The sequence below is a fragment of the Haliotis cracherodii genome, unplaced genomic scaffold (genome assembly GCF_022045235.1).
Source record: "Haliotis cracherodii isolate W230 unplaced genomic scaffold, xgHalCrac1.p SCAF_5, whole genome shotgun sequence".
NCBI lineage: Eukaryota > Metazoa > Mollusca > Gastropoda > Lepetellida > Haliotidae > Haliotis > Haliotis cracherodii.
In genome coordinates, this window is record NW_027266308.1 from 36,936,693 (window position 1) to 37,062,856 (window position 126,164).

At 40.0% G+C, this 126,164-nt stretch overlaps 5 protein-coding genes across 6 annotated transcripts; 2 read left to right on the forward strand and 3 right to left on the reverse strand.

Moving 5' to 3' along the window:
* Window positions 1-13,728: 13,728 nt before the first annotated feature.
* Window positions 13,729-25,444, reverse strand: LOC139442591 (V-type proton ATPase subunit D-like). The gene is made up of 7 exons (XM_071223443.1): window positions 25,374-25,444; window positions 23,936-24,053; window positions 22,828-22,975; window positions 21,822-21,866; window positions 20,659-20,829; window positions 19,628-19,706; window positions 13,729-16,594 (listed from the first exon to the last, which is right to left on the reverse strand). Exons 1-7 carry the CDS (start codon window positions 25,412-25,414, stop codon window positions 16,444-16,446), a joined length of 753 nt encoding a protein of 250 aa, XP_071079544.1. The 5' UTR covers window positions 25,415-25,444; the 3' UTR covers window positions 13,729-16,443.
* A 4,253-nt stretch (window positions 25,445-29,697) lies between these two features.
* Window positions 29,698-68,819, forward strand: LOC139443888 (uncharacterized). 2 transcript variants are annotated; one of them, XM_071224776.1, is made up of 6 exons: window positions 29,698-29,751; window positions 35,034-35,319; window positions 62,276-62,651; window positions 66,629-66,799; window positions 67,457-67,662; window positions 68,453-68,819. In XM_071224776.1, exons 2-6 carry the CDS (start codon window positions 35,062-35,064, stop codon window positions 68,651-68,653), a joined length of 1,212 nt encoding a protein of 403 aa, XP_071080877.1. In that variant the 5' UTR covers window positions 29,698-29,751; window positions 35,034-35,061; the 3' UTR covers window positions 68,654-68,819. The 2 variants fall into 2 exon arrangements, with proteins under 2 accessions (XP_071080877.1, XP_071080876.1); XM_071224775.1 differs by lacking the exon at window positions 29,698-29,751 and having other exon boundaries at window positions 34,857-35,319.
* A 7,253-nt stretch (window positions 68,820-76,072) lies between these two features.
* LOC139442012 (protein kintoun-like) lies at window positions 76,073-98,307 on the reverse strand. The gene is made up of 3 exons (XM_071222766.1): window positions 96,643-98,307; window positions 80,042-80,197; window positions 76,073-79,098 (listed from the first exon to the last, which is right to left on the reverse strand). Exons 1-3 carry the CDS (start codon window positions 98,305-98,307, stop codon window positions 77,908-77,910), a joined length of 3,012 nt encoding a protein of 1,003 aa, XP_071078867.1. The 3' UTR covers window positions 76,073-77,907.
* A 2,445-nt stretch (window positions 98,308-100,752) lies between these two features.
* LOC139442809 (M protein, serotype 2.1-like) lies at window positions 100,753-110,028 on the reverse strand. Its single transcript, XM_071223701.1, has 8 exons — window positions 109,745-110,028; window positions 108,393-108,513; window positions 107,645-107,699; window positions 107,142-107,190; window positions 106,317-106,360; window positions 103,834-103,904; window positions 103,378-103,452; window positions 100,753-102,547 (listed from the first exon to the last, which is right to left on the reverse strand). Exons 1-8 carry the CDS (start codon window positions 109,891-109,893, stop codon window positions 102,404-102,406), a joined length of 708 nt encoding a protein of 235 aa, XP_071079802.1. The 5' UTR covers window positions 109,894-110,028; the 3' UTR covers window positions 100,753-102,403.
* A 3,726-nt stretch (window positions 110,029-113,754) lies between these two features.
* Window positions 113,755-120,403, forward strand: LOC139442646 (protein FAM177A1-like). Its single transcript, XM_071223503.1, has 5 exons — window positions 113,755-113,797; window positions 115,011-115,181; window positions 116,450-116,516; window positions 117,990-118,087; window positions 118,669-120,403. Exons 1-5 carry the CDS (start codon window positions 113,771-113,773, stop codon window positions 118,789-118,791), a joined length of 486 nt encoding a protein of 161 aa, XP_071079604.1. The 5' UTR covers window positions 113,755-113,770; the 3' UTR covers window positions 118,792-120,403.
* The last annotated feature ends 5,761 nt before the right edge of the window (window positions 120,404-126,164 follow it).

The following is a 126,164-nucleotide window of genomic DNA, read 5'->3' on the forward strand; positions in this document are numbered from 1 at the left end:
ACATAACGACCCAACTAACCTCCAGCTGCTATATTAGGTGTAATTCTACCCAAGTGCCAAATATCTTTACAGAAATTGGACACTGAATCTGGGAAAGCTGTCTTCATAAAAGGTAAGTGTCTTACTCTGATCAGTGTACAAGTTTTAAGCATGGAGCTTCTGTGCCTCATAGAAGTGCTTCATTACCTCAGGGCTGAAGTGAAGGTACAATCCATGACGCCATTTGGATACGACCTGCTGGCCAGTCGTTGTAGTTTGATTATCCTTCAACTGCTTTTTGGAATGACAAATGGGTGTTTGGAACTTCTTATATACTACCCACGAAAAGAAACTGTGCGTAGGTTTACTGTACATTCACAAATGGTCAACTGTACAAAACGTGACAATGAAATAGAGGATCATGATTGTTTATTTGCACGATTTTAACAATTTCTGACAATAACCACACCAGAAATCTTTCAGCCAGTGGGAATGCTTTATTTCTTGTGATTATAATGCTGTAAACGTCGCTGTCAGTGGTCGATGAAATTGGATGGAGCTTAGTGATAAGGCTTGTAGAGAGAAAACGAACTCACCACTAATTGGCTGTGAGCGACACATGTCAATGAACGCGAGTATGTTACATTGTTCTTCTGTGTACACTCCACTGTTTTAGAAGTAACACAGTAGTTTCAAAGTTCAGAAATAGAACTTCACTACAAAACATTTGCAAGATAAACCAAAATAGGACTAGTAGTTGATAACAGCGGCTTTGGGGGGTTCTGCCAATGCCAATTCAAAGTTTTAAACATCTCTGACGTATTCGGTAAAATGACGTCATAAACAGGCGATACCTTTTCGCGGATAATCTTTCACAATCACATCAGGTCAATAAATGGGCGGGGTTTCATGGCAGATGATTGTAGTTATCAGCTGTAATTGGGTGTGGTATAACTATTGCATGGACACAACAGTTCAAAGCTATGGAAGGCATGGTTACAAAAAGCCTCATGCCTCACCTTGAAACCGGCAAGAACATCAAACCTGATCAAAGCGGCTTCAGGAAAGGAGACTTATGTCTAGATCATATACTACGACTGGAAAATGAAACAAAAAGAGCTCAATTAAACAGACAACCTAGCCGTAGTATTTCTGACCAAAACCTAACGTATTAGGGCAATTTCCCGAACATCTTGGGACACCACGAAGGACACTCAGCTCAGCGAGGGACAATACTGTCTTGGGCCGCCTCGACAGAACACAATACAAAGCCACAGGCGCCTCACTAGAAGCACTACAAGTAGAAACAGGAGAACTCCCATTGAAAAGAGAGGAGAGGGCAGGCAATAATGTCGTTCTGGTGACGAACATCAAACCCTTTGGTTAAAAAGATATGGCAAGACAAAAACACTCGAGATGAAGCCCTAGCTCGGAACTCATCCGAAGTCACAATTGTGATGACATTTAGCCGCCAGAAAGTCACAACAAAGGGTTACAGTCGCCCTGGATTTTAAACACTGTTAAAATTGTTCAATGATCTCACTTTGTCTCAACAGTAACATGTTTCTGTGGAGACAAAATGTCAATGATCTGCCTCGCACAGATCGATTAATCAGAAACCAGCCAACCAAATCCATGTTCAGTTGTCATGTTCAAATTTGGGGTGAGTCTTTAATGATATGGGGCGGGATCACTATCACTGCCAGAACGCCACTGAATATTGTCCATGGAAAGGTCACTGTACAGTATTTGCGAGACAACATTCCGGTACCAATAGATTGCACGCCATGGTGGTCCACGTTTGTAGCGACCAGAACTGGGATAAACACCATAGAGAATTATATCTGTCGCATGCAACTATGTGTTTAATTGACAAACATTTAATGAGACCAAAAGCATCTGCACTTTTTGTGTTTTGTATTTTTACTCCGTTTTGCAAAGTGTGCCAATGGCAATGCTACTGACTCGATATCCGCCATTTGTAGCTAAATATAGCAGCGTATAAAAGTGGTAATGCGGAACTAATGCAGAATGCAATTTCTTCTTTTTATACAGATCGCTAATGCCTTCTAGAGGTGACTAACAGGTTTGGGTGGTCAGGCTCGCTGACTTGGCTGATGCATGTCATCTTATCCCAATCGTGTGGATCAGTGCTCATGATATTAATCACTGGATCGTCTGGTCCAGACTAGATTATTTACAGACCGCCGTCATATAGCTGGATGATTGCTGAGTGCGGCGTTAAACAAACAAACAATGAAAATGTTTATTTTATATACGAGGGATGGTCAAAAGGTTTTCAGCCTGACTATCTTTCAACCATAAGGATAAGGGCCATAAGAAAGTGAACTAGTCAATGTAGTACATTGTTTGAGTAGTTCATTGCGAGTGTATTTGGCCTGTTGAGTCCGTTTGTAAATTAGTGACAGCCAGTTAAACGTGATGGGGGTCAATGGACACAGAAATGGAACAGAACGAGTACAGAGCAGCTTTTGACTTTAGATAAAAGTACTCCCCAAGAACTTCATGACCGTATGTCACATTTGTATGGGGATAAGTGCCCTAGCTAGTCCACTGTTAAACGTTGGGCAGCTATGTTTAAGGCTGGGACAACAAGTCTTGATGATGACCCTAGGGGGAGGTCAGTGCAACATGTGTGCATATGTGTGTATATATACGTTTTGTTGCAGCGACACAGACACCCTCTCGAGGTAATCCCAGAGTAGCCTCTATCTTGCGTAGAGCATGTAGAGCGGGCACTCTGGTTCGGGTCAAACATATCTTTACTATGGGCGATGTGGACGTCAACAGCAGAGGAGAGTACGGGAGAACACCATTGATGTTCGCAGTAATAAGACGGCATAATATAGACATGGTGGAATATCTTGTGAGCAAAGGAGCTGATATGTCACTCGTTGATCATAACGGTAACACCATCCTTCATCTGGCCTGTGAAGGAAGAGGCAAGAAGATCGTCAAGTTTGTGCTCTCACAAGGCAAGGTGGACATCTACGCCAGAAACAGGAAAGGGAAGACTGCGGTCGACATAGCGAAAGAATTGCAACGAAAACGTGTGTATGATCTTATCAAGTCACACATGACCATGTAGAAAGATTGTTAATTAATAAGTATGGTCATTGCAGGGCAATTATCTGACATAACTGTTAGTTGATAATTGAACGTGCACCAGACAAAGCAAAGTATTCGTTTACACGGAACTCTGAACCCAGCTGATGTTTGGTGTTGTTAGTAAAAATCTTTGGACGCAGACAATTTTTCCCCGGTGGCTTTTGATCACATATATATATACAAGGTGGTAAAAGTTTAACCTTCGAGGTTTCATTAGTATAAAATGTTTTGAAATCTGGTCAATTATCATCACATAAGTAAAATGATCTTCTCTGATGTCATCATTACTATTGATATTTTAATATCAATATTGTTTTTAATAATTTCAATTTACATATGCCTAAATCTCTGGCTTAATAATAAAACAGGTGCTCCAAATCAATATCTCAACCATTATTAACCGAACATTCCATTTTAGCTCACCAGCCGTTTTGTAAATGCCATTGTTGTCCATTTAATACCGAGCGTCAGGCAGGGTAACAACAAATACCATTTAACGTCTTTTGGTATGACGGGGATCGAACCCCATACTTCCCGCTCTCCAGGCGGACGACCTACCACTAGACCACGGAGGTGGTCATCAGGCTATCTTTATGGTGTTTCTAAAACAAACTCCTCACAGAATTCCAATGTCTTGGCAACCATATTATACAAAACATGAACTGCCATTATAGTATCTTTTCCAAACACATATTGGCGTTTGTCACATCTGTAGTTTGGAGTAGGGGCTAACATACAGGTTTCTTTGGCAATATTATGAAATTGGGCAATCATTCGACCAGCCATGGGCAATACATTTCATATTAGGTACAAAATCTGCAACTCATATCTTAGACCCCACCCCAAATATAGGAGAAAACAGCATAGAATAAAGCTACAAAACCCTTTCCATATCCAATACAAATCTCTGCATAAAGCAGAGTGGATTGTACAATTCCGACTTTATCATGAGCATGTGTTTATGAATCACTGTCAAATAGTAATGAGATCAGATTGGCACCCATCACAAAACACATGCAAAGGCAAGGCAATTGTTCGCCTGAAAAAACATGTCTTCCATTAAACTTTTTCAAAGCTTTACTGAGACCTTGAATGTTGTAACCTTGATCAAACAACTTCTGAGCAAGAGTCGTATGACGCTTTTTGAAATCTTTGTAGAAAGAGCATTATCGATTGTGTCTCAAAAGTTGTGAAATGTACGCACCAAGGCTGGAGCTGATGGAATACTGCTCGACATGAAGGAAAAGTTGACTATCAGAAAGTTGAAGTCATCCCTCTTGTCAAACAGTCTTATGGAGAGTCTTTAGTGACTCTGAATCTTTATGCATACACTACTGCCTAGAAGTTCATTCCCCTTACACGCATGGGCAACGCGTTACGCAACCAGTGTGCATCGGGTTGGTCACGCGTGTGATACCCGTGTGCAACGCGTTGCACACGGGTGTGCACCCCGTCCGCCACTCGTGTGCAACGCGTGACACACTCATTAAAGGGGGAACAAACTTTTGACCAAAGGAGGACCCGTCTTAAGCTGAACCTGGAGGTGGTAACAAGGAGAGAAAATTTTGTTATCCTGACGAAAAATGATAATGCACATGTATTTCCTAATGTCTCCTTTCTTTATGTGATTTTGTGGGAATAACATGAATACTGTTGTGATCAAATAGATGTGTTTTGTTTTATACGACCATTGCTTCTAAATCCGATGGTGTTAAGAGAATACATGGTCCTGGAACATGTTATTGCAATTGAAATGCTTTTATTGTGATTTGACATTAACCGTCTGTAGTACGACTTTCAGTGATAATATGTATGAGGTTTGGCGGCGCATTGTTTTTATTGGACCCTAATTACTTTATGATGACTTGGACTCTTTATCACAGCTCCATAGCCGTGAGGCTGGAAAAGAGCAGCATGTAATTAATGAGGGTGGGTTATATCATTGAGGATACACTTGAGGGAGAGAATACTAATTACCGTACTACAGGAAGAGACCTGTAGACGTAAGCGCGGGGTTGTGTTTTAGCTGGCCGTTCGATAATGGCCGCCAGGAGGTGTGAGCTTTGACTGCGTCATCTAAAATAAATAATAAGATACAGCAGTGTTATTTTCACGGTCTGTTGAATAAACGCCCAGTGCAACGGTCAATGTATCTTCTACTTGATCCTTGATACATCATTTTGGCATTCACAATATATAGTATTTCAACGTACAAAAGAGCACTGATCTAAAGCAATTCTGCGGGAGTAGTTGTTACCTGTGCATTACTGTATTTTCTCAGTGAGTACCCGGATGATATAGCAGAAATCTAGACTTGTTCGCGACCTGTGCTCGCCATTCGTAAGCGCATTTTTATTGAAAGTAGAAGGACATATGGTCACACTGATCAACAAAAATGAAATACAGTTTTTGAAATGTAGGTATATTTGTGGGGAGCATCGGTAATGGTGATGCAGTTTTGATAAGTCACTTGCTTGGTAATTGTGCGATCTTCGTGTACACTATTTTGACTTGCAACACAAAGTAAATATTTCATCTGCACATTGCTTATTTTACCGTGTGTATATGTTTACATTCAAAATGTAAACAGATTTCACTAAGGAAATGTATTAAACGCCTAAATATTCAGTTTATTTTACAAATTAACTGAAAAATATGTCCATCTTTATTAATATGATAACGAATTCCAAATATTTGCTTATGTTTAATATCATCACCAAGTACAGTTCTGTATTGTTTGGCTTCTTTTCTTAGCATAATTAATATATTGTGATGTGTTTAAGCTCTTTTGGTCGTCTTTATCATTTTTAGTCAGTCGGTTAAATAAATGAATGGATTATTCAGTCAATTTGTAAAATGACTGAAATATTTAGATATTTAATAAATTGCCTGAGTGAATCATATTTTACACATTGACTGTAACATATACACGCTTACAAAAGAAAATACTTGTGAAAACAACGTCTATCGCGCATCGAAAAACTTCCCAAACAAACGGAAAGGAACAAGAATGATTCTGTTCAAAGCTGCAGCGAATGAATGAAAACAAAATGCAAATATCATTATTACAACCTACCAAAGTTATAATGTTTCCGGGAATATCAACATAAAGGAACAATATCCATTGCGTCTGCAGCTGTACAAAAATACTTATTCGATGTCAAATGTCTATGTGAGAATCAAATACTTTAATAATAATTATTTGGAAACAATATTTGGAATATATATGAAATATATTAAAATATTTAAATATATCGTTTTTAAACGTTATTTAAATGTATCAAATATTATAACCCGTGTCTGTTTCTTAACTGATCACTTAGTTTGTTTCAATTGTTTCACATAGGTGCCAAGTTAGCTGAGAAAGCCCACGTGACAACTATTTTTATAATGTCCACGGTTCTTAAAAACATACATTGAGTTAGATAACAATGAACAACCAGTCAGTGTATTATCGGTTACCCTTTGAACAAAGTATGTTGTTTTTACATCTGTACTTCACGCCATGATATGAGTGTATTCCCTAGGTTTAGTAACCCTACCTTCACATGTAAACACTTACTTTTGACATATCCACTGTGCAAGATAACAGTAATTAATCAATCAACGTATTTCCTGTTGATCCTTTGATGTCTGGGAATGATCAGTTGATTTACAAAAAAAGTAAATCAACTGATCATACATCTCTTGCTGGGCTGCCACGTGCATAATTCATATTCCACCTCACTTCAAACCTGGATTTAGATTAAATAATTACCCCAGGTACAAGAAAGACCAAATTTGAACCTTTATCCGGTAATCTGAGTGGTGCTACAACTGAGGATACATAATATAAATTCATTAACTGAGCAGCATGTGAATTACGACAAATACAGAAGTGTAGGGTTATACCAGAAAATGTGGATGACAACAAGGGAGTAGTAATTGTATCATCCACGCAATCCGAAATCCGCAAATGCTTTCACTTAGGGATACTTTTTTTATTATCAAACTGTAACAATCAGGGGTATTTCCAAATAACGACATCCGATGAGCTTTCGCCGTTATTTGTCTGCTTGTTTAGGCTAAGAAATTAATTACCATGCGCCCTTTGTTGAAATCTTCATAGATCACGGGTAACCAATCAGTTTTCAAAAATGCGTAAGTTTATTTAGCTGTCCTTGCAGACTGGTAGCCCAGTCTCTTGTCACGCTCGGTTGCGTTAACGAGCAAATTGACTCACGGCAGCTAGTAAGCCCAAGCGGAAATCCAAAGGTCGTATTACCTGAAGAATCAACCTTCATTTGCGAAATATCTACTGCTCTTAAAATCAATATTTCTCCCAATACTAAAATTCAGAACTTTCTAACCAAGGATTACCAGTTGAAACTGGTCGATGGCTGAACATTCCCAGGGAAGACAGCCAGTGTCCACTCTGTGATTCTATCGCTGTGGGAGATGAATTGCATTATTCACTCCGATGTGAAGCTTTACACCAACGGCGATATGAACTCTTAAATAAGCAATATCTTAAGTTTCCAAACATTTAAGAAAATTATGACCACTAACAGTGTAAGAAATCTAAAAGGCCTATCTAAATTCCTTAACAATGTGTACAATACAATTGGTAAATTGTATTAGTATCCACGTATCCTATTTTTATTATTTTTGTTAAATTGTACATAATAAAAATTGTAGATAATTGTATGTCATGTTATTCTAAGAATAAATGAGTTTGAGTTTGAGTTCGACACCCGAGAAGAAGCCAGAGATTAGTGCTCCTTTTTTAATAGTTTACAATCATGTGTTTTAGGGTTAGCTGTGTTGGCTTAAACGTATTTTTATTTCAAAAGAAATCTGGATCGGTAAACAAGCAAAACTTGCTTATGTAATACCTCTCCAGGTAACAACTTAACAACAGCTGGATATATATATATAAGAGAGTGATGAACATAAGCAAGTGGTGTCTGTGAAATAAGGTAATGCAGTTTTCCTTTACTACATGCATAAAATTAAGCTACTCAAACCTTTTGCTTTTGACAATGATGTCATGAACTGATTTAAGAAGAGTCATGTTTGTAGAACTGCTTAACTACTGCCATGTAATATCATGTTTAGACCATACCCATGTGTGTAGAAATACACAGTGTTTCTGATAATATCGTATTTTTGTAACAGTTATAGAAAAAGTGAATTGCATCTTCAAGGTGATATCCACAAGTGCAGTCTGGTATGTCTGATACATGTCGTCTAAACTTATCAGCGTTTAAGTCACTGCAGCCGAGCCTAAGGCGACAGTGGACAATTTGGCATGATCTATGAAAATATTTGAAGTCAAAATTATTAATAATTGCATCAGAACGATTAATTAAGGATTTGATTTCTTTTAATGAGCGAGCATTAGTTACTTCATCGGATAGAGGGTTCCGCAGGTTGATCATATCCAGAAGAAATGATAATAAGCATAGGTCTGTGTTCTACATTTGAATGTTTGTATGTTGAATCTTTTTCTAAGGTTATATTTGCTGTTATCAGAGAATTGAATATACACTTTTCAAATATTTTGGCTAAGCAACTTGTGAGTGCTACAGGTCTATGATTTGGGCATTCGTGTTCATCGCTGACACTGACACCGCATCAGCCCGGCAGTGGACTTGACACAGTTATTTGCGCACTGATTATATAACTCCTACAGACAGGTGGGGTGGTTGTTCAATGCGAAACGGACGACCCCGTCTGTTATCTAATAAATGCTGTGCGGTGCCTTTGATCTTGCCTCCAACCATACACCTTATAGTAGTAAACGACGATCAGGATGGCCTGAAAATAAACACAATTCTGTCTGCCCATTTTATCCACAATTAACTAGAATGCTTCATATCTACAAATATATATATAGAAAATTGCATCAGTGTGGTTTATCATGTACAATGCTTTCTTACGCTTGGTGAGGCAGACTGAAATTGAACATTAGGATAACGTCAGCAGGGATAAAAGAGGTCATACCAAAGAACTTTATTTACTAGTGGAAAAATCAGACATTCCGATCAACCACTACAAGCCCCGGCCGGATCTCAAGGTTGACCAGATCAGCACCCTAAAGAAATATCTCTACGCCAAACAAGGAGTCCCTTTCGTCATGGTGCACAAGAAGGGGGGACAGGACATCGAGTAAGACATCACAAACTACACAGACTTGTACCACTTCTTCCAGAGTAGTGGCGTACGGACCTCAAACCACTTCGTCGCCAATACCGCCGACCTCCTTGCCAAGAGTCTCTACCAGAATCCCGACCCCCAGGATGAGAAGCTGACTAAGAGACTAACAAGGACTAAACTTAATTTTTTTTTTTTTTTTTTGGGGGGGGGGAGGTGTTTGCACTTCTTTATTTAATCATTACGCTTTTTTACCCTAATAGTATAAGTGCTTCCCCGTGTGCGAGATAGGCTAAAGTCGGAAAGCGCACGTTAAATCTCCGAGGTACCTATCTACCAGAACTTTATTTGCCGTTCTGGTCATACATAAATATATGTAAGTTACGTACATGGGGAGGCTAGATTATTTACAGCTTACAGCAATATAGTGCAAATATTATGTTCAATAAAAGAAAACGTTGATAGATCTATAACACACCTTTTGTACTTTTAAACAAACTGTGGACTTTTAAGACATTTTCGCTTATTGTAATAACATCTAGCTAACCAATCATGTCTATCTATGAAATCTACAAGCATAGTTGCTGTCAAACCTAAAAAACATATACAGGGAGGTAAGTTTTGACTTGCCAAGCACCTTAAGGTGAGTTTACTTTTAAACTGTCAAAAGCTATTGTCCCTTCAATACTAGTATAAGTCTGGAAGCTATCTCTCGGACTGTTATGAGTTATGATGTATTTTATGATATAACTGGGGAATGTTCAAATTAGTTACTGTCATTTAATCCAACGTTCTAACTGTCAACTGTCTCAACAGGATCATAGGTTTGGTTATATATCTCCTCCCTGTCTCTATGTCTTAAGTTGTTAATCGGCGGTCCAAATGTATCAACTTATTCATCTATTGTTGCAAACTTGACTGATTTAAACATATGTTATTGATCATGAACTACTCAGTCAGTCAAGCACCTGTATCAGAAATGTAAAACCAGCCATGTTTCATGTAGTCCCAATATCACTGAAAAATGCCGATGTAACGTGACATATAAATTTACTCACAGACAATATATTTTTCGTGAGAGTGAAGCACAATTTTATTAAAGTTTTATTAACAATTTCATAAACTATAATAATATTAATATTAAAATTCATCATCACTTGCCAAGTTTATGAAAATGTCCCCATTTGGGAGATGTCACATATAAACAAGGATTCGAACTAAATTTGATCATCTTTGACACTGTGGTTTATCCCCACTTTGCCAGCAAACTGCAGAAGATTAACAGTGAGTGAGTGAGCATCGTTTCTATGTTTATACAAGAAAAGATGTCATGCCAAAAACGCTCACAGTAGTTAGTGAGTAAACTCACGACCTGTCATGACCAGGTTGAGTGACTTCCTCCAATCAACATGAAAGGATTACCCACAGAGAAAGAAAGGATTAAAGTCACCCATAAATCTTCTTCTAACGTAGTACTCCAACTTCTAAATGCCTCTCAAAGAAGGATTAAAATCCTAAAGATATCCTATCTACGTGGTATAGGTACTCACAACCTCTAATAATAAACTGTTACTTTTGGTATCCCCAGCAATACTCACCATGGTCATTGGGCAAATGTAAAAATCACAAACCCTAACGAGATTCTGTCAACATGGTCACACCCGGTGATTGTGAAGATCTCAAATTCTATCAACTGTCAGACAGCATGGCTGTTCATATTCATTTACAACATCCTCTTATAATTAGTATAAAAGTGTCCCACACAAAACCTTCTTTTATTTATTCTTTCAAAATACAACACAGAAAGTGGGGTGTGGGGAAATGGGACATATTCCTACGTGAAATAATGAGACATTAGTAGTGGTGACGGCTATATCATAATTGTACTGTCTAAAGCATAAATTTGGCGAACGAAAAACGTTATATTTGCAATCAAATGGAATGACTCGTGTGGGCAAATGAATATGTTCGCAATCCACAAACAATCATTTTATTAATGGCGAACATTTACCAACCCGCGACAATCGTGTCAACACGGGGGTTCCCCTAGCAATAAACTCGCATCTAAATTCACTACTGTTCTACTGTCGGCTAGCCACAATGGCTAGATTGGACCCTAGTGGAATGGTTCATGCCATAAAAGTCCAGCAACCGAACACTAATTAAGATGGGCCGACCTTGTATTTACGGTCTGGTGAGCACAGCTCAATGGCCGCTCATTAACTCAAATTTCACATCTCACTGTTTTGTTTTATCTCACTATTCATTTGATAAATTTGTCAACTTCAACTGGAACCCGGTCCCGTGTTACACCCGTGGCACACGCGTGTGCAACGGGTTGCACACGCGACGCACACCCGTTGCACACCCGTGTCCAACGGGTGCTCACCCCGTGTGCAACCCGTTGAGCACCCGTGTCACATGCGTGTTACACGCGTTCTCAACGCGTGTTAGGGGAATGAACTTTTAGGCAGTAGTGTACATCTTAATATGAAACAGATGAAGTGGTCTCACTGGTTTCCTTTATTTCTAGTTCAGGTGGGTAAATCAGTGGAAGGGAATTGGCTATTTGATTGTTATTGAATGATATCAGATCATCAATATACCTGAAGCTTAAAAACTTCTTGGACAAATTACCTTGTTTTGACTTTGCCAATCCGAAAAGCGATTCCGATATGCATAAAAAAAAACAGATCCGCAAGAAGGGGAGCACAATCGGTGCCCATGGGGGTCCGTACTTCTTGCCTAAATGTCTTACCACCAAATTTTACGTAGATGTTATCAATGAGGAAGTCAAGCATTTCACATACTGTATTTTTTTCTCAGTAAACTTCAGATGGCATTTGTGAGCAGTTCAAGCAGTCAGCTACCCCTTGTAGTTCCGCCGTTTCAAGACAGATAAAGGGTCAATTATGCACTTCATAATAAAAGCATGAAACTTGGCACAGTTGTAGGTAATGACATTCCAAATATTTTTAGATATGGGGTCACTCGAAACAATCCAATATGGCCGCCAAATCCAATATGGCCGTCATGGAGGAATGAAATTCCAGTATATTTCATGTATATAACATGATCCACAACCTAAAGATCTAATGAAAAATGAACGTTTAGGAATGCATTTACTCAACACTAAACCTGTAAAGTAAATGACTTGAGCATGAAAGACTATTTATCTTGAATTAGGTAATCTAAAGTGTAAAAAATGAAAACAACATTTCTTTTTTCTTCTTGTAACCACCTACTCCTGGCCGGTCAGCGCTTACAAGCACGGACCTATGAGGATCCCGGGTAGGACTGTAGGTCCCAAGCAACCTATGTTACCTCCCCATGGGGATTTTGAGTAAGAATATAGGTCCCCTGCAACCCATGTTGGCTTTTGCCATGGTGATTCTGGGTAGAATTATAGCTCCCCTGCAACGGGGTTTAACGTCGCGTCCAAGATTAGTGCACTTATATAGAGACGTGCATGTACTTGTGTGTGTTTGTACTAGTCCGGACTGATGCCAATTCATAGTACTATCTCACTGAGATACCATGCCGCAGTTTAACATGAATACCCCACTCAGACACAGTGTACTGACTCCGAGCCGACCAGTCCTTGTTTTAGCCCCTTAATGTCGAGCGCCAGACATGGTAACAATAAGTACCATCTTTTAACGTCTTTTGGTATGACGCGGCCGGGGATCGAACCCCGGACCTTCCGCTCGCCGGGCTGACGCTCTACCACTCGACCACGGAGGCGGTGCTTTTGCCATGGGGATTCTGGGTAGGAATATAGGTCCCAAGCAACCTATGTTGGCTTTTGCCATGGGGATTCCGGGTTAGAATATAGGTCACCAGCAACCTATGTTATCTTTTGCCATGGGGATTCTGGTTAGGATTATAGCTCACCAGCAACCTACGTTGGCTTTTGCCATGGGGATTCTGGATAGGAATATAGGTCACCAGCAACCTACGTTGGCTTTTGCCATGGGGATTCCGGGTAGGAATATAGCTCCCATACAACCTATGTTATCTTTTGCCATGGGGATTCTGGTTAGGATTATAGCTCACCAGCAACCTACGTTGGCTTTTGCCATGGGGATTCTGGGTAGGAATATAGGTCGCCAGCAACCTATGTTGGCTTTTTGCCATGGGGATTCTGGATAGGAATATAGGTCACCAGCAACCTACGTTGGCTTTTGCCATGGGGATTCTGGGTAGGGATATAGGTCACCAGCAACCTACGTTGGCTTTTGCCATGGGGATTCTGGGTAGGAATATAGGTCACCAGCAACCTACGTTGGCTTTTCCCATGCATGTCATTGTATCCTATTTGAGTAGATCGATGCTCAAGGCATCATTTACTGGATTGTCTGATCCAGACTCCATTATTTACAGACTACTGTCATACAGCTGAATTATTGCTGAGTGTGGCGTTAAACAAAAAACAAACAATATAATTAAATAAATAGCATAAAATCCTTAAAAGACAACAAAACCTTTTTGTACCATAGTTGATTTATTAATGGTTGATCATCGGGCTTGAATCATGCTGACAACGTACCCTATGAAGTCCATGCCTTTATAACTAGCATCACTAGCTCCTGAGATGGCCTGTTGCCAGGACACAGAGAAGCACATCACATTCACAGGATGAAACAATATTGTAGAATAACAAATACTTAACAGATCTCTTAATGTACAACTACACCATTGACAATTCAGTCATTCGATACCATACCAATAGATTGCTAACTGGGCAAATGATAATTACATTATACTTTACACCATGTCACTGAGATTGACAAATGAAGAGATTTCATAATGAAGATATCTTGAGAACCATATACATACACTATGGACAATTGACTGCCTTTCTCTTTCATTATATTTATAAAATCTGTTTTACCAACACACACACACACATACGACACGTTTTGGTGGGGCAAATATGTAACACAGAGACGTTCATGTGTTCACTTTCCAATTCCTCATTTACAATTCCCTCTCAAAATATAGCCACAGTGAGTGAGTGAGTTGGGTTTAACGCTGCTTTTAACAGTATTCCAGCATGTCAGCTTAATGTGGGAGGAAAGCCAGATGTTTACCACTTCGGTGAAACCCACGAGCACGGGTATGGTGCTGACAAACCTAGAAACATAATCGGGGTGAACCAGGATTCGAACCCACAATCATAGGTTTCTGGCATGCCAAAGGGACGCAACTCTGCATCGCGAATAGTGGCCCCCTATACCCACAGAAAAACAGGAGTGACATGATAATTAGTCAGTGGTTCATCTAATTTGGCGAAGAGGCTTCAAGTATTCGCAAATACTCTGGCCATCCCATTAAGAATCACTGAGGACATTTTATCACCATATTTATCTACACACCTTCAACCAAAACTTACTACCTACCCCTGGTTAAACATAACATTGAACCCATAATGTTCAACACCTAATGGTGTGAAGCTGCATGTCATTCAATCTGAAAGCTGTCGACAGTGAAGCCTTGTTATCTTGAAGTACTGTGGACCATCACATACATCCAGAGCTATCTATAGTTAAAGGTAAGCGGAGTGGAGATATTAGACCACAGTGTCAATAATCATTCTGCCTCAACACAAATTTGCATTAACTTTTTTCCATTCAAGTTCTTCTCAGTTATTTTACAGGGTATGTTTGATTGATTCACTGGTAGACACTTGGAACAAAAAATATACACAGCTGATTGCTACTTTTGTTGTTTTCTCTGTGTATGAACAAGTGTGTAACAGGAATTAGTTTCTGTTGAATAATGGAAGGTGCATAGTACACCCAAGAAAACCTGGTAGTCATCAATTTGTTCTGACATGAGGTAGACACTGTGGCAACCTCAGGATATTTCATGGTCACCAAATGTAGAATTTGGTTGCCAAACAGTAGCGAGTGAGTATGGTTTTACACCACTTTTAGCAATATTCCAGCAATATCACCAGTAATAGGCTACACACATTCTACCCATGTCGGAAATAGAACCCAGGTCTTCGGCATGACGCTTTAACCACAAGGCTACTCTACCCCCTGTTGCCAACTAGAGGGCTGATAGTCTTCAAATATAGAGATGGAGCTCCAAGATAACAAGGTTGTACTGTATACCTTACAAATACACAATGCAAATTATATTCAGAGTACAACATCAACAAAATGTACACCATCACAGCCATGTTGACATGAATCATTCCACTCTGGTATATACACACAGACAAGTTAATAGTTACCATGGTTACATAAATATCATTGTGTGCTGTCTTTCACACTTTGGCTACAATGCTAACATTAACCTCATACTGCCATCATGGATATGTAACAAGCATTCATTCACTCCTTTATGTAGGTAGGACAAGAAACAGTTTCAATTCAGAGATTGTTTTAAGACCATTGAAGAGATTATCCATGAACTTACAGCAAAATGGGTTTATTTAGTACAACATGTACAAGACAAAGCTGTGGGGCTGGGATTGTGTTGCCACAAATTACTGTTGTCTGATGACTAGAGCAGTTTGGTTTACTTTGGAAACATAATCATGATAATAAAGACAAATAAACGAGTAAGCCCTAAGTAAATCTTGACAATTTAACTTGAACATTATTCAACAATGTTTTAGTCAGAAAAAAAAGATAATGTGTCAATTTTATCACAGTTTATGTTACTGATGGAATATATCGTCGCCAGGCAATGTGAAATATAAAATATGTCACAGTTCCAAGTTCTTGCATTCCTGCATCTCTTAAGCACTGTTTCATCCCAATTCCAATCATTTTTCCTGATTTTTTTTGCCTTCGTCAGAAAAAGTCACAATTTCAGAAATATGTAGTTGTTTAATTTTCACTTGTTTCCTCTGGTTGAATGTTATCCAAATGTATTTAGTATTGAATTAAAATTTCAAACTGTCCAACAACACTTCTGTCAAATGGAACATTGAAATACAGCATAAAATGCCCTTTAACTTCATAATACATTTAGCTTTAGAACTGGCAGCAATTTAGAATTTCCAATTTGCGCCAATTGTATAAAACTAAAATGACATACGGTAAAAGATCAAAACAAACTTTAGTAACAAAAGGTTGCAATAACATTCTTAAATCATTGATCTTCCATTCCATTTGCTTAAAACATGTAGCACTCATCACTACCCGGCCGTGTCTCACATTAACACAGTGACTACACCGACAGCTAGTTGGTGAACAGCAGATCTTCATCATGGTCATCGGCCAGCAGGTCGGCAGCACGCTGGTTCTCCAGCCCGATCTCTTTCTTTCTCCGGGCCTGAAGCTCAGCTGCAGCTACCTTCAACTTCTTCTTCTTCTCCTGGATCTTCTTCAGTCTAAGAAAAGGAAACATGATGTCAGAATTAAGCAAGTACACCATGATGTTAAGTGGGTGAGTGAGTCAGAGTGACAGATTTATGCTGCTTTTCGCAATATCCGAATCAAATCTTGGCTCCAAAGCAGCTTTACACACTGCACCCATGTGGGCAAACAAGCATAGATTCTTGTCGAATGAATGCTTGAATAACCTGGCTACCCGTCTATTCTGTCCATACCCTACAATGAAACACGGCGATATGGAATGTGAGATGTGTGGGAGTGTTGGGTTTAACACTGCTTTGAGTAATATTCCTGTTATATCATGGCGTGTCAGCTTAATCATGTTAATGTGGGAGGTAGCTCTCCCGATGCAATGCACATGATGCAGGTGTCAGTCATTTACCACCTTGGTGAAACCCACAAGCAGCTGTATTGTGCTGACAAACCTAGAAACATTACGAGGCAAAGCAGAATTCAAACAAACAATCAGAGGTTTCCACCATGTTCAAGGGACACAAATCTGCCCAGAAAGTTGCGTTACCTAGATTACTAGGGTAACCAGTGCTCCAATCAAATCTTGATGCCAAGGATCATCTTTACACATTGCACACAAGTTCTTGTCAAATGAATGCCTGAATAACCAGGCTACCCATCTTTCCGTACCCTACAATTAAACATGGAGATATGGCACGCGACATGTGTCTAACAGCTTCACATACATATATTCATCTCTACCATGATGCCCAGTGAGTAACTTAGTCAGGCAAGAAACTAGTTAATAACACAATGCATACTGCCTCAATATACTGTAACACATTTTATCACACAAACACACAAGGATAATCGCATTATGTCAATATTGAATGAATGAATAAATATTTTCACATCAGCAATTCTCATTCTTCTTTTGATCCTAAGTGGAAACATGCCAAAAACAAGTTTCCAGCTTCTAAATCATATTCACTCAAACACACCAAGTATCACCATGGTCACCTTCCAACAATCTGGGTCATGCACACTTTTCATGCCAGTCGACATACACGCACTGAACATGTGATTTCCCCAGCCAACTCATTCTCTTTCTACAACTTAATAGCCTAGAGGAAACAACTTAATAGCCTAGAGGAATCATGATGCAGGGATGGGCGGTTTGGCATATAACGTGTGAGATGGGATAGGTATTATATACATACAATTTATTGTAAAATTGACAAATTTGTAAACTTATCCTATCGCACACTATGCATTTATCCCACGGTTGGAAGGTGGGGAGCAGTTCCCTAGTCTATAAAAGGCAACAACCGTAGGGTATACACGATGAAGCTGTAGCTAGCAGTGACACAAAACCATAATAAGTTGGTTGGTTGGTTGGTTGGTTGGATTGTTGTTTTACGCTGCACGCTGCAATATTCCAGCTATATGACGGCGGTCTGTAAATAGTCTGGACCAGACAATCTAGTGATTAATATCTTGAGCATCGATCCACGCAATTGGGATCGATGACATGTATCAACCAAGTCAGCGAGCCTGATCACCCGATCCCGCTAGTCGCCTTTTACTACGAGCATAGTCACCTCTTACGGCAAGATTGGGTTGCTGAAGACCTATTCTACCCCGGAATCTTCACGGGTCATAATAATAACACTTTTTGTGCTAGAACCAATGGCCCAAATTGACGCAGACCTTGGACATCAGTCACAGAGTTGTCTCGGAGGAAATGGTATGCGTAAGCCTGCATGCGTGCGAATCCTCAATAGTTTTCTTTGTATTTGTAGATCTGTCAGTGGTTTATGAGAGCCTGTTCTGCTCTCGACGCTGACATTTTGGAAGATAAATACTGGAGGATTCATCAGCAAATCAACGCACTGAGCACAGCGCTTAAATGTGCTACAGCGTCCACGACAGAACAAACATCATGCAAGAAAAACACGGGACAATGCATGGGCTGTTCATCTATGATGAAAACAATGACAAAGAATAAGATGATTCCCTTGGTGTTTAAAACATGTCATAACAACATGGCGATTAGAAAGAGATTTAGTTGGCTGGGGAAATCATGTGTTCAGTGTATGTAGGTCAACCGACATGAAAAGCGTGCATGACCCAGATTGTTGGGAGGTGACTGACCATGATGATGCAAGGTGTGTTCGGGTGAATTGTTTTTGTAGAAGCCGGAAACCTTTGTTTAGGCACGTTCAAGTATCAAAGACAAATGAGAAATGCACAGTGTGAGGTAGGAAAAGATTAACAATTTAAATAATCCAAGAAAAGGTCATATTACTATTCACAACAGTAATTTTAGAAAATGTATGGCAATTCAAAGCCTGAGTGAACCGTCCAGTTTATGATACAGTGCCAACTGATCTGCAGCCTTGTTTGTCTACTTACACCCTCACACATCGAGAAAGGGAGAACATTATGCAATATTCTTTTTGCAAGTAACTATCAAATCAATATATAGAGATTACGAAAGAGGTTCCTGCTAGATAACCTCAACTGCATATTAAACGGAGCATGGTATCGGTGAATGGTAACATTTGAGTATACACTCAGTGGCTCAGCTAATTATCTGGAGCCTGGCAACAGTAGCAGTGAAGCAATACCCTGTGTACTGTTACTGAGGCAAGACAGAAACAGTGAAAATACAAGGTAGATGTTTCAGGCTTAAAAAAAGAAAAGAAATGGTTCTCAGGCAATGGCTTTTGAAAATATAGTGCGGGCGGGCGGTGTTTTTTTCATCTTAGTTGTTCAATCTAGTATGTAACCAAATAAACAGTTTTGTAACCAAATACAGTCAACCTGGGAAAGGGCCTCCCTACGTAAAAGTATTCCTTGATGAGTAAATTGCTGGAATATAGTATAAATAATTTGACTACCGTTGGAGTTGGAATATTGGAGGATTTTTGTTGGGTTTTTTTTAAAACGGAAAAAGAAACAAAACAGGCGGTGAACTTTATGATGATGCAGGCAGTGTCTGAGAACCAAGACTATTTTTTATTTATTTATTTATTTATGATCTATATACTGCCTTCATCTTAATCCAAACATACCTGTAGAACTCTTCTCTCTCACGTTCATCTAATTCAGTTGTGATGTATGCTATAGTCTTCTCAATTCGTGGAATGATAACTGAAAATTAAAGTCATCATTTTCTATATTAATGTCACAGACTAAACAAGGCTATGTAATATGCCAATATGTAAGGTGGTTACAAGGTGGGCACCAACTTATCACAATACTCTCAGTCTCAATACAAACAATACTTTCATTGTGAGTATGGTTTTAAGCCCCATCAATATTCCAGAAATATCCCAACAGGAAACACTGGAAATATGCTTCACATATTGTACCCAATTCGAGAATCGAACCTGGTGCTTCAGTGTGACAAGCAAACAATTTAACCACTGGCCTATCCCACAGCCCCATTGGTTTCATATTTGTAAAGAAAAACGTAAATAATACCATTAGTCAAGGCTCAAGAAATATCGTATCAAGATATTCACACTAAAAATCTTTTGCACATCAATAATACAAAGGGAGATAATTCCATTGGATCTCACTCCAAATACACTTTGCTTGTTGTTTAATGTCGCATTCAGCATACAGTGATCATATAGTGATTGATATTAGGGAGAAAGAACCCCGCTATATGGTTATGGTGACACGCACTCAACCAAGTCACACATCCTGATCACTCGATCCACAAAGCCTCTTATGACAAGAGGGGGCACAGGTGGACCAGTTGTCTAAGGCGCCACAATTTGCTGTGCAGAGTTGCGTCCCTTGGGCACGCCAGAAACCTTTGATTGTGGGTACGAATCCTGATTCGCCCCGATTATGTTACTAGGTTTGTCAGCACCATACCCGTGCTCTTGGGTTTCAACGAAGTGGTAAGCTTCTGAGACCTGCATCACTTCGAGCTTTCGTCTCACATTTAGCTGACACGCTGCGATATAACTGGAATACTGCTAAAAGCGGCGTTAAACCTAACTCATTCACTCACTCACTTATGACAAGAACAGTTTGCTGAGGACCTATTCTAACCAGGAATCCCTACGTCGGTCTTCTTCTAACAACCCACCATGTTCAATAGCATTGACTCTTCTATTGGTAATTTTGATGACTTCATCTAAGGTGACAAAACATGTCTGCAGCGAGGCCAGCTCCACCAACAGCTGAATAGCGCGAGCGTAGTTCTTCTTTAACTTGTCTATCTGCTGGCCACCTCGAGACAGACCAGTCAACTCATATGCTGCAAGTCAAACACAACATGACATCATTCCCTGTCTGGAACATGTTAAAGAAAAATGTACAATTTAAGAACCTTTCCAATCTCATTTCCTCTAAGACTGGTATGCACATGACAAACTTTTGATTGAATTTTTCGGCATGATGAATATCAGGAAAAAAATTTATGGATGTCAACTTCTTTATAATGAAGAACACATAATTAAGAAGTTGACATAAATAAATTCTCACTTCTAAATACCTTTCAAAGACTTGGTGATGAATATCTTTACCTATTTGATTTTACGTAACTGATGTTACATTTGGGATAACACTTTCTTAGTAAAGTACATATTCTCGTACTTTTTGGGGGTTGAGTCCCGTCCGGGATTCGAACCCACACTTGCCAGAGTGAGGCATGGGAGCCATGCCAATTTACACTTGTCAGAGGGGTACTCAAAGTACTCAATCTAGACTACCAGTTGTCAGACTTTCATTTTTGTGGAAGCCTTGGTGGCTGAGTGGGTTAGATAACTGACTTTGTGTGCTGGCGATTAGGTGCCTCACTTTGGCAAGTGTGGGTTCGAATCCCAAACAGGACTAACCCAAAAAAAGTACGAGAATCTGTACTTTACTGAGAAAGTGTTAACCCAATCATAACATCTGTTACATTTGACCACATTCTAAATGGCATTGTGTATTCTATTTGATTTAAAATAAAACGTTTAAATGTGAGCTCTTAACCTTAATGTCAATGAATATTCTTTACTTTTTCTAATTACAAGAAATCCTTAGTGGAACTGTACAAAAAAAAAATATTTTGTAAAAGTTGGGATTCAAAATTGTAAAAATAAAAAACAAATCTAGTAACATTGATTGGAGACACACAACAGCACTGTATGGAATTCTACATATGACGGATGTTCTTTTAGTTATGGTTTGGCTGACAAAAGTTCAACAGTATAACAGAGAGATCTGAGATGTGGTGCAGAGGCAGGTGATGCTGTCAGTACTTACAGTCAGCCCCGTCCTGGTAGTGCTCGAAGCTGGGTAAACTCACACCTGGAAGGGAACAAAAACCAGTGAAAACAATATCCAGAATTAGTTGTCATGTGATGGTGGTTATGATGTGTATAGCAGGGACACCTGCCAATAGTATTTTGGAGTGAGTATGATTTTACTCATGTTTAACAAAATTTCAGTCATATCACTGCAGCAGACCACCAATATGTCAGCCATATCATGGCAGAGGGACACCAACAATGGGCTTCACACACTTTATCCATGACAGGCAGCAAACAGAGGCCTTCGCTGATGAGCGGCCACTTTAACCACTAGGCTACCCCACTGTCTTCCCTATACCAATTAGCAAGTAAATGTGCAACCATATGACAGCAGGGACCATCGGGAATGTGCCTCACTCACTGCTCCATTTGGACAACTTTAATACTATAACCACCACACTACCGCATCATTGCTGAAGGAGCAGTACTATGGAATAATTATCTGAACACAACCACAGCCCATTAAATGGCACCAACATGGAACTTCATGGCTACCCCAACCGTAACTGTTTTAACCCGCATGGTTTTCAACATTCTAGAGGAAACAAATGCATGGCCGCTAGGGTAACAATGTTATTGATTTTCTCATCAAACACACCTAAACTACACTAATATTACAGGCTGCAGCTTAAGGTTGGTTGTTTGGTTGGTTTGTTGTTTAACGCCGCACTCAGCAATATTCCAGCTAAATGACAGCAGTCTGTAAATAATTGAGTCTGGACCAGACAATCCAGTGATTAATATCATGAGCATCGATCCACACAATTTGACATGTATCAACCAAGTCAGCGAGCCTGACCACCCAATCCTGTTAGTCGCCTTTTACGACATACATAGTCACCTTTCACGGCAAGCATGGGTTGCTGAAGACCTACCACGGAATCTTCACAGGGCTTAAGTGTACACCAAGCCCTATATTCTGAACCAGCCCCTATCTCAGCCAGAACAGAATCACTCACCGGCTACATTCTCCCTCTTGTTCTTCACTTTGATTTGAGCTTTGTTGACGTTCTGCAGGACAATATGGTTGAAGTCTCCTGTGGTGAACTTGGCCTCCGCCAGAGAGAAGGCTGCCTCTTTCATCACGTCTCCCATCAACATCTTGGTCTACAAGTTCGGAATTTTGTCATCATTATAGCAATTAGTGATCATGTTAGCACGGTTATTACAGGGTTTTGTTGAGATGCACAAATGTGAGTCCAGTAAGGACGAATATTGAAATTGGACGCAGAAAAAGAATATTTTGTCAATAATATAATTTTTTGTACCTACAGCACATCAAGAGCTGTTAGGTTGGTTGGTTTGTTTGTTCTTTAACGCCGCACTCAGCAATATTCCAGCTATATGACGGCGGTCTGTAAATAATCGAGTCTGGACTAGACAATCCAGTGATTGATATCATGAGTATCGATCCACGCAATTGGGATCGATGACCGTGCATCAACCAAGTCAGCGAGTCTGACCACCCAACCTGTTAGTCGCCTTTTACGACAAGCTTAGTCGCCTTTTACGGCAAGCATGGGTTGCTGAAGACCTATTCTATCCCTGATCTTCATGGGTTGTCTTTCATTTCATCCATCAATCATTACCACTGTCCACATGATCAGCGATTCATTTCAGGCTCTAAAGTAATTATGTAAACGTCCAGTAAACTACACCATTTCATTACTTTACAGAGCCATCAAATTGCCGGCAAAGACTCTTAAAATTAATTATTGGGGATCAAGTTAAAATTCAGTTAGTAACATTGATTTTTTTATTTGTTTTTAAAGCCACACTTAGCAATGATCAAGCTTTATGAAGGTGAGCTGTAAATACTGGTGTTTGGACCAGACAATCCAGTGATCAATATTATGAGCAACAATCAATGCTGTCGGGGTACGTTCACACGCTATGAACCAAGTCACCGAGTCTGACCACTCAGTCTATTTGGTGATCTTTTACAACCAGCACAGGTTGCAGGGCCCATTGAAACACAGATTCCCCACAGGGTTGTTCTTGAATATTATATATAGTACACCGTTATCATTATTATACATCATTAATATCCCATGGTTAGTAGCCCACCTCGATAATCTTCTTGAGAATGGCTCTGAACCTGAGCGTGAGGGCATCAGCTTTCTTCTTCAGCAGGCTGTGCCCCTTCTGTGCCCCCTTCAGACGAGCCTTCATGTTGGTCAGAGCCCTGCACAAGGCAGAGGTAGAATCAACAACTACTTGTTAATTGTTACACGGTACATCTCACAGAGTAGGGCAGTGAAAAATGTATACCCACCATGCTGTCTGCAACTTCAGCCACCAGTACATGTAGTACAAAGCCCCAAAAAGCACAATTGGTCCAGTAAGCTCAGCTCATGTATATATTTACACTAAAAGCTAAAGAAAGTGATGTGCAGAGAATTTATTCATGCTGCTAGATTTGGGCACAGGCTGTACTCAGTGTACACATAGTGTAACGTGTGTATGTGCGTGTGTGTGTGCGTGTGTGTGTTCGTGTGTGTACAAGTGCAAGTCTGCACAGTGAACTGCGGCACCACCTATGCCCCCTCCCAGGTCACACAATAACCTATGAGTACATAAATTACCATGACTACAGGTAGAAAGCACCTGCTGATAGAATGGCACCAAATTGACCAATAACAAGAGCCTGAGTTTGATCAATTACTTGTCAACAGATCATCCTGATAATATCACTTGATGAGTGAATGAGAGAATAATCAAGATTACAAAGAATTTAGCAATATTACAAAAATATCACACCAGAATGGGCTTCAAACATTTATACTCATTTCTGTTAGCAAAACTTGCAACTACCAGGCCAGCGCACCCGAGTTTGACATAATTACTGACATGTACTGCCGCAGACTAGTGAGTGAGTGAGTATGGTTTTATGCCGCTTTTAGCAATATTCCAGCAATATCACGGCGGGGGACACCAGAAATGGGCTTCACACATTGTACCCATGTCGGGAATCGAACCCAGGTCTTCGGCGTGACGAGTGAACGCTTTAACCACTAGGCTACCCGATCGCCCCTGCCGCAGACTAAAGATGACCTAAGTAATGACAGATTTGACTGCCCAAGGCTTGAGCCACACCTAGTGACTCTCCACTCTTCCCCCTGTCGACATGCTGATCTCCCTAAGATGTCCATGAGTGCCATAATATACACAAGGCCTAACTAACTTGACTAACATTGGTTATCCATTGACCAGAAATCATAAAAATATATTATTTCATTTTCAAATCCAATTTATTAATTTGACCCCCTTATTCCCTGAGTATCAGCACATATGAATGTTTAAATTTCACAATTTATAAATATGCCCTAGAGGACGAGTCACTGTGTCATTTGTTTTGCAAGGGCATCTTAGTGTGACAATTTTACCGGCGATTGGACGACCAAACACGGTATATTTTAGCGATTCGGTCAACATTTGGGAATATATGGCACCTTATTGTCCATACTTTATCAAAAACTTTTCTGATATTGTTTCAAATACTTACATCCGAGACGGGAAAACGTTCAATCTGTCTTTAGTTGCCATCTTGTTGATGTATGATGGTGGTCATATGGTACGTCACGTGATTATGCGGCGGATATCAGAGTTACTTCCCTTGGATCATACTTTCGAAGCGTTCATAAAATATAGTTGATCATGGTGCTCGGCGTTTTTAACTTTCAGTAACGACTTTGGATATTTATTTCATCGGATAAATGATTGAGCTGGGACGTCAGCAGTGGAGCTTTACAGCATGTACTCCGACCAACGGTAGACAAACAATTCGTCCTGGTCTGAGCCATAGTCAAAACCTAAAGGTGCAAGGCCAGTCCCATTAAAATGAGATCTCAGATCTAAGATCAGATCTGATTTGATTTTATTGAGATCCGTGGAAAGTGTCATAGTGCGTATCCACCAACTCCTATTGTCAGTAGCGTCACAAATCGAAGACGTTTAACACTCTGTTGAAAACCAACAAAACCGGGCATGGTGATTTAAAGACTTAGAATATCATTCTGGTCGAATCGTGATCACATATTAATTAAATGAAGAGACCTTAAAATATTCCCTGTACCGACAGACAATCTGTAAAGTAGACCAGTCAAGATCAAACTGACCTGTGAAGATCCGGGTTAGAATAGGTTTTCAGCAACCCATGCTTGCCGTAACAGGTGACTATGCTTGTCGTAAGAGGCGACAAACGGGATCGGGTGGTCAGGCTCGCTGACTTGGTTGATGCATGTCATCTATCCAAATTGCGTGGATCGATTCTCATGATGTCTATCACTGGATTGCCTGGCCCAGGCTCGATTATTTACTGACCGCCGTCATATAGCTGGAGTTAAATAACAAACAAACAAACAAACTAGATCAAACTAACCCAAGTCTAGTTTCCTTGATTCCACAAACAGCAGAAGAGGAAGAGGAGTCTTTTTCATGGACTCAGGGGGGCACGGGTCGCCCAGTCGTCTAAGGCGCCGCGATTCGCTGTGCAGTGTTGCGTCCCTTGGGCACGCCAGAAACCTATGATTGTGGGTTCGAGTCTCGGTTCGCCCCGATTATGTTTCTAGTTTTGTCAGCACCATACCCGTGCTCGTGGGTTTCACCGAAGTGGTAAACGTCTGAGACCTGCATCACTTGGGGCTTTCCTCCCACATTAAGCTGTCACGCCGCGATATAACTGGAATACTGTTAAAAGCGGCGTTAAACCCAACTCACTCACTCACTCACTCACTCATTCACTCACTCATAGACTCAGGGTTAGTCTACATATATACTGATGGAAATGAACAATGAAACCATAGGGAAATAAGCTTTAATTCAGTACATTTTAAATAGCGCATACAAATTCAACACATGTCAGAATCAAATGTTGAAATGTGTTTTTGTGCATTGGTTCAATGCATTATGCATTTTGGTAGACAAGGCATATCATTTTACTATGTCTAAAACTAAGTGTTCCCTTGTTCATTTCCATCAGTATATTTCATGAATCAGTGGCATGTTCAAGATTCATAATGGTACAGGAGGTTTATTTGACAAAAGGTGTGTTTGCTTTGATAAAGTCAGAGATCCTACATACAGTTAAACGGTGAAATTGGATTTTCTTAGAAAACCAGAAATACTGAAAGTTGTCACATTTTTTGTTGTTTGCAACCCTCTCTATATATTGGGTCCTGAATTGTGGTGCAAATATACATCTTTATGTTAATCAAAGATAACAGAAGGTTATGGTTTGTAACGATCTGTTGTATATTCAAATGACCTGACACTTTCGGATGTGGGGACAATCAATTCAGGCGGGTAGGACGAAAAAATAAACAACTTCCAATATCAAATGTTGTTTTTGATTTCCTCATAATTCGGTGTGTTTTGAAGTAATACTATAAACTTTCAACAGGTTTTTATTATAGTATTTAAAATAATTTAAATGATGATTATGGTTTTTTTAAATTACTTATTTTTGGTCGGCGAAAAAAATAGAACACTGCCCTTTATTGTCTTTCATATTTTAATATTTTGTAGTCACCGGATTCGTAAACCAAATATAAAAAAAACGAGGTCTGGGTTGAAATTATATACTCAACAACGAAAGTTCCTGTGACACCAATGTTTTAGTGTATTTTTCAAACAAGTGAAGTTTGGTTTACAATATTGTAGTACATGTATGGAATCAAGTCACAAAAACGCAACTGCTACAGAAAAGCATGCATTCCATGCAAAGGTTGACACTCATGCAAGACCCATGCATTTCAATACCCAAGAATGGGTATAAAAACATGAGCGTTAACGGGATTCCATGTGCATTGTTTAGCATCGTGCTGACAACAACCACTCAGAAAGACAACAAAATTACGCAATTATTCAACATTACGAAATGCCACGCCTGTCCGAAGATGAGCGTCTGCGAGCCATTGGTATGCTTGAAGCAGGATCGAGTCAACGTGATGTTGCAAGACAATTTAACGTCCACAGAAACACCATTTGGTGTTTATGGCAACGTTGGCAACAGACAAATGCAGTCAGAGACCATCCTCGGAGTGGCATGCAAGGAGTAACCAATAATCGACAAGACAATTGGATTCAAACAACACACCTACGAAATCGATTCCAGCCAGCAACAGTGACTGCAAGAAGCATCCCTGGCTTTCGACGAATATCTTCACAAACCGCACGTCGCCGCTTCAGATGTGCAGGGATTGTCGCCAGAAGACCCGCCAGGCGTCCCATTTTGACAGGAAACCACCGCCAAGCACGTCTACAATGGTGCAGACAGCACGCTGGTTCTATTCACTGATGAGTCTCGTTTTCACCTCAGCCACAGCAATGAACGGATTCGCTTAAAGTCGGAAAGAGCACGTAACATCCCCAACTTAAGTAAGTAAGTAGGTAAGGGGTGAAAATGTGGTTGTGTGGTTGTGAAAGGAATAGTGTGTGAGTGAGTTGGGTTTACGCCGCTTTTAACAGTATTCCAGTTATATCGCGGGATGTCAGCTAAATGTGAGAGGAAAGCCCGAAGTGATGCAGGTCTGAGACGTTTACCACTTCGGTGAAACCCACGAGCACGGGTATGGTGCTGACAAAACTAGAAACATAATCGGGGCGAACCGGGATTCGAACCCACAATCATAGGTTTCTGGCGTGCCCAAGGGACGCAACTCCGCACAGCGAATCGCGGCGCCTTAGACGACTGGGCTACCCGTGCCCCCTGATAGGAATACACTATATCCTCACCACAGCCCATGACGACCAATAACATCATTATTGTGATATTGCGAGAAATTAAAAAAAACAAGTCCTTGTTATTAATTGATATTGAGAGTGAGTGAGAGTTGATGCCAGATGGGCACGAGGAGGGACATCAGGTTCCAATCATCCAATGTATTCACCCATGAATGTCGTCCTTTGACCTGCAACTCTCTCCGCAATTTCGGATAAAACTGAAATGTAACGCTCCCGGAACTATGCATCTTCCCGTGTCAAGGGAGTTAACTGACCTTTACAGTTAGTTCACTCCCTTGCTTCAGGAAGATGGGTACCATGAAGAATTGAAACATGTCTCTCTGGAACAACGTGTCTGAATCGGACGAGATCATCGCACGCTTTATATAACCACTGAGGTATCAAAACAACACCCGATACACCTGCACTAAACCAAACAGAATGTGCAGAATATGTCAGTCTGATAACTTGTTATGTTAACGTTAGTCTGACTATATGTGTTTTACGTTTACTCTGTGGTTTCTATTGTTCAGGTTTGATATTTTCCATTCTGTAATATAGACCAAAAGTATCGTGTAAATTCGATTTTACCAGTTTTCGATCCATATACAAACAGCTTAAGAAGTTAACCTCAATTGACGTGTTCGTCACATGGTGTTGGTATTAGCGCTGTCAATCACGTTTCAGTCCAGCATTGCTGTTACAGTAATCTCCCTGTATTATCTAATATAATATCCATGTTCCACTGATTGTACGATATCTTCTACCTTTAATAAGCACACAGTGTCATCGAGTTCATTATCGCCATCTTCAACCACAGACTTTTCCTGAAATTATGTAACATCCATGAAATGTGACAGGTGGTCGATTATGTATATTTCATTCCTGTGAACGTTAACAATGTCAACGAAACGGAAACCATACCTCCCAAGTTGTGTATATTTCACACGTGTTAGGAAATGTCAGTCATTACTTGGTAATGGCATGGTTAATCGGCATAATTCTTCTAATTGGGCTCGCTAGTACTGTGACATTTTATAATTGTGCTTGGTTAATATGTTAATATCAAGAATACCACACGTGGGAGAGAGCCTTTTCATGTTTCAGGCTTCCAACATTAACCATCCCAGACGGACTACATCAGTAGAGTTTATACAAAGGTAGGTTAGCTGATTTGGTAACGTGGGTTTGATTAGATAAGATCTGATAAGATAATATATATTGCAGAAACATTCCATTACGGAACAGATGCAATCTTTTAATGACAAAACATTATGATACATACATACATACATACATACATACACACACACACACACACACACACACACACACACACACACACACACACACACAGAGACACACAGACATTCATGTAAACACAAAAACACGGTAGTGTAACTGTCGACTGTGATTATCATTGTTCGTTAGCAAAGGCTTAAAGGCTGTTGAGACTTCAACCTGTCTAAAACAAGCCTCCGAACAGAGAATATGCTATATGTACCTCTCTGTTCATTCAAACATTCCTTTTATCTGATTTTATAAGAATTATTTATGTATTTAATCTATATTTAGTTATTGAAAGATGACACATATCTCTTATCTATCCTAAGTATACAGGGTATTGTACATGTTCTGTGACGCTTTGCTGGGAAGGCCGAATGGTTCAATTCTTGGTGTCGCCCTGTGATAAGGCTGAAATATTGCTGAACGCGACATAACTACATAGGCATAATGTTCATAATCAGTCGAAGCAGTTGGTCCGCTTATTAATATGTAGATAGTCATTCATACATGTATATTTCATATTTTCCTAATTGGGAAAAGGACATTATTCAGAAAAAAACACCTTTTTTTTATAGAATCCGCTGTTATGGATATAATGTTCGTTTAAAAATGTGTAATTTCCAACAGGAAATTATTTGTCCTTTTTTTCTCGGTTATGTTTGTAAATGAATCCTGAAAATAATAACAAACGTTTGAACTTGATGTAACTTTACTTTGGTCCTGACATTTTGAAGCACCGAGCCACCGAACCCTTCGTCTCTGTTGACGTCAAATGCCCGTGGTTCATCCACACTGTCACGATTGTAGCTATAATAGGTCTCCGCTTGATGGCCGTTGACGACAATATTTATGGTAGCGTTCAAAATGTCAAAAGTTTGTGGCTACATGTGAGATTATCAGTAAATTGAGACGGAGTCAGAGGAAGGGGTTACTCACAGTGGGTTACGCATACCGAATACGTGTGTCATGCATCGTGAACTCTGTCAAATACAACGGATGTCCCTCTGGCATGACTGAGACCTAGGATCCTGTGTTCGAAACCAGATGTGCCCTGCTTATGCATCGAGGTTTGTCAGCACCACACCGTGGGTTTCACTATACTGGTAAACGTGTAAGACCTGCATTACTTCTACATAAAGCGCCATGAGCCGTCGGTTCGATCCCCGGTCGCGTCATACCAAAAGGCGTTAACAGATGGTACTTGTTGTCTTGTTGTTAACCTGCCTGGCGCTCGGCATTAAGGACTAGTCGGTTCGGAGTCAGTATACTGTGTCTGTGTCGGGTATTCATGTTAAACTTGTGTTTAACACTTGGGCTAGCACTTTAACATCGGCATAACGACTAACACACACGCACGCACACGCACACACACACACAAACACACACCTGCAATAAGTGCAATAATCTTGAACGTGACGTTTAACCCAATTTCACCTCACCTCACCTCACCTCATCTCACCTCACCTCACCTCGCCTCTCCTCACCTGCCATGACACGATTAGATGATACAAATGACATGAACATAGGACATCTGATAAGAAATAATAATGACGACCTCCACAATGTAATGTTCTGGTAGTCATGAGTGTGTATAAGAGCTCTAACTTTTCATTGATGTTTAATTTCAAATAATGATCGGAAACAGCTTCATGACATGAAAGGACAGACCTTGAAACACTTGTATGTTTTCCTTCCGCCCTTAATACGGCACTTCACAATGAGAGATGTTAACATCGGTCATTAATATCAGATGACTTTGAGGGATGCTGCTACATTGTAATGATGGAGGCAGGCTATGTTGATGGGATGTCCACATTCAGGCACGGATACAGATGTGTAGTGACAGTATATACGTGTGTGCATGTTATAGAATAATAAATGAAGGAAGGAAGGAAGAATTGAAGAAAGGAAGGAATGAAGGAAGGGGATGGAGGATTGATGGAAGGATTGATGGAAGGATTGAAGGGAGGAAGGAAGGGGATGAAGGATTGAAAGAGGGAAGGATTGAAGGAAGGAAGGAAAGGTTGAAGGATTGATGGAAGGAGGGATTGAAGGAAGGAAGGAAGGGAAGGTTGAAGGATTGATGGAAGGAAGGATTGAAGGAAGGATTGAAAGAAGGAAGGGGATGGAGGATTGAAGGAAGGATTGAAGGGAGGAAGGAAGGGGATGAAGGATTGAAGGAAGGATTGAAGGAAGGAAGGATTGAAAGAAGGATTGAAGGAAGGAAGGAAGGAAGGATTGAAAGAAGGAAGGGGATGGAGGATTGAAGGAAGGATTGACGGAAGGATTGAAGGAAGGAAGGAAGGGAAGGTTGAAGGATTGATAGAAGAATTTAATGAATGAAGGAAGGATGAAGGATTGATGGAAGAAATGAAGGAAGGATTAAAAGGAGGAAGGAAAGATTGAATGAATGATGGAAGCGTTGAAGGAAGGATTGAATGAATGAACGTATTAAAGTGGTTACAAATGAGAAGGAAATTTTCGACATATTAAATACGCTATATGAGAGGGCATCCTTCTCATATATAGATGGACAGAAATAAGACAACACACATTTAAATTGTAGATTGATGTTTATTGAGGTGGTCAATCAAATGCTTCCCATTTTAAAAATATACCATTAAATGTTATGCCATTTTACGTTGTGTACGCGCTTTGGGTTACTTCAGAGTACATGCGTTATTTCATACCATAAACATTCTCCACATTTTAGCTGTTCCCTTACTTCTTTTCAACAATATAGGTATTTAGTTTGAACAAACTTACATACCATAATTCATGTGCATGTTTTCGGCGGGGGGATGTTACACAGAGTAGAAAAAATTATTAACATTTTGTAATCCTTTTGTCTGTGTTAGTTGATTGACAGACCAGATTAGCCAACGGGGGACGTATCAACATCAAAAGAGAGAATATTTACGCCATTGTTGATGAAAAGAACACACACAAAAACATGTCCATATTATTGCTTATTTCATTTCAGACCCGTGAAGATCCGGGTTAGAATTGGTCTTCAGCAACCCATGCTTGCCGTAAAAGACGACTATGTTTGTCGTAAGAGGCGACTAACGGGATAGGGTGGTCAGGCTTGCTGACTTGGTTAATGAATGTCCTCGTATCTCAACTGCGTTCATCGATGCTCATGATATTTATCACTGTATTGTCTGGTCAAGACTCGATTATTAACAGACCGTCATACAACTGGAATATTGCTGAGTGCGGCTTTCAACAACAAACAAACAAACAATATTTCATTCTTATATCTATTGTGTGGTGAGGTGAGGTGAGGTGAGGTGTGGTGAGGTGTGGTGTGGTGTGGTGAGGTGAGGTGAGGTGAGGTGTATTGAGGTGAGGTGAGGTGTATTGAGGTGAGGTGAGGTGTCGTGAGGTGTGGTGTGGTGTGGTGAGGTGAGGTGTGGTGAGGTGAGGTGAGGTGTGGTGTGTTGTGGTGTGGTGAGGTGAGGAGAGGTGAGGTGTGGTGAGGTGTATTGAGGTGAGGTGAGGTGTGGTGAGGTGTGGTGAGGTGAGGTGTGGTGAGGTGAGGTGTGGTGAGGTGAGGTGTGGTGTGGTGATGTGTAGTGTGTTGTGGTGTGGTGAGGTGAGGTGAGGAGAGGTGAGGTGAGGTGTGGTGAGGTGTATTGAGGTGAGGTGTGGTGAGGTGAGGTGAGGTGTGGTGAGGTGAGGTGTGGTGTGGTGTGATATGGTAAAATGAAGTTGAATGTCGCGTTCATGATTATTGCACTAATACAGTGTGTATGCGTGTGGCTGCTTGTGCTTCTTCGGACTCTTGACGGATTTATACTGCTAACCCAATGAGATACCATGCCGCAGTTTAACATGGATGACCCGCTCAGACACCGTATACTGACTAAGAGCCGACCAATCCCTGTTTTAACCCCTAAATGCCGAGCGCCCCGCCAGGCTGAGTAACAACAAGTAGAATTTTTTTACGTCTTTTATTATGACGCGGCAGGGATGGAACCCTCGACCTCCCGCTCTCTGGGAGTCGCTCTATCCACTAGACCACGGAGGCATATGGTCCCTCTATCAATACATTTCTGATACTCTCACACGCTGCATGTCCAACAGTTACAAAGCAAAGGGATAGCACGAGGAGTGTTAGAATCAATCACCACTCTAAGATAAGCCTTCTCAGATGAAAGACATGTGCCGGAGATGAAAGCTACTTGTGTTTAGCTGCTTTACTGACCGCAAACTGGACATGCAATAGCCGCAGTAAGTGACCAACCATATCATCGCCATCTGCCATTTGTCAGAGGCGTCGTAAGACGACCACAGCCGTTGTCCGGTTAACTGCTTTCCGGACAGTCCGGCCGGGTTAACGGATTTAAACGATGGTGGGTGGGGCCGCCGAAATAATTACGCGTGTGTTGACAGAAGGAGGATGTGCCTGTCCGGTAGAGATATAGTCTGAATATTGGGTCTTGTCATGCTTGTGTTTTTAATTCGAATCAATGTATGGAGTATATAGCCTGTCGGCCAACGCCAGCTGTGAACGTGTCTTACAGTGAGAATGGATTCATGCCTTTCAACGTGTTTCGATCATGTTTTGTTGGTTGTAAAACGTGTCGCGATCGGCGAATAGAAGGAAATGCCGTCTTCAGTATAAACTGTCTTTGTAGACACGGAGTAGAGACTGTTAGCTATATTGATTTACTTTTTTTGTCGCTACGGTATGATTATTGGCACATGCGTCACTATATTACACTCAGGCATGAATGAAAGGGAAAGAAATCTGGGAACGGTTTTATATGTGTAGTATATGATTTTCTACCGTTGACATATTTTTCGCACATGTTTGACGACAAGTAGCTGGAAAGTTCTTGACCTCGAGACTTGACTGACATACGTAAAACACTTCGCGTACTTCTAGGATTCCCTTTTCCCGCCATTCCCAACCCGGCCTGGCATCATATCGTCTGCTTACACAGTAGCAGACGAGCTGGCATACAGGCAGCAGGAGATATCGGGTTCCACGTGTGGAATCTCCTCGTCCAGGCTAGGAGAGGCTCACTTGCTTACAGCAGAGACGGAGAGAGTTCTCCAGCTTTCTTCTATTCGCTCATGAGACTCGGAGAGCTAAGTTCAGTTCATCTTCGCTCGGTGTTTGTGGAGCTGTTTAATTTCTCTTCAGGTCTGTGAACTTCCAGTGATAACAATTGATGGAAGCTGCACCGTATGATAACGTGGAGTTCCCGGTCAGAAAGCCAGGCACAGGGACGTGGCCTGGACCGGGACAAAACGCCGCGGCGACCTCTTCGTCGGTAAAGACAGTGCATGTGCAACAGTCGACTGCGAAGGACGGGAGAGTGGGATCCAAGTTGGCCCCACTCATGGAAAGTATGGAGGTAGCGGAATCGGAAGATCAGAGGATGCAGGCAAAGATGTTCCACTCTTCACAGTTAGGATCCCATTCAACGGTAAGATCGATATTTCAAATGAGGACGTTAGGGGAGCTGTGGCGATTAATCAGTTACGCGAGTTTCTGACAGCTATGCTCACCAAAAAATAATTTGTTTTTGAAATCCATCTTCGTCCTACCATGTCTTTATGTTTCATTTCCTTTTACTGTGGCGTACGTTGATATCATACTTTTGAAAAACGTTCTACGGGTAAGTCAGAGGTCACGAGGTTTTATGGAACAAGCGAGTGTATTACTGAAAACGATATAAACATTTGAAATTGTCAGGCTTTCACTTGTACTGGGAGTGGCAATGTTCCTGATGTGCTGTGAGTGAATCATTCCCTTCATTTTTAGACAGGCGTGCCCTTTATATATTACATATATCAGTTGCAAGTTCCGAGCTTCTGACGTTGTAATTTACACAAGAAATGTCAAATAAAACCCTATACTCCATGTGTCCCGTACAAATAACTACATTCCACTCCACCCTACTCCACTCTATACTTCCCCACCCCACTTCATCCCTTCCTACTCCGCTCCACTCCACTCCACTCCGCTCCACTCCAACTCCCACTCCAACTCCACTCCATCCCACCCCACCCCACTTCACCCCGCTCCACTCCACCCCACCCCACTCCACTCCGCTCCACTCTACTCCACTCCCCCCCCCCCCCTCCCCCACTCCACTCCACTCCACCCCGCTCCACACGAACTCGTTATTGGTCAGTAAATAAAATATGTACCCCCTATACGTACATACGTATTTACTGACCAATAATGAATTCATGTGACTCCACTCTTCTCCACTCTATTCCGCCAGATCCTGATATATCTATTATAGAAACACACCTCGTCTAGACAATACCATGCGAAACGATAACTCGTCACATGTGCACACTATTTTATATAGGCATCCGTAGTGGTTTATGTAAAGGATACAGATAAACCACTGGTATATCATTGCAAGAACCAAGCATGACATATCTGAAATACACGACGCAACACAGACACGTACATTGCAAACCCTGCAGACCCAATAATCATGTCTTTCACAAGGTAAAAGCAATTGGCAAGTAACACCACATGTCGAGCAGCACGCCGGTAGTTGCCAGATCGTGTTGTCTCAACACTACATATACCATCCACACGTCTGTACTCGCCATCACAGGTGGCCATGTGGGTTGTGTCTGGGGTCACCGATACACGCCGCCCTGCTGGGCGGACTTGCCCGGGACCCTCAGTAATATAGAGGGGCATCAACTCTGATCATAGGGCGAATTTTTCAGTTATGGGTCACCTACCTTATAATTTCAAGATAACGATTTCGATTAGCAGAATAATCGGAGAGTTATTTTGCGTCAATGCCAACATTTGCCATTAGAAAGTTCTTTGACTGAAAGAGAAAAGTTAGTCTGTCTTACAGACCCTGATACAAATATATATCAAATACAGCCCATGCAAGTCTATAATGTTTGGCAAGTCTAGATCACTGCAGTATCTGAAAATGAAGAGAGTCACTGGGCTCCTTTTTATTATATTTTTATTAAGATAACTGAACAACTGTTTTTTTTATGTAAGATGTGTTCATTTCAGAGACTAGATGTTAGTCTAGAGAAAAGTGTTAGATCAAGGAACTGTGTTTTGGAACCGGAGTAGTTATATTTGTAAAGAAAGCTGTTTTTATGAAGGATTTAAATTAAGAAGCCACTAGGCACTATTTCAATAAAGGGTCAATAATAAAAACACACAAATATAATCATTTTGGATTGTCAGAAGAAAACAAATACATCAAAACGTGCCAAGCTGAACTATTTCAAAGATATATACATATACACGGGCCTAACATATCTAGGCAATACCAAATATCCTTCTTGGGTCATAGGGCCAAATGTTTCAACCAGGAGGCACCTGCTTGGGTCATAGGACGAACTATATCAATCAGGGGCATTTGTCTGGGACATAGGGCCATGTATATTAATCAGGGAGCACCTGCTTTGGTCATGGGGTAAACTATTTCAAACAGTGAGCCAGTTTGGGCCATAGGACCAATTAGTTCAATCAGTGAGTGAGTGAGTGAGTGAGTTTGGTTTTTACGCCGCTTTTAGCAATATTCCAGCAATATCACGGCGGGATACACCAGAAAGGGGCTTCACACATTGTACCCATGTCGGGATTCGAACCCGGGTCTTCGGCGTGTCGAGCGAACGCTTTAACCACTAGGCTACCCGACCGCTCCTTAGTTCAATCAGAGGACACCTGTTTGGGTCATAGTTCCAAACATTTCATACAGGTGCATGGGACAATAGGTCAACTATTTCATCCAGAGTGCACCTGTTTATATCACCGGGCCAACTATATCAGCCAGGGGACAACTGCTTGGGTCATAAGGCCAAATATTTTTAAACCAGGGGGCACCTGCTTGGGCCATAGGACTAACTTTATCAACCAGGGGCATTTGTTTGGGCCATAGGGCCAAATATATTAATCAGGGAGCACCTTGGTTGGTCATGGGGTCAACTATTTCAAACAGGGAGCACTAGCTTTGGCCATGGCACATGCTATGTCATACAGGGTGCACCTGTTACAGGGCCAAATGTTTCAGACAGTGGCACCTGCTTGGGTCCTTGGGTCAACTGTATCAACCAGGGGGCACCTGCCTAGGTCATAGAACCAACTACTAGTATATCAATCAGGTGGCACCTGCTTTGGTCAAAGTGACAACTGTTTCAACCAGGGGCCACCTGCCTAGGTCATAGGACCAACCACTAGTATATCAATCAGATGGCAACTGCTTGGGTTCTAGGGTCAACTGTTTTAACCAGGGGGCACCTGCCTAGGTCATAGGACCAACTTCTAGTATATCAATCAGGTGGCAACTGCTTGGGTCCTAGGGTCAACTGTTTTAACCAGGGGGCACCTGCCTAGGTCATAGGACCAACTTCTAGTATATCAATCAGGTGGCACCTGCTTTGGTCAAAGGGACAACTGTTTCAACCAGGGTGCAACTGCCTAAGTCATGAGGCCATACAGGGAAGACCTGTTGAAAGCACAAGGATCAACTACCCAATGGCAAGGTCTTTTGAAACAGGGAAACCAGGATTTTCGTTATTTTCACATTTTCCTTTCGGCCCAGGGACACTTTTTCAAAGCTTTTGTCACAGACTGTAATTATTCACCAAGTAAGCTTTCTTTTTCTTCTTGACGGCAACGAATCCCACCAAAAGGGCGTCTATTTTCTCCCGTAATGTAAGATACAAATGTCGTGGCGACATATGGTATAAGATTGATGTGTGGCGTGGCATTTGAGGCCCAGCAACACCAGCCATGTCCAAGACCTTTCGCAGAGCCAGTAGCAGACTTATTCGATGCTATGTCAATAAACCACTTATGCCCCATCTTACCACTGTCGGATACAGCAGTTGCATTCATCTCGTTATGTCTGGCATTAATTACCAAGGTTAGGATCAATCTGCATGTAGACTGACATCTAGTGCCAGAAACACAGTTATCGTATTAATGAATATATATCTACAAAGTAGAACAGAAAATCAAATGGTGCCCAGATTTCAGGCCCATAGCTGAGGAAATCGAGACTTGGCAAATCATTCTAGACTTGAGTTGGATTCATTTGTAATATATTATCTAGGGTTTGGGAGATAGACTAATCTGCAAGGTGCCCGAATGTTCGCGTTGATAATCTCAGGAGCCAAATGTTTCTTACACAGGTCCTAAGATGTTCTGATGATGACAAATAAGTCTACTCCGCTGTACTTGATTGGTATAGAGAGGTCGCGGGGTACAACCTGCGGTTAAATATGTCAGACAGTGTTTGACACACAATTAGGAGGGGGTGCGAGTGAGTTCATCTCCGCCTTGGAGAGTTAAATCATGGTATGTATTGTTCACGTGGAAGGAAATCAGAAAGAGCGGCAGGCCATGGGGGTTTACAGCTTAATAAAACACTCGAACTGACAACGAACATTACTGAAGCGATTCTGGGATTCGAATTCGCAGATCCTGGCTTGTCAAAGGGACGCATTTCAACACAACCTACAGTTGACATTAATAACAAAAATCTTTCTTAACATCCACATAGCAGTTATTATTATTGTACCGATTATGAATGGTAACTGTCATTAATGGATTTTTGTGTAATTTTCTGATCTAACAGTGAAGGAGCAGTGGGGTAGCCTAGTGGTAAAAGCTTCGCTCCTCACACCGAAGACCCGGGTTCGTTTTTAGCACTATCCCAGCAGTATCACGGCGGGGGTCACCAGAAATAGGCTCCACACATTGTACTCATGTGGATCCTCAACACGAAGAGAGAACACAGCGATATACGTGTTTTTTCACAGTCTGCAATTTAGTACACACGTTGTAAACGTACGCGCATCACATTACACCGTTAACAACTGCCCTAACCTAACAGAATACGTAGGTACCGAAATTCCGCTTGTCTCGAAGTATAGACAACTATATGCATTCGCGATGGCCATGGACAAGTTACACAGTTTACAAATGCTACCTGCTTTGGAAACTACACGTCCTTTAACCTAGAAACTGTTCTCCTTTGAACTTGGGAAGTATACTTTTTGTACCTGTGATAGTACAACCTATCATCATCATCATCATCATCATCATCATCATTATTATTATTATTATTATTATTATTATTATTATTATTATTATTATTATTTATTTATTTTTTTATTATTATTATCATACAGACTCAAATAAAGTCAAGCCATTCTGTCTCATGGTTTAGACACCCATAACTCGGGATCAGTTGGCTGAATAGAGCCGTTGTGGTAATATAATGTTGTTATGGCCTATTATATCAATCCGCGTCGTCTTCAGTGAAGGATATCCCTCTTGACAAGTATATTTCTTCATCAAAGGATTTATTCTCTGGCAAACTAGGACGTAATTATCCCCTGCTGGGAGGCGTTGGACTGCCAAGGCCGGGGAGTCCCGGATCAATAATAACTGTCCATGGGGACGTATGATTCCATCACATTGCATCACAATGAAATGTAGAGTATCTCCTGAGTACTGAAGGGACATTATACACTTGCACAGATCTCTAATGAAATAAATATTAGTTTAAATCCCAATTCCCCGATGATGTAAATGTTATGAACATGTTGTCCCTATAAAGGATTGGCGTCCTTCTTGTCCGTTTATTTAGACTTGCCGAATATAAGGATAGAATTACTATACATCCATAGACTTATCATTCAGTACAGCCTTGGAGCAAGGCTAGGGACACTGCACCCCAGCATCATTCCCTGTCACTATGTATAACGAACTGACCTTGTTATTGGGTTCTATGTAACTTTGTCTCAGGCCTCCATTGTCTCACTGCTATTCAATCTCATTACCATCTCATTTCTATCATGAGGCGAACTTCATCGGAGATGGTTGTCTTGTTTATACTGATTTAGCATAGTTGCGTGAATGCATTAATGTTGTCATAGGACACACACACGCACACACGCACACATTCACACAAAGGGATATTGCGCCAATGATTTGCTGAGCTGGAATAGTTTTATTTCGGACGATTTCACTTTGAACGGTGCCGTTCGGATATAATCATAATCCTCCAAGACATTAAGTCTTTAAAATAAACTTTTAAAATAATACAAATTTGTCTTTTAATATAATAGAAAAGAAGACAGAGAATCTCTTCATTTTCTTGAAACTGAAGAAAATTGATTTGGCAAAATAGTGTAGACTTGTTGGTATATACAAGTAGTTTTATGTCAGGGTTAGACTAACATTTAGTCTCTGAAATCTTACATTACACAATATCCTTCTTGACTCTAAAAATAAAAAAATTCCCTATGCTGATTTCATATGCTGTGGAATAGAGCTTGTTAGAGCTAGCTAGACTTGCTTTTGTATGAGTTTCTGGATTTATTTTGTTTTCATAAAATAAATATATTCCACGGTCATGGTGCAGGACTGTGTCAGGGCCTGTATGAGAGGCTACATCCTTCAGGAGAGGAGCCTTTCTTCAGAAGGAGTGAGTGAGTTGGGTTTAACGCCGCTTTTAACAGTATTCCAGTTATATCACGGCGTGTCAGCTTAATGTGGGAGGAAAGCCCAAAGTGATGCAGGTCTCAGACGATTACCACATCGGTGAAACCCACGAGCACGGGAATGGTGCTGACAAACCTAGAAACATAATCGGGGCGAACCGGGATTCGAACCCACAATCATAGGTTTCTGGCGTGCCCAAGGGACGCAAACTCTGCACAGCGAATCGCGGCGCCTTAGACAACTGGGCCACCCGTGGCCCCCCTTTCTTTGATTCACCCATATTAATTACATGATGGATGTACCCTCATTTCCAGACAACCACTGTATTCGAAGCCAGAGCATGATCAGCTGATTGAATACCCAGTACGATTGTTGCCATTTCAAGTCTTTAAGGCCACTTGTCCAGTTAGATTTATTTCCCCAATAATTGTAGGTCAAACGATTATTTCACACCAGTTGACACCAGTTCACCCAAAGTAGGAAGGTAATTTGGTTTCAGGGTAAAGAAATCAACAGAATAAAGCCGAACCAGTAGCGTCACATAAAATAACAAATACGGGTCACCGCTTGAAAGAATGTTTTCTTAAGTTATCAAATTTCATGAAACGTTGTATATGTTTTTCAAAACTCTATGATCGGATTAAGTCGTGGCAGTATTCCTTAAACGGAACATCAACTTTGTGCTCCTAAATACCGACTAGATAACATGGTTCTTCTGACGTGAGACCTTATCTCAGTGATGCACTGCAAGCATGCTTGGCAAGGTTGACTGCGGGCGGGTAGTGTTACACTACCTGAGCTTGTAGGTCTCTTCGCTGGCAATAATCATATGATATATATCTGTAAACAACCGTGATGTTTCTGTACAGAACATCAGACAATGACATAGTGTGACATAGGATGCCATGTGATGTTGGTATGTGTGTCATGTGATGTTGGTATGTAAGCTGTCTGATCGTCTTTGACTGTATATCTAGAGGTGTTGGATTATACAGGGTGGTCCTCATGCAACACCTGCCTAAGTAGCACCACGCTTTCGTTGTTAGTCTCTAAGGCAATACTTATTAGTTTAAATCATAATTTCTAGATAATATAAAAAAATATGAGCATGTTGTCCCTTTAAGGAGACTGGATTCCTTAGACTGGTCACATATCTAGACTTGCCTATTTGGAGGATAGAATTACTACACATCCATTAATTTTTCTTTCAGTACAGCCTTGGAGCAAGGCTAGGTCGTTGTCTCAGCGCATTGATTGTTTAAGAGGGCCATTAAACTCATGTTTCGGTTAGATATTTCGAGGAATCAATATTAGTTTGCCGTGCTTAATAACTGCCATGGTCTCGGTACATATACAACAGTTCTGTGTGGCAGTATATTTGGCAATATACAGTAAAATTCGTTTATAACGAACACGCTTATAACGAACTGACGGATATTACGAACTTAATTTTTGGTCCCCTCCACTTGCTGTATAGACGTTGTATGTATGCTTATAACGAACTACGGTTATAACGAACTTAAATTAGTGGTCCATTTGAGTTCGTTATAACCGTAGTTTACTGTATATGATTTAAATATAAAACGTCAACGCCAATCAGTCTCGAGTATCTGCCGAAACAGAAGATTCTATTGGGCGTTGAAGGCACGTTGATAAAAATTATATAAATGGATCTATGAAAATCAGTAATAACATCAGGTTTTCGCGAACAGGGTAAGCATTTCCTGCTTTCCTGGTAGAACCCACCACTTGCACGATTTGCATAAAAAAGTAAGTGTTTGTTTGTTGCATGACGCCGAACCCAGCCCCCTGTTCGCATACGACGGCGGTCTGTAAACAGTCATGTCTGGACCTGAGACTTTCTCCGAGCCCACAGTAGACAAGTCCATCATATATTATTTTGTCTCTGGTCCGTGCTGTTTCACCGAATTTTAAACATCTATGACCTGAATGACTTTGGGCTTTTCTTATCCATGTTTAGCTGAGACACCGTGATATAAAAGTGGCATTCGACTTCTCACGGGAAAGACTTTTTCAGCTTGTTAACCAACAGATTGGGTATTAAAGAAAAAGACATACATAATATATCCAGGTATCTACACCTATTGGTTAGACCGTTGTACCGAGAGGGGAAGTATTAACCGTGGATTATCAACTACCAGGAAAAAGATAGTATACACCCATGTTTGATGGGGGCTTTGGAACAAACACAAATGATTATTCGATGGTTTGGTTTGGCGCACACTGCAATATTCCAGCTATATGACGGCGGTATGTAAATAATCGAGTCTGGACCAGGCAATCCAGTGATTGACATCATGAGCATCAATCCACGCACGTGGGATACGATGACATGCATCATCCAAGTCAGCGAGCCTGACAACCCGATCCGGTTAGTCGCCTCTTTCGACAAGCAAAGTCGCCTTTTACGGCAAGCATGAGTTGCTGAAGACCTATTCTACCCCGGATCTTCACGGGTCTATTATTCGATGGTGATGTATTTGATACATGCCTTCAAGTTGTCATTTGGGCCTTAAGTTTACAGTGTTTCGGCGACTGTTTTCAGCCCACATTTGCCCAGTTACGTTTTGTCGTGAAATTGTAATTATTTGGTCAACTTTTAATGTATACTTTATTTTTCTCAGCTGTTTAGAACGTTTGGCTCCTATCTTATTCCTAAACCTTGTTGACTCTTAAACGTCTTAAAAACTACCTTGTTAACTAATAGATTTCAAATTATTCCGAACGTTGATAAGGAATTCAGTGTTAATTGCATAACGGTATCAGCTTGACCTCACATCCTCAATGGTTCCACTGTGTTCGGGTCTCGTTCTGTGACCTCTGTCCGAGTTTCAGCGTGAGTCATGCTAGCAAAATGAGATAGAAACTATTCCCCGCGTGAACCATGCCCCAGCGAGTCTATCTCGTCCAGGCTATCTACTGGCACCAAAACCCCCGCCATCGGTAACCCGGAGTATCAGTCTCTGCCAAACCTGATGTACAGTTGTCCTAATTACTGTGGTTATCTATTGCCCATTTTGCATTTGGGCCGTCGGTGCTGTTTGCCTTTATGGCGATATGAATATCTGCTATTAGACTGGCGTTTCGCAAGATCTATCTCTCGTGCTGCATCATGACTTTATATCATTTCATCGTATTAGACTTGCTCTAAGTCTCCAGTCGTGCGAGGGATATTCAGACGCTAAATACCCGATAAAAAACAAAGTAAGTGAGTTATAGGCCTCGTTCTCCAAAACGATCTTGGCGCTGAAGGTGATCTCCATTACTTAACATTGGATTACGTGGGTCGTAGCCCTAAGATCGCTTTGTGGAAGGGAGTTCAGGTCCCCTGTCCTGCAAAGCGATCTTGGCACTGAAGGTGATCTTAACTCCATTACTTAACATTGGATTACGATCGTCGTAGCCCTAAGATCGCTTTGTGGAAGGGAGTTCAGGTCCCCTGTCCTGCAAAGCGATCTTGGCACTGAAGGTGATCTTAACTCCATTACTTAACATTGGATTACGATCGTCGTAGCCCTAAGATCGCTTTGTGGAACGGGGTTCAGGTCTTTCGCTATTAGAATATTTCAGCAATATCTCGTTGGGGAACACCATGAGAAACGAAACGAGCGAAAGCTTTATGCGCTAGGCCACCCCTCTTCTCCTAACACAAGGTACAAAAAAATCCAATTTTATACACTCAAAGGCAGAGCAGACACTCCAAGTTTTATTCAACTAGTCCCCAGCTCAGTTTGTGCTCGTGGTTTATGTCTCTCTTTTTTAATTTTGCTACAACAGGGACAATGTTTTAATGAGATCATAGCAGTCATCGTCCATGCAAACCCCGTGATGACCCGGGTTGGAATTGGTCATCTGCAACCCATGCGTGTCTCCCCCGTGATGACCCGTGTTGGAATTGGTCTTCTGCAATCCATGCGTGTCTCCCTCGTGATGACCCGGGTTGGAATTGGTCTTCTGCAATCCATGCGTGTCTCCCCCGTGATGACCCGGGTTGGAATTGGTCTTCTGCAATCCATGCGCGTCTCCCCCGTGATGACCCGGGTTGGAATTGGTCTTCTGCAACCCATGCGTGTCTCCCCCGTGATGACCCGGGTTGGAATTGGTCTTCTGCAATCCATGCGTGTCTCCCCCGTGATGACCCGGGTTGGAATTGGTCTTCTGCAATCCATGCGTGTCATAACGGGATCTGGTAGTCAGGCTTGCAGACTTCGTTGATGCATGTAATCGAATCCCGGTTTCGTCGACCGATCCTCATGATGTCAATCACTGGATTATCGGGTCCAGATTCTATTATTTACAGACCGCTATCATACAGCTGTCATATTGTTGAGTGCGGCGTAAACAACAAATAAACAAACAAACAAGCATGATGCAAGGTGCCCGACACCTGCAGCACCTTGAATGCACGTGGGACACAGGTGCGTGGTGTAATGTATCCGAATGTCAGCTGTCAGTTGTAAACATGTCACTCTGGCAATATAACACAAACTGGTCACTTCTGGATCTGGAGTCGATTTAACCGAAATAGTGATAGGGCATAACGGGCATTCCAGGAAAAGGAAGGACGGAAGCAACTCCCTTATGTCAACATGTTGATAGTTTAAGTTGATCTATAGTTTAAATAGTATACGATATGATCGTATCTTCGCCATTTCACTGTTCGTCTTGGTCCAGAGCGACACATGTTTTGACTAATTATCTATATGTTGTGTATTGTACCATTCTATGCAATCCGAAATATGTCTTTGACGGAATACTGTATTAATCTACAACTACAACAATAAAAACGTTTAAAAAATTAATGAATAAAATTAAAAATTATCTATATGTTGTATAAATTTTAAAATTCAAGCGACAATGAACCCAAGCTATATTTTCATCAATCTATAATAATCGTTCGTCTTTTTTGTTCGAGAAGCAAGCTGATTACTCAAAGCTCTTGAATGATCACATGACATTTAATCATCATATGCCTCCATTATTTAAGGCTGTTAACATTCTATCCCGAGTAGGTCTCGGAATGGTGTTTACTTGCGTAATTTAATTTCTATCAGGGTAACGGAACCCCAGGCGTCTCAGCTTTATCTTAATGGATGTCATATGTCACGTGATTCAGTGCGTAGAATTCAGGCTCATGTCGCTGTGGGGAGCTCTCCCACAAGCCGGGCAAATCAGTGGAAAGTATATGAGTTAATATTTCATGAATGGAAGTCTGGAATATTTCTATTCATAATGAAAAAAGTAATGTACATGTTTTGAATATCCATAATTTTGGAAATATGCCCTTTTTTTTTTACACCAGGGGAATCCTAACTGTAAGTCTCATAAGCTATATAGTTAATGAAAACAACGATATTGCATTGTCATAATTATATTTTCATTACCTTGAAGGAATTATTACCCCTATGGTATATTCTTTATAGGATTATTGTCTCTGTAATCAAATTGAAATCCTCTGTCGAGGTCGATGGTTTAATTATTAATTGTATCCAGACACAGGCAATATACGTCATTCAGTGAGTGAGTGAGTTGGGTTTATCGCCGCTTTGAACAAAATTACTTGTGAAGTATATCACCTCATGCACTTGAGAGTGGACCAAGGCGTACCATTGAAACACGTGTGTTATATTCTTACAGTGATCTATTGTGTATTGGTGTTGGATCCTAGTCATTTATGTCTTTAAATAAAGATTATGTCAGATTACTCCCTGTAACTCACTTCCAACCACAACCACAATAATAGACCCCTATGATGATCCTCAGTATTTCAGCTCTATATATCCAAGTCCTTTTGTTTCAGCAAAGTAAACGTCACTCACTCACTCAACCGTTAACTCACTCACTCACTCACTCATTTACTCACCCGTCCACTCACTCACTCACCCGTCCACTCATTCACTCACTCACTCATCCGTCCACTCATTCACTCACTCACTCACCCGTCCACTCACTCACTCACCCGTCCACTCACTCACTCACCCATCCACTCACTCACTCACCCGTCCACTCATTCACTCACTCATCCGTCCACTCACTCACTCACCCGTCCACTCACTCACTCACTCACTCACCCGTCCACTCACCCGTCCACTCACTCACTCACTCACCCGTCCACTCACTCACTCACCCGTCCACTCACTCACTCACTCACCCGTCCACTCATTCACTCACTCATCCGTCCACTCACTCACTCACTCAGTCACCCGTCCACTCACTCACCCGTCCACTCACTCACTCACTCACCTACCCATCCACTCGCCCACTCTCTAACTTACCCGTCCACTCACCCACTCACTCAAAGCACCCACTCACTCACTCACCAATCGTTGCAGCTACACCTGTTGTTGAGGCAAACACTTGTCCCTAATTGCTGCAAGTGGTGCTCCTTCATCCGGCCAGCTGATGGTCAAGTGAGGGGCAGATATCCACTGGACGCTGGCAGTTTTATCACCTTGTAATTAACCCTAATTATTGGCCTCAACACGGAGGACGGATGGGCACCTCCCCAGAGTAATAAATCCTTATCTTTAATCTAATCTTTTATACTTGGTCTCGCTGTGACCCCAAGAGCCTCGTTTTGGGCTGTCCGATACTTGGCCCTGTACTCTGATATTTATGAATTCTGATGGATATTCAAACGAGGAAACTACTTATTTCATATCTTATTTTGTGATATATCCACGTTCACGCTCTTTTCGTTTGATGTTTCTCCATGAAAGGAAAATATCACCCAATTCAACTTGCAATTATGAAAATTATATGTAGTGATCGTCTTCAGTGGATATGATCAAACGTTATCTCAATACGGCATGGCGAGGGTAGTCTCTTTGATAATCCTCGTCGTTTTATTACATTGCGGATTCACAGACTGTATTAAGTTGATGAAACTGCCTCAGAAACATTTTTCGCCTTCAGGCTATTTCCTGTGAGTCATCGTGGTTTGAGTGAGAATACGATGGGAAAATCGTATCACGGTTACGTCATCAAGAATGATGGACTGAGCATATGTCTAATTACTCCAGTATCAAGAAAACCAGTTTGAAAATAATGCACAGTTGTATGTATACCGAACCGAGCACCTGTCTACGGTTATCGCGGTTACGCCGTCAACGTACATGCACGGGAAATCCAGTTTGAAAGTAATCACCGTTTTCCATGATGAAAGTGTATACGGTATTCACAAATTACAATAAGTTATGACTGACTTAACAGCCTTGTCTATTACTAGGTGTCAACAGAGTGGAGAAAATCGAACATTACGGAACTAAGTTTCACGTCGATCAATGAAGACCGGCAAAACGTCGGTCCAGGGGTCAAGGCCTGCGCTTTGCCGTGAAGGAAATTGACAATGATTCCATTGTATGACTCTTCATTAATAAACATCTTCTGAAGCCCCTTTACGTGACATCCGTGCGCTGTGCCCGGTTATATGTTAATATTATAATCCCGTCAATTGTAGGGGTACAAACAAAGAGAGATCTTGTACCAAATATGCCCATCTCTCGGGATCTGGTCTAAGCCTTTAGTCTGTGTGGTCTGGCACTGTGCCAGGTGGGAAATCATCAGAGTCTTACATTTTGATGTAATCGTTTATTCGAAGACATAGTACCAGACTGTAGTCGGGGCGGTCGGGTAGCCTAGTGGTTACAGCGTTCGCTCGTCACGCCGAAGACCCGGGTTCGATTCCCGACATGGGTATAATGTGTGAAGCCCATTTCTGGTGTCCCCCGCAGTGATATTGATGGAGTATTGCTAAAAGCGGCGTAAAACCATATTCATTCACTCACTCACTCACCAGACTGTAGTTCCGCACCATAATGTGAAATATCTGTATTTAATTTGGCCATAACTATGTATATCTACCTCTCATGTCTCTATTTATATTTATTCCCAAATGTAGATAGGTTTTACCTTGCCCTACGAGGCTGTTCTGTTCAATAAAAAAATCTTGATTCTTGATTCTTCTTGATAATTAGATTATAAAATATAGGCAAGTCAAGTTAACTGCATGTGGACGCAATAAAACCAATTAGACTAGAGAAATGTGTTGTGTAATACAATATTCCATAGACCATATGTTGATCAGACTTCAAAAAGCTTTCAAAAAGATTTATGGTAAACATGTGGAGGACATTTCCAAATTTGACGCATCAGTGACAATAATGATGACCGATGCAATTCCCTATTTTGACTTGTACCACATGTTCCCATGGTTTTTTTTTCAGGTGAACAATTGACTTGCCTTTGCGAGTGTTTGTGACGGGTGCCAACGATAGGGCACGTACGCTCATCGTTATATGATAGTGATTCATAAATACATGTTCATGATATAGTCGGAATCGTATGTGATTTGATCTGATAATGGAAAGGATTTTGTGACTTTTATATGCATACTATGTGTAAAGTAAACAAGAAATAATAATCATATCTGTCAGATCAGTATTTACAGTGTCAGATTTACGGATCAGTGCCATTGATAATACGTCGCCATTGATAATACGTCTGCAGACCACGGTCTTCTAGTTATCGGTCATATAGAATCAGGTAGTCTGAGAATGACCATATGTTCCAGTGCTCCTATAAGCCTGATTGTGTATCACTGTCACAGAAGACAGTTTAGATAGCGTTAAACTCATCTCATCTCTCATTATCCACTAGTTAAGCTTAGAATTCAAAATTATTGTTTGGCGGAACGAGAAAATGACAGGATTTCATGTGGCGTTACGTGATCTTTGATAATAAATTGAGGAGTTGGTAGGGTACATGTAGATTAGTTTGGTCAGAGACCACATACGGACCATATATATCGGTATATGGTCCCTGGTTTTGTCGGTCTAAAAGGATAATTCAATCAGAAAAGGGTACAACAGAAATACTTTCATAAAATGTAAGGCAAACATTTTCCAGCATGTAAGTTGAATACATGAATTACGTGTGTAGGAAAATGAAGACGTTATTGTCCAGTTTGTTTGCAGAGCAGCGTAGAAGACGTTACAGTCTGTGTAAATAAACTACAGACGGTCAGCTCATTCTACAGTGTCCATGTGGGAGAGTCATTACCTCGGCAGGTGAAAAGAATCAGTTTAGTCTGGGAATATTCCTGGGGCTACACATGGTACAGTTTGTTTAGTCAAGGATCGAATCAGAAACGTGACCTTTGCTACAGCAATACTGGAAACTGGATGACTAACATATGTGTTGAGGGACTGGGTGGGGACGGGTCCAGGGAGGGGAGGGAAGTGGGTGTGTCAGAGTTTGGTTTGGGCATTTCAAGAGAAAAACGTAAATTTCCTACATTTTCCTACATTGTGAAGAGGGGCACGCGTGTTCACTATGAAGCATTGTCTACGATAGTGATACTGGGATATCACGGGTTTGTCTGTACCATCCAACCACCAAAGCCACTATAAACCTAATTCACTTGAATAACACTTAGTCTGTGAAAACATTTTTTTAATATAATTGTATTTCTTTTCTTCAAAAGAACCTTTCCCCTTCTGTTGTTTTCATTGTGTGGAATCAAGGAAACTAGACTTGGTTTAGTTTGATCTAGACTTCCCTAGGCTTAATGTCAGAAAATATAATGATAATATAAAACTTCATCAGTTATGGGGCAGGGTTATATGCTACGCCCTGCTCTGTTTGTTCTTCACTCACAGTGCTAAAAGTCAATCAAATGACCCTGGGTCGATGTCATCAGAAGTGTCTGAGTGAGTGAGTGAGTGAGTGAGTGAGTTGGGTTTGACACCGTTACTAGAAGCTACAGTGGTAGTTTTTACAAGAGTGAGTGAGTATGGTTTTACATATGGTCTATGGAATATTGTATTACACAACACATTTCTCTAGTCTAATTGGTTTTATTGCGTCCACATACAGTTAGCTTGACTTGCCTATATTTTATAATCTAATCATCAAGAAGAATCAAGAATCAAGATTTTTTTATTGAACAGAACACCCTCGTAGGGCAAGGTAAAACATTTACATATATCTACATTTGGGAATAAATATAAATAGAGACATGAGAGGTAGATATACATAGTTATGGCCAAATTAAATACAGATATTTCACATTATGGTGCGGGACTACAGTCTGGTGAGTGAGTGAGTGAATGAGTATGGTTTTACGCCGCTTTTAGCAATATTCCAGCAATATCACGGCTGGAAAATATGCCCATCTCTCGGGATCTGGTCTAAGCCTTTAGTCTGTGTGGTCTGGCACTGTGCCATGTGGGAAATCATCAGAGAGTCTTACATATTGATATAATTGTTTATTCGAAGACATAGTACCAGACTGTAGTCGGGGAGGTCGGGTAGCCTAGTGGTTAAAGCGTTCGCTCGTCACGCCGAAGACCCGGGTTCGATTCCCGACATGGGTGCAATGTGTGAAGCCCATTTCTGATGTCCCCCTTCGTGATATTGCTGGAATATTGCTAAAAGCGCCGTAAAACCATACGCACTCACTAGACACTGGCAATTTGACCATGTGTTAAATCCGGAACACGACGTGAGCAATGTTCCCCCATCTCTTCAGTCAGTTTGCTGTAGTGTTTGATAACTCCGGGGTGGGGTTACTTCTTTGACTCGATTTCACAAGTACCAAATCCGTATTGTAAATGCGTCGACACGTCAGTTCAAGCCTAGTTGTTTGTAGAATAAACATTCACTTCAAAGGAGAAAGTCAGTATACCAGTACACAGAGATACCTTCTTCCAGACTAGGCCATGTTCATAGGGCAGGGTAGAACTTTGGATACCATCTATGTCCTTACAACAGAGCTATGGCCTGCAACTCGGGGAGCTGGGCGTTAATGTTTAGTTTGGGCAATCTGCAAGGTCACTTCCGTTTCACGGTGCCTCAAATGGTTCGAATTAGCACAGTTTTTAAACTCGCAGAAGAAATACCAGTTTTTATTCAATGTGTTATGGCTTGTTTGTGGTGCCAAAGGCATGTTTACGTGGTCGGGTCGAGTGGGTTTCAGTCTGGAATTCAAGCTGTGTTCACCATGTTCTCGGTCTGGCCATATTGAATAGAAACACGACAGCAATTGGGATGAACGTGTAAAGGCATAATGAAATTTTGTCATTCTTCTTACCGGGGAATGAGTTTGTGAGTTAGTTTGGTAACAAGGACGCCCAAAAAGTGACGCAAGTCGGAAACATCTACCGCTTTGTGAAACCCACAAGCATGTGTGCAATATTAAATATCATAACCGTGTCAGGGAGCGAAAAGTGCTTGTGGCGCTGCAACAACACTAGTGGTAGTACTTGCTTTGCTGACCCGTGAAGATCCGGGGTAGAATAAGTCTTCAGCAACCCATGCTTGCTGTAAAAAACGACTATGCTTGTCGTATGAGGCGACAAACGGGATCGGGTGGTCAGGCTCGTTGACTTGTTTGATTCATGTCATCGTATCCCAATTGCGTTGATCGATGCTCATGATATCAATCACTGGATTGTCTAGTTGAGACTCGATTATTTACAGACCGGCGTCATATAGCTGGAATATTGCTGAGTGCGGCGTTAAACAACAAACAAACAAGTTAATTTGATTGTTAGTTGGAATACAACAGCATTTTTGCAGCTATATTAGGTCGGCCAGGCAACTACTACTACTACTACTACTACTACTACTACTTCTACTACTACTACTACTACTACTATTTCTACTACTACTACTACTACTACTACTACTACTTCTACTACTACTACTACTACTACTACTACTACTACTACTAGTGGCGATGCTGAATCTACTACTGCTGTTGGCCTCCTCCTTTACGAAAGGGCGGTTGGGTAGCTGAATGGTTAAAGCGTTCGTTCGTCACACCGAATACCCTGGTTCGATTGCCTACATGGGTACAGTGTGTGCATCTCGTTTCTGGTGTCCCCCGCCTTGATATTGCTGGAATATTGCTAAAAGCGGCGTAAAGCCATATTAACGTTTTGACGACCTGTTCACTTCCATGAAACCGTTTAAGCTCAATTCTAAAACGAAAAAAAGTTACCACATTGCGTTAGACATTAGTTTAAATAACCAGAAACAGGAACAGATGAAACCTCCCGTAGCTGGGGTTGGCTATCGTTTAAATAAGGCAACGCCCTACACGACTGCAAATTCAAGAACTTAAAACGATTCTCAAAACTTAAATACGAAACCTCACTTTAGAAGGAAGACACCGGCGTTATTGAAAACATGTTTTCATGTTTGTGCATGGTGATTTATGAACGGTGCACACACGCTCCGCCGATTGGATGTCTAGTGTGGCGACCAGAAGGTCCTCCTGCTCGTCTCCTTGAGGCTGATGGGGGACTAGAAGCACATGGCCCTCTATCGCACTATTACTGTCTGCAGGGAACCTTGGAAATTGGTTAATCAATAATTTCTAATCTTCATGCCGTTATTCGTTTCTCATTGACTCTAATGATTATGCTTTTGAAATATGCTATAATTAAGGTTCCAGGGCCATGACTACCGCTCCAGTGTAACGGAATCTCCACGTGACTGAGTCTGATGGATAAATGGTTTACGTGTCTGTTTGGTTTACATTTCTCTGTTTGGTTTTGATATTTTATAAAATACGTTTTATTGAAGCGAGTCAATTTTCTAGTTTTTCCAGTTGAAGTGGAATCTCGTGTTTAAAATGAGAAGGCAAACTTTACTAAATCAGCTTAAGAGCAGGAAATGAAACTTTTTACAGTTTCCATCAATTTCATACTGGAATATTTATGGTAAATATTAAATAGAAAAACAATTACGGTAGAAATCGAAAACAGGGCATTGGCTGCAGATGGCCACACTGGCAACCCTTCAGGAATTGCAATGTGTTTTACGTAAACCATAGTCTGTTTCACATTTCCTGAACCTTATTAGTTCCCCTTCCGCCCAGCCCTTACTGTAATGCTATGCTCTAAGTGGAGCAAGTCTAACTTTTCCACAGGTTCAATTTCCCATCTCACTGGGGCTCCTTTTCAATTTATATATGGAGCTGGGGGTTTTTCTATCAAAATTATATATTTTCAGACAAAGCGTTAGTCTAGCAGAGACCCTATACCAGTATCGGAGCACTGGTGTAACCATTATTAACGTTCACTCAACATGTTTTTGCAAAATAAAGTATGTCTGGATGCTTCCAGTCGCGTACTGAATTATGGGTACGACAACGACTGTTTTTCTGAGACATCTTTCCTCCAAGATCTTTGCATTAGATGCTTTCTGAAGACTTTTGAGTTTATACAGCCTACAACATAACTGAAAATGTATGGAAGACATCGAATGTGAGGCTGGCGATGGGATAGGCCAGGGAAATGTTCTTGCGGCACTTCCGTGTTGATGTTCCTGTAGGGTAGAGTTCTAGCCCTAGTGACTCACTCCCGCACACGTGGCTCGCACGATGTGGCAAGGCGAGCAGTTGTCAGTCGTGGGACTTTTTGTTTTGAGTGGAGTGGAAACCTAAGATACCATCTTTCCTTTAAAATCAGTATTGAATGTCAGCATTACCATGGGTAGGTCAAGGTCACTGGGGACCCAGTTGACTAAGGTGCTGCAGAGTTGTGTCCCTTGAGCGAGCCAGTAACAACCAGTGATTGAAGTTCCGAATCTCTCTCTCTCTCTCTCTCTCTCTCTCTCTCTCTCTCTCTCTCTCTCTCTCTCTCTCTCTCAGCAGGTTTGGGATTGTCATCTTTACATTTATATTCATGTAATGGGTGCAGTTAAGCCAAATTGCTCCACGATACGTTGCTGTGTCACGGAGATCGAGGCAAACGATCAATACTGATATGCAATTTTACCATTTAGTCGCGGCAGGGGTCGCAGCGGGGTACAACCTTGTACATTGAGTCTTAGCATAGTTAAAGGTTGGAGCAATTTGCCGGGGTAGTGCCAGAGTGTGTCAGTGAGTAATCCTGGACAGCTAACGAATCACATGCATGTATTTTCAGTTATGGATACTGCATGTAAGGTTGCCTTCAGCAAGGCGCCACACCCACATCATGGTATTCAGTCCGAGAAATACAATGGTACTTTTCACTATTCCTATATAGATACAGGGGCTTAAATACCCGACGCTTACCCTTTGCGCGAACACCGGGTGTCGTCACTGTTTTTCAGTGATATTTCCACATAATTTTCACCGCTATGATGCCTTTCACGCCCAAAAGGAATCTGTTTGGGCGGATAATCGAGACTGGTTTTTCTCTGGCGTTGATGTTTTAAATCTGTAATAGACGATAGGGAACGGTTGGTCACAGTGTGTCCGGTGTAGGCCGGGGAGATTTAGCCATCCACTCACTCTCTAACTCACTCTTTCACTCACTCACTCGCTCACTTATGATGGCATCCGGCCAGTAAAATCGTACTTTTCGGTCAACAATTCTTGTCGTCAGATTCTAGTCAAGTTGGATCATAACTCGCTGAATCAAGTGAGATTCACTCACTCACTAACGGAAGTTAGGAACTACGACCAGTCTGGGTGTAAGTATGGGGGAATGTATCGTAAGGCTAAGAACGCCTTTTTTCCAAACAGGTCGTGTACAACATTTCATAATCGATATTGACCCAAAACAGACAAATCGCTTCAGATTCCTTGTCTAACACCATCTCCAGGGCCCACTTGCACAAAGCGATCTTAGCGCTACGACTATTGTAAGCCTATGTTAAAGTATGGGAGTTACGATCATCTTAGCGTTAAGATCGCTTTGTGCATGTGAACCCTGGTCGAGATGGAGCATAACCAGATATATAAACAGGCCTATATATATATCAATTTCATGGTTCAACTAAATACCATATTATGCTCGAAGTGCTCCCGGAACATACAAATTACGACTGAATCATGGACTAACTCAACACCATCTCCTTGTAGAAGTGGACCCAAAACATCGAAAACCGTAAACCCGTCCCCCTTTATCCAGTGTTAGATCCTAAACTGCCCTATCACACAGTGTCCATGTAGAAGAGAACATCACTGCCAAGTCGGATCATTAGACGCCCAATCGCGTTGTGCCTCCTCCTTCGCTTTAGTTAATCAAATGAGAGTAACATTGCACTGGACGTGTGTGTGAAATGTGGCCATTAACTACATATCACGGTAGACTTGCCCCCATCCACACTAAGCTTACAGTGGGTATACATTGCAGCACCTACCCCTCCCCCTCAACTCCCTGACAGGTAACGCTCGTTACCCGAAACCAATCAGGGGAGGAAACACAGCCCAGACGGACGTTAACACCTGGGAAAATTAGTTCATGCATCTCCCGACGTAATTAGGCTACAAACATGACTGAAGCACCGACTGGCTTACATTTCACCCCTGGATGCGCCGTGTTAAATAGGCGTTAGAATATTGTGTCAGGGCTGAATGTAAAATGTTTTGTGCAAAATACAAACGCACCTGTTACGTGTATTAAATCTCTGGTCCTTTGTCTTTCGAATTAAAAGGCCATGATTTTGGAATGTAGTTTGTAAAGGTCCGCGTAAAATGGAACATATATTACTTATTTATTTATTGTTTTTACCGGATCTCCATTGTTTATACCATCAGTCATTCGGACATTCCTGAATAAGCTTCTCGAACACCTGGTATCATTACTATTTGATAGTACTTCCTAAGCACATGCTCATGATATAGTCAGAATGCTTTATGCGGAGAATTCTATTGGATATGGAAAGAGTTTTGTCGCTATATTTACAATATCATTACTAGCAAATCCCGTCCAAATGCAATCGTCCATCTCTGTCAAGCATACGGTTTGTCAGTTTCCCAGAATGACACTAATAGATGAACCATCACTGAGACGAGTGTTTAAAACTACAGCTTTGAATTTAACAGCCATTGGCTACTTCCATTACCCGATCAGTCTGCATGTCTCAGGGGCGGTCGGGTAGCCTAGTGGTTAAAGCGTTCGCTCGTCACGTCGAAGACCCGGGTTCGATTCCCGACATGGGTACAATGTGTGAAGCCCATTTCTGGTGTCCCCCGCCGTGATATTGCTGGAATATTGCTAAAAGCGGCGTAAAACCAAACTCACTCACTCACTCTGCATGTCTCAGACATAACCAACGGTCACAAAGCACTCCCCTTTCTGTAAGTACAAGACACCATCAGGTCACCCTGGAGTGAGGAAGGTTCTAAATGGGCGACCCAACACCTCAGTGAAGGAACAGGATACTATCAAGTCCTGAACCCCCAGTACCTCACACCAGCAGCTCATCACCACACATCCTCCCCAACTGAAGGTGCTGCATGCTCCGCTGGAGGTCTAATCCGACAGAAATGATACGTTTTTTAAATAGCTAACACTCTGACAGGTGGTAAGATATTCTGAAAAATCGTTTTTATCATATGAGTTAAGTGTTATCTCCACATCACGTTTCAAACTGCTGACTAGGAGTCCATCTGGGCTATCTGTGAACTATATAAGCGAAATGACTCGCTTTGGTTCTGGTTTCAGAACTCTCATTATGTCACAAATATCAGCACTGACAGCTTCTTGTGATCAATCAACTTGACCATGAGGTGTGTCAGTAGTAACAAGTATCTTCTTCCTCTACCCATCATCTCTATATGGTATACAAGCAGCATCCACTACTCACCAGTCTCACATAAGAAGGGCTTGCAGTTATAGTTTTTATAGGACATCAACTCGGCTTAGCACCAACGCACGTGGGATGAGTCACGGAATAGTGTATTTGATGCGGACTGATTATCAGGTATTATCAGAGCATATCGCTTCATACTTGATAAGACACGTCAACCCTTCATGCTAAATTTGAAACATCCCAGTCTACATTTTCAGATAAAGTTTCAAATGTGTCATGTCACAATATGTGTACACCTCTATGATCATCAGCTCCGACTCCATCACCGGGCCCTCCTCCCTTGGCACTTGTCCACAGCGTCGACCCTCTGGCCCCTTCCCGAGGCAAAGGAGTTAACTGAATATAAAAGTCCAGTTTCCACTGGTCTTTTACAGTCAATTAACTCCCTTGCCTCGGGAAGATGATTCTCTGGTGATAGTCGACCAGGATACAGTCGGCAGAGTAATGATATTAAAGTGAGGTAGACTTGCATTGGAGGATCGGATATTTTTGTTTCAGGGTCTGTATGAGCGACGAGGAAAAGTGATGACGATTAAGTTACTGGTCTGTCAGTTATTGCCAATATTTCGATACAGTAAACTGATAAATGCACGAAGCCAACATTTCTGGATTTGGTAAATATAAGTTCTATCTATATTGGGTCTATGTTAGTCCTGCACCATGACTGTGGAATTTATATTTTTTTTATGTATTTCTTTTTTTCTAAAAGCCTAGGTAAGTCTAGATCAATCTAACCAAGTCTAGTTTGCTTGATTTTACACTGCAGAAGAGGAAAGGTTCTTTCGAAGAAAAAAAAGTTATTATTTTAAAGACATGTTTATTGACTAAGTGTTAGTCTAGGCCTATGTTCCATTACCCTATATACTCACATTAATTCCTCGTGCCAGTTTTTGGGGATCCCTGGTGCTATTATGACGTAAATTCCATGGCAGTCGATGGCTGACATCAAGTATTCATTTGATGCAAATTTGTAACGATAGGCCTCAATCATTGATGATATAACGCTCGTTATTATCCGGGGCTGTATTCACTAATTGGTTTGTTTTGGGACGGCAGATATTGATGTCACGCGGGGGAGACGGAAACAAGGCCCGTATGTTAATACAAGCACTATTACATACTGCGTGTGATAAAAGCATTATTATATGTACAGTGTATGATACAAGCAATATTATATGATATTCCTTGTACTGATTAATATTGATATTACTACATGCACTTGTGGCGCAACATGTTTGAATGCTTGAATATATATTGTAAAATGGGCCTGTGGCCTGATTTACTGAAATAAACCACTACTACTACAAGCAATATTATATACACAGTGAATGATAAAAGGATTATTATTTTAAAAAACACATACAGAGTACAAAATAAAAACATTATCTAACCTCCATGTGAGAATTTCGAGGTCTGATTGGTTCACGTGATCTTGATGAAATGCGATATATCCCGCCTGCGAGGGAAATACATTTCTGACCGGGAGAATATATCCCGCCACGAAGAAAACAGGCTGCACGTGGATTTCTCAGCGGAAGCATACCCGCTTCGAAGCAAAAAGCACAAGCTAACCACAGCTTAATCGAACAGCTGTTTTATATCAATTTTGAATTTGTTTTAATTCTTTCACAAAAGCAGATTAAAACATGTCGTTAAAATAAACAAAACCTCACGCGGGATGCATAAAACCCAATGTACATGCCGTGATCCTGCTCCAACTTATAATATTACCTACACAGTGTATTATAAAATTTACAATACATAAAGCAATATTCACATCTCTTCTGTTATTACACTAAACATCCGTTATAAAAATATTTTTCACCAAAATATCATGATTCATATTTTCGAGATATGAGATAATAACAGGTATCGCCGCCGATTTCTGCCATGACTAATAATGATTTTGCCATGTCAAACCAATAAGCCTGTAGACGGTTCATGGCCAATTACACATTATACACACAGGCAGTGATCTTCATCCAGAGCTCATACTACACATCATTAACGTGAGCCATGCGAGCATAGTCTCCACTCGTGTTTATAAGGGTGTTCATGTGTTTATCGCCCGGCTCGTGTTCCACATAGACTCTTTCATCCCGACCCCATGTACACACATGCATATCCTGGTTATTTTTATCCCAAACCTTTCACCGGAATGCGTTCAATCTGATTTCACCTTCTAAGGTTTCTAGATAAAGACCATGGTCGTCGTGCTCTACCTGACTTCAAGCTTATTCCTAGGACATGAACCGTGTGCTTTGCATGATGGTTGCTATACATTCTTGTATGCTACTTTAGTTGGATTGTTGTACTGAAGCTTTGCTCAATTCCTGTAGTCAGATGATTCTAATGATCAGATTACACACTGACAGTTTGTAGATATTAAAGTCGTCGAACTTTTAAACAAATATATAGTTTGGCCGTTTGTTTGTTGTTTTACGCCGCTCTCAGCAAATTTCCAGATGTATGACTGCGGTCTGTAAATAATCGAGTCACCAGACAATTCACTGATTGATATCATGACTATCGATTCACGCAATTGGGACACGCATCAACCAAGTCAGCGAGCCTGACCACCCGATCCCGTTAGTCGCCTTTTACGACAAGCATAGTCGCCTGTTACGGCAAGCATGGGTTGTTGAAGACCTATTCTACCCCGGATCTTCACGGGTATATAACTGAGGTAGTAGATTATGTGTCCTTGAGCCTAGAGAATCAGAATTGTCTCAGCTCCAAGGATATTCATAAATTGACCATTGTTCTCGGCTCCATTTGGATTTTGCTTTCTATATTGTAGATATATATCTATGAATAATTTTCTGGGGCTAAATGTTAGACTAGAGGCTACCCTACTTTGGATTGTTCTAGAAAGAAATTAACATGGTTTGAAAATAGAGGTATTAACCCTTTATTGAAAAAAACACTAGCAGATAGAAAATGTCCTATTCGAGAAACGAAAAAGAAACTCGCCCTAAAGGTGGAAAAGTATATATGTGGAACAAGAATGAAAAATGGTCAGAAAGAATGAAAGATGTAACGATGTTGTTCACTTGTCATCACGAAGACTGATACAGTGTAACCTTTACCCATTACGTAAACATATGAGCACTTAAACCTGTAAACAATCCTGTTAGTTGGGCCTACAGCTGTAGGGTACCCCACTCGTTGTCCTTCAGAGCGTCTGAGGCACCTACAGACAGGCACCACATGCTGGCGGGTCGGAGCACCCAGGAGCAAGGGTTCACTCCCTATACGCTTATGAAAAACATGCTGTGTGCGGGCGTCACTGCCTGCCTTCACAACGCCGAGTACAAGACACCTGCTGAAACTATTACATGTACACCTTTAATGTACGAGGGTTATAAATTGTATTTACTCACAGTACTGTATAAATTGTGTTTCAAAGTACATCCTAAACTGCATCGTAATTAGTCTTTGAATGGCATATAGAAGGGATGCACATAAGGAAGAGAATTTATGGTTGTCTTTATTATGAGGAACACAACGTTTCGGAGTATACGCTTACTCCTTCATGAGGTAAACAAGTTGACATCTATAAATTGTCTTCCTTATATCGTAATAATATGTAGATTTCCTGTCTTTGCATTGGTGATCATGATTGTTTTATGTGGTTTTGATCATGTTTCATTCAAATGGACTTGTATTGAAAACATGGGGCAGGGTTAATGATGCTTTTTTTCTTGGCCTCAAAACATTTTAAAGATGTGTTGACGATCGCCTATAGTGTTTGGTACTACTAACATTATTTCTATAGATAAAGCAAATTTGGGTGATTGTGACGGAAACATAAGTGTCCTCAGGTGTTACATGTGTAAATCTTTTTCGTTCATGTTGGATGTTCTGAAAGATAACGCGCCAGGGCCCAGAAATTGTATCTCCTCCTCTCAGATAAATCAAATGGCATACATGTATCTTGGAGCGCTGGTTAAAAAAATATTCTGCATCGTTTACAACTCCCAGGGCTACCCCAGGATATTAAATGGTCAGTCCCCAACAGATCGCCTCCGTGGTGTGGTGCCCGGAGAGCGGAAAGTCGGTGGTTCGATCCATCGCCGCGTCATACCAAAAGACTTTTAAAGGTGGTTCTTGTTGTTACCCTGTCTGACGCTCGGCACTAAGGGGCTAAAACAAGGACTGGTCGACTCGGAGTCAGTATACTGTGGCTGAGTGGGGTATTCATGTGAAAATTGGGCGAATATTCCTCCTCCCCGCCACACATGTATTCATGCATTCCAATAAACATCTATTGAAAAATAGTTCTTCATATCATGATTATTCTTCCACAGGTTTCATCTTCAAACACGACATCGAAACCGCCAACGTCACAACTTCACACATCCTCGACACCACAGTCCCACACAGTCCACGTTCAGAACCAGCCCCAGTCTATCGGCAATGTCACCACGTACGTCCCACAGAAGGTCAACCAGCCTCTCAAGTCCAAGAAAGACACGGAACCCCCGGAGCAGGAGGATGAAGACTTCAGAAGAAGTGACTTCAACCCAGCATCTCAGACTGTGCTGGACAAGGCCTACACTGACCACAGACACTTCTACAGACTCAATAGCACTGTTCTGGACGAGGGGAGCAACCTCAAGCAGGAGGTGATGGAGCTCTACAGGAAGGCTGGGGAGACGCTGTCATACGAACAGCTGATTCAGGGTAAGATTAATTGTACTGTTGATGTGTAATAAAGACACAACTCGTTCCTGACAAACACTTAGTCACTGATATAAATTTAGCTTTGTCATTGTTATATCATCTGCAATATATAACAGAAAGCAGCCCATAGAATCTCTTCATTTTCAGAACCTGAAGAAGATTTGCGAAATTATTGTAGACTTGCTTGGGGGATTTGGATAGTTTTAGAGGGGTTGATATGTTAAAATGAGTATTGGTGAAGAATACGGCATGTACAATGCAGTTCGAATTAGCATATATCAACTTTTAGAATGTCAGACAAAGGCCTGGTGAAATTGCCATGAAAATTATCCCTTCAATGGCACCTGCAGACTTTACCATACCTGTCTCCTTATCTGAAATATACATTTATGTATATGTTGTATGTGACCTATTATACAAAGACAGATTACGTTCAATGAGAGTCGTCGATCAAGTGCCTGTTATCACCAATAACGTTATAACTACCTGATAAAAATAAGGATCTTCATACAAACTCAAATAATATTTAGCTAGGGAAGTCAGGTATGTTATAAAACGTTCAGAATACACTTGCATATTTCGCTTTATTACATTATAATCTATTTCGTATAGACATACGCAGTATGTGCACAAGTGGCTCTGGGAGACTATATTTATGGAGGGTCATTCCTGCACGATAGTCAGACTACGATACGTAGTAATAAGATCGGTTCAAAACATTTCATACACATTGACAGATCTCGGCGTTCTGAGAGTTCCGCCAGTGTTTCCAAGCCTGTTCAGTTGAACCAGCAGCCACAGTGTGTGCAGAAAAAGTATGTTTACGTCAGTGTGGAGTGTTTACACGACTGTCTTCGCCTCCAGCAACCGACTCCTCAACGGGAAGCTGTTTACCAGACACAATATCACTGGTTGTGATGTTAATGATTCATTATCGCATCAAAAACAGTTTCATAACCTCGGCCTATAGCATATTTATCGGATTCGGATTGGCTCGAAAAAAATAACAGATTGCATGCAGCGCCCATGGTCGAATTAAATATATTTTGAAACGTCCTGACTGGATGATTTATAGTAAGATGATTAATGATCTTTCTGAAGGAGAGATGTGATCGGTAAGATAGACAGACATACAGATGGACAGCAGACAGATGGTCGAATGTCATGATAACCAAGGCCAAGAGTTGATCTAGAGAACTCATCCAAGCCGTGTTAGTCTTTCTCCAAGGCTGTACTGAATGGAAGTCCATGTATGTATAGTAATTCTATCCTTACATGAGGCAAGTCCACATCAGCGGACAGTGGGACGCCTATCTTTCATAGGGACTACGTGATCTTGTTGTTAATGTAACCTAGAAATTATGATTAAAACTAATAACTATTTTCTAAGAGACTTGTGCAAGTCTACTGACATGTAGGTTGTATGGGTTTTTGCACGTCAGCTGACATCACACATCTCTCGGCAGATGCAGGCGGGCCTGCACGCCTACAGCACGCTGTCGGTTCCACCTTGTATGATAAGATGGCTGCAGGAGATGATGATTTGTGGGACGGGGAATTTTATCACAACTGTACAATAAACTTCATAGTATTCTTTCACCAGAGGCAGCTTCTTGGAAGGTCATATGTCGCTGCAGTGTTTATGTAGACATTTGATCAAACTGTTTTCCATGTGGTGATAAAATGTGAGCGGTGAAAGAATTTGGTTGAAGGTCGGCTCATCTGAAAGCAGCGTATCGACTGGCTGGTTGTGAATGGGGACTTGAACAGGTAGTGGCCAAACGCAGAACCCGAGAGCATTGCCGTAGATCTGACGAAGATTAACCTTTATCGTTGTGTCTAAATTTCAGCGGAATGTATTTGGACTTAGAGGGTTTATTTGAGTGCATCTGTTTCCCAAGCTTCCCCGTGTAGGACTGATATAAAGAGTGTGCTAGTCTCCTGATAGTTCCTGCAGTCATGCTCAAGGTCACATTCCAAGGGAACAGTTTGTTGAGGGTTTTTTTCTGGAAATGTATGCGCGTAATCATGTACAGGGTCAGTGCCTCACGTGTAAAAGTAATATAGGGATGTCTTAATTATTCTAAATTCTCCAGTCATGGGGTATTTTTAGAAACAATAGGAACTAAGGGTAAAGTGACCTAGTGACTTGCGAAACTGATGTTTTCTACTCCCTACTGAAGCTCGAATAAGAGTGAGTTGAGTTTAACTCCGCTTTTAAAAGTAATTGAGTTACATCGCGGTGTATGCTTAATGTGGGAGGGAAGCCCGAAGTGACGCATATTTAGGATATTTACGGCTTTCATGAAATACGAGCACGTTTATGTTGCTCACAGACAAACGATCCTTATCTGGCGTTAGAAACCACAAACAGCGAATCCTGGAACGAATAAGAGACACAACTCTGCAAAAATAATTGTGGCGTCTTAGACCACTGGGCTATCCGTGCCCTCTTTGAACTATAAATGTCATCTACTTCAGCTACTTTGTATATGATATTAAATGAATACTACCAAAATTAAATAATAAATAATATCTACGGAAATATCACCAGTCCGGAACCCATCACTTGTATACCTTTGAAACCGATTTTATCCTTTGCAATGAACAAGTTAAATAAATATGAACTTTTGATCCCGTACTTGGTGCCGTGTGTTGAATTACCCAAATGGCAGGGGCCAGGCCACCTTTGTTCTGTCTGTATCCGACATCAGAACATTCCCTACCAGCATGATAAGAATCACGTGTCGCGGACATTCCTGGAGGGACGGAATTACTGGTTCAACATCCACTGACTCCAGGCAGTCTACTGCAAATAGTGTCATTACCAACTCGTTTGTTTAGAGGCCTTTTATGCCCGTATCAGGGGTAGATCAATCGTGTTTATTTGTAATAATCACACACTGTAGGAACATTGTCCTTACACAACAGAACAAGTTATTAACATTAACTATTCACCTTCTTCATTAATTATAAATAATATTCAGTACGTAAGAATTCTTTTATTAACTGAATATAAATGTAAAAGACATCCCATAGTTAGTTTCTAAGTAGTGTTTGTAATCGGGACACTATGCCCTTGAGCGCAGTGTACTGCATGTAGACTTGCTCAAGTCTCTGAGGCAATGATTATTAATTTAAATTATAATTTCTAGATGATGTAAATAGAAAAAAAGTCAAGTTGTCCCTACAAGAGACTGGAGTCCTTAGAACTGTCCACATATCTAGACTTGCCTATTAGGAGGATATAATTACTACACACCCATTTACTTTTCTTTCAATACAGCCTTGGCGCAATGCTATGCATGTGTTTGCAGTCAGGTAAAGGAATATCAATGTGTGTATCTATCTCATCTTTCATATGTTTGATTTATATAAATGCACAGGGCAAAGCCAGCTAAGTGTTCTAAGACGGCGCAATTCGATGTGTAGAATCACGTGCATAGAGCCTGCCTGAAACCTATGGTCGTGGGTTTAATACCCAGTTCGACCTGCTTACTTTTCTAGGTTTCTCAACAACCATGTGGGTTTCACCAAAGACGTAAACGTGTATAATTGATTTTCCTAGCCAGATGAAGCTGATACGCCGTGGTGTAACTGAAATCATTCACTCACTCATGTGAATGGATTGCTAGAGATAAAAAGGGGTTGAGAATGGGGATGGTTTTTGACATAATACTAGTATTCCCATTTGCAGGTATGCTAGTAGAGAGACACATAAAACTAGTGTTCTCATTTGCAGGTATGCTATTGGAGAGACACTAGTAAGACCTGTTTTCTCATTTGCAGGTATGCTGATGGAGAGACACTAGTAAGACCTGTATTCTCATTTGCAGGTATGCTGATGGAGAGACACTAGTAAGACCTGTATTCTCATTTGCAGGTATGCTAGTGGAGAGACACCAGTAACACCTGTATTCTCATTTGCAGGTATGCTAGTGGAGAGACACCAGTAACAGCTGTATTCTCATTTGCAGGTATGCTGGTGGAGGGGGAGAAGTTGCTGCTGGGAGGGTGCTGGCTCTATTTCACTAACGTGGAGTTCTATGACATGGAGTGCGCCAAGATGCTAAAAGAACCAATCGGAAGAGGGCGAATATGTCTGACCAATAAAAGGGTGTTGTTACTGTCGGCGGAGATATTCACGGGTGCGTAAACTATTTCATGTGAAAATAGTTTTGTGTCTTTGTTTCTTTCTTTCTTTGTTGTTTAACGCCGAACTCAGAAATAGTCAAGCTATTTGAAGGTGGTTTGTAAAACATCGAGTCTGAACCAGACAATCCAATGACTGACATCAAGACATCTACGCAATTTGAATATCATGTCATGCATCAACCAAGTTGACTGCCCGATCACGGCCGATCCCGTTAGTGGTCTCTTACGACAACTATGGGCTGGTATCTGAAGAGGCAAGGGGGGAGGGGGTAGTTACATTTCATTTAAAGCAATTAATGGTTCGTCAGGAAACACGGTCTTTAATTAGAACTGTAATGACTCAAACGATTGACTGTATTCACGTAATAATTGACGAAGACGAGTTATTTGCAAGCATGTAGCGGAGTGAGTGAAGTTATTACGGGACGACTGTTCGATATTCTAGGGATAGAGTGCATGTGTATCTCAACATTATTGAAGTGCATCAGATGACGTCGTGTCATTGTATAAATACCAGAAGGTTTGGAATAAAATAAGAAATTAATGTGTTCATGTGTTTATACATTGAGGGAAGGGTGTGTGGTAGTGAAAAGGCTTTAGATTCCTGTGAGAAAAGCTGATCGAAGAAATCCACTTTGTACAAATTCCAGATTCGACATTAAATGAGTTCGGCGACACCAGCAAGCCTTCGGGTGGTTACAAGTTGCAGGTGACCAAGTCCAACAACATCTACTACCAGAACCTTCCGCTGAACACTTTCCACAGCGCTGAGATGTCCGCCTCAGTTGGAACCACAACACAGTCCAAGATCAGCATCCTCAACCCTATCTGCTGGGGAGCTTGCTCGTGCTTCGGGGTACGTAGCCTATGTATGATCTGAAGACATTGTAACCTCGTTAATTCGGACAGTTAGTACCAGATGAACGCTGCTTTTTATATGAACAATTGACTTGCCTTTGCATGTGTCGGTGACGGATCGGTCAGGATACGCTCACCTTTCGCGAACACCTGGTATCATCACTATTTGAAAGTGATTCAGAAACGTATCCTGATAGTGATATTCGTGTAGTTGGAATCGTACAAGGGACACTTTAGCAGAGATTTCTTATGATTATGGAAATGGTCTTTTCGCTTTTATTCACAGTATTGTATTAATATTACAGACATTAATGTCTTGGATTAAATTTCTCCTAGGTAGGTATCATTGTAATGAAGTTCTAGAATAATTTCATTTCTAAGAAGGTAGCTGTTTGCGTTAGATTAATGTGATCATTTATCACAATAAACATGAACTGATCTATCCTACATACATTCTTTAGTGGAAGCAAAGCAATATTCCAGTTACGTCTCGGCGGTCTGTTAATAACCGAGTCAAACCAGTGGTTTGACACACTGTCAGACGAGTCGCATGACCGCCCTATCCCTTTTCAATCAGCTATTGCGACAAATTCAAAGCGCTGATGGCCTATTTTAACCCGGAAAAGTAACAATTTATGCGCTGTAATGATGTGTTTGCAACCTGCACATGTATGACCATACGGACTGATCTTTTCAAAATATAGCTCTATACCCTATCTCACGGATGTCGCAGATGTCTTCCTACTCTGTGTACTGCAGGGTTCTCAACTCTTTCCTTCTCTTTTCAGGTTGGTCGCTGCTCGCGGTCGTGGAAGACCACTCCGCCCATGACGAAGACGTTCAACAAGCGAGTCGTGAAGCTGGGAGTAGCGATGCCCCCATGGGGGACGAAAATGTTTGTTAATGTCTATCTGGACCCGGAAATGTCTCTAACTACTGCACGTGACTTTGTGGCACAGCTTCAGTACCACGCCCCCCACTTACAGTGATAGCACCGGTTCAGACTGACCAATGGTCAGCGGGCAGATATGTACGAAGACGTCAAGAAAGTTTGATCGAGAAACAAATAAGGGCATGTTTGCCCCTGAAATTCATATTGGAAAATACCTGTTACCATTAGCTTCTAAGAGAAATTGTTTGGATTTTCTCGTGGATTTTCTCGTGGATTTTCTCTGGAAAGCCAATCGTTTCTTAATTCGTCTCCATGCACCCTGAAGACGGGATAGCGTGGAATAGACTGAGTGATCACAGATGCTTTTCCTCATGTTTTCGAGATGTAGAAGAAAGAATGTGACCCCCATTTCGTTTTGAGGAAAAACGCTTTTGAATACTGAACACACACAAGAACTGCATGGACAGTGCTCCTACTTTAATGGATGTATATGGGAAGTCTTTATATTTGGGTAAACCACTGATGGAGACACTAGCGGTCCTCACAAACAGGTGTATTCATTTCTTCACTTCCATCTCTCTGATGATGTGCATATATCGTTGACTTCCACTTTGAGGTCGTGACTCGTTAGTGATTAGAGTTTATTCTCACGAATGGTGCTGACATTTAATAGTGCAATGAAGGATCTAATATTTATTCAGTATCTATTATGCAAGCTTGGAGCTGCCATGGCGAGCCATTCTATTTCCGCCTTATATACAGAACTTGGTGCAATAACGAGGGACGGGGTTGGATGGGTTCAATGGTGCGCCAATTGAATGCCGAAACCCTTTAGTCTCTACAGTGTACCAGGACAAGGGCAATGTGTTGATACAGAGCAAAATGCAAGCTGCCAGCAAGTGCGTCCGGGACAGGAAACACTCTTAGAACACGTATAGCAACAATGTATTGATAGAATATATCGCTGAAGATGGTTGTCTTCCATTTTTATCATTTCAAAAGCTTATAGAACCATACTGTGTAACGATACTGAGCTGGAATTTGGCGACAAGATTACAGAATTACAAGGTGATACGAGCGATATTGTCAAGATGTATTGAAATGATAATTAGTCGGTGTTTGTTTTCTTTCAAAGTAAATAAGGCTAAAATAAACGTGTCTTTTGTTTCTCGCTTCTAACCGTACATTTGTCCACCACGCGTCAATTCTGCGCCCGCCTTCTGTCCGCCTCGCTTCTTCCCTGAGTCTGTTCCTGATATTATTACACATCATAACTTGAGTGGCGCCATAAGGTTTCAGGACCAAATGACCTTGATTTTACCATGTTGTGTAATACTTTGGGAAGACACAAGGGAAGAGTGCAAATACTAATATCCGAGAAACAAAGGACATTATATCAGCCTCATGCAAACCTCTAATATTCAATACGCATCTCGATATGTATCTTTCTGTATCGCTACCTTCTAGATATGTATCATTGAGATATGTAATCCTCTACAGCCATCTGTGTAATTATGATTCCTGCCTAGGTATGTTTCTAATTAAACATGGATATCATTACCAAGACGTTAGTAGTTCTTGCTTACGAGGCCTCCAACTATCCAATTGGCTTCTTTGTCTTACAACGAGGGATCGGATATTACCGGATGGAAATTAATATTTTGTTCGGACAGTAAAGAGGTTGTTTCACGTGTAATGTTCACTTTGTGGTATAGACTTACGTCTCTGGCATCCCAGAGTGGACACAACCATTGGCTGAGTGAATGTTGTTTTATGCCATCAAAAATATTGCAGTTGTATCACGCCAGTGTGTAAATAATCGAGCCTGGACCAGACAATCCAGTGGTTGCTAAATGGACGTGGGTAACGATTCACGCCGTAGGGATGCGATTGTAGACAATGAATCTTATTTTAGAATTAAACGATGCTGAATTTAGTTGCTACCAAAGGACACGAAAGTGGCTGGTGTTTCCAGGTGACAAAATGAAGACATACTATGTAGCGGTATCCCCACGGGGACTTGGAGACCAAGGAGACTATGCTTGTCGTAAGAGGCGACTAACGGGATCGGGTGGTCAGGCTCGCTGACTTGGTTGATGCATGTCATCGATCTCAATTGCTTGGATCGATCTTCATGTCAATCAGTGGATTGTCTGGTCCAGACTCGATTATTTTACAGACCGCCGTCATAAAGCTGGAATATTGCTGAGTGCGGCGTTAAACAACAAACAAACTTGGAGACCAGAGTTAATCTTCCCCAGGCAGGGCGTTAACCGACTATAAAAGTTCAATTTCCAACCTTGCCGAACAAGGCTGGAATTTCTAGGCTCAATTGCAGCGCCACCAGTGGCTATTACGAGTTATGTCCCTTCTATGTCCCTCAAATTTGCCTATTTGCTTCACACAAAATGGCGGCGCCTAGTCAGTGAGTGAGGGTTTATAGCAATATTCCAGCAATATCACGGCGGGCGGACTCCAGAAATTGGCTTCACACATAATACCCGGGTCTTCGGCGTGACAAGCGAACACTTTAACCAACAGGCTACCCGACCGCCCAGGGCGCCTAGTCAAGACGATCTGATCGATAATCAAGATCTCTATTGTAATACAACGGGTCGTACCCCGCGAAGAGCATCAAATCACTTGAGCACCTTGATTAAAAACATGAACAGATTTGTAAAATATCTGTCGACGCCCAGTTTGTGGTACACATGCTTTGCCAATCTGCAGGTTGTTACCTAGTTCGTCACGCGATTTTGATCGGACTATACACAGACTCGTTAGTCCAGCAAAACGTAACTCCGGAATTTCAGCCTAATTCGACAAGGGTGTAAACTGGACTGTTATAGTCAGTTAACTCCCTTGCCTCGGGAAGATGACCATGATATGGTTTTCGAAATCAAAATCAATCAGTTAATGATGTGAAGAGTGGAAGTAAGTAGAAGACAGCCCTGTTGGATAATGTTAGAGATTTAACGAGCGCTTCTAGCTGAACAGGATTTCGTTACCTTTGTGTGATGCATGTCATCGATCCCAATTGCGTGGATCGATGCTCATGATATTAATCACAGGAATGTCTGGTCCAGACTCGATTATTTACAGACCGCCATCATATAGCTGGAATATTGCTGAGTGCGACGTTAAACAACAAACCAACCAACCGAATCCATGTGGCTCAACTCTGGTTCTGGAACATATGCACCAAGGGATGTTAGTGTGAGCACCGTCGTCAGGGTTGGATAGGACACAAAGTCATCCAGGTGACAGCCTATGGTATTACGTCTTCCTTGATGGTTGCATATAAATCGCTCAACGCCTCCCCACACTCACCTATTGTTACCCTTCTGTGTTTTGGTATTCGAGTTATACAAACATGGGATATTTAAACCGGGATTTATCCTCCACAGACACCTTCATTAGTATCAAGGATAAAGGTAACACTACCGTATTTCCCGAAATGTATGTATATCTGTAATATGCTTCCTGTAAAAAGTATATATCCATGTTTGATGGTGGCTAAAAAGGAAGAAACAAGACATGGTTCTTCGATGGTGATGTATTTGATACGGGTATCAAAATTATGTTTTTGACTTTAGGTTTTAGGTTTCTGAGACAGTTTTCAGTCTAGTAACGTTTTGATAACGTTTGTACTTGTTTAGTCAAATACAATTTTCAAGTGTACACTTTCCCTTTTCATAATGGTTCCGACCGCCTCCGTGGTCTAGTGGTAGAGCGTCCGCCCGGAGAGCGGATGGACCAGGGTTCGATTCCCGGCCGCGTCATACCAAAAGACTATAAAAGATGGTACTTGTTGTTACCCTGTCTGGCGGTCGGCATTAAGGGGTTAAAACAAGGACTGTCGGCTCGGAGTCAGTATACTGTGTTTGAGTGGGGTATTCATGTTAAACTGCGGCATGGTATCTCAGTGGGCTAGCACTATCAATCGGCATCAGTCCGAACTAGTACAAGCAGTACATAGCCACGTCGCTATATAAGTGTAATAATGACGCGACGTTAAACCCAATTTCACCTCACCTAATGGTTCCCTTTGGTTGTTCGGGTGATGGTCGCGGAAGAAGAAACACGTCCATATCCATACATCTCAACTAACGTCTATCAAGCAACCGTGTATTTGGGAAATATACTGAGCTTTCAAAAGAACAAATAATTTAAAATCAGAAACGAGTTTTGGAAAGAAAAAAAATTGAGGAGGGGGGGGGGGGGGGGTGTTAAAATAGTATTTATGCAACTCTCTCATAACTTTTCCTTGTCGTAAAGCTGGAGTATTTCTGAGAGCGGCGTTAACAACAAACAAACAAAACATGTTTTACGATCAAACGCCCCTTTGTATAGAGAAAGGAAGTTTGAGAATTAACCAACACAATATGATCTGACGATGATATATAATCGGACCTCGTATTTGAATCACAAATGGATTAACAGTTTAGAAACTCGGGTAAATAAGCAATCCTGGAGACGGATTTTAGTGTACTCAGTAACGTCACGATGCAAATACATCGAGACATGTTTGGCTGAGTACCAGCTGACACAGTCACAGAGAGACATGCTCCCCGGGAGAAACTTGCCTGTAGCAGTACGTTCTCAACAGACATGAATAGACAACTCTTACATATCGGTGATATGTTTGTCTTCTCGAGTGATTTCTATTTGTCACTTTCAATTTACATGGTTACCTAGACCTTTAGATTATGGAAATACACATATGACCAGTATGAACGTTTTTTTAATACATACACGACACCTGAAGCGTGGTGAAATGGTCTTCTTCTTTTTAAATGATTAGTGTATTTGCTCGTGCATTTCTTGAACTCTCTGCCTAATACTTCAGGAATGACTGGTCAACAAAATCGAACAAATTACGTGTGCGAGACGATTGAAAGGGAGGTTTACGTCTGATTCAGGGACGTTTCTTTCCTTATGTATTTCCAATATTCCAGACACATAGCTGGAAATAGTCGAGCGTAGACCAGACAATCCAGTGAACGATATTATGAGAAACGATCCAACTCGCCTGGATACGATGGCACGCAATCCACCAAGCCACGGAGCCTGGCTATCCGATCCATTTTTATAGGTCTCCACTCACGACAAGCAGAGGTAGCTTGGGGCTCTTCTAACCCGGAGGTCAAGGACAGCACACAAGAACTTTTGCCAACTCACAGTTGGTGTTCTTGTGTCTTTAGGCGTTATCAGTGACATTCAATCACGTGCTGTGTTGTTTATTTTCCTCATCCAAATACCTATTTCAGCAAGACTTCAGTAAAGGTCGGGGTTTTAATCAGTATACCCAAAATGTGGTCAATAAATGTTTAAAATGTTAATCTGATGTCTAGTCCTACGTTGAACATGTATGGAAAAAAGAAACGATTTTCTTGCCATAAAAACTACTGCTTACATTGTTTTGCGGATTATTATTTGAAGGTTTTTGACGTTATATGCCGAGTATACCAAGACTGAAAAACATAACATTTTCTTTATTTTATAACTGGGACATCAAGTAAACAAGGAGAGCCTCAGATGAGCGGCTACGGGGTCATACTTTCCGAACCTACTTTGCGATCAATCTCATTAAATTCAGAATATTTACTCCGAATCGATGCTTCTCTGAGTGAAGATGACATTAATTTGGTCTGAAGATAGTATGAAGATGATGTTCACGAAGAGAGGTATCGTATCGGAGTAAACGATCTGATATTATGGAAATTGACTTGCGTTTCACAGTAGGCAGAGGTCGCAAATGAACCATAAAAAAACTGTTTTTGAAAGTCAAACGGACCAAACCAAATTCATCTTTTTTTACAATATTTAACAAAACATTTGGTCACACGGATCCCTTAACAAAGTATGAAACAAAGACAAATATCAGGGATTAACCTACAGTTAAAAATCCATGTTGCAAGAGGGGTGTTCCCTCAATAAGAATATATGGAACCAACAAACGCGGAGCCGAAATAGGCGAGACCACGAAGACTTAAAGAGTTATCTCCCTTCACCGGCTGAGGCGTGTGTTGGGTTACGATGCTCTGCAGATAGTTTCGGTCATATATTACGTTGTGTCAGTGTATGTTGGAGAAAAGCCCAAATGACATCGCTTAGAAAAGTAGAGGTACAACATAAACAACATACCTCTAACTAATAGTAATACATAAAATATATTTTAGATTATCTAGCATAGCTTTCTCCAAACTGATCTTAATACGGTGTACCTTACAAAAAGATAACACACTCAACCTCCAAAACACAAAACAGAATAATCAAACTGTTTTCTATTTATGTTTACAGACAAGAAGTTATTTCTTCAGGAACGATAGTATGCATGTACATTTGAACATTTAACCGACTTTTGCAACCTTCCGTGACGCCATCTACTGTTTTCCGAGGTTTCTGATATACTTATCACCTGTTATGATCGTTATTGCCGGTACGATGCTTCAAGACAAAATGAACTCAATGTCGTCTCTCAAGTGGGTTCTTACAAGCGAATAACTCTGATGAGTAACACGTTTACAAACGTTATAATAACCTCATATACGCTTCCAGATACTCGCTATACAGAGTTGCCTCCCTTAGGCGTGCAAGAGGACAATGTTCGTGGGTTCTGATCTCAGATTCGTCCCGACCAAGATCCATGGTTTGTCAGCACCATACACTGCTCATGGGTTTCACCAGACTGGTTAACATATTGAAGACCTGAATCACTTTTGGGTGGACTTATAGCACATGCCGTGATGACCTGAAATAACTACTAGCAGGGCAAGAGACACCAGAAAGAGTTTCACAGGTTTGTACAGGTCCACAGTGGTGAATCATATCGGGCCTTCAGTGAATCAATTGGGTACAATGTGTGGCCTGGAGCGATGGGACGGGCAACTCGGGTACTCGGGTCGGGTTACGTTGGTCGTCAGTAGGACCTGAGTACCCACATGATTACCTGGACCCGTGGTTAGTCACGTGACATATCGTTTAATGACATTAACAATAAAACTCAACGGTTACACTACAAGTATAGCTAATGTTCACATTTCTTTCTCACTCTGTTGAGTAAGGATAAAGCATCTATCATCTGCAGTGTATGCATGATCAGATCGTTTTATATGGGTATCTAAATAGTTTGTGCCAGGGTAATACAATTCCCATTCGGACAGTTTGTACCCAACTCTTGAGACCTATAGCGGGTAACCATGTAGGGCCAGGTGATAGGGTGTCGGGTACCCGGGTAGTAAATGTGGACTCTTCCCAGCCCTAGTGCCCTGGTTGATCATGTGTCATTGTTCGATGATTATGTGTCACTGTTCGATGATTATGTGGGTAGTTACTCATGCTGTCAACCACTGGTTTGCCTGGCCCATATTATCTACAGGCTACTGTGAAATAGCCGGAATACGGCTGACTTCAACAGAACAACATTCAATCAATCTTCAACATAAATACAAAACCAAAATATTAAACCAGGCCATGTATGCAGTACAACTCAAAGGATAACAGACAAAAGACGTGTTTGTCCAGGAATTTATTTTCAATCGATATTCCCAATCCATGCATCCAATGTCCACCCATCTCTTGCTCTAATCGAAGCATGCCACTCAACTCTGCTCAACCAACAAACATATTGTATACAAATTATCACATACAGAAATACAAAGTGTGAAATACAAAATAACAAATGTTAACAAGTGATGGCCAACTGTTTTGGCAAGTTTCTAATACAAAATGGAAATGAAACATCACTACAAAATATGTATAAACATGACAAATGTTCTTTTAGACCGATTGTCAGAAATCACGATTCCAAACAAAGTCAATGTCAAATGGTTAACTGCTTCTGATAGAATTCAGGATTGTCAGATAAATCGCTCCACTCAAGCTGCTCATCAATTAAGTTCATAAAACATGTTAAATTGTGTGATTAATCACATGATACAACAGGTATTTTATCATCAGTGAAGCAAGTTTGGATTTCTCAAGAAGAAAAACATAGTGCACATGATGCAAGCATGCATCCCTTAATATACACATCAAGCACAACATACTTCCTGATTTAATAGAATCTTTTTGACAATCGGGGTCAAAAAGTCAGTAATGCAATGGGTCTCTAAGTTCTAAATTCAAGCTCTATCAATCACATTATACACAAACAGTGATAAACGAAATTTGATGAAAGCACCTAAAGTAACACTACTGATGCACTGGCAGATCCTGGGGTGAGCTGGCAGGGAGTACGCAGACACCTTTTTCAGACACCTTACCTGTCAACACAGCACACACACCTTTTCAAAATCTAAGTATCATACAAAATAGACTTATATGTCATACCGCAATGATCTGGTGACCTTTCACAAGTGAGAGCATGGATCAGAGTGACTGTAAAAGTGAGGACACTCTGAAAATCTCACCTAAATCTGTAGGAATCACTTATATGTGATGTGAGCATTGGGCGACAACTGACAAAATTGTCTTGTTCATGTCAAGTCAGGGGAAACAAAAATTAACAATACTTTACATTTGAAATGGAATGATATTATTTCAGCAAACAGATTATCTAAACTAAACAATAATCAATGCATGTAATAGAATATTCATGAATGGTTGATAGTAAAATAAAAGTTAATCTTACAAGGATTATTCAAAAATAACATTGAATATGGACAAGACAAGCACCTGAACTGTTACTTTGATACTAAAGATAGTCAGAAAATTCTGTTTAAATGTTTTAGAAACTTCTTACAGAATATAGTACAATCTATGAATCTGTACAGAAAATATATTTTCATCAGAATAATCATAGCCAAAAATTATGTACCTAATATTATCATGTTTCTATCTCATCAAAATAGTTTTTAAAAACTCCTGTGATTTTAGGGGAGAAATATGCAGTTTTTTCATCACCATGTATCATTTGACAAACAATTCAATGCAAGCATGTGTAAACATCTTACCACAAAAACTGTGGTCATGCACCAATCAGGCAGATTCAGTGAAAACTGAACTATCACATTCTGGGATGTGGTACTTTCAAAAATACAAAATTCATACTCATAATATGGTATTATTGCCCTAATTCAAGAAGCTATCACATCAACAACATAACAAAAACATTATCCTATTAAGGAGATTTTTGTTAGAAAAAACAAACAAAAACACATACTACATGCTAGTAATTACACAAGTAAATGCAGTTATTTACATTTATTTTCATTCTTGTTTAATCAGTTCCCAAATGCCATTATAATGCTTTGTTTCCCAAAATGTATACAAAATAAAGAATTCCCCAAATATGTAACAACTTCAGTGTTACTATATGTATTGCTACCATGAAAGTAGCAGAAATCTTTAATCGACATCAAGGTCGTAAATCACAGAGTTGCTGAAGCTGAAGGCACATTGTGTCTTGTGGTCACTAGGATCCAAGCCAGTGCCATGCTCCTCCCAGCTGAGAACTGTCTCGATCTCGCTGTTGCCTGGATTGCTGGAGTTGTCTCCCTTGTTACATTCTTCCCCATTCTGTATCGATGGTACCTTGACCTTCTCGGATTCGTTGCACTTTCCTGACTCAATATCAATGTTCTCTGCTTGTACTTTTATGACAGAGGAATCCTGAGCTTCAACTGCTTTTCTGAGATCCTCAGGGCCAGAAATGTTGCTGGCTGAGACAACATTATCACCCTCCCCACCTTCCATGCATGACAAGTTGAAGCTTTTTGAAGCATCTTTCACATCCTCACAAGCTGCCTGATTCTCATTCTTCTCGCACACATCATTCACACAAGGAGCAACCTCTGTGCAAGTCCTCTCATCATCATCATTTCCATCATCATCACTATCAGCTGCCTGGGAATTATAACATGCTGCCACATTGGTCTTGATCGCCTCCACCATTTTCTTCTTCTTGTCACACACACTCATCTCACTGCCAGCATCAGTGGCACTAGTCCTAAAATCTTTATTATCTTTTTCAGCCTTCACACTTCCCTCCCTGGCTCCTTTGGCATCCACTTTTCTTCCCTTCTTGCCTTCCACCTTCTCTCCTTCATCCTCCTCGGCAATCTGCTCAAAGTGATCATCTTCCTCCTTGTCCTCCGCAGGGGAGTGAGAGTCGTGACTCAGTTCCTCCCCACTGCTTCCCTCAGAACCACTGTTTCTGCGTCTTCTTCCGTTCACCTTCTTCTCCTCCTTCTTCCTGGCACGCCTTCGCTTACTCCTCAGAGCAGTCTTCATGCTGGTTGGGGCGGTGTTCTTCTTGTACGTGGCACTGTCGATGTGACTGTTGAAGGTGACAGACTTCTTACTGCAGCCCTCAAGTGGACTGTCCTCTTGTCCAGACCGAGGAGACTCTCCTCCACTGCGCGATGCCTCACTGCTGCGCGACTCTGCCCCGCTGCAAAGATGATCATCACTGGACTCGGATAAAGTCCTCTGTTTCAGAATGCTGTGTAGTTTGGGAAGCGCTTTCTTGTGGACCACCTCAATATCTGCTGAAGATGGTGGGTCGTACTCATTGTCTTCTTCATCTTGAAGCGGAGCCTGCAAAACAGAGTTGATTCCGTGCAATCCCAAACGTACATTAATGTAACTTTTACTTCTTCTTTTTTCACCACAATGCCTTTGCAATAAGACAATGTTAAGATAAAACAAAGTCAGATTTTGGTGATGGAAAATAACATTAATGTTCACGTAAAACATTATTCTAAAGGCCTTTTCAACTTGTATCATATCTGTGCATATTTATTGACAATATTTTCAAATAAACTTATATTTTCTTATGTATATTTCTACATCATCCTGTAAATTCAACTTAAATATTGACAATTACATCATAGTTTCAACACCCTCATGATCATTTTATCATAAACCCAACATACCACTATACTAATTAATAAGTTAATGCACAGATATCACTAAGTCAACCCCATTCACACACACCTTAAAGAGTACATACCATAGTTATAGTGTCAGAGACACCACATGATTAAATGGGAGGAGTTTCTCAGAAACACAACAACACAGAACACCAAGAATGGGATTCACATATTGTACCAATGTGGAGTATTTTGAACCCAGGCACCTCAAACGCTACTAGTCAATGAGGACTACAACCATTGGATGTTAAATTGTCCTCAGTACAATTGAGTAGGTTGTTCATGTGACACCAGCACCACTTACCCTGAGACCTGTGAAGATCCTGGTAGAGAATAGTCTTCAGCAACCCATGCTTACCATAACAGGCGACTATGCTTGTCATAACAGGCAACTATAGGGATCAGGTTGTCAGACTCTCTGACTTGGTTGATGCATGTCATCGTATCCCAATTGGGTTGATCGATGCTGGTGATGTCAATCACTGGATTGTCTGGTCTGTTTTAGGCATGATTATTTACAGACAACCGTCATATAGCTAGAATATTGCTGAGTGCGGCGTTAAACGACAAATAAATAAACAAACAAACAAACAAACAAACAAACCTACCCTGATGTTAATGGTAAGTTTCTTATCCTTCATCTCTGTCACTTGAAGGAAGGGACTGTGCCCAGGATGTCTCTGGGCTTCTTCTAGTTCCTCGGCCTCCTCGTCTAGCTCTGTCAGTTGCCTCTGGAGACTCACATCTGTCAGCAATAGCTTCTCCTGCAACAAGACACAGAGCATCAGGAGGAGTGTCATATAGGCTACTACACAGTCAGTCAGTCCATCAGGACAACCGTCATGAAAAATCCTTTATTTCAAAAGAGAGAGCGACCATTACCATGAATTAAAACATAAGTTTTGTACAATGTTTGGTTGGTTTGTTGTTTAATGCCAGACTCAGCAATATTCCAGCAATATGACAGAGATCTGTAATTAATCAAGACTTCGTGTGAAGACCTATTCTACAATGAGTATGCGAGTGTAATATTTTCTTTATTACTCATTACTTCTTAGATAATAGGTCCCTGTAAGAAAAATGCACTGATCATGCCCACCATCTTAGAAAACCACATTTCTACAACGATGTCAAGAATCTTCCTCTAAGACATCGTTCCGACCTTACGTCACAATAAGATTCAAATTATATGCCGTCCGGATGACGCAAACAATACACTGATGCGCTAGATTTGCACTCATGCACATAAATTTTTAAGAACTGAGTCATATCGAACCCTATTGGTAATAAAGAATACTACAAATCACTGGCACAACACAAAGAAAGTTGAGAGCTTTACCATCAACAAGACCACAACTTTCCAATAATCCATTCATGCACATATGAACCCCTCTGAATTCTAAGTTTCAATTGTCCTCATCACAAGATGACCTATACCCCTCGGCTCAGTGCAGAGTTAAATGATTACACTATCATGCATATGGAACAGTTTTTTTAAAATGTTCAAGAAAAAAGGCTCAGCCTTCATTTGATTCTGTGTCCCTGCTGAAATAAAACTCAAAAGGTTCAAAATAGCTTCAAAGAAAATGCAGTAACAACCTAAGCACTAGGATGATCCGTAGGAAGAGAAGAGGGCAAGGCTACACTTTTATTTTCTGGTGTACGGCTTGAACAACAGCAGCCAACAACAACAAAATCCGAAAACAAAAGAAAAATAGAATACATGGTATAGTACCACACTATATTTGATGAATCAGACAAAAAAAACATGTAACTGTGATAATCAAACAGAGAATAACTTTTGGTGCACTAACATACTGAAAACAATTACCCTCCTCTAATGCTTGTTATATTTTTAGATGACCCTCCCCAAGTCTTTGAACATTTTGTTTCGTGACCCTCCCCAAATATGTGTATTATCTTTTATGACACTCCCCTAGAGACTGCGAAATGTTTTGGTGACCCTCCTGATTCCCTCTGACCCACTCCTATAATAAACAACTGGTCCCTCTCTAACCAACACAACATAAACTCAAACACAACTTCCCCCGCCCACCTCCACCCCCGTAAAATTCAAATACTGAGCTGCAGTTGTTTACCTTCCCTCTTTTCTGACCTTCTCAACATGCCCAAGGTATCTGGTTAAAGAAAACCATAACATGAGAAACGTGTGACCTGACAACAGACTATATGCTGAAAGTGTTATATCAGTTCCGCCATCAAGAACAGTGAGAAGCTTCCTTCATCATTCATGTTCCCGTTAGATCACGTTCCACTCAGTACATGCCCATGTTACTTACTTCCACATCATGTTTGCTTCCTAGTCAACCTGATCCAACCTATGCAATCTAATTTTTGTAAGCATGGATCATGTAATAAGTCTGCAGCTTAATACTGTATAAACCATAGACAGGTAACGCCCTTTAGCCAAGCTATTGAGTCTGTTACCTGACAAGCACTATCCTGATATCACACCATCCAGCAGCCATGGTCCTAAGAACCACCAACTGTAAACAACATCATACCCCAACCCAAACATCAAAAAAGAGGTTGGGTTTGTTTTTGTGCCATGTCCCAATATGCTTTTCTTTTTCATACTTAAGTTTTTTCACATACCTTTTATACTTACAAATTGTCAAAGAAGTAAGTTATCACAAAAAAAAAGACAATAGCACTAATATGGGTATTGTCAGAAATCTTAATCGGTAACTGTTCATATTTGATAACCAAAATGCTATAGTCCATTTCAAAACCCTCAACTTGAACCCACCATGACTTGGGCCACACCCATTATCCCAATCCCAATAATAAATTACAAGTTTAACCTTTCTGAAATATAACTCAATAATGTTTGTCAAGAAATATAGTTCATAAACATATCGAAATGATTGTCACATTTCCCTATTCTGCTTCACTATGATCATGATGATGCACAAACAAATTGAACTGATGCCATTAAACAGGTCGACTGGCAAATGTTGTGATTTTGCTCATTTATTACTGGTATTGACTGTATCAGCTTGTTCGTGCCAGCTTCAAGGCCATCTGTTAGCTAGGCTAGAGACACAAAAATCAATCAATTATGGGCGAGACTTGTCTCCACATGAAAACCAAGCCAAAGTGGTGTGTATCACGGCCCCAATGTTCGTGTGGACACCAAGCCCTGTCACTACTGCACAAGGAGCAACACAGAATACTTCAATAAATATTTACATATCAGCTATATCATTCAAATAAATGGGTATCGATGAAAAACAAATATAATGGAAAAACTAGTTTTGCTTTCATTTGCAAATCATGATATTTGAGTCAAATTCAAGGACTAACTGAATTGATCTTTCATACATTTTTTTCTGTATTATTGTCATTGCTTATAGAATTTGAAGCTTAACAGATCTTACAAAAAGCATGTTAAATGATGGTTAATTTGACTGTACTATCACATTGTAATTCAGCTACATTTATTGAAACCTGTACCACAACATATATTCAGCAAGATTAGCAATTCAAATATTCTTTTATTACCTAATAAAAACACCTGCATAAAAACATTTTTCTTCGCGAGTGTGTTTGGGGATGGTAAATATCCTGCATTAGGAATAAACATTGTATTTAGCGAGCCCTGGCGAGCTAAATACATAGTGTTTATTCCTAATACAGGATATTTACCATCCCCAAACACACAAGCGTGATAACCTCTTTATCATATAATGTCATTCTTTATTTTTGTGCTTGAAAATCGCTTTCCCTCTCTCACAAACATTACCGAAACATTGTGAGTTTTCCTAGAATGCGCGCATTAATATCTATTACGTCACAGGGTAAGTGATGTGTCAGTCAGACAGTGACAGTAGCCAATATAGTTCCAACTGAAATCTGTTTCTTTTACAGTGGCGAAGCAACATATACGCAAAACAACAATTGTTTTTAATTGCCTTTCGCGGCAATCCATTGGTCTGTCCACTAGAGTAACTGCCCTTTGTCAAAGGGAAGCTACTCTAACCCTAGTCTATAAGATGTCGCGGCCACGGTCAGACGTTGTGTCCAGTCGGTCTGTCCTGTCATAACGTTAAGAAGTGCAGTCAGATGTACACACAGCAACAAAACGAAACAAGGTAACAATTCAAACATATTTCGGCCAAATCCAACTATTTTAATTTGTGGAGAAGGTTTCAAGCCGCAGAGGTCTACAAGCACAGATATGGCTACTGATCTCGCAAAATTGTTTCGAAATGTATATATCCAACGTTGCCAAAACTTATAACATGCCTTAGCTACGTCAAAGTTAGACACTGATTTTCAGTATATCACACTGTTCTTTTGATAATAGGATAGCAATTATCCCTGTAGTTTATCCAGATTCCCGATGGTTAATTCTGACTCAATCGCCGAATGACGAGGGCGACGCCATGTTTGTTTATAAACAGTGAAAGTAGTCCCTACTTGAACTTTGATATTTGCATCCCTATCCGCATATGACCCCAACGGATATCGTTTTTATCCGTTGGCTTTAGCCTGCTGAGAAACCTACCCATTATATGATAAATTATAATATCATTAATATTTTAGTCATCAAAACTGTATGGCAAGTTACATATAAAATCATGCTGACAAAAACTAGAATGTGTTGATAAAATTGTTGTTTCTATTGTCTTACAACAAGACAAATCAAACTGACAGTGAACACTCCAACAGGGAGATTTTGTCTATTAGGAAGCACCTGAACGGTTTTATGTGTCCTCACTTTGAGTGGGTGAGTGAGTGAGTGTGGATTTACGCTGCTTTAAGCAATATTCTGACAATATTTTACAGCAGGGGACACCAGACGTGGGCTTCACACACTGTACCCATAAGAGGAATCGAACCCGAGTCTTCGCCACTAGGCTACCCCTCCACCCCGTCCCCACTTTGAAAGAACCCCTCGGACTATAATGACACCATGACCACATACCTTGGGCATGTTACCAAAGCTTAAATGGTTATTCTCCAATCTAAAACAAAATACTCCAGTGTATTTGCAAGGCAATATTAATAATAAACATACAAAGAAGAAAACACTCATCCTAAATATTAATGCAACACAACATAAGATATATATATATATATGTTCCTACAAAACATTCATTTTCTGCAGGTTCAGGATTTCACACAAATTCTACAAAAAGGATTTTTGGGGAATAAATCACACTATGAAAAGATATTTTGACTTTCATCAGGTTTATTAAACACTTATTTGGTTCTTGCAAAACAGCTGTCATTTAGTTTTCTAAACAATGACACTGGAGAATAAGGTTTCTCATCAATAAGTTTCCTGATATGACTCATTCAAGATTGTAAACAAACATGGAGATGCATAAAAACATTTATCTTCTTAAATCTATGTGATCAAAAAAGAGAGGTGCAAGTAATATGGTGCATTCATAGTAACAAATTGTTTGGGCGAAACATTTAATCATGTTAACTGAACTCACAGAATGCATGGTTTAAGCGTGCTGTTTTAAGTTCATTGTCACACAAACACTTCATAGAAACCTGACTTCTTGTGTACAGTTATGCATTGTTTGTATTGCCAAACCACTTCAAACGTTATTGTAATTATGTGTACAGTGAAATATTACAGATTTTTACCCTAAATGGGACATGGGCTTCACACACTGTACCCATGAGAGGAATCGAACCTGAAACCATCAGTAACTAATTGAAAAAACTTCTGGGGGAAGTTAGAAATTTTAACAACCGGCCAGTATATTATAATATCATTAATATTTTAGTCATCAAAACTGTATGGCAAGTTACAAGTTACATATAAAATCATGCTGACAAAAACTAGAATGTGTTGATAAATTTTTTGTTTCTATTGTCTATTGTCTTACAACAAGACAAATCAACTGACAGTGAACACTCCAACAGCGAGATTTTGTCTAACATTAGGAAGCACCTGAATGGTTTTATGTGTCCCCACTTTGAGTGAGTGAGTGAGTGTGGATTTACACGGCTTTTAGCAATATTCTGACAATATTTTACGGCAGGGGACACCAGACGTGGGCTTCACACACTGTACCCATAAGAGGAATCGAACCCGGGTCTTCGCCCCTAGGCTACCCCTCCACCCCGTCTCCACTTTGAAAGAACCCCTCGGACTATAATGACACCATGACCACATACCTTGGGCATGTTACCAAAGCTTAAATGGTTATTCTCCAATCTAAACCAAAATACTTCAGTGTATTTGCAAGGCAATATTAATAATAAACATAGAAAGAAAAAAACACTCATCCTAAATATTAATGCAACACAACATAAGATATATATATATATGTTCCTACAAAACATTCATTTTCTGCATGTTCAGGATTTCACACAAATTCTACAAAAAGTATTTTGGGGGAATAAATCACACTATGAAAAAATATTTTGACTTTTATTAAACACTTATTTGGTTCTTGTAAAACAGCTGTCATTTAGTTTTCTAAACAATGACACTGGAGAATAAGGTTTCTCATCAATAAGTTTCCTGATATGACTCATTCAAGATCGTAAACAAACATGGAGGTGACAAAGATGAAAACAGAAAATATCATTAATGCAATAAATTTCAAAAGAGAAAACATATTTGATCTTTCTTTACAAACAAGGAAATGGATGTTGTCAAATGCAAAGATGCACAACCCCACAACAAGCTCCCCACTTCCTGTTAAGCCATCTCAAACCCACATGGTTGACTCGCCCAGTTAGCCAGCCAGAGAGTAAACAATACTCACTGTCTTCCCCAAAACAACTTCTTCTAGACCTTCAAATACCAATGTCAGCAAGAAAAAGGACTGTAGTTCTCTTCAATGGTCGAACTGGAAATGCATTCCAGTGAAGTTATTCCACAAGCCTGATGCAATTATTGGTACACAATGAAACCACGAGAATATTCTAGCCAGTGATCAAATCAGCAAGCTACAACTCAGCTCTCACTGCACTGCTCAGACAAGCTGACCTCTAGAGGTCATCTCATCACGTGACTGAGCATCTAGGTCAGGCATTGGCTTGCTTCATTGTAAACAACTTGACTATCTTAACCCCAGGCCAGCATGCTCATCCTCTATCACTGACACCTCTTCAAGTGCTTCAGTGTGGAAAATATGACAGCTATTTGATGAAGACAATAATGAAATTGAAAACTGTCAAGGACATTAGACATGTCGAAGGAGTCAGCCGCTTCCGTTATCATGGAAATGTGGTTAACCTGTTTAACACTTTCAGTCTCAGGATGACGTTTCAGTTTCATTTTCAGTTTCAATTAGATGCTTCTTATGATGCACAAACTACTGTACAAACTAAATCATGATGATGACAAGCTTCCAATTACTAAAGACCCTAATATGTTGAATCCAATATATTATTATTTGTTGGTTTGGGGATATCTTGGTGAAAATTCATGGTCATTAAATGAGAAAAAAATAGAACAAAAAAGACAGTTAAGACTTAATTCTTGTTCTTCCAAGACGTTATTTAGATATATTGCCATTCGTGCAATATTTATTAAACTGCACGATATATTATCTATTGTTGTGCAATGGCATTGGCAATATATTATTAAACTGTTCTTGTTGGACTTAAGTTTAACTAATTGTACAAGTTGTATGCACAATTACAATGACTTAGCTAATATTAACAATATTGGCAATATATAAACATAGAGTTTTGCAAATTTTTCAATTTTTCAATTTTTAATTATTGGGTTGATAGATCCATAAGATGATTTTGCATTGAAACAAAGACATATGACCATGATGACCTTGTGATAGCTTTGAAACAAACAGTACCCTATATCTTCCTCCAACTTGACACCACAGACTAACCAATATGTTCAGTGTTATCTGGATTTCCCTGTTCAATGAGTTTTTTTCTTAGTGTTCTATATGTGTCCTGCAATTTCCAAGAATAATTCCTTTAATATCAGGAAAACAGCCATGTTTCATTAACATATGCACTTAAAGGAAGTACTGCAATAAAAGTACAGGTTTTCAGAAACAAGTCTAACTGCAAGATTTGTATCAACAATTTAACCAAGAAAAAGCTATGAATACCTTTCAACATAAAGTTTGAATTAAAGACATAAACATAAGTGTTGAAGTTCTTATCTACACCGATTTCAAACAAAGGATCGTGTTAGACAAATGATTCTGACATGAAAGTTTTGTTAGAAAATTAAGCTAAAATGTAAGCATGGTAAGGTAAACATTACATTTCTACTTTCTAAGGGTGTCAAGCACACAGTCATAGAGCAAGGAATCTGTTGCCCGTCTGCATGTTCTGTAGCTGGACTTGTTTGTTGTTTAACGCCGCACTCAGCAATATTCCAGCGATATGACATGGGCATAAATAATCAAGTCTGGACCAGGCAATCCAGTGGTTGACATCATGAGCATTGAGCCATGCAAATGGGATACGATGACCAACCAAGTCAGGGAGCCTGACGACCCCAACCCGATAGTCACCTCTTATGATAAGCATAGGTTGCTGGAGAACAATTTGAACCCGGATCTTCACAGGGATCTCCGAGACTGTTCATGCATAAGCTACAACAATTAACATGTTTTCAGCTCGTATTTCACACACCACAGTTTATCTTATAACCCAAATACATATTGACTTCTAATACACAGTAATAGCAACAATGGGAATAGCACCATTAAGGAATATCTCATTTCCTTCAGCAGCATAATCAACCTTACAGTAACCATAGTGATGCAGAATAAAATTGTTTAAAAAAGATGTTAAAAAATTGTAGGAAATCTCAAAGTAGATATTATTCTTTCAATAAGACATGAAAACCTAAAGTACAATTTCTTATATTGAAGGTGGTAAAACTGGCCCTGCAAGTTTATCTTGTGGGCTTTGTTGATTCATATGACACATCTAACTGGTACACCAGGAGACAAGCTGTTGACATTGTTGCAATACAAGGTTCATCTTGCATTACTAACACTGGGACAACAGGCCCTATCCTTCAGACAAACATGCTGACAAAGACTGCCACTACATACATGCACAAACTTTCCAGATTTGTATAATCAAACACACTAACAACCTATTGATGTCTTGTCTCAATAAGGATAAAAAAGGAGTGTCATGATTTCTTGTACATGATCCATATCAACATTAGTAATCAGAGCACTGTGTTGAATATGCAAGATATAAAGCCTTAACTATGTCCAAGGGTACAAGGAAATGTGCTGGGAACATGCTCTGTGCTCATACAGCACCAAGCGTGAGTGAGTTTTATATTTTACACCGCTTTTAGCAATATTCCAGCAATATCACAGTGGGGGACACCAAAAATCGGCTTCACACATTTTACCCATGTCAGGAATCGAACCTGGCGTGTGGAGCAAACGCTTTAACCACTAGGCTACCCGACGGCCCCATCTCAAAGCAACATCAACATAAGCAAATGAGTGAATATAGTAAGGCTATTTGAAAATAGTGAAAAGCACTTATCTTACTTAAAATACTAACTGCTGTGTAAACTAAAAATCTGTGTAAACTATGGTTAAACATGTGAAGTGTGTGCAAACATAATTCAATTCCTATGGATGTAAAATGAACTATGGGTCATTAATTAAGACATAAATTAATATACATTGTCAATATAACTTAATATAACAAGCATGAAATACTCATATCCCCTGCCAATATGACATGTCAGGTTTGGTGCAAGGCAAGAAATATTGTACGCCACGGTTTTCAGATCTGCTCCGGAGACGAGCACTACCACCATTTTCAGTCTTGGTCAAAGTCGTTGCCATGGAAACTTGAAAATAAAATGTTAAAAAATCCCCAACTATCAAAAGGCACCAGTTCACCCCTAGACCTATCTATGTGCCAAGTTTGGTTGAGATATCTCTCAAGGTTTTTTAAGTTCTGCTCCAGAAGTGAAACGTGACGGATGGAGGGATTGAAGGCCAGATGGACATCACACATTGCTATATTCCCCTTTCACTTCGTGGCAGGAGATAATAATATAACATAATTTGACCCTATAAACCATGACAACCAGATCACCAACATGTCAGTATCCCACACAAATAGAGGTGTGCAAAACACTATGACAGACATTGCAATACAAACTGGGAAGTTACTCAGAATGGCATTTTTTTCAGTTGCCTTTAACCTGTAAATCTTTATCCCAATTGTGATATTTATACTACTCAAAAGAAATTAAGGAAAACCTGTTTCTTTCATATTACTATAGTTAATTTGTCCTGCCATGATAGATGAACTATAGTAATATGAGTGAGTGAGCGAGTGAGTTTGGTTTTACGCCGCTTTTAGTAATATTCCAGCAATATCACGGCTGGGGACACCAGAAATGGGCTTCACACATTGTACCCATGTCAGGAATCGAACCCTGGGTCTTTGGCGTGACGAGCGAACACTTTAACCACTAGGCTACCTGACCGCCCCTATAGTAATATGAAATAATCGGTTGTTGCTTAACTTCTATTGAGTAGTGTATATACTACTCAACATTTCATAGGGATATTTTGAGTGTCCAGGTGAGGGTAAACATTTTATACACGTCGTTGTCTCCTGCCTTCTGTAAGAGTGTAAGCTGGCACGGTATCCCTATCATGAATTGAGTAGTATTGTTCAGACTGAGTGAACGTAGAACTCATATTGTCGACACTTTGGGAGAGAAGAGAAGCTTGTTCACAACACAGATTAACTTTTTCCACTCAGTGTCTCAACACAAACACCCTCTGTTTAAACTATGCAATACCTATTGAGATAGTCTGGAAATCTAAAACTCTGCACACATGCTCCCATTTTTACTTTTATTTATCACTTGAAATGAAGCTTAACATGTGTCAGTTCCATGCCCAAATGGCATCCTATACATATGCCAACATCTCCAAGCATTCCAGTCTAATTTATCCCCCATCTGGACACACTGAATATCCATATCAAATGTTTGTGTAGTAAATCATGTACAATGATAAACACAGCGATAAGCTTAAGACTTCCCTCACCCATGTTGGTAGTTTGTTCCATAATGAACTCCAACACAAAATATATGGATCTGACATTCAAGATTACAAACAACATCAATATCAAAGGCACCAGGAAAGAACTATTATCACAGTTCTCAGGAATGATTATCAACTGACTGCCATGAATATCATCATGATCAAGTGACTTTTTTAATATCAAAAGCCCTTTGATTTTATATCCAGCAATTAAATCACAGCATGTTCCTTCAACACAGATTTTGAGCTGAAAATTACTTAAGGAATCTAAAATCTCTTTGAAGCGAGTTAAAAACTAGAAGGAAGTAAAGCCCTGTTCATGCAAGCACATCATTACGTGTTTCAACATGCTGACAGGGTAGTCAACTGTACTGGCGACGCAGGTTCATTATTCTGCTGCCATACCATTTCCTGAAAACTTTCAATGAAAAATGATAAAATAACGAAGTAAAAATAAACATCGGAGACGTCACGTTCTACCGAATATCATTTTTACAGAAAGCCTGCAGCCCCGAATATAGCATTAGCACTTCAAAGCACTACAAACATGACAAGATGACAAGCAGGTAAGTTGTATGAGCTGAGAAAGAGCACTACTTACCAACACCCACACGATGATATGCAATAGATAGTCGTACATCACATGCAGCATTGACTGCACCATTCCTGGCTTAACCATCTCTACCATTGCCATTCTCACAGTACCTCTTACAACAACAGTTCAACCTTGAACACTGGTGGTGTTTAGCACATGTACTGACTGCATCCTGAAGGCAGGCTAGAGGTGTAGCAGCTCACGGTAGTGTTTCTAGAAGGATAACATGCCCACGCTCACACACACATATGTGGGTCAAGTTGAGCTATGCCTCACTGGTTCAAACTGCACAGCTCTCAGTCTCTCTCTCTATTACCGAGCAATTACCATGATTGGAACTCATCTACTGATCAATTGATTGCAAACACTTTTCAGGTTGCCTGACCACGGCAGTCGACAGGAGACTAATCACGGCACCCTGGCAGGTCTATATATAACAATGGTCACACTGATGCCATGGAGAATATGCTCAACATCAGATACCTGCCTGGAGTGCTTCATCACAGCCTCATTAGGAAGACAAACCTGACAGTCATGTCTGACAACATCTATATATGCGTTATTTCTCCATGTTTGGTAGTGCAGGTACTGATTTGCTATGGATCAATATATTCTAAACAGATTAAGGTAACTTTGAAGTTTTTATCTGATAACAGAGAGGAAAATAAGCACGATAAGATATACAATCATTCAAATTTCTGATGTGCTACATGAAATTGGAAAAAATAACACTGAATCATAGTGTATTCATGTAGATGTGTGATTGTTGTATCCATGTAGGCATGTGATTGTTGTATCCATGTAGGCATGTGATTGTTGTATTCATATAGGCATGTGATTGTTGTATTCATGTAGGTGTGTGATTGTTGTATTCATGTAGATGTGTGATTGTTGTATCCATGTAGGCACGTGATTGTTGTATTCATATAGGCATGTGATTGTTGTATTCATGTAGGTGTGTTATTATTGTATTCATATAGGCATGTGATTGTTGTATCCATGTAGGTGTGTGATTGTTGTATTCATGTAGATGTGTGATTGTTGTATCCATGTAGGCATGTGATTGTTGTATTCATATAGGCATGTGATTGTTGTATTCATGTAGGTGTGTGATTGTTGTATCCATGTAGGCATGTGATTGTTGTATCCATGTAGGCATGTGATTGTTGTATTCATATAGGCATGTGATTGTTGTATTCATGTAGGTGTGTGATTGTTGTATCCATGTAGATGTGTGATTGTTGTATCCATGTAGGCATGTGATTGTTGTATTCATGTAGGCATGTGATTGTTGTATTCATGTAGGCATGTGATTGTTGTATTCATGTAGGCATGTGATTATTGTATTCATGTAGGCATGTGATTATTGTATTCATGTAGGCATGTGATTGTTGTATCCATGTAGGTGCATGATTGTATTCATGTAGTTGTGTGGTTGTTTTATTCAAGTAGGCATATGATTGTTGTATTCATGGAGGTGTGTTGACAAATAATTTCATACCTAGATATCGCTAGTTACTTTAATAAATAGGAATGTCTTAAGTTACCGTTTGAAAATGTTCCTCATCTGTTAGACCTATTAAATCTGAAAACACACACGTTTATCCCCTAAGTCCAGACTGCATACAAACAGGTAGGCCCAAAAAGCTGCTGCACTGATCAACTGGTGTTAAATTTAACATTCCAAAATGAGAGTTTGAACTGACATTTGCTGCAGACTAGGGGCCAAATATTCGCCTCAAGCATGTCTAGATAAATCACTAATTAGTTGAAAGGTTGAATACCATGTATTGTGTGTAATCATGGTCATGTAATTGCAGAGAAGGAGTCGTGACCTGCTGATATCACACTGGTCCGATACCTATTATTCTACTTGCACCAGTTAATTGCAATACATTGTGTTGAATGCAACACTAAATGACCTTGCTGATTCTATGATGAACCAGGGAGTTTATTTCATACATTACACATGAGCAAATGCATTCCTTATGCTTTTGAAATTTCATAATCATACAGGCAAAGGTCCTGGACAAAGTGGCTAATGTGACAACCACCGATCCCTGTGATTCATGCTAATAAATACTATGCAGCTGTCATAAGCAATATTGACTTCTTGGGATGATTACAACAGATAAGCCATGTGTGATCTCAATAATGAACCGTCACATTCTTGCAACTAGGAAACAGGATCTTAATTCAATATACGATATAAGGAACGGCCCAAGAACTGTCGCTGAAGATATAGTTCTGACTCACTAACCTTAATCACAGAAATTGTGTTGTCTTATCTATACATCACGATGCTGGTCATGCTGGCAGTGACACACACATACACTGACATCATAGGAAATCCAAAGATTAGAATTTTGCAATACTTGAACAGAGGGACATTTGTCTAGGTGGGATGAACAATCAAGTCAATATTACGATGATTACCTGCATCCTGGTACAAAGCACATTCAGCATAACATTTGTTAGTATTCAAACTGACAGTTATATCGGACACTTTAGGCATCTCACAAATAAAGTTTCAGCTTTGTATGTCTTTATATTTTTCAGATATTTTGAAAACATCAACAGATCAAAGATGGCCATCCAAGATCCATATTAAGTTTGGATTTTGATGGTTTGCAATGAACCACAAAAACCATCCATGTCAGGAACAATACAATGTTTACCATGTTTACTTGGTTTATGCCTAAACCATCTTGCAGTCTGGAGAGGTTCGAGAGATTGAGTATAACGTGCTAAAAGGAGACCAATGTGAATGTTAGGGTGTCTCCTTATCACTGTGACTGTAAGTACAGGTTCCATATTGGATATTGAGCATGTTGAGTTCAGAAATTTCCCAAATTTTCACCAAACTTGACCATGATGACCAACATACATCTTCATGGACTTCCAACTCCTCTACTACACCTACAGATGACCATTCCACACAAGCTTACACAGGCAGTGATAGAAACTAACAATTTTAGTCCATCAAACTGTGGGTACTTTCAGGATATGTGCATGTTCCTATTACGTTTTACAGCAAGGAGTCATTAATTTATGACACTGGCAGCAGACCGGCCTATGTTTCAACTTTGATCAATTTATGAGACCAGAGTGTAACCTGGTTTTCTTTTGTGCAACTTGGTATTCATTTCAACCAAAATGTCAGAATTCAGTATTTTGAGGTCTATCCAAAACTAACAAGTCCCTGGTCTTGTGCAATTCAGAATGAATTTTGGCTACTTTTACCCACTTTTGGTTGATTGCCATTGGATATGTTCAGTTCAGTGAAGAAAAAGATAAAGCTGTTCAGTATTTTTCAATATCCCTCATCTTGAAAAGTCACCAGTTCACAGCTAGACTATTCTGTATACAAGTTTCATTAGGAAATATTCAACGTTATTGGACATGTTGGAGTTCTGCTGTGGAAACGACCACAACCCTCATTTTCTGTAAGTCCAACTTGCCTTCATCATGTTCATGACAAGAAAACAAAAGTTAAAAATATAAAAATCCCCTAATAATCAAAAAATATTTAACAGATTAGGAGTTCTGCTCCAGAACCGGAGGACAGACGGACAGGCTGATCGCTATATCCCCCCCCCCCCCGTTTTTCAAACCAGGGGTATTTAAAGGCAAACACTCAACAACAGACTTGCACCTGCTCAGATTCGTATGATCATGAGCGAGTGAGTTGGGTTTAACGCCGCTTTTAACAGTATTCCAGTTATATCAGTGTCAGCTTAATGTGGGAGGACAGCCCGAAGTGATGCAGGTCTCAGACAATTACCACTTCGATGAAACCCACAAGCACGGGTATGGTGCTGACAAACCTAGAAACATAATTGGGGCGAACCGGGATTCGAACCCACAATCATAGGTTTCTGGCGTGCCCAAGGGACGCAACTCTGCACAGCTAATCGCGGCGCCTTAGACGACTGGGCCACCCGTGCCCCCCGTATGATCAGGAATATAAATCAATATATACTCTTGACTATTGTACGATTACATTTGTATGTGCTGGCGGCTACCAGTTTGGGGTCTGAATACAACTCCTGTCTCCCCCAGGAGGTTGATCTGTGGAGATGCCAAGGCAAAGTACAAACCCAATATCCTATACATGTAGAACTGACTAAAACAAGGATCCCACATGGTCACAATGGCCACTGAATATGTTTGTTGTTTAACGCTGCACCAAACAATCTTCCAGCTATATGACGACTGCCTGTAAATAATCAAGACTGGACCAGACAATCCAGAGATCCACGCCTTTGTGGTACAAGGACACGCAATCAACCAAGTCACTTAGCCAGACCACCCTATCCATCTGGTCGCCTCTCACGAGCAGCATCGGTTGGAGGAGACCAATATTCACTCCAAAACCTTATGGGGAGACACAGAGTATGTATAGAGAGTGGTAGGACCCAGCTATGACCGGTCTTACTACCGGTATATGACACCTATATGGATGCTCTCATCATGGAGCCATTGTCTATCAGGACCAGGCTTGATTACATTGCTTCACAAGAGTCTATAGACAAAAGGATGAATTTGCAATCACTGCCGAGTCTAATAGACTTCACAAAGACAACTGGACCATGTGTGCCCCAAGATAACACATTGAGTGACAAATCTCTGAATCTTGAAGAACAATCCCTTCATCAATATTATCATGTCAGAAGAAAGCTTTTGCTTGGTCCCCTTTAGCATATTTACTGAAGAGCAAGGGTTTACTAAAATTACTGCGACATTGTAGGTGTCCCCTGGGGCTGAAATGATGCATAAACAGCAAGCTATAAGTATTGAGCTTCTCTGTCCAAAAGATAAACAATTTAAAAAAAAGTCTGCATGAATGTCAATCAACTATTTTGTTGACCATCTGCGTCAGAAAGTAAATGAATGAATGCTGTTGCATAATAATAGTAAGAAGAGTAAGGCTTATTAGACTATTGCAAATGCTGTGTACATGTAGTGGGGTGTAATTTTGTTTGTCTGCCATTTCGTTGCCAGTTCAACAATCATATGCACCCGATTCATACTTTTTTATGTAACCATTTGCTGTCAGTGTGTTGACAAACTGCCATGCCTTGCCTATGATGATGAAATAATAGACTGCCATTAAATGGTCTTGAATGACTACCGAAGACTTCTTCGTCTTTTTTCAATCTGATATGTCTGATGCAGCCATAGAAATGCAGTCTTTTGTAGACTGGAGGACTTGTGTAACCTGTTTTTCTAGTTCGTAGGTATAATTCTGCTTGAACAAGACAGATTTATTACATTCCAATTTGCAGCAAAATTGAAGCATTGAGAACTGGTTCAGAATATAAGCCCCCAAATCATGCAAATGCTACAAGTCGATGAGAACAATCATCATTAGATTATTACTTTCCTCAGGACAATTTTAATGGTAGTCTAGCAGACAAGCATGAATTTCGGGGCTGCTGATGTGCAAATAATTTTCATTGTGTGAAACAATACAAACTGAAATGTAACAGCTATTGCATAAATAAATGCACTGAATACAGAGTAGCACTGGTGAATTGTATCAGCCTCAGTATACCCTGTCTACATAATAATATGATAATTAGAGAATTACCTCAAGATGTGCAGAATCGACTCCTGCTTCAAATCTGTCCCACATCCCTCGACTGGATTTGTCCTTCAGGAGAACAAGTACCAGGTTCATATCAGAAAGGTCAGTGGTGCAATGGTCACTAGCAAGCTTGCATGATGGATCAAACTTCAAATATGTAGAATAGTACATAGGGAAACAGCCTGAACCAAGAGAAACAAAACTGATCCTAATGCTGTTGAAGTCTGGGAAGGAATTTGTGATTGTCTCTCCTGATATATTTCTGACGTTGAATATAAATGAGATGGTTTCATGGTCTTGATTGTATGTGTAATCGGGAAGTGAAAATGCAGTGGACTGAGAAGGTGAATAGGTGGATTCTTCAGAAGTTTGATTAGATTCCTGCACACCATGTACAGCAGTTTCACCTGGTTTGTCAGCCTCGGTTTCAAGAGATGATAAGACCTCAATTTTTGGTGTATCAGAAGCTTCGACTTCGCTGGTGTCATGTGCATCTCCATTTATCCGTTTCTCATCTTCAATGAAAGATGGTAGCTTTGGAGTTTCCAAAGGGACGACGGGAAGAGTTATTGTCAAGCATCTCTTTGACTTGTCATACTTGGCAGTTCCTTCATCGTCATTGACATTAAAAGGAAGCTTGATGTCTAGTTTATAGGCTGCTGGTGCTTTGGATTCTACTGTCAATCTTTGCTCAAAGATGTCAAGGTCAACATTTCCTGCAGATGGCAGAAGTGGCAGGAAGACTTTCACGACTAAATCTTTCGGGCGAGTTGAAGTGCGAGCATCAGGAGCATTGCGGTACTCTTGCAGGTCCATGTCAGATCTATGGGTTATTGTGTACTCTGGTGTAGTGACTTTGGTCTCTGTTTTCGCTTTAGATTTCTTTGTTTTGGCTTCTTTTTTCTTTGCCTCTTCTTCTCGTTTGGCAATTTCAGATTCTCGTTCCTTCATTTTTTCTGCTGTTGTTTTGTCTTCATATGGATATGGCATATTTTTCAGAATGTCAGCTGCTTCACTGTTGTCATTGCTCATTCTCTTACCATTTCCTTGTCTCGTCCTAATTACTGAAGCCTGGGGAATGCCTTTGAAATCCATTTTAGTTTTCTTGATATTCTTCCTGTCAAGTTTCACATCGAATTGCTTTTCAATGGCATCAATAGCAGTATCATGTACAAGTTTGAGAAACCGGTCATTGGTTTCCGACATTCTATACGTATCAGGGTGGAAAACGGCATCAAAAACTTGACATTTTTCTCCATTATCTTGGTCGTCACGAGGAGGAGACAATGAGTGAGGGATCTGCCACATCACACCACTTTTACCATTCGGACCCACCTGTCGTGTGTTTGTTGGCTTTGCAAGTTTATCATTATGACAAATATTAATGAATGCTTTGGTAATACCATTCACACTTGTTTCCAAAACATGTCCAGGTTTCGGATGGATAAACTGCACATTCATCCCACGCTCATTTTCCATTTGAGATATCTCTTGCTCGTACAGACGCCTGTTTTCTGGATCAGAAATCTCTTGAGCATACTCAAGAAAAAGTTTTCGAAAGTTTTCATCTTTCAAAGCGTCACCTATTCGTTTCAATTCGTCTTGAGAGACATTCAAATCTTCCAATTTCGTCTTCGACGCCATGTTGCACCGGTATGCTATGGGCATGCGTCGTGTAAACAAAATACGAAGGGAAGCAACTCCAACCGCCTTACTTCTACACACGCCCCCACATGTCGATTGTTGTTATGGTGATTATATACACACACACAGATTACCTCTTACGCTATGAGAAGATTAAGAATATTAAGACAGTTATCCCTATTTTTTTTGTTGACATTTTTTATTCCTTTCAAAGGATTGTAATCAGGTTCCAAGGTTGTACAGTAGGTTTAATCAATTGTAGTGAACATACGTTACATGGATGTACATTTCTTGTGTGTGTGTATATATATATATATATATATATATATATACACACACACACACACATACATATATATATATATACATATATATATATATATATATATATGTTGTATAACATATACACACACACACACACACACACACACACACACTCACGATATGTTTCAAGAAAAGCATGCAAAGTTGTACCGATTGTCAGATATAAGCATTTATGATAGTATTGCTATTTGAGGCGATTCTGATCTATAGCATTATTGTACAGGGCATGATTATTATTTTAATTTGTGAAGGATTTTTCGCCATCCCTATTTGTTTTAGTAAAAGGATTCATGACTGAAGCTGAGAAGCTAAATAGATAATTTACCATCACATTTCATAAATGATTTAGAAAAACGTACAACTTTACGGATAACGACTTTAGTTTATTGCATATAGCGACGTTTGGATGTAGATTCTTACACCATTATCACCGTGCTTATTTGCCAATTTCTAGAATGCCGGTAGATTGCAGAGACCGACACGATGACACTAGCTTCAAAGTCACATTTTGTGCCGACCCAATCCTCATTTGTATTTGGTACTTTGGACCAATTCTGACAGGAAACCCACTCTGGGGTGACACATGCTGGAAAGAACATGTAGATAATATCTGATGACCTAAAGATCATATGGTAGTAGGGAAGAGTATTCTGTCTGTGGAATGCTTCCTCACAAAGATGACCAAATAATTATGGAGAAATTGTGTCAAAGGTTTAAAGGTGCTGCAGCCTGCTATGCAGTTACTGCCCTTATTTGAGGCAGGACCTGCAGATCAAGGGTTCAAATCCAACATTGGGTTTGATTAGGATTCTTTGTCTTTCCTCACCACTCCCATGTTCACTGGTTTCACCATATTTAACTGACATAAACTAAAATACTGACTAAATCCATTTACTGAAAAAAAACACACAAAAAAACAAGTGCTGGCTTGAAGAAAATGTTTATTTACTAAAATAAAACATTTAAACATGTTACAATATTTCTATAAAACGATACATTGAAATCTAATGTAACATTAAACAAACAAATTTGAGTATAAAATTGTTTTGTGTATGAGGGATACGAAACTTATTGTAAGGTTTTGTGGTTTAATAACAGGACTGTATCAATCTGCAATTCGTTGATACAAATATGACATCTAACAGTCAAATTATTAACATGAATAAAAACATAATACCAATATCTTAACAGTAAAATAACAAAAAACATATTTATGACTGTTGTATGCTATTTCGTGCTAAACACTCTGACATTCACTCCTCACAGCGCCTCTGAATGTGTCGCATAATAAACCTCTTCATATAGATAACCAGTGCAAAAACAAAGTGTGATGGATGCTCAAAGAGACATAACATTTCATCTTATATAAAATAATTGATCAACAATAAAATCATGAATGAAACACAGAAGAAACAATCAAAATGAAAAATAAAACACTTGAAAATATCATTGAAAGTAATTCTAAAAAGACACAAAACAATGTTCACTTATAAAGACTAGATACTGTTTCATCAAATGTTAAAAGAATAACAAAGTTGATTGGTCACAGTATACCACCATGAAATACATCCTCCACATTCTTCACAAATAGCTCCACAGCCATGATTGGCTTATCTTATGTGAATATGCGACTTTAATGCATGTCAATTACTTCGGAAACCATTCTCAGATGGATACTGTGAATTTTTGACTGCAGAGAAAAGATAACAATTCTCCCTCATTCTCTTAACTCAATAACTTAATATTTGTGTAATACTTCATGTTAAAATCCGTAAAACATTTATTAGCAACAAAAATGTATTTCATTTTGAGTGGGATCACCAGCAGTATTGACCTCTCAGATTTTAGATACAAATCAATCATAGAAATCTTAAGCACTGATAAACATATGGCACTGTAGTTATTATATACAGTCATTCATTGAATAAACGTTAATAAAATATTCACTAACTCTAATTAACCTCCTAAATGTCCCCCCAATACAAATGTCTTGAGGCTGTTCCACTTCTCCCCGACATACTGAGCACCTCCGATCTCATCAGAAATTTCCACCCAGCCTTTCAATTTTCATAACACTTGGGTCCCTAACCACAAAACGTAACAGTTAAACACAGACTGGCAGATGCTGTAGTCCAACAACCTCTTTGATGATCGGGGCTAGAGATGTACATAGGGTTGAATATGTCACACCAAGGTATTTTACAGATCAGCAGTGATTACTGAAAAGTTGACATAATTATGTGACCAGACCAATTTCTTTTCTTGTATCACGGATCTACCAAACTGATGTTTCTCTGATTTTGGAGAACAAACAAAATATCAAAACTAAAATTTTGATAGACTTCAAAATTGTGTCTAGCCATCAGCAGCGTGTAAATAATTTCATTGGATGAATGCTGTGTCCCTGCCAATCAAATCACTTCATTTTTGCATAGCGTTAACTGAAAACGTGGCCTAAACGAGGTCGGTTACAGTTTGTGAATTTATCCTTGTTGCTGTTTTTTGTATGGTTTTAGCAAAATGTCAACAAAAGTGCTATAGCCCAACGGTCACAAAACATAGCTGAATTGAAGCTCACTGACTTTTGGTGATTTGTCATTGGATGTTATGGCCACATGCCCTGCCAGTCTGATTGACGGCATAATGAAGTTTGGCTTCTTGGAGTCGCAGAAGTTGGTTCCTGAGTAGTTACCCCGTACGTCAGGAAATGTTTAATGTTTCCATCCAGACAATTTGGTCCAAAGAATCCGTAATACAAGAAACAATTAGCATGGTCTTATTAAGCATCCCATAGTGAAACATTTGCTAGGCTGAGATCAGCTTCCAGTTGCCAAATAACACTCTCAAAACAGGCTGCTAATGGTTTGTATTGCACTAGGGGAAAAACACCTATGATTTGTGGGAATATATCTGCTTTTCTATTTCTTTGTTCTTTGATAAGTAGTTCTTTGCTGATGCTCATGTAAGCCATTTTTTTTCAAAAATAGTGAAATAAAATATCTGCTTGATAAGGCACAAAAGTATAAATATCAACAATCATCTCATACAGACATTTCTATAAAGCTTAAATGATTATCTAGATTCTGAAAAAGAAATGAGTTTAATAACTAATATTGATGATACTTTTGTCATAAAGCACTTTGAAGAAGGGAAAATGTCAAAATTTGAAAAACATCAAATCACTAGGACGGATGTACAAACATGTTGTTTCACAGACAACATGGAATGTTGGACAGATATTCTACACATGGACATCCACATTTCACCAATTAAAGATGAAAAACTCTTCTCGCTATTCTACCAGCAACAGAAGAAATAAAACATGACTGGTCAGAGTACAGATCTATAAATCGAGAAACATTTCCATAAGAAAAATACAACTAAATCAATAAGAATATTGAACTGACCAAAACAACTTTCCTCTACTGTTGAAAAATATAATCCATAATAAAATCAAAAAGGAATATGAATAAAATTGCCAATTTCTTTAATAATTTCTTTATTAACATGGCAGACTGTCATGAACTGACTGTGACCAAGCACAGCCTTAGTGAGGACTACTGTGGAGACAGGACCATCTAAAGGATTTCAACTTCTTTTTAATTTTTTCATCTGATGTTTCTGTAGAGATGCTGATATTATTATTAAGTGAGTGATCCTGTCTCCATGGAAACTAGCATCTCAATGCCTCTTACAGAAAAAGCATGCAGTAATTATTTCCTTCATCTGCAATTACAATTTTCATTTAATCGAAGAAAGTGTGATGCATGTTGTCTGTAAATGACTGTACACTGCTTTATTTGCTGGTGTCTGCTGCCTGTGTTAAGAACAGTGTTGACGGTGGCTCCTGCTTCTGGGCGACATTCTCTTCATCAGAGTCGTCTCCCATTGTTATGCGGCTGCTGACGTCCTCCAACTCCTCCAGTTGACGTTTCATGTTCTATACAGAAGTTTATAAGTTTCATGATATATACAGATGTTTACAAGGTTTATGATTTATATAGAAGTTTATAAGTTTCATGTTCATCTAGACCCATGTTAACCTACCTGTAGATCGTCAAAAGCAATGTTAACTTTCTTGTCGTTTGTCAAGAGCCATGTTAACCCACCTGTATGTCGTCTAGAGCAATGTTAACTTTCTTGTCGTTTGTCAAGAGCCATGTTAACCCACCTATGTCGTCTAGAGCCATGTTAACCCACCTGTATGTCATCTAGAGCCATGTTAACCCACCTATATGTCGTCTAGAGCAATGTTAACTTTTTTGTCGTTTGTCAAGAGCCATGTTAACCCACCTGTATGTCATCTAGAGCCATGTTAACCCACCTGTATGTCATCTAGAGCCATGTTAACCCACCTGTATGTCATCTAGAGCCATGTTAACCCACCTATATGTCATCTAGAGCCATGTTAACCCACCTATATGTCATCTAGAGCAATGTTAACCCACCTATATATCGTCTAGAGCCATGTTAACCCACTTGTATGTCATCTAGAGCCATGTTAACCCACCTATGTCGTCTAGAGCAATGTTAACTTTCTTGTCGTTTGTCAAAAGCCATGTTAACCAACCTGTATGTCGTCAAGAGCAATGTCGTTTGTCAAGAGCCATGTTAACCCACCTGTATGTCGTCTAGAGCAATGTCGTTTGTCAAGAGCCATGTTAACCCACCTGTATGTCGTCTAGAGCAATGTCGTTTGTCAAGAGCCATGTTAACCCACCTGTATGTCGTCTAGAGCAATGTCGTTTGTCAAGAGCCATGTTAACCCACCTGTAGGTCTTCCAGATAGGTCTGTGTTCTGTGGTTCATGTCCTTCAATTTATCCCTCATGTCCTTCACCTTCACCTGAAACAACCAGAGCCAAACAGAGTCAACTTCCAGCAAGGTGGGATAGACCAGCTTCACACACTTAAACAATCTTGTCATGCCAGTCCAATACCTGAGTTACTCTCATGTTTGTTTGTTTGTTTGTTGTTTAACGCTGCACACAGCAATATTCCAGCTATATGACGGCAGTCTGTAAATGTGATTGACATCATGAGCAATTGGGATACGATGTTATGCATCAACCAAGTCAGCGAGCCTGACCACCCGATCCCATTAGTCCCCTCTTACGACAAGCGCAGTCGCCTTTTACGGCAAGTATGGGTTGCTGAAGACAGATTCTAGCCTGGATCTTCACAGGTCGTATGGCGGTTGTGCCTATTGTTGAGACATATTTCTTACCTTTGCCATGACCTTCTTCTGTGCGATGGCCTGAGCATCTTCATCACTTGGCTCCATGTTCTCCAGACTCACTGGAACAGATCCGACCTGTTTATCATGCAGAACAGCTGGTCCAGGGAGGGATCACCCTTTCCCATGTATTTACTTCTGACCTTTAAACACGTGTGTTGCACGTGTGTTGCACGTGTGTGTAATACGTGTGTTGCACGTGTGTGTAATACGTGTGTTGCACGTGTGTGTAATACGTGTTGCACGTGTGTGTAATACGTGTGTGGCACGTGTGTGTAATACGTGTGTTGCACGTGTGTGTAATACGTGTGTTGCACGTGTGTGTAATACGTGTGTTGCACGTGTGTGTAATATGTGTGTTGCACGTGTGTGTAATATGTGTGTTGCATGTGTGTGTAATATGTGTGTTGCACGTGTGTGTAATATGTGTGTTGCATGTGTGTGTAATATGTGTGTTGCACGTGTGTGTAATACGTGTGTTGCACGTGTGTGTAATATGTGTGTTGCACGTGTGTGTAATATGTGTGTTGCATGTGTGTGTAATATGTGTGTTGCACGTGTGTGTAATATGTGTGTTGCATGTGTGTGTAATATGTGTGTTGCACGTGTGTGTAATATGTGTGTTGCATGTGTGTGTAATATGTGTGTTGCACGTGTGTGTAATACGTGTGTTGCACGTGTGTGTAATATGTGTGTTGCACGTGTGTGTAATATGTGTGTTGCATGTGTGTGTAATATGTGTGTTGCACGTGTGTGTAATATGTGTGTTGCATGTGTGTGTAATATGTGTGTTGCACGTGTGTGTAATACGTGTGTTGCACGTGTGTGTAATATGTGTGTTGCATGTGTGTGTAATACGTGTGTTGCATGTGTGTGTAATACGTGTGTTGCATGTGTGTGTAATATGTGTGTTGCACGTGTGTGTAATACGTGTGTTGCACGTGTGTGTAATATGTGTGTTGCACGTGTGTGTAATACGTGTGTTGCATGTGTGTGTAATACGTGTGTTGCATGTGTGTGTAATATGTGTGTTGCACGTGTGTGTAATACGTGTGTTGCATGTGTGTGTAATACGTGTGTTGCACGTGTGTGTAATACGTGTGTTGCATGTGTGTGTAATATGTGTGTTGCACGTGTGTGTAATATGTGTGTGGCACGTGTGTGTAATACGTGTGTTGCATGTGTGTGTAATACGTGTGTTGCATGTGTGTGTAATATGTGTGTTGCATGTGTGTGTAATACGTGTGTTGCATGTGTGTGTAATACGTGTTGCACGTGTGTGTAATACGTGTGTTGCATGTGTGTGTAATATGTGTGTTGCACGTGTGTGTAATATGTGTGTGGCACGTGTGTGTAATACGTGTGTTGCATGTGTGTGTAATACGTGTGTTGCATGTGTGTGTAATATGTGTGTGGCACGTGTGTGTAATACGTGTGTTGCACGTGTGTGTAATACGTGTGTTGCATGTGTGTGTAATACGTGTGTTGCACGTGTGTGTAATACGTGTGTTGCATGTGTGTGTAATATGTGTGTGGCACGTGTGTGTAATACGTGTGTTGCATGTGTGTGTAATATGTGTGTTGCACGTGTGTGTAATACGTGTGTGGCACGTGTGTGTAATACGTGTGTTGCACGTGTGTGTAATATGTGTGTGGCACGTGTGTGTAATACGTGTGTTGCATGTGTGTGTAATATGTGTGTGGCACGTGTGTGTAATACGTGTGTTGCACGTGTGTGTAATACGTGTGTTGCACGTGTGTGTAATACGTGTGTTGCATGTGTGTGTAATACGTGTGTGTAATACGTGTGTTGCACTTGTGTGTAATACACCACTGTATTTCGCTCTGCCTTAATACAGAACTTGTAACAGTCCATTATCAGGAGATGATGGTACTGTTGGATGGAGAAAACACTTGTCTTCACCTCAATGTGTGTTCCTACAAATTTCACAATATTCTGTAACTCACCCTCTACCATTTGGGCAATTCAGCTGAAACAACTGGTCCTTAACAAATGAACTGTGAGAATTTTCTCATATCAGTGGCTATATTATATTTATAAAAGTGCCATTTTGTACTTAACTATGTAAAAAAGTGCCACTCACAAATAATTTCATCGTTTATTAGGTGTGTGTGTGTGTGAGTGTGTGTGTGTGTGTGTGGGGGGGGGGGGGGGGGGGGGGCATGAAAAAATGACACACTGAAATTTATCACAACAAAATGTGGTCGGGGGATATAAAAAAATGACAGTCCTATTTTTTCAAATACAAAAATGTGAACATTATTTAATCTGCATGCTAGCTCACAAACACATGTGCATTAATCTTGAACCCAATTTCACATCACCAATGTGGCCTGAACAAAACACAGGTAGGGCAGTAATAAAGGATACAAGTAAAATACATTTGTATTTGCATTTTAAAACAAGATAAATACACAGAATCCCAGATTTCAGCAATGAACGTGAGACTGACCTGGATCAATGTTACTGGACACAAGCTTCCTCTCATACTTGGACCTGAGAAACAAGAGAAGATTTTCAGGAAATGATTGGAAAGTCAGAAGGATTTTACACCACTTTAAACAGTTTACATCATGGTGAGGTTCTAGGTCAGAGAAGCCCACAGTGTGCAGGTCTCAGATGTTTACAGATTATCCCACCTTGAATAGAATCTGACAACGAGAATTTGAAAACCTGATCAAAAGAATATTTTGGAATGGCTAATTGTATTGTCAAGATTGTATGTATTCAGTCGTTAAGCTATCGTTCAGAATACCCCGTGTTAAAGTTTTCGAGGTTGCATGATTAGAAATCACATTCCGACTGTCACTTTCATGATCTGGTAAGCAACGCTCTGATTGGTCGGATGAAAGGTCATTCAGATGTGACCCCTAATTGGATGTCCTCAGATCTTTGTTTAGCGGTAGCGAGAACTAAGATCTGATTTTAATGAGATTTGAACGGGACCAACAAAGGGGAAGAGGCTTAATGCCTAGTTTTACATAACTGCATTGAATGCAAAGTTAACGTACAGTATGAATTACCTCACAAGTTAAAAATGTAAGAACTTTAAAAAAAAATCAATTTTCAACAAAATAATAATTATTGCCCAATTTCTCAGCAAGGGTACCATCGGCTCCTAGAGATATCCCTGCTAACAATCTCACCCCTCAACATTGTGGACTGAGCCACTTTTTAATATTGGGTCACAACACATGTCTTGACATATCTGCTGTGTTTACCAGTAGTCAATCTTTAACAAGGTACAAGTATTAAAGGGAGAAAACTCCATACATACAACTGTTCTTCCAAATCTTCATTTTTCTTTGACACTTCACCAAAGAGAGCTGAAAAACATTAAATATACACACTAAAACAAGCATGAAGTACTCGCATCTACTGCAAAGAGAATTTGATGACATATGACGGCATAGAATAAATCATTTCTGTTGTTTTAAAATAATGCATATGCAGAGCCTCATGACAAATCTCCAATACCACAGTTGTCCTTTTATCCAGATAAAAATTAATTCAGAATCCACCATTAAGAAAAAAGGCTACTGTCCAATATGATTTGATCAATCTGTTTTTCAAACTTGACATACATTGTTATTGATGTATGTAGACCTGTTACTTACACAAAAATATATTTTCTCTGAAACAATGTTTTTCAATGCATATAATTTCCGTCATAATGCCAAATAATCTAGTACAATTAGTTTTTCTTGGGTTTTCCCCGCAAAAATAACCACGCTAAAGATGAAATGGTTAATCATGTTAATTCTTGACTAATTGACATACCTGCATGTGCTTGTTCCTTTTTGTCCAGTAGATCTTTCATGTTAGCAAGATGTTCCTGAAAAAAGGGAAAGAAATGTTCTTAAAGCTGGAGGACATGACATTAAAAAAACATCCTACAGCAGATTTTGGCGCAGATGCAAACACATACAAATTGAAAATAGATGTTTGTTTGTTTGTTTGTTTGTTTGTTTGTTTGCTTGCCACTCTCAGCAATATTCCAGCTATATGACATTGGTCTGTAAATAATCGACTCTGGACCAGACAATCCAGTGATTGATATCATGAGCATAGGTCTACACAATTGGGATATGATGACATGCATCAACCACATCAGCAAACCTGACAACCCAATCACATCAGTCGCCTCTAATGACAAGCATAGTCGCCTTTTTTGGGTTGCTGAAGATCAATTCTAACCAGGATCTTCATGGGTGGAAAATAGATGCAAAAATTATCGATGTTTCTATTCTGGTCAAAACTACACTCAAAGTTCATCGTGTCCATGGTTAATTTTCTTAAATCTAACACTGAAATCCCCATCAATAAAGGGATTCTGAACAAGTGTAATTATATATAATATCAATGATCAGTCAAATTGTTAGAAAGGAATTGAAGCATGCCACATACAGTGAAAACCCTACATTCTAACTCGAAAAATGATCATAAATATCTGTCACAGAATACACAAAATATAAAAGTCTTCCCACAAAGTTTATTATACAGCCTCCGAGGCAGAGAAAGGACCAACGTGTGCATCTTTCACTGTGCGCTCAAGCTCTTCCTCCATCTTCTTATGGTCCCGGTCTAGTCTCTGTACACTCTCCCTCAACATGGCGTTCTCCTCCGACACATCCTGGCCACCCAGTGATCTAAAATCATTATACAGACTTTCTTAATGAGTTAATCCCTGTTTATAATGTATGCAGAAAATGTACCCTACGTTCATCATGTTTATGATAATATAAAACCTCTTAGCAAATTAACACTGGGCTAAATCAAACGCCATAACAGAGCAGAGTATTAAAAAACACTTAAACAAATAGAAGCTTGCCATGTTGATAATATATCAAAACAAAACAAAATCAACATTTCAGTCTGAGACATAAGAGATTCTGGCCTAAAACTGTAGACAGACACACTGAGCCTTGGTCTTTCCAACACTGCACTTTGGTGATCTTAATATAAAGTGTCTTATCACTAAAATTACTTCAAATTTGAGAAATAACTTTTTTGACGGTATTTCTATTGTCATTTAGTTCACAATGACCAATGACCAAGACAAGTCTCTGCAAGAATGACAATCCAGTGATTGACATCATGAGCATCAATCCATGCAAATTGGGATACAATGACAACCAAGTCAGCAAGCCTGACCACCTGATCCTGTTAGTAGCCTCTTACGACAAGCATAGTCGCCTTTTACAGCAAGCATGGGTTGCTGAAGACCTATTCTACCCCGGATCTTCACTCAATGCTTGGACTTAATTCCTGTCTGTAAAACATATTGTTAGAACTAACCAAAGGGTCTTTTCATTATTTTAGGAATGACAACTTGTATACTGCTTATAATATATCTGTGCTGAAAGTGGTACTGGGTCTCATTGCAGTTTAAAAGTAAATGTAAATTATAGTTTGGATAAACAAAAGTTTGAAAGCAAACCTACATGCAGATTAATTCTCACTGATCATGCTAATCCCTAGCCTAGAGCTGCGATGGGGTCCTACAGTATGTAGGGTCATGCCTTGACTGTAGGACCCCATCACGGATCTTGGCTATCTACCAATATGAACGACTGCATTATATGAGTAAAAGAAGTGCGTCCTAGACGATCAGGATATCAGTGCAACACATGACATAAGTGGATATAATTCGTGAATCTGTGAAATAAGGTCATAAAGAATCATATTTTGCATTTTGTTGTCATTAAACATACTTACTATTATTATTTTTTATTGTGTACGAGATTGTTTTGTGTACGAAATTACATTTGTATACACCCTTTACAAGTGTAAAATGACTGAGTCGATTAGAAACGGTTGTTAACAGTAAATATTCTATAGGGATTCTTGAGTTCAAATATATGAAACAAAATAACGCACTTGACACTTCTATTAAGTGATTTCCTGGCATGCTTTGGTTCCCGTGGTCCAGGAATGCGCGTGCCAAAGGCTATTTGTTTCTCTTCCATTTCTCCATTACTCTTGTGTAACTTCGGAATTGTTTTCTTTGCAGATAACGAACCGGCCATTGTATCCTTCCTGGTGGCGCTAAACCAACATACACAGTTTCATGTCTTTGTAAACTAAACCAGTGTCATATGATTTTTAACAGGCCTTAGCAACACCACTTGAATATTTGCGCGCAATATTTTGTTTTCATTTGTTTCCTTCCTGAATCTATTTTCCTTTCTAGCGTGCACAGACGAGTTTTAAGTAAAATCAGAATAGAATGCAGAGATAATTTCGGCATACTATAATTCCCTTAAATGCTTGCATTTCAATGTTTTGGGCGTTTTTGTTTAAAACATCATCATTCTAATGTACATAGTATACATATTCTGCTTTTCTACAGTTAGTGCTAAAATAATATGTTGTTCTGTAGCTAGTATGGTGCATCAAAGCTCCGAACAGTATAATGGTGACACGCGCATCAGAGGAGCTCGAACCAAACTTTCCACTAAACGCGCACCTGCTGACGTTGAATTAGAGTTTACGTATCTGCAGTTCTATTCCGTGTGCAAGCGGAATGCTTTGAGAATACTATTATTAATACTAGAGTTTATATACTATAATAAAAACATTACGTCCAAACAAAATTAATTTTCATGTACGTCTATAGCACTAGTTCGGACTAATGACGGGTTTATAGTGCTAGTTCAATGACTTACCACGCCGCTGTTTACAATACACATTACAGACAGAGTAAACTGACACTTAGCCAACCGGTCCTTGTTATATCCCCTTACTGCCGAGGACAAGGCGGGGTAATAACAAGTAACATCCTTTAACGTGTTTTGGTATGACGCGGCCGGGGATCGAACCACTGCTCTCCGGGCAGACGCTCTATCCATTAGACCACGGAGGGGGTCGCATGGACTTTGGAGTTCAGTTGGTACTGTCCGTTAATTTCCAGTTATCTTAAATTCTTTGATAAACACCGAATGTTTATTTATTTCGGAAGTTGCATATAACCCATGTTTTCTACGAGGGAGGAGTGTGGGTAAAGGAGCTTATACGTTATTTTTTACGAATTTGTATTAAATCTCTCTCTAAAGTTATAGAACATCCGATTTTTTCACATATAACTATAGTTAATCTGTCATGACATGACATGACATGACATGACATGACATCTCTCTCTAAAGTTATAGAACATCCGATTTTTTTCACATATAACTATAGTTAATCTGTCATGACATGACATGACATGATTATTTATTTCGGTGCCTCGGTTGACCAGGCGTTTATTCGATGTGGATGTTTATTTAAGGCTGGAGTTTAAGTTTTACGGTACGCTAAAATATTTTGATGCAAAATCCTAACCTGACACTTCTGTCATTAGACTAAATAGAATAGATACTTAAGAATCAGAACAGTATGTATCGAATGCTTTCGGTTACACGTAAATTAACCTTCCAAGAATAACTCCAAAAGCGTTATCCAAACAAATTAAAAATGAAAATAAAGTCTGTTTACTCATTCCAACTGCGATGGGTTAGATGCAGGCTATACGTAGAGGAGAGCAAGTGATTGATACGCTGCCTAGTAAGGAAGGATAATAGTCAACTTGTTCAATCTTTATTTCCACAAGGATCACGTGGTACATGGAAACAGCTATACGTTGTTGTTAAGATAACTTGGCTTTTGTTAATATTTTAGAAAAAAACAACGATGGTTTGAAGGTTGTGCAAGGTTAATGGACGTTTGGATCTGAGAAGTAACATCCAAAATCACTGCATTGTCTGTTGCTGTAAGTGTTTAAGAGGTCACTTTCTGCCTTCGCAAATTTTGGCTGACCTGTCCCTCTTCGGGACTCGTGAGTGAGTGAGTGATTTGGGTTTAACGCCTCTTGTAACAGTATTCCAGTTATATCGCGGCGTGTCAGATTAAAGTGGGAGGAAAGCCCGAAGTGATGCATGCACGGTTATGGTGCTTATGGTAACCTAGAAACATAATCGGGGCGAACCGGGATTCGAACCCACGATCATAGGTTTCTGGCGTGCCCAAGAGACGCACCTCTGCACAGCGAATCGCGGCGCCTTAGACGACTGGGCCACCCGTGCCCCCTCGGGACTCACGTGTGTGAGTAGGGTACACATATCTATTGCGAGTTTTGGTATTCATATACTTTCTGCTTTTGTATTGATGTGATTTCTATTTTCGTATATTGATATAATATCATTTATATCTCTGGCTGCTCTGTTTATATACGTTCGAGTAGTTTAGTTTGGCCTTTGCTATTTCATCTCTTCTCTTCGGGCGATCTACGACAGATAGCGGAACGAACTACAATTCTTGTTTTCACCGAGTTCGGGCTGGGGCGTGGTCTTGGCATTCCAGTAACAATTGAGCAATGGATTCAGGTTGATTGCAAGATGGACATATCTTGTCGTAGTGCTTTTTGTGACCGAGATGTTTATTTAAACTTTCCTTTCATTTGAGTATGAGTATAGCTTTTGGTGGATCTTGGGTTGAATTTTGTATAGCCATCTGCCGATCTTATACTTGCGTCCCACTGGGCTTGCCATCTTTGGGCCATGTAGGCTTTGGTTTTGCTTTTTATGTCTAGTTTACTAAAGGGAACAGGCTGCAGCTCCGCTCTGTCTAGAGCTAACTTCGCCACTGTGTCTGCTTTTTCATTTCCATGAATATCTATGTGAGACGGGTTCCAACACATCTCCACCGGTTGTCTTTGGTCCGATAGTTTTGTATATTCGTATTGAATATTATTGACTGTGTTTAACATGGAGTTTGAGTTTCTGCCGCTGATGGCTTGAAGTGCACTTAGCGAGTTTGATAGCATGACTGCCTTTGCTTCCGGTATGAGGTTGAGTGCATGATGAATTGCCTCCAATTCAGCAGTGAATACTGACTGACGATCAGGCAGGCGAACCGGAAGTGCTTGAAGTTTGGAGCTGTGGAAATGGATCCCGTAACCAGCACTGTTGTTGATAGAATTCTTGGATCCATCATTGTATATAAGGGCCCAGCTGTCTCAGGTAGTTTGAATTTTAGTGACAGCTATTGATCGTAGTAGGGTTGGGTTTTCTTTTTTAGTGTCTTCTGATGTTAAATCAGTGTCAACTTTGGGAGTTTTGAAAGTCCAAGGAGTGTGTAACCCTTTGTAGTGACTTTCTGGTGTCTGAATGTCATCACAATTCGGATGGATTCATGTATACTTATATCCCAGATGGCTTAAGTGAGGGGTTTCTCCGAGCTAGGGCTTCAACTCGGCTGTTTTTGTCTTGCCATATCTTTTTCACCAAAGGGTGAAGTACCTGTTGCTGCACCTGTGGCCAGCATTAGAGCTTTTGTATGTATTCTGTCGATGCGCCACATATTGCTGATGAAATCATCACTTCATTTCACTGCACCTGGTAGTATTGTAAACTAAACATTTCCAATTTCCATTTCAACTGCTACTGGGCTCAGTCTTAATTATTATTTTAAATAACCTAATTTATTGTGAATTTCATAGGGCTACGAAATTGCTTTCGACTTGGGGAAGGAAATGTCTCACTTCTAGGGGTACGAATTCGTTTAGGTTACACATTTACATACATCCATTTGTACAGGTAATTGATGTTTCGCATGTTTAAATATAATTACATCTTTATTTTGAAACTCGAATCACGTCGTGTCAAAGCGCACAAGTGTCTAAAATCAAAGAACATAATGTGTGTTTTCACTCCGCTCGACACGGAATCGAACCCATGTCAGAACGTGAAAGTACAAACCTTTGTCAGCACCGGAAATGTCTATAAGCTCCACGGCAATGTTTTTGTAAGCTGAGCTCCGGCTGTTCAATGCATGTATTATGTATGGCTACGAAGCGCAGCGCAGATACTTTGCAAAACGTGTATTTCATGCTGAATCAATGTTCGGAGCTTACTATTCCTTGCCAAGATGTCGGAGTCAACAAATGCGTCTCAGGTCTGAGTGTTTTGTTGATCTTTCGCTGTAGCTCTGACTGATTTAGATACTTCTTATGGTTCTTCAAATTATTTGTTCTAAAATGTTTACAGGCAAATTCAACTGATGTTCGAAACAGTATCAATAACTGACGAATCGATTATTGAGTTCGGAGAAACTAAGTCAAACTCGTCAATATGAGTCAGGGCTGACAGTAACTCTAGTAACAGTACACTGACATAGGCTATGATTATTAAACAGACACGACGACATGTGCTATAAGCGATTCATAGTTCCACGTCGCTTATGAACATAATCTAACCACTATCAGACTATACTGTACCAGAATGCATTGTGCATTGAATGACCGCCAAGTAATCGAATCCTACAAATATGTATCGATAACTGGTTGTGCCTGCCAGTTTTATGGCATGTATTTATTGATATGTATAACTGGCTGCTGTCTCATATGTGATGATGCATGCGGCATAACTGACATATTATTCATGTGTCAAAATACTATGTATGATGACCAATATTGGCATTATCAATAATGATTGGTAGATATATCCATTTCATCCCTTCTATGTATTTCATTTTAACATCCTTCAACAAAATAGTTCTGAGGTGAAATTGGGTTTAACATGATGTTCCATAATTATTGAACTATACCATGTCTGACTACTACTAGTACTACTCCGGACTGATGCTGGTTTTATAATGTTTAAAGTACTGGCCTACTGAGATACCATGGCACAGTTTAAACATAGATACCCCACTCTGTCACGGTATACTGACTATGAGCAAACCGGTCCTTTTTTTATCAGCTTTATTCCCAGTGCCAGGCAGGGTAACAACAAGTAGCATATATAACATATTTTATTATTATGCGTCCGGGGATCAAACCACTGACCCTCCACTCTCACAGCAGAAGCTCTATACACTACACCACAGAGGCATTCTTCGACAAACATGACAAGACTTGTTAATTGCTATAGTTTCTGACAAAGCATATATTTATTTCAATTAATGCTGAAACTCTAGCTGTCTTTATCATAGATTTAAATTTTAAAAACACAACACATTTAGCTGTCCCAATTATGATCTGGTAGACATTCCTGCTCCTCCTGCTTGTTTTCTATCATGTCTCTCATTGCTTTAATGGTTATTAAGCCTTATTGCTTAAATGGTCAAGACTCACACTGTATTAACAAGCCATCATTTGATGTTTTAGAAAACGACTGATTTCACGAACGTTCCTCTCAGCCATGGCGATTGTCAAGACAAAGAGAACCCGAAGAAGAAGCCAAAGCGTGTTCTGCACTTCAGTGATGGTATCCTAGAGGAGTACTCCACAGACGAGGAGGATGTACAGATCAAACCAAAAGAACCATCTATCGACCCAGTCAGTCACACAAAAATGGCATACAGTTTTTATTTCAATTTCCCACTGACCCTAATTTATTACACCAAAGTTTACTGACTCTTCACTAAGCAGAAATGGTACATGTGGTAGATTACATGTTTTTTCCAATTTGTCATTAACATACCAGTCAAACAAATATTTCCCATATTCAATAACACTGATGTAGAAAGTCATGTAATTGGACATTATTAGGTATGCACATGATAAACATTGCTTAATTATTTTTTACATTACCATCCCTTTATCTAGAAATAGTTTTCAATGTTCTTGATGTTTAAAAATGTGTTCACATTTCCTTGAACAAGTAAATTCCCTTATCCTCAGTTGAAGGCCACTTGTCTCCTGCCATTGTTCTATGTACCAGTAAACAAGGCTGTGGAAAGCATGTTGCGTAGCTTCACTACCGCTGAAGCCTTATGTAAATGTTTTAGTTGGTTAAAAAATTAAATGACTTTTTACTCGTATAAAATAGAGGTGTAACAAAACAGTGTGGTCACGATACAATATGTTTCCCGATGCTTAGGGTGTGACACAATTGGTATCCTGATACAGTACTTATATTTTACAAGTTGATATTCTTTCTTTTTGCATGTGAATCACAAACCTGAATCATTTGTTATTATAAATTTCAGAGATCAAAGATTGGGTATTGTAGACAGAAACATATTGGTAGAGGGCACTGGGAATGTTACGCTATTTACGGCCAACCATGAAATACTAGAGAATCTGCATGAGCTGGTGGTTGAACAGTTTCTGTTATTATTCAAATGATTTCACGCCAATATAATTTGCAATGAAATGTATCATATGTATTGCGATACATGGCCCGTAAATTAATGTATTGTATCGTTGGCCTTGTATCATGATACAATACTGTATCGCCGTATAGTTACATCACTTATTAAAAATGGTGAATAATACCAATAAAAGTAAACAAAAATTCTTTCTGACAAAAAACACAATCAGTTATCTTTTAGTATTGTTTCGGAATTGTATTTCCATAATGGTGTGACCTATGGCTTTGTTTTTCATTCATAAGTAGCCGTACTTATCTGGAAGTTGAAAATTATTATTAATTTCTTTTTTTTCGACCACTTACAGGTACATTGAATTTTAGGTCAAGTTTTGTGTTAACCAACTGATAAAAACTAAAAGACCACATCATTATTTACTGCTTTTTTGGCCTCATGCATGAATTGTCATACAGTCATTAGCAGCTCCTAATGGACATGCTTTATGATTTTCAGAAAAAACTGTCTTGGTTGCCATGGTTCTGGTATTGCTTGATGACAGCATCAGCTCGCACTCTATCAGGTAAATTGTCAGAGACCTCTTTTCGCAAGAAGTTAAGCATATTATGATAACTAAAAACGAGATGAGTAAGAGTTGTGCCCCTACAGAATCTCCATAGGATGCTGAGGGGGTTGGACGCATCAAACCACTGTATAGTGATAGTAAAAAAAAATACATGTTGCGATGCACATTGAGATTCTGCTCTCGAATAAGGTTCCCAGCAACCAGTGAGACAACTGATAGGTTCAGGGACACTGTGACTTGGTTGATTGAGTGGAAGCTGCTCATAATATCATTCACTGGTTTGTCTGGTCCACTGTTATATAGAAGAGTGGGGATTATTCAGCATTGACCTCCATTCTCTTCTTTATAAAATATTCACACACTAAACATGTCCAGAAGAGGCAATGTCAGTTACTTGACAGACAAGGCTTTGAGTTTTTATCACAGGTGGGAAAGTTTGAAAGATTTTTTAATTTAATTTTAATTGATGGTTATTATTTGAAGAAATAATTTATGCAAATTATCTTAAAATGTGAACATGTTGTATCAGCCAAAACACCTATGGTTGGAACAAAAGAGTCCATGCAGATGAGACCACTATATACATCTGTGCTCTCTTATTCATCACCTTGATCTATGATGACTGGTAGAGATTCTGAATAACATACATCTACTTTTGACTCAGTCCTCTGAATTGTCTAGTTACAAAATTATGCACGGTTATATTAAATTTGATAGTCAAGTCCCGTTAATCCGACATGGTTGGTTGCATATGATTGTGTCGGATTAATGAGTATGACGGATAAACGAAATTAAGTAGTATCAACGTCTGTGGTCGTACATCGGACAATTACTGTACATTATAGATAACGATACAAACACGTAATAGAAAAATGAAAAATGATAATCTGATTTTATTGAGATTGAGGTAATCTAAGCAGGTGATTAATCCTGTTTTCTTTATTCAAAGCATTAATTGTTTATTGTTAAGCAATTTTATCTCTGCAGCCGTTGAAATATGCAGCTACCAGCCGACTCGTCTCGCATCAAAACACGAGGCTGTGCACATGACCACGGAGTACGCTAATCACTGTGCCGGATAAACAAGACTGATTAATGAGTGATTTCAGTAATTCGTTGCAAATTAGGTGTGTTGGAGTCAGAGTGCAAGACTATAGGATTAACGGGTCTGAATAACACTGATTTAATCAGTTCCCATCATTTGTGTTGGACAAAGCTGATTGTCGGATTAACAGGACTTGACTGTATTAACATGCAATTGATTGATCCTGTTAATCATTAATGTGCGTTGACATTTGGGGTTGATGTGTTGAAACAGTGTTACCATAGTGATGCAGTCAAATGCCCTGCTGGTAAGGAATGGCAAATATAAGCAGCTTCTCCGGTGTGGTTTGTACGTCAGTATATGCTGGCAGTGAGATGTATATTCCTATGAATATTAAATGAAATCTGATCTTTCCATCACTACAGTGGCAGACCTGTGTGGAGAGAAGTTGGCCTGGTTTTTCGGCATCACAGCTCCCAAATACCAGTACGCCATTGATGAGTACTACAGGCTCAAGGAGGAGGTACTGTGACATAGAGAACATGGCTTTATATTAAATAGTATCATTTTACAGATTGTTTCCTTAGCCATGCTTTGCTAGGGGTTTCCTGATGTGTTTGGATTTCTGTAGCCATGCTTAGCTAGGGGTTTGAAATGAGTTTTTTTGCATTGATTATTAACAGAATGACGTTATATGATAAAGAAATTATTAAGCTTCCTTAAATGTCATATATTCGGACTGAGAATTGTATTATGCGACTTACTTTCTGCGGACCAGAAATAAATAAGTAAAACAACCCATTTACTGTCAATATTAATCTATTATCTAGAATACTGTTATTAAAACTTGTTGAAAACGTATCATAAAAACGCCAAAACACAATGAATGACAACAAATCCAAATCTCTCTCTCTCTCTCTCTCTCTCTCTCTCTCTCTCTCTCACCCTACTTACACACACACACACACCCTACTTATGTGTTGAGGAAATAAAAATAATATTTGAAATTGTTTTTTTATGTTCTTTTTTTCTGAATGTTTGGGTTAAACATCTGAAAAACCAAAAAACCAAATGTCTGGCCTAACAATGATGTTTGTAATGCAGGAGGACAAGGACAAGGAGATGATGGAGCGTCAGCATGCTGAACTTTCCTCCGTCAACATCCAGGTAGTGGAGCAGAGTAAGGTCCCCCAGCAGCCTGCCTCCCAGTCCCCCCTCAAATACTGACCACGGGACAAGCACAGAACATACAGAAATCCATCCCTTATACCTATTTATTGTACAGTATTACATGAAACTGGAAAATAGGAAGTGAAGATGTACTTCAGGTTCCAAGCTAAACCAATGAGTCCTCGATGTTATAAAAATATTTGAGGGTGTGTGTTTTCAAATAAATAAATAGTAATTACATGTTTAAAATTCATGCAATTATGTTAACAATTTTTGTAACATATAGAATTATTCAAACTTGATTGCATTGTGGTACTTGCATGTAAGCAGAGCCCTATATATCCAGGTGGAAGGGAAGCAATAAAACAGCACCATGACAGTTTACAGTGCAGTGTTTCAGGACATAAAATACATTGTGCAACATTTGTATGCACTAGGGTTACATAATGAGGAATTTATTAACAACACTTTTCAATTTCTTTTTTATGTTCGTAGACTTTTATCAGGAAGGGTTGAGGGTTTTTAACTTAAGGAGGATTAGTTATTTAAAAAAGTGTCTTCAAGGCATGAACAACAAAATAGTGAAAACTATTTTTACGCTCTCTGATTTATTTAACTATTCGTCTTTTAAACATTCATCTGTCCTTGAAAAAGTGTAGGTAGAACCTCTGACCTCCTGTAAAGAACAGTGTTATTAAGGTAACTAGACACATGTGTCATGCTTAATACACTGTAGGATCTTAAATCACAAGTCTTAGTGTGGTGACATTACGACATGGTAATGATTTGATGTCACAAGTTCACTGAGTTACAGGACAGTGGCAATGCCTAGTGGTTAATTAGCTGTAGCCCATCAGGCCTTAGACCCAGGTTCGACTCTCCACATGGGTATGAGTGGCCAAGACATCTAAGGCGCCGCGATTAGCTGTGCAGAGTTGCATCCCTTGGGCACGCCAGAAACCTATAATTGTGGGTTCGAATCCCGGTTCGCCCCGATTATGTTTCAAGGTTTGTCAGCACCATACCCGTGCTCGTGGGTTTCACCGAAGTGGTAAACATCTTAGACCTGCATCACTTCGGGCTTTCCTCCCACATTAAGCTGACACGCTGTGATATAACTGGAATACTGTTAAAAGTGGCGTGAAACCCAACTCACTCACTCACTCCCCACATGGGTACATTATGTGGGGCCCTGGTGCCCCTGGTGTAATATTGTTAGAAGAGATGTAAAATCATTCTCAGTCATCATGTCACACATGATCTGGAGGTCATGGGTGGAGCTGGTGGATCACATAGCCTGGTTACCTACATGGTGTCTCTCTGTCCCAGGGATCCAAGTGTTACCTGCAAATACATCAGTGACAGTTCAATATCTGTAACCATGGTAACATTCCCTTGATTCAGAATAATAATGCATTCCATACATATATGTTGATGCTCATTTGTCATCCCAAACTGCCTTCCACAGGAGATATAGCTACAGTGAAATTGCAGAACAGTGTTTTTCAGACCATTGTGACGTAATCAGTAACCGTGACATCTCAATGAAATTACATACCTAATTTCTCTGCCATTGAAACCGGATTACTGTATTGTTTACACTGTATTACTGTCTACGAAATGAAAAAAAATTGGAAAAATGATTTTGGATGCTAAACAGACACACCCTTGTGTCTTTTGATGTCAAATTTAATACCCTCAATAAAAGTTTTAAACTCCTCAGCAAACTTCAGTTTTAGACTTTTAACCACTTCTGTTGATACATTTGATCAAAAGACACTGGGCGAGATTCTCCGTTTCTTTTGGTGAATGCACCACACTCATTTCTTCCTATACACCAATCTCATTAAAATCAAATCTTTGTTCTCGCTTCCGTTAAACAAGGATCTGAGGACATCCCATTACGGGTCACTTCAGACCGACCTTGTGGAACTTTGACCGACCAATGGACTGACCAATCAGAAGGCAGCTTTCTCGTGCTTTACGGCACTAATTTCAAATTGGCGACTACGCTTTGAAACATATTTTGACAAATTCACGATTACAAATTTGAAACCTGAACAAAAGAACATTCTTGAATGATTAATAGATGGTCTAGATTGTATGGATTCAGTTGCAAAACCTGTAACTATCGTTCCGAGTTAAAGTTTTCGAGGTTGCATGATTAGAAATCACATTCCGATTGTCACTCTCATAATCTGGTAAGCGATGCTCTGATTGGTCGGATGAAAGGTCGTTCTGACGTGACCCGTAATGGGATGTCCTCAGATCTTTGTTTAGCAGTAGCGAGAACTAAGGTCTGAATTTAATGAGATTGTCCTATACACATAATCATCAGTGGAATGTTTCCACACACTATATCAAAACATCCACTGCCACATTTCTCAAAGTGTTTAATTTGGATACCCATTGGCACAGGAGGAACCATTAGGAATATGTCACATAGCAAGACAGTAGGACGTCAGTCACAGGTAGACAATGCATGTGCTTATACTGACCATGGAAGCACCTGAATTGTCAGTATCTGATGTCCCAAACTAGTCACATTTTGTTTGGACCTGACTGACGTGCACTCTTCCCTGTCCGAGACGATGTCAGTTGAGTATTAACTTCCTTCCTGTATTGACTTTACTAGTTGTGCTTGCTATAGCTCTGAATATTCATATCAATAATCAGAGATCAGAAATTGATTATTAATCAAATATATCTGGAGTGTTTTTCCCATATGAAAGTTATGAGACTTTAATTGTTTTCTTGAGGACAACTGTTACATTGCTTGATAGGCCATCTTCCCGAGGCAAGAGAGTTAACTGACTATAAAAGTCCAGTTTCCACCCTTGCCGAACTAGTCTGGTATTATGGAGTTACATTATGCCTGGACTAACAAGTCTATGCATAGTCCAATCAAAATTGCGCACCGAAATCAAAATCCGGTTCGTAAACTGTCGTATAGATTTCAATCGATTGCAGGATTTGCAAAGCATGTGCACCGCCAACTCGTCGTCAGCAGATATTTACCAAATCTTTTCATGTTTTTAATGAAGGTGCTCACGTGATTTGATACATTTCGCGATGTAAGACCCGTTTTATCAGAATATAGATCTTGATTATCAATCAGATCGTCCTGACTGGCCGCCACCATTTTGTGTGAAGCAAACGTAAGTTATACGAGAGGTGGAATCTGATTGGCCCATAGGAGAGGCTTAGAAGGGACATATCTGGTAATAGCAACTGGTGGCGCTACGATCGAGCCCAGTAATGGCAAGGCTGGAAACTGGACTTTTAAAGTCAGTTAACTCTCTTGCCTCGGGAAAATGTTGATAGGCTGGCTTTGCTGTGACTGTGCACCTTGCTGACTGAATGATCTTTATGGGTTTTTTTAATTTGTGATGCAGGCTTTAAACTGCTGTAGCATTAATACATATTTGCAATGGATAATCAGTGTAGGTGTGAAGATCATTTGCTTAATCAATTATTAGATCAATCGCTCCACGTTTATAAACCAGTACCGTCAATAACTGCAAATTTGCTGATGCGCATTTTGCACTATTCTATCTCACTACTAAGAAATATTGTAGCTTGTGTGACGATGGACTAGTTGCCGTCCACACCATGGGGGCACATGTCTTGACACCTCAAGCCTTCCTCTGGCTTCGATTATCAGTGCGGGCAAGTCAATACATTCCTGAGTGTGCTTTGTGCCGACACCAGACAAATGTTACCACTGTTCTTTGGATACATCAAAAGTTCTTCTTTCTGTTGGAATCTTTGTACAAAGTTGCTTTCTTCATGTTGTGTGAAAGATGAAATACTCATATTGATGTACTACATGTGTAAATCTCAGAACAAAAAATGGTGCAGATCTGTCAGGACTGAAGTTTGTATTGTATTGTAAGATTGTATTTTAAGCAAATTTGCAATATTCATGAGTTAATAAAACAACTCATATGGTCAAGAGACCCTAAGTTGTTCTCAAATCTGTATCAGCCAAGTTTCATATCGGAAAATGTATATATGTTTCTATGCATCTGTTTGTGAACATTTGGTAACCAAAGAAGTAAAGGGTAGAATATATTGAATTATAGTTAACTGTTGTTTGCCTATTAAAATTTATAAGCATGTTTGATGATTGAATTTAATACTACTTGCATTACATTTTATGTATATATGTTCAAACAAGAAGACAATTTCATTCCTTTGATTTACCATTTGGAAGAAGATCTGGTTAATGATGACTGCTATCATTGTATCTTTAGTGATTGAAAGGACTGATTTAATTTTGACTTGCATTTAATTTTTAAGACTTGGTGAAAAATGTGTTTGGTATTTGAACAGTATATGTATTTGAAATTGCATTAACACTTGCATAATTATATACTGTTTTTTAACTGACAGTATCAGTCGAAATTCCTCTTCAGCATTAAGGGCACTTGGTCAGTGATACACCATACTTGGGGGGGGGGGCGGGGGGGGGGGGGGGGGGGATTACCGTGTGAAATATACCCTTGACAAATGTTGTGATGAGGTGATGTGAGTGGGTGTGTTAATAATTTGGCAAGTTTGAAAGTGTATGTTATCTATGTATTGCTATATTTATTGTATATCTGTGATATTTCATAGGTTTTGATTTCCTTTTTCTGAATGGGTGGAAGCTGTTTTTCTACTTTTATGATTTCAAAGTATAGTATTTTGTATTTCATGACATTGGCATGTGTCCATCTTAATAAATGGATTGCATGTGTACTGAATAAATTGATATATAAAAATATGATATGCAATGAACTAATTAATGTACACACAATACATTTATAAAAGATTTTAAAGGCAACCAAATTATGAAAAAAAACTATATAATTGAACAAAACTACAATGTTAAAGCTTCAAATAAGTGTTTAAAGTTCAATGTAAAAAAGCAAAGAAATGACCATTATTGCTGTTTTTTCTTTCTGCAAGTACATAGTATACCCAGATAAAGTAGACTGGATCAAGACGCTCCCTACACACACAGAACATGAACAGACTTTTCTGTGGTACCTACATTGTGACAGTTGTCTCCCCTTGTCTCAGGGCCATAAGAAAATGTCTTCCCATGAGGAGTCCCATCTGCTGAACAAACCATTCATTTAATAACAATTTTTAAAAAATCCAAGATAAATATAAGACTCCTTTTGAAAGTCCAACCTTGGACGAACTTGCATATGCATATTAAAGAGGTGCATATTTGTATAAGGCTCATGCATCAAGTTCACGAGGTAAACTCATGGTATCTTAGCACCTTGGGAGCACATAGTATCAGAGACCATATAATAGATTATTGATGGTATGCAATACCTCCTTAAGTGATTGATACTTGAAAATAATTTTATTGTAGTCAAACATGTACATGTATTTCATTATTTGCTTGTTCAGAAACATGACTCGAATGTTTATAAAGCTGTTTATAAGCCCGATGGCGTAGAGAGATGGATCCAGTCTACAGTATAGGCGACTTGTGGTGGGGGTCCTCCCACAACTGCAATTGTGTGTTTCCATTGTCCCATCTTCTTTGTGATGGATGACTGGTGCTTGTGTTTCTGAATTGAAATAAACTTTGAATTCTGCATACACACGTTTTGTTCTGGTTTGATGGATCTTTCTCATAACTTAGTAGTGGAAGAGACCCTATGCCAGTATATGGTCTCTGGTAGTGATATGGAAAAGGGCGAACTTATCTAGGAGTTCAGTTCTGTTTGGTATGGTATTTGGGTTTTAGCGCTACTTGGACCATTTAAGATCTGTTTGCGCCCAACACATCAAATGTCTTTTAACCAGAGCAATGTGAGTTGTGGAAATGAGATGATTACGATAAAGAGAGTTGTCTCCCTTCAGCTTTGTGCTTCAAGCCGAAGTTTCAATGTATATACCCGAGTCCATTTTGCATTTCATTTCATTGGCATGGATGGCATGTTGACTTTATGAATTGATATATACTGAACCACAAAAGAAACATCACCCCAAGTAGCATTGCATGAAAGTTGTCATTTAAATGTCTGGGTAATTTTTGTCAAAGTTTCTAAAATTTAACATAACCTTGTCCGGAAAAATGAAATTTGATAATAAAAAAACAAAGCGGATGACAAAAAAAACCGAACGCCCAAACGCATCACGGCAACGGCCATGGTAACCCGATGCAAGTGAGTTCCGTGCAAATTGAAATGCACATGCTCTCCCCCATTTCTTGCCCCAAAAAAATCCACCCAGATCGGATAACATTCATTCGTTATTGAATTGCTACCACATGACAAGGTTGACAAGAAATCAGCGACACCAAACCCTTGGACGATTGCAAGCTGGACAAACCGCCGGGCAAGTAGCCAATGCATTTCAAGTCCACGAAAGGACCATATACAGGCTCCAGAAACGGTACCAGACCACCAACACTACAGCTGACTGACCACGTAGTGAAAAACCAAGGGTCACCACCCGGCGTTAGGATCGTCAGATTGTGCGACAGCATCTTCAAGATCGCTTTGTAACTGCTGCGGAAACTGCTAGACAGACCATGGGGACACACCAGCGACACATTGGTGCAGACACCGTGCGTCGACGATTGACGAGCAGACACCTCCACTGTCACAGGCCACACCGTGGCTCCATTCTGACCCCACGTCATAACCGACACCGTCTTCAGTGGGCAACACAGCACCAGCATTGGCGCAACCAGCAGTGGAGAAGAGTTCTCTTCTCAGACGAGAGCCGTTACTGTATCTCAACAGTAGATGACAGAGAGAGTGTCTGGCGACGCCATGGGAAACATTGCTTGTGTTGTTGAGAGAGACTCGTGGGGTGGTCCGACCACATGGTGTGGGGTGGAATTGTTCGTGCAAAGAGGGCCGGCCCTGTGGGCTTCCAGAACATCGGTCCAGGGAGAGGCAATGGTGTCACAGCAGCTCGGTACATTGATCACATCTTGAGACCACACGCCATACCTCATTTGGATGGAATATTGCTTCATGCGGCGTTAAACAACAAAAAAGCTATAATAATCAAAGCTCGTTCAAATGTTTTAAAAAAAGAAAGAATTACAGTCTTATCAACTAGTGTTAAGATAATTATTTGGCTGAGTAGAAAGTATGTGCTTGATAAAACATAAATAACTCTGATATAGTTGGAATTTAACTGATTATATTTGGTTTGGAGTAACATACTTGTCTCTTGCAGGTTTCATAATCCCGGATATAGATGTATCTCACCCATGCTATTTATTACATTAGATTTTTTAACTTATGTGAGTATTTTATGATGATGCTATTAATACGATAGTTGTTGTTTTTTTGTTTTTGTTGTTGATCTTTTCAAACCAAATATGCTATGTTGTAGACCTCTTTAAGAAATGCAGGTTCCGCCCTTGCTCAAACATGAAAATATACCTAAAGAGAGACTGTGCCTCA

Coding starts and splice junctions, on each gene's coding strand:
- LOC139442012 (XM_071222766.1), bottom strand. CDS start 98,307: ATGCCCATAGCATACCGGTGCAACATGGCGTCGAAGACGAAATTGGAA. Junction 80,198..96,642: donor TCGATTCTGCACATCTTGAG/GTAATTCTCTAA, acceptor GTCTTGTTGCAG/GAGAAGCTATTGCTGACAGA. Junction 79,099..80,041: donor AACTTACCATTAACATCAGG/GTAGGTTTGTTT, acceptor TCTGTTTTGCAG/GCTCCGCTTCAAGATGAAGA.
- LOC139442809 (XM_071223701.1), bottom strand. CDS start 109,893: ATGGCCGGTTCGTTATCTGCAAAGAAAACAATTCCGAAGTTACACAAG. Junction 107,700..108,392: donor GCACAGTGAAAGATGCACAC/GTTGGTCCTTTC, acceptor CCCTTTTTTCAG/GAACATCTTGCTAACATGAA. Junction 106,361..107,141: donor GAAGATTTGGAAGAACAGTT/GTATGTATGGAG, acceptor CTTGTTTCTCAG/GTCCAAGTATGAGAGGAAGC.
- LOC139443888 (XM_071224776.1), top strand. CDS start 35,062: ATGGAAGCTGCACCGTATGATAACGTGGAGTTCCCGGTCAGAAAGCCA. Junction 66,800..67,456: donor GTCGGCGGAGATATTCACGG/GTGCGTAAACTA, acceptor TACAAATTCCAG/ATTCGACATTAAATGAGTTC. Junction 67,663..68,452: donor GAGCTTGCTCGTGCTTCGGG/GTACGTAGCCTA, acceptor TTCTCTTTTCAG/GTTGGTCGCTGCTCGCGGTC.
- LOC139442646 (XM_071223503.1), top strand. CDS start 113,771: ATGTCGGAGTCAACAAATGCGTCTCAG. Junction 113,798..115,010: donor AGTCAACAAATGCGTCTCAG/GTCTGAGTGTTT, acceptor TTGATGTTTTAG/AAAACGACTGATTTCACGAA. Junction 116,517..117,989: donor ATCAGCTCGCACTCTATCAG/GTAAATTGTCAG, acceptor CCATCACTACAG/TGGCAGACCTGTGTGGAGAG.
- LOC139442591 (XM_071223443.1), bottom strand. CDS start 25,414: ATGGCAACTAAAGACAGATTGAACGTTTTCCCGTCTCGGAT. Junction 20,830..21,821: donor CTACCAGGACGGGGCTGACT/GTAAGTACTGAC, acceptor TTTGACTTGCAG/CATATGAGTTGACTGGTCTG. Junction 16,595..19,627: donor GAGAGAGAAGAGTTCTACAG/GTATGTTTGGAT, acceptor TCCTTTTCTTAG/ACTGAAGAAGATCCAGGAGA.